General features: G+C 41.9%; 3 protein-coding genes and 1 pseudogene across 5 annotated transcripts; 2 read left to right on the top strand and 2 right to left on the bottom strand.

Moving 5' to 3' along the window:
* Nucleotides 1-45227: 45227 nt before the first annotated feature.
* On the top strand, nt 45228-55097 carry egr3 (early growth response 3). The gene is made up of 2 exons (XM_024438820.2): nt 45228-45723; nt 49015-55097. The coding sequence occupies exons 1-2, from the start codon at nt 45570-45572 to the stop codon at nt 50121-50123; spliced, it is 1263 nt and encodes a 420-aa protein (XP_024294588.1). The 5' UTR covers nt 45228-45569; the 3' UTR covers nt 50124-55097.
* Nucleotides 55098-55660: 563 nt separating this feature from the next.
* Nucleotides 55661-94009, top strand: bin3 (bridging integrator 3). The gene is made up of 9 exons (XM_024438819.2): nt 55661-55805; nt 61182-61230; nt 63792-63832; nt 68983-69044; nt 71323-71459; nt 75199-75239; nt 85531-85672; nt 89493-89627; nt 92769-94009. The coding sequence occupies exons 1-9, from the start codon at nt 55798-55800 to the stop codon at nt 92913-92915; spliced, it is 762 nt and encodes a 253-aa protein (XP_024294587.1). The 5' UTR covers nt 55661-55797; the 3' UTR covers nt 92916-94009.
* Nucleotides 93892-117434, bottom strand: acsl2 (acyl-CoA synthetase long chain family member 2). 3 transcript variants are annotated; one of them, XM_024438818.2, is made up of 21 exons: nt 117318-117434; nt 102517-102770; nt 101717-101831; nt 101548-101612; nt 101329-101430; nt 101034-101133; nt 100746-100924; nt 100553-100585; nt 100401-100452; nt 100103-100176; nt 99760-99837; nt 99526-99660; nt 99297-99431; nt 99099-99194; nt 98926-98998; nt 98722-98810; nt 95758-95874; nt 95516-95659; nt 95321-95422; nt 95136-95207; nt 93892-94698 (listed from the first exon to the last, which is right to left on the bottom strand). In XM_024438818.2, the coding sequence occupies exons 2-21, from the start codon at nt 102766-102768 to the stop codon at nt 94558-94560; spliced, it is 2154 nt and encodes a 717-aa protein (XP_024294586.1). In that variant the 5' UTR covers nt 102769-102770; nt 117318-117434; the 3' UTR covers nt 93892-94557. The 3 variants fall into 3 exon arrangements, with proteins under 3 accessions (XP_024294586.1, XP_024294585.1, XP_042187517.1); XM_024438817.2 differs by lacking the exon at nt 117318-117434 and adding an exon at nt 102942-103051; XM_042331583.1 differs by lacking the exons at nt 100553-100585; nt 117318-117434 and adding an exon at nt 102942-103051.
* Nucleotides 117435-117645: 211 nt separating this feature from the next.
* LOC112264084 lies at nt 117646-126457 on the bottom strand (annotated as a pseudogene).
* Nucleotides 126458-144179: the final 17722 nt, after the last annotated feature.

Here is a 144179-nt window from a genome sequence, read left to right as displayed (position 1 = left end):
TATACAAAAATAAAAATACTTTTTTATAGAAGTATTCAGACCCTTTGCTATGAGACCTGAAATCAAGCTCAGGTGCATCCTGTTTCCTTTGATAATCCTTGAGATGATCTGGGGAAGGGTACCAAAACATTTCTGCAGCATTGAAGGTCCCAAAGAACACAGTGGCCTCTATCATTCTTAAATGGAAGAAATTTGTAACCACCAAGACTCTTCCTAGATCTGGCCGCCCGGCCAAACTGAGCAATCGGGGGAGAAGGGCCTTGATCAGGGCGGTGACCAAGGACCCGATTGCCACTCTGACAGAGCTCCAGAGTTCCTCTGTCGAGATGGGAGAACCTTCCAGAAGGACAACCATCTCGACAGGCCTTTATCGTAGAGTGGCCAGACGGAAGCCACTTCTAAGCAAAAGGCACATGACAGCCCGCTTGGAGTTTGCTAAAAGGCACTTAAAGGACTCTCAGATCAGGAGAAACAAGATTCTCTGATCTGATGAAACCAAGATTTAACTATTTGGCCTGAATGTCAAGCGTCACTTCTGGAGGAAACCTTGCACCATCCCTACGGTGAAGCATGGTGGTGGCAGCATCCTGCTGTGGGGATGTTTTTCAGTGGCAGGTACTGGGAGACTAGTCAGGATCGAGGGAAAGCTGTATGGAGCAAAGTACAGAGAGATCCTTGATGAAATCCTGCTGCAGAGCACTCAGGACCTCAGACTGGGGTGAAGGTTCCCCTTCTAACAGCACAACCAACCTAAGCACACAGCCAAGACAACGGAGTGGATTGGCTTCGGGACAAGTCTCTGAATGTCCTTGAGTGGCTCAGCCCGAGCCCGAACTTGAACCCAATCTAACATCTCCCGGGAGACCTGAAAATAGCTGTGCAGCGACGCTCCCCATCCAATCTGACAGAGCTTGAGAGGATCTGCAGAGAAGAATGCGATAAACTGTAGCGTCATACCCAAGAAGACTCGAAGTTATAATCACTGCCAAATGTGCTTCAACAAAGTACTGAGTAAAGGGTCTGAATACTTATGGAAATGTAATATTGAATTCATTTTAGAATAACGCTGTAATGTAACAAAATGTGGAAAAGTAAAGGGGTCTGCATACTTTAGGAATGCACTGTATATGAAAATACTCAAACGAAAAGTGGTAAAGTTTTCATAGCCTACATGCAAAGATGCACAAAGGGGGATTTAGTATATTTTGTTGATGATAGTTAATTTGCAGTTAACACCACATTTCATAATTTTGACATGTTTGTTAGAGAACAGGGCTTGTATTAGAATGTTAGCCAATTAGAATGAAAATATACATATTTTTTACTTAAATATGTCTCTAAAATGTAAAGATGTAGAACAAATCAATCTCGTCAGTAAAATGTTTACTGTGAGTTACAGGCAGCATCTTGAATATACAAAAAATTGCTTCAAAATGTTATTTACTTTTTCTAGGTTTGAGGTTATACAGTGGGGCAAAAAAGTATTTAGTCAGCCACCAATTGTGCAAGTTCTCCCACTTAAAAAGATGAGAGGCCTGTAATTTTCATCATAGGTACACTTCAACTATGACAGTCAAAATGAGAGAAAAAAATCCAGAAAATCACATTGTAGGATTTTTTATGAATTTATTTGCAAATTATGGTGGAAAATAAGTATTTGGTCAATAACAAAAGTTTATAAATACTAAACACTTTTTTGCCCCACTGTATAGTCTGAAAGATTTTTTTTTTTTAAATCGAATCCAAAAGATTATGTTAGTGGCTCTCGCACATTTTTTATTTCGGTAATTTGACCTTTGTTGTTTTCAGAGTGTTAGTGCTAGCACTTACTGCAGCATGGTATACGCCTTTATTAGTAAATGAAAAGCTTGGCCTCAGATAGTGAGCAGTGAGTCAACAGATCAGCAGATCATGGATCTGTTCACAGCAGATTGCCTTGCCTTGGCGGCTGTGAAACCCCAGCCTGTCCGTTCTGTCCTGTCCCTACCAGCCAACTGTCCCCTGACTCCCTCCATGGGGTTTAGTCACAACACTGTTTTAGCTGTCTCAGGAAGGAAGTGCAGTTCTGGTAGGTCCATGAGGACACATAAAGCAGGTGTAGAGGCCTCTATAATACCATGTAAAGTATATGGATAACAGCTCCCTTGGTGTTATGCATAAAAGGCACATAATGTGTGCAGTTAAATAGAAGACATCCATCAGGTTATGAAATACTGTTTATTGTTTAGTAGTCTGGTATATAATACATGCAGTCATATAGATTTGACATAATGATGTACAAACCTTTTTTTAATCAATACATTATAGCTCTACCGATTGTAAAATCTGCAAAGACCTCTGATCTGTACTATTGACCATTATCATAGCCAAGAGGATTCTTTGTTACAATGGTGTATTTTTATGCTACAGTTGGTGGAGGAACCTGTTTACATTCCAGGGTAATGTAGTTCACTTCTCTCTGCAGCTCTGTGAGGTTCCAAAGGACTGTATAGATTTCTTTCAGCTGATGAAATTAAAAAGACAGCACAGTGTGTGTGGTGTGCCTTGCAGCAACACGATTTGCCTGCGAGTTCATGATATGGGTTGAGAGGGGAGTTCCTTTGGGGGGGATTAAATAGCTCCCTCTCTTCCTTCCCTCCTCCCCTGCCCGCCATCCTTGCAGAACACAAACTGCTCGCAGGGCTGTGCAGTAACGGAGTACAACATGTTCACCACTGTGCTGCTCACAGGTAACAATAAGCACGGGTCAAAGGTTAAGAGGGATTGTGGAGCACTGAATCTTGTGTGTTCCTCTGGTAAAGCTGTGCAGTGGACTATGCACATACAAGGCATTATGTGCAGGCTATATGGAAACAATGCATACAGCGTTGATTGGAGAGAATGTCGGTGGAGAGAGAGGCTATTGTTATCCCGATCAGTGCACTTTGAATGGTAGGAAGATAATCCATTTAAGCTCTTAATCGTGCATACTGTTTACGTACATATCGTGTTAGCTGGACCCAGGCCTAACACCTTTGTATCCATCGCAGGTATGTATCATATCTAGTAATTCCACTCGTCTTCATCATTCAGTCTAGCCTAGCTGCCCCACTATAATAACCTAGCCCTGCACAGTAAATGGATTGAGGAAATATGCATACTTTTGAACAATGTTGTGAAAAATGACCCATTTTACCTGAAATGTATTCAAAGCAGACATAGTGGTTGCATCACCTACTGTACAATGTGCATTGTATGTTTTCAGATTTTTTTTTGAATTAATGAAGACATATTTCAGCATGTAATTGCCATTCAAACAATTATGTACTTAATTTCTTCCAATAAATGCATTCCACATCATTGTTATGCTTCAGATAGCAAAGCACCCAAAAGACTAAAACCTTTAATTCCAGCAAAGGCCGTTTTTGGTCACCGTCAATAAAAGCATAAAAGCATTTATTTCCCACGTTTGTCAAATGAACAGCATACTCCATCTCCCATAGGAACTGTGTGGTTCATTAACCTCTCTGTGAAGTGGGACAGATTTCCAGCGGTTACCATAACCTCTGTTCTGTTCCTAGCTCAATTATAATAGAAGAATTAAACATCCAGTGATTCAAAACAGTAATGCTGCCTCTTAAATCCCTTTGTAGCAGCTCTTAACTGGTAATGACTAAAGAACCGTGAATGAGGTACGCAGCAGAGATAAACAGAAATAACCACGGGAACCCAACATAACCAAATGTTATCTTTTGACTTTTGTGATTGTACAGTGCTAGATTGTTGTATTTTTTGTATTTTCAGAGATATACTGTGTAGCATGTGGCAGCACCATTTGCGGCACTGTTATAACTATAAAATTAGTATAAAAATATAGTAATAAGCATCTAACAGAGAACACAATCTCTATTTGTGTTGATATGTAATACCATAGTGGTTAATATCATAGTGTAGAATCCTCCTAACCCTGTACAAATACAGTACATAGAGGTACCTGTAGTAAAAACACTATTTCCGCCATTATCTGCCTTGTCCACCTCTTCCTCCTTCCCCTCCACATTCAGGCCCAGCATGTTTCTTTAATCGTTTTTTCCCCCATGTAATGTGCAGTATATCATGAATTTAATTGTACACTCTTTGTTCTCTAATGAGAATGAGCTTTGTCCTACACCTCCTCCTCCACCCCACCCCCCCTACCCTTTCTCCATTCCTCCTCCTCTTCTTCTATTTTAACCACACAGTTTTATATGATCTAAACATCGCAAGTAGGAAGTACCTGTAACTGGGTCATGTTACAGCTAGGCCTGCAGTTAGATACAGACTTATACCCTAGGTTGTAGGGTGCAGGCAGTAACCATGTAGTGGTTGCCCAGCCCTGTGTGTGCTGTGATGTGGTTGCTCCTGGTACTGAAAGCAGACAGAGCCGGGGATTTTCCACAGCCACCCCCAGCAGTACGAAGCCCTGTGTGGGGACATGTCAGCTCCCTGTTTGCTTGTTGTGCTGATGAAGCTGGGGGTGGGGCGAGTGTGCAGCTGAGTGCGTTCCAGGATTCCCTCCAAATGAGTCAGCCAGCCCCCAGTCTAACTGATTGTTATCTTGGGAACTCAGGCTGGGGGCTTCCCTAATCAGCACTGCACTACAGACTCATCGCTAGCTAGCAGAGACTAAAGAGTTCAAGAGGAAGACATGGAGGTGAATTATCATCACTGAATTAACATTAAATTACACCCCTGGGCCCATCTCCTCTCTAGTAATAAGGTATGCGCGAAATGATGGGAGTTTTACTTACTCAAACATATCCTCAGGGCAGAAATGATTATGACTGGTAGTATCAGACAACCAATGTGTCACGCTGGTGTAAAGGATTTGGAGACAGGCGCAGGAATACGTTTTTAATACACCCAAAACAAACACGTATACAAAACACAGGGATGTACCCAAACAAAAGAGCGAGGGTACACCTTGTAGAACGACACGGGACGAGACCCGTAATACACAATGCACAAAACACGCAGCACAGGATGAGACAACGCACAGGTACTCACACGACCAACAGACAATAATCATCAGCCCAATGGGGAAACAAAGGGCACATATATACAAACACAATCAGTGAGGAATTGGAACCAGGTGTGTGTAATGACACAGTTCAGTGCAGCCTAGAAGGCCGATGACGTCGACCTCCGGAACTGGTGAACAGAATGAGCAGCAGTACCAGAGGGGATCCGTGACACAATGAAAATGGAGAGGAGGTGGGAGGAGTCAGGAATACCAAACAGAGCAGGCAGGGGAGTAGACGTTTCACATCACAGGATTCGAAAATATTTAGGGAAAAAAAGTGAGGGAAGAAGAGGAGGACAAAGTTCTGCAGGAACGAGCAGCAAGAAGTTAAGTTATATATACCTACCAAGTTCTTAATTTAGCAAATTCATGTCCTGTTTTCTAGCTAGTCTAAATAATTGATTAAATGTGATGCAAGATAAAGTTAGTTACTAAAATGTTTTTTTTAACCTAATGTTAGCTAGTTTAGCCAGAGTTACCAAGCTAGCTAGCAAGCTAGGTCAACTGGTTTAACCTTATGTTACCAAGCTAGCTTGCTAGTAAACCATTTAAGCCTGCAGGCTAACTAGCTAGCCAGCTAAATAATTTATGTTGCTGTTCTACTAGCAGCATGAATGAACAGGGAGAGCTGCTGCTCTTGGAAAATAACTGTGTCAAACACAATAACTAGTGCTGCTCTAAGACCAGTTTGAGTCAACTGGGACTTCTGCTGCTCTAAGAGCAGAACTGTACTGTGTTATCTTGATGTTGCTGCTCAGGTAAATTATCAGCACTGCTGCTCAAGTAGATCTAGACTATTGCCCTAAGAACAGAGTACAGCTAGCTCTAGGAGCTGTACTCAGACATGGATGCACACACACACACACACAATGAAAAAAAAAACATCTTACCTACGCTTACACAGAGGGTCAAAGATCGTACCCCTAAGACATGCACACCTCTCACCATTATCAATAGCAAGGGAGGGTAGCATGTCTTGGGGGTATGATCTTTGACCCTCTAATTTTCTCACTTATCATTATTCACAATTCATTCAGGATTATCCATAAGCATCAACATTATTCCTTAAGAGTCTATTGACGCACCCATACATCACTCTAAGTAACATTGTTTTTAATACAACCAACTAATTGCAGCAAGTGGAGGGGGGGGAAGTAATGAACATGCCTGTCAGCCCTGCATTAAAGACCAAAATTGGTTAAAGAAAATTGTGATAATGACCAAAATAATTGGCAGCTGTGCCATATAGATTGCAAAATAGTTAGGAAGAGATTTGCGATGTACCAATTCCATGGCAGATGGTTTATGAACTATACGCAAAACGACGCCTGATTCAAAACCTAGAATTGTTTATTTGAATTATTATACAAAATTCTTGCAACCAATAGAAAATGATATACACAGTGCATTCGGAAAGCATTCAGACTCCTTGACTTTTTCCACATTTTGTTACGTTACAGCCTTATTCTAAAATAGATTCAATCATTTTTTCCCCTCATCAATTTACACACAATACTCCATAATGACAAAGCACATTTTTTAAAACATTTAAAAAAATAAATTAACTGAAATAATAAAATGTTATTTGTCACATGCGCCCGAATACAACACCTTACAGTGAAATGCTTACTTACAAGCCCTTAACTAACAACAAAAATATCACATTTATATAAGTAGGTACGTAGCTAAAGCTAACCAACTAGGTTCAATGTTAGCTAGCTAGCAGTACGCTTTAACTTGCAATGAAAAAGACTGACAAAATTAGAAACGTGTAATATCAGAAAATATAGCTAGACTTTTACCCGCATACATGGATGGACGCTTCATGGCAGGCTGGAACCCTTTTAACAACGTTTTTTTGCTTGTACAGCTTGTTTGGCCCGCATTGTGTCAAGTCACTCTGGTTCACACTGACTTTGTACAAAAAGTAGTCCGTCACAACTTTCTCCCACTGATCTTTGTCGATATTGCCTGCTAAATTCAGGGCAGCAATGTTGTTGAGAGCAGTATCAACATTTTGCAGTTCTCCATGGCTAACGTTATATTTTTACAAAAAGCTGTGGTAGCAAGGATTATCTACACATACTGAGCAGCTCATTGTATAGGCAGAAGAATGCTACATGGCAGACCAATACAAACTTATCTCGCCATGTCCAGCCCATCCATTATCTCAGCCAAACATGGCTAAACCAACTAGGCTTGTAATTTGCCAATTTTATTCATATATGGCGTACACGTTTGATAAGCATTTTGCTACACCAGCAATAACATCTGCTAAATATGTGTGACCAATCAAATTTGATTTGATTTGTTATGGCACATGAAAGTTATTCCAGAATGCAAAAAAACACATTTTGATGGGAAAAAAACAGGAAAACAATGTTCAAATCAAATTTTATAGGTCACATACACATTTTTTTCAGATGTTATTGCGGGTGTAGCAAAATGTTTGTGTTCCTAGCACCGACAGTGTTCTAACACTTCACAACAATACATACATCTAAAAGTAAAATAATGCAATTAAGAAATATATAAATATTAGAACAAGCAATCTTGGCGTGGCATTGACTAAAATACAGTAGAATATAATAAAGTATAAAAACTCAGCAAAATAAAGAAATGCCCCTTTTTCAGGACCCTTTCTTTCAAATATAATTCTTAAAAATCGAAATAACTTCACAGATCTTCATTGTAAAGGGTTTAAACACTGTTTCCTATGCTTGTTCAATGAACCATAAACAATTAATGAACATGCACCTATGGAACAGTCGTTAATTAAGGTCACAGTTATGAAAACCTAGGACACTGAAGAGGCCTTTCTACTGACTCTGAAAAACACCAAAAGAAAGATGCCCAGGGTCCCTGCTCATCTGTGTGAACGTGTTTTAGGCATGTTGCAAGGAGGCATGAGGACTGCAGATATGGCCAAATATTTTACTAGCAAGCCAGCTAGCTAACATTAGGCTAAAACTGATGAGCTAGCTAGCTGCCTAGCTATTCCAAATGTTGGCTAGCTAACATTCGCAAACAATGTAAAGAAATATGTTTTAGCTAACTAACTTTAGCTTGCATCACATTTAGTATTTAATAAATTATTTAGACTAGCTGGAAACAGGACATTAATGTGAAAAATGAAGAACTTGCTAGTTAGTTTCAACTTAGCTTGTTTTGCTTTTTGCTGCTCGCTCCTGAACTTTGTTCTTCTTCCCTCACGTTTTCCCCTCAAATATTTTTGGAATCCTGTCATGTGACACGTCTACTCTCGCCTGCTCTGTTTGGTATTCCCGCCTCCTCTGCATTTTCATTGGTTGCCTGAGGCATACATTTATTTAGATTAAACAAAAAAAATGAGGGATATAAAGTATATTGAAAGCAGGTGCTTCCACACAGGTGTGGTTCCTGAGGCAATTGGTTGCCTGACGCATAAGATGTGATCTCTGGCAATATAAAGTAGCCTCATTGACAAAGTCCACTAATCTAAGTCATATTTGGGCTGCTAATGTATGCAGTTTAGATTTAATAGATTAGTGTAATATTGAGTTTGGTCGGTAGTTTTTTAAGTCAGTGGTTTGAGTACCATGGTGGTAGTGCTAATGAGAATCTCCAGACTGAGATTATCTGGGGTTTGGTACATTAACCAGTGTGTCAGCTAGTGTCAGTAGTGACGGAGTTGAGTTCACTTAATAACTGAATTGTTTGTGTTCCTAACCCAGCTCATTGACATGGCCAAATGAGTTTCTTTAACAAATCCCATTAGTCCAACTGAGGACATGTTAAGGGGGGTTCATTTCTATAATTAATGATGCATTGCAGCAGATTTGGAGCGACTCCCCCACTGTCTCCCTTTCACCTCTGTCCTGTTGAAGCCATTCCTCTGCAGTGCCAAAGGATTGCCTCTTGATCAATTTTATTAGCTGTGTGATTTCACAAAATAAATGATCTCTTGGAAATGTTTTATTCTCCAATTCCAAATGTATCTTTTTCTTTTTTGCAGAAACCTATGCTTCTTATTGGTTATCCAAAAGAAATGAAGGCTCACGACCTTGTTCAAATCTTTGAGTAAATTATGCCAGAGTAACCTTACTCCCCCATTTGATACCCAAATGGAAGAATTGGTTCTTACCGTATTAGCAAAGAGACAAATATTGAATGAAGATTATACTTGCTGATTGATGTGGTGATTCTTTAAATGATTTACCATTCTCAAAACAAATATTGAATGAAGACTATACTTGCAGATTGATGTGGTACCATTCTCAAAATAATAATGTATCAGAAATTCTGTTTAATCTCTATTATTGAGGTAATCAAATACATGTCATTTTCTGTGATTTATTCAGATTATGTCATCGTTTTTTCTACATTTCACTTGTAAATAAGCTAGTTTGGAACAATAATTGAATTTGCAAACTGTGATCCTCCGAGTGAGACACTGAATACTAATTCACAATAACCCTGCGATGAATGGAGTTGTGGAGAGAGAGCGAGAGAGAGAGAGAGAGAGAGAGAGAGAGAGAGAGAGAGAGAGAGAGAGAGAGAGAGAGAGAGAGAGAGAGAGAGAGAGAGAGAGAGACAGAGAGAGAGAGGTGAAGATAAGGAGTCAGTAATGGGCTTGGGTTGAGTGGGATAGGGGGAAGGCGGAGGGGTGGTGGTGGTGGTGGTGGTGGCTGTACAAGTCCAGCCTTAGAAATAGAGCTGTGAACACCATCTGTCATGCTCTCTCTCCCCGTCTGTTAGCCTGACTGCAAGTAAAAGGAAGAATGTTGCCCTCATAAGTGCATTAGAAGGACGTGGGTGCTCATTGTCGTAGGTGTGGGTTTGCAGGGCGCGCGAGCGAGGGGGAGGAAGAGGTGGTGGATTTTGCAGGGAGGGGGGCAGGCAGAGCATGAGTAACTCTTGCTGACAAAGGGAAGCACTCACCCACACAGACAAGGAGAACGGAGGTTTGGCATGTGGGTATTCCTGATCACCCCCTCCATCGTAAACCCACCCAGCCTCCTACCTGATGTGTCCTGTCAGAGGATTCCTCTCCATACCTTTTCTTCACATTATGAGCACAGAGCCAGGTCATACTCAGAGAACATCTACCTTAGGTATAAGCTGACTTTACACCTTTTTAACGAGCCATGACTACAGTGGTGTCGAAATGATTGACACCCTTGATAAAGATGAGTAATTAATGACTGTATAAAATGTAATAATTGAAATACTGAGCTATATTGTATGCTCAATTCTTTTACAATATTATTTTATATGAATACAATTGCCCAAAGAAAGATATTTTGTTTAACAAATAATATATATTTTTTGTCAAAAAGGTAGGGGTCAAAATTATTGACACCCCTAAAGATTATTTTAGAAATAAAGTACCCAAAAGTTTAGTATTTGGTCCCATATTCCTAGCACGCAATGACTACATCAAGCTTGGATGGATTTGCAGTTAGTTTTGGTTGTGTTTCAGATTATTTTGTGCCCAATTGAAATGAATGGTGAATAATGTATTGTGTCATTTTGGAGTCACTTTTATTGTAATTAAGAATATAATATGTTTCTAAACACATCTACATTATTGTGGATGCTACCATGATTGCGGATACTCCTAAATTCTTTGTGAATAATGATGAGTGAGAATGTTGGGTCAAAGATCATACCCCCAAGACATGCTTACCTCCTGTGTTATTAGTAATAGAGTTTAAAGAGTTTCAAGTACAGTGTAATTCCTTTCTTTCAACAATGCAGTAATCAATATCAATGTAATACAAAAAAATTGCATAAGGTAGAACAAAAACACACAATAAATCAAAATAAGAAATAAGATGAACACGAGAAAGTAAGAAGCTAAATACAGGATCAGTTCCAATAGCATATGGGTCTTCCTTTGTTATCCGTAATGGATCTGCCACATGACGGGCATCGGATTCTGTGTAATATGATTAAACTTTATTCCTATATTGTCCTTTGGCTCGTTTGACGACTGTGGATGTCTTAGCGGGACTTTTTGGTTCTGTCCTCAGCCATATCTTCAGGGCTGTCTGCGATGGCCCTGTGTGCGGTAGCCCTGTCCTTTAGCTTAGCTCCAACCTCAGTGTTAATCCAGGGCTTTTGATTGGGGAAGCAGTGAACCTTCACTGTGGGGACAATGTCGCCGATGCATTTCCTTATGAAGCCGGTGACGGGGGTGGTTTGCTCGTTGATGTTATCGGCTGAGTTTCAGAATATATCCCAATCAGCGCTAGCAAAGCAGTCCTGTAGCATAATGATTCTGATTACCCTTTCTCAACAGAGTGAGTCACGGGTACTTCCTGTTTTGAGCTTCTGGTTGTAAACAGAATGCAGGAGTACGGAGTCATGATCTGATTTGACAAATGGCGGATGAGAGAGGAGAAGAGGGCCTTGCATGCTTGCTTGTGGACAGAGTAACAGTGGTATAAGACTCTATCATCCCTAGTGGTGAAGGATTGAAGTTGGCAATCACATGTCATAATGACAATTGCCGACAAAACGAAGGCAGCCTCCTGTTATATGTTTTCCTGCTTGTTTGTAGCCTTGTGCAGTTCGTTAAGTGCCAGGTGGAATGTATACAGCAGTAATGATAACAGCTGTAAACTCCCTCGGGAAGGTAGAAGGGTTGGCATTTGACCATCAGCTATTCCAAGACGCGTGAACAATGGGTCGAGACTACCACTGTGCTCGAGTCACGCCATTTGTTGTTTTTATATTTATTAGGGACCCCCATTAGCTGCTGCCAAGGCAGCAGCTACTCTTCCTGGGGTCCAAACACATTAAGACACCTACATTACACGTAAAACAAAAGACAAAACAATACATCATATAGCATTATTACACTACTACATACAGTATCTACAATACAAAATGTATAATACCAGCATACAACAATATTGCAATGTCCGTGTGTGTAGAGTGTGTGAGCTTGTGTTTGTGTGCGTATACGTGTTTCTCTACCTGTGTGTGTGTTTCTTGTATCAGTTACCTGATGTGGAGTTGAGTTCCAGGTAGTCATGGTTCTATGTAGTATTGTGTGTCTCCCATAGTCTTTATTTAAAAACATTTTTATTTCACCTTTATTTAACCAGGTAGGCTAGTTGAGAACAAGTTCTCATTTGCATCTGTGACCTGGCCAAGATAAAGCATAGCAGTGTGAACAGACAACACAGAGTTACACATGGAGTAAATAATTAACAAGTCAATAACACAGTAGAAAAAAAGAGAGTCTATATACATTGTGTGCAAAAGGCATGAGGAGGTAGGCAAATAATTACAATTTTGCAGATTAACACTGGAGTGATAATTGATCAGATGGTCATGTACAGGTAGAGATATTGGTGTGCAAAAGAGCAGAAAAGTAAATAAATAAAAACAGTATGGGGATGAGGTAGGTAAAATTGGGTGGGCTATTTACCGATAGACTATGTACAGCTGCAGCGATCAGTTAGCTGCTCAGATAGCAGATGTTTGAAATTGGTGAGGGAGATAAAAGTCTCCAACTTCAGCGATTTTTGCAATTCGTTCCAGTCACAGGCAGCAGAGAACTGGAACGAAAGTCTAATTTAAAAGCCTTTCAAGCCTCATTTAAAAGTATAATTGGCTCAACGTTTTACCCTAAGAACAATGTGTTTTTGTTTAAAGGATGTAATTTGTCATTGATAATAATTACATATAGCTTTCGTCTTGGCTTTCGGCCAAATGAGGTGTTGGCTTTAGGGATGATCAGTGAGATACACCTGCTGGAGCGCGTGCTACGGGTGGGTGTTGCCATCGTGACCAGTGAACTGAGATAAGACGGAGCTTTACCTTGCATGGACTTGTAGGTGACCTGGAGCCAGTGGGTCCAGTCTGTTCTGGACTTTGGGACTGTGAAGAAAGTCTTGTGGGCTATGCATGGGTGTCCAAGCTGTGTGTTTGTAGTTTAAACAGATCGGTGCATTCAGCTTGTCAACACTTTTTACAAAAACAAGTGATGTGATGAAGTCAATCTCTCCTCCACTTTGAGCCATGAGAGATTGACATGCATATAATTAATGTTTAATGCTCCCTGTGTACATTTAAGGGCCAGCTGTGTTGCCCTGTTCTGAGCCAAATGTCATTTTTCTATGTCCCTCTGTGGCACCTGAACACATGACTGAACAGTAGTCCAAGTGCGACAAACTAGGGCCTGTAGGACCTGCCTGGTTTACAGTGTTGTCAAGAAGGCAGAGCATCGATTTATTATGGACAGACCTCTCCCCATCTTAGCTACCGTTGTATCAATATATTTTGACCATGACAACTTGCTCAATTTCCACATTATTCATTACAAGACTTAGTTGAGGTTTAGGGTTTAGCGAATGATTTGTCCCAAGTACAATGCTTTTAGTTTTTGAAATATTTATGACCAACTTATTCCTTGCCACCCATTCTGAAACTAACTGCAGCTCTTTGTTAAGTGTTGCGATCATTTCAGTCGCTGTAGTAGGTGACGTGTATAGTGTTGAGTCATCTGCATACATAGACAAACTGGCTTTACTCCTCCACAATATAGCAGGGGGTGTGAAGCCATAACACACAAGTTTTCCAGCAGCAGACTAGGATCGATAATGTCAAAGCTGCTACAATATTTTAATCATCAATTTCTTTCAGCCAATCATCCATCATTGATGAAGAGGCACACCCCTTCCCCTCTCAATTTCCCTGGCTCTAATGTCCTGTCCGCTCGGTGAATGGAGAATCCATCGAGTTGGATAGCCATATGTGGTATCTAAAAGCCATGTTTCAGAAAAGCTGAGAATATTGCAGTTAAGAGAGTCCCGTTGGTAGCAAATCCTTGACCAAAGGTCATCCATCCATCTTATTATTATTGGGCCAATAGAATAGAGGGAAGAAGTGGCTGGTTTTCCTTTTGCCTTAATCTCGCCAGGATTCCCCCTCTCTTGCCTCTGTAACACCGATGTTTCCTGTTGGGTACCCTGAAAAATGGGTCAGAATGATAAAAATAGCTCAGGGCTGATGAGTTGAAGTTGATGCCGGAATTGGGGTAAGTAACTGCTGATCTGATGATCAAAAGTTCTTGTCGGTTATAAGAAATGATAGCGGATACATTTTGTGAAAATAAAGTAAAAATAAACGCCAAAATAATCACAAAATAGCAACGTTGGGTTGGAGCTCGCAAAACGTTGGCCATCCAGTACGGCGACATATTAGGTCATAATAGTGAGAGGTTAGCGTTATCTTTGACCCTCTGTAACTTTCCCACTCATCATTATTTCCGATTCATTCAAGATTACCCAAAATCATTGTAGCATCCACATTAATGTTGGGACCAAATACTAAACTTTTGACTACTTTATTTATAAGAATCTTTAGGGGTGGCAATCATTTTGAACCCTACCCTTTTCTTTTTTTAACAAGTTAAACAAAATCTCTTTCTCTGAGCAATTGTATTAGTATAAAATAAAATAATTTCCCAATTTTTTTAGCATATAATGTAGCTCAGTATTTTAATTATTTATTTTATACAGTCATTATTGCTCATCTTTATCAAAGGTGTCAATAATTTCGGACCCAGCTGTACTTACACATGCAAAATCTGTACAGCAGGGCAAATCACTTCAGATCAGTATAATCATATGCACATCCATGTCATTTATAGGCCTACTGGGCGAGAAAATTGGGAAAGAAGATGCAAAAGAGGTCATATGACTATCATACATTGGCAAAACAATGTCATGACCCTTGAGCTGTATGCAATCTGCTTCTTTGAAAGTATCAAGCAGTTTTTGAGACTCTAGAAGGAAGTACTTAGACTCCCCAGATAAAAAGCCAAGAGTTCTGAATAATACTTTGTTCAAGTATGTTTTCTGGCTAATATGCATATATTTTCATCAGGGTGTCGATAGTTTTGCACTGATCCAACTTGATATATCTCTATCTTGTACTCTCTTTTTATTTTATTTTACAGGTGCTCTGTATAAACTGTGTGAGATGCAGAATGCTTTTCTCTTTGTTATAAAGCTGTTTTAGTCCCATCACTTATCCTGTCACTTCATACTATACACACACTATACACAGTGCAATACATTGTTCCTTATGAAGGGTGTTATGCCTCTTGGTAAGACTGCATCTGCTTCTTCATCAATGTCAGATGTGTCAGCTCTTTAACCATGTGTTGCCAGCCACTTGTGACATCAACTCTCAGTTTTGATATTTGTATTATTATTATTATTTGTTTACATTAATTACTGTTTTGAATGTTTGAGCCTTTTTACTGCATATTGTTATTATCGTTTTATCGCCAACCCCAGAGCTTTTATAGTGTTTTGAACTAATAAATTATTTATTTGTTCAAATGTTCTTACCTGGAGCTTGAATACTCGTCATTTGATGTCCTTGATAGAAGATAATGTGACATTTCAATCCCCTTTACAACACTGTCATTTCTGTACTATATGAGAACCTTTTTCTGTACAGTACACCACATACATGCCTCTATGATACTAATGACAATGACACTGAAGAAGTTGATCAAATGTGGGCGGTGGGTGAGGGGATTTAAGGTGAGAAGAAGGCACTTTGAGACGTTGGTGAAAAGTACTTCATAAATGCCATACATTATTATTTCTTTAATAAGATAAATGAAGTATCACTTTTCATCTCTCAGTGGTGCTCCTCTTCTTGACATGAAAATAATTAACATAGCAAGTTGTCAGTCAATCAGTGACCAAGCCTTTTCACATGTTCTGCCACGCCCACGCACTAGGTCCCCATAGGGAGGCTGGCCCAGCATGTGAGAATGTCATGCATATAGGTGTTAGTCCCCAAGAGGTCTAGGTTGACCTCACCACTCTGCTGTGCCACTCCCAACCATCTATGCTCTGACATCAAAAAAGATATGGAGAGTAAATTAAACCACTGAATATCTGAGTATTATACATATCAGCATCAGTTGGTTAATTAGCCTATGCATGCCCGTATGCGTAGTGCGTACTTTGACCACAGTCACATACTGTATTTTACCATGAAAAAGATGATGGTATTTGACTTTGTATTATGGCACCTTGCTTGTGTATCATAGTTCAAACTGTTTTATGTTAATTTCATGCTCCTTGTGCAGATAAAGGTCAGTGAGTTGTTCTATCGAGGGTGAGTAAGAACATAGCATGAAGAACAAGTGGGAAACTGTGAGTTGCGCTCTCAAATGTTGACTACCTGTTGCTATGGCAATGAGTTTGGATCCAGCAGGCTTTGGAACTCAGTCTTTGGCTATTCTAAATAAAGCTTTTCTCACTGATCAGTGGATGAAGCTACAAGTACTCATGTTTGAAACGAATCAAAAGAAACCGTTTCTTATCAGCCTGTGGGCACCAGCCCTGTATAGTGATTCCTTTCCAGAAAAGAAAAACAGTACAACACTGATCATGATTTCATGTCAAAATATGCTATAACTATTTGATTAGTTTACATGTGTCATTTTTAAATATGGCTTAGGCTAATTAGTTTGGCTTTCAATAACGAGTCAACGGAAGTCTTGAATAGATCATTTCAGTTTGTAACTCTGTCATGGTCATGTTAGCATAGCCTGCTGTATGTGTCAGAACAAAATCTCAATACACAATTGTTTTCTTATTGTTCTTTCTAAAAAAGTATATTTCATTTCAGTCAATTGATGTATTTTACTGTGTATGTTCAGACAATTGTCTCAGCTCTAAAAATGCACATTAAGTTGATATGCATTGATTTACTGTTGATGTGATTATATTGCACAAAAAATAAAGACATTAAAATGTTATCTTGATTCTAGTTAGTGACGCAACTGAGCATATGCTTTGATGAAATGATCGAAGTAGGCACATACTGCACTGCGAAGTACTGTACAGCGGTACTGTTAATTGAAGTAAGCATTACACCTGTTGTTTACGAAGCATGTGACAAGTAACATTTGATTTGACTTTTCTAAATAGGAAATTAGAACGTGATATATCGTACTGCACATTAAGCAGCTGATGATCTGCATCCACATAAATCTACTGCACTTATTTCTGACCAACCAAGCTAAACCATTAGCATCTAATCTAACTCTCCCTCTTTCCACTGTCTCTGTGCCATAATCATATGTATACACTGCCACTATTAAGATACCAGTGCCACGGAGCTCAGGTCAGAGCCATTGGTCCTCCCATCCAGTATTTCTCGTAGGTTGACGTTGATTGTCATGAGTCTTGTCCTGGAGGCAGAACTGAGCGATTTCCCCTTAGGTAGGCCAACTGCAAAGTTAAAATTGTCTACATTGTAAAAATTCCTGAAAACAAAAATGTGCTTTTTGGTTTTATTTTAGTTTAGGGTTAGGCATTAGGGTTAGCAGTGTGGTAAAGGTTAGCGTTAAGGTTGTGGTTAGGTTTAAAATCAGATTGTATGTCTTTGTGGCTGTTCCAGCTAGTGACCACTCTGCCTCCAGAACAAGATTCATGATGAAAAATGCAAACCTGCATATTTCATAGGCTGCTGATCTGCAATCAGAGGGGTGCCCTGGCCCTTTCAGAGCAGGGTGGTGGAGCCCTCCCCTGATTGTCCTGGGTCCTCTGGTTAATGAAGCATGCAATCAGTGTGTGGGGAAGCAGGGTGGCTACGTGCTGTCTTCTGGCAGCTACGTTACTGCGTCAAATGCTAAATAGATCTACCCCCATGATGAAAAGAATAGATGGTTAAATAAATATATGGATATAGACATTCAAATCAGATCAGGTCATGAGTAAAACATGTCGCCTCAGGCTTTCCTGGTGTAGATATAGTATCATTCTTTGATGTCTGAGAGAATAAATGCATTTGGCTAAAACATACACTTAAGATTTATAGTAACTTTAAGATTTTTTCATTCAACAAGATTATTGAATACATTCATTCATTACACTTTTTCTATTTTCTGTTGGCTGGCATAATGAAAATCAAAATGAGGAGGGATCCATGTTGTACACCAAAAAAGATTGTTATTTCTGAATATACATGCATGAATTATATGTCCACTGACATTGGGTGAAAACAGTGTGCTGTCTTTTAGTGTTATACCCTTAATACCCTGTGGGGGGAGCCTGTGTGTATTGAACAGTAGACAAGACAGAACAGGAGAGAATTGAAGCAAAACTTGAAGAGTATGATGGGGACTTCCATCCTCACCTCAAGTGGGTTTTAGCCACTTTCAGAAACAACATATTTACACCTATACCTCCCACACAAGCATGCAGCATTACAACAGTAAGAAACCTGGTTTATTAAGCAAGTATTCATTTAGTGCAATTTGCGGTAAATTGTCTGAACACGTGGTTCTTGAGGATATGGGAGGATAACCAGAAAAATATAGAACATACATGCTTATGTCAATAAATGCTCAGTTCATTTCGGTCTGAATGCACTCCGGTTTCTAGGCAACAAGAAGCTAATATACAATTAATAATATGGGAATTTGCTTTCCTGAAATCCAATCACAGACTTAATTTGCCTGGGAATTGTCTTAGTATCCAGATATTAAATATTGCAGATCCCAAATGTAGTGTGCATTGACACATTTAAGCCCAGATCTAGTAAAGATTGGAGCCTGGTGAACAATTGAGTCTTAAATCCAGTTTCCTACAAGCTGGGATCTTCAGCCCTCTGGTGACAAATTATGGGCTTCTCACAATCACTCCCTTGGCCCTGCTGTTATAATGTAACCTTACATTCACCAAACCCCTTGTATCACATAGTCTAATGTGTAGTATTACCACCCCCAAGAAACTGACCATATCTTTTACTGAACTCACATGGAAACGGACTGAAGAGAGGGGTTTTAAAGACAGAAAATTGCCTGGTAAGATTTTTGATATTACATTTTGATTGACTTCAAGTAGCCCTAATGTCTACTTATTGTAGAGCCATCATACAGAATGGCTAGCCACTATTGATTACCATATACAGTACTTGTTGTAATGCATTGCTTGTATTTCAAGTCAACCCCCACTTACAGTATTATGATGTATAATGCATAGGCAGTACAGTGGGGGTTCAGCCATATGATGTTCTCCTAATCAGTAGTCTCTGCGCACCATGACCTCAGTGTCCAATAAGATCACTTAATGATGGGGCACGTAGCGAGCTGATGTGGTTGGTCAACCTGCTCAAGGCTGTCACTTGTCTTATCGTCCCCCCTCTCAACCCCCATCTTCCCCTTCCCCCCATCTTCCCCTCACTGGTCACATAGATGTTCACCCAGTCATTCCCTGCAATGCGGAATCAGAGAGGTGCTGCTGCCTTAATCAACATCTGTCTTCAGCACCCGGAGAACAGTGGGTTAACTGCCTTGCTCAGGGGGCAGAATAACAGATTTTTACATTGTCACCTCTGGGATTCAATCCAGCAACCTTTTAGTTACTGGTCCAACACTTAACCACTAGGGTACCTAACAGAGCTCAACAGGCAATGCTTCAGACAGTTTCATTGTGAGCTTCAAAGACATGATATTATAGCCCACGGAAAAGAATGAAAGTGAAAGAAAAGGCAAATAATTTGTTGAGTTACTTCGAGCAAATACTTTTTATGCATACTAACAATTATTAAGAATCAAATCAAATCAAATGTATTTATATAGCCCTTCGTACATCAGCTGATATCTCAAAGTGCTGTACAGAAACCCAGCCTAAAACCCCAAACAGCAAGCAATGCAGGTGTAGAAACACGGAAGAAGCATATTAAATGGGTGATCATATGGCATCGTGTCTTCTATGTCATATTGTCTTCTACGTCATATTTTATCTGTCCCTGTCTATTTTTTTTTAATCAAAAGTTATTCTTTCTTTTCCTTCCCTCCCAACCCCCCAGAAAACTATGGTCTACATCGCTGCTGTTGGAGTAGCCATCAGACATAACACTCCCACTCACCAAAGAGGAGAAGTCCTCCCTAGGTAAACACTCCATTCACACTTGTTTTATCCTTCAATACTTCAGCTGCCCACTTTAGTAGTGTAATTCTGTAAAATAACAACACTACTGGACAGACTATCAGTGCAATATGCATAACCATGACATTGCAGACCCTGTCTCTGTGTTCTCCATTCACTTTTACTTTATAACTTCACGTTCCTAAATATGTTAGTTCAAGTGACTGTACACCTCTGAGCTCCAAATTCCACCTTAAACATTTTGATCAAAACAACAATAACATTTTCCCTAGCCATTAAATGTTTTATCATGATGCTCTGCTGTTTCCTCCTCTGGGCTGTCTGCTGTCAAGGGTATAATAACTAGCTTCACAAATAAAAGTGAGCGCTAATCAAAGCATTTTGAGCCAGTTTCCGAAGACTATTTTCTCAAAGTGCTTGAACTTAATAAGGAAAATGCTAATGAGGTTAGTGAGTCATTGTGTTGTAGCTAGTGCTGCTGCGGGGGTCAGGCTGAGTGCTGTGGGATCCCACGCACACCTGCATGCATTGGCTTCTGTATTCTGCCCAGTCCTCCTTCTGACCAGCTCTCTAGCTATTGCCTCTCTCATCTCTGAGAGAGGCCATGCTGAAATGTTGGTAATACTGGTCATTTTGATAGTAATGAATCTATAGTTTAGCCTACTCAATAATATGAATAGCTACAGTATTTTTGCAAGTGTAGCCTGTCTCCTTAGTACCATTGCTGTCTCTCAGTAGGCTTGTTGAGGGTAAACACTGCAGTTAACACTAATTATTTATTAAAGTATCTTTCAAAAAAGGCCATGAGTTGCTGCTGCCAGAAGAGCTTTGTTATTTGTATAAGTTTTCATTCTTTTCTTATCAAAAAATGATTGCGCTTGGATACATCTCACAGGGGGTGTATCCAGCTGTCTGCTCTGCTCAGGGGCGCGCTGAGTGATTTGAGGAGAGATCAGGGTGGTTTGAGACTTCAAGGATGGCGGCCTGAATGAGCGGAGCATCCAGTCTCTGCTCTGTTTGAAGTCTTGACAGCTTTGTCAGCAAGCAATCACGACACTTTAGAGTGAAGCTTGTTTGATGTACAGTAGAACCGCAGGAAGAATTCTAAAAGTAGATGCACTTTTGAGCACTTTCTTTATTTAACTTGGATTTGGGGAGGTTGAGTTGAAAATCTTTCATATTATCAAGGTATTCACTGTGTCAATGAATTGTGATGAGTGGTTTGAATAATACTCTACTATTTAGAATATTTCATGAAAATAACTGCATTTTGTGTGGGATTGACTTCATTATTGTAACAATATAGTCAATACTAATGGCTAACAAAGGGTCATGGATAAGTGTTCATACAGTGAGAACTGCATAAGTAAAATAATTCCTTATTGTGATAACTAAAGGGTGATGAAGCTGGAGCTCTCTATTGTCTTTGTATTTCTTTCAATGGAAGATGGAGCTCTGATTGATTTCTGTGAGTTGGCTCAATGTGATCGGGATAAGGTTTTCGTTACTAGCCAGTTGTAGTAGCTACCATTTCCCATGAACATACAACATTCAGTGATCCAATTCAGCGGTGAGACTGGATCCACCCATCATTAATCCCCATATGATTCTGATTCCCTCCAAGACATTTCCTCTCTGCAACTCTGCTCTCCTTCCAAAGGAAATTAAATTAGCGAATTAATGCTCCACTGTGATATGATCAAATATGTCATCTGAATGCACAGGGAAAACATGGCAGAAATATGAGCACATAATACACAGGTTGAGTATAAAAGTCTCATCTTCTAACAGTTGGCTAGAGTTGGCTGAATAATAGACATGGTATCACTATCACCTGTCTTTTCTCTAGGAAAGCCTACCTGACCTGTGGTGAGTATTATAGGCCTACAGTATAAACATGGATCATGAGGATGGTACTCCACACAGACAGACATGAGAAGCAGGGGGAATCCCATCTATCCCCTCCACCCCCGAGAAGTATGTTCTCCGATGATCGTCTGTCCTCACTCCATGTGGTATGACACAGAGAGCATTTCTCATAGCCCATGACATTAATTGATGTGATTTGCGGAGGGAAAACATTCAGCCGTGGGTGGGAGACTCCTAATGATCATTTTCCATTTCCAGTGTCTCAATCCTTGACTCAATTTCATTGCAAATCAGTTGTCATTTTGTTTTAATCTATGACTGCCACTTAAAGTAATAGGGGGCCTGAGTGGTAAAAGGTGAAGCAGATCTGGTCGTGAGGAACCACGGGAGTCTGCTGTGCCGCCTGTGTGTAGGTTAGGAAATGTGGGTCAGTCGATGGATTGAGACAGCTGGTTGTAACACAAGTAGCTGAGGGGGAATCGGCTCCTTGCACTAGACACAGGGGGTGTGATGCTGGGGAATCCCCATCTCTTTGGCTGTTCCTGTCTGAATGTTCCCTCATGCCAGGGGTTTCACAAGCCAGGGGCGAGGGCAGGCGTGGGTAGACAGGGCCTGGTGTCACTTTGCAGCCAGTTGGCAAAGCCTCAACATGTTACTGTTCAAGACCAGTCTGTCAGTTTGGGGTGATACTATAACAATGCTGTAGAGGAAACTGGAGTGGACCTTTGAGGGGGGAATCATTGTCCACAGCTCTTTTCACTTCCACAGAGACTTTCAACAGGAAAAGTGTTTTATCTTCCTGATTTTGTTTTGTACACTGTACAATTGTAATTTTACCAACACTTTTTCATATTTTATTGGTATTTTGACTTCAAATTCCTTTCAAATTTGATTATTGCCTTTTTTTATATTTTCTGCTTACACTGTCTTCCCTCCTCCATCAGCGTTGTTTAGTGAAGGAGTTGTGGCGGAGCATCACATTGTGTGAACGAGGGGTTCTCTGGTCTTCACAGAGCTGATGGATGGTGCATGATGGTTCTCATTCTCACTCCTAGTACTCCTCTTACTGCCAGCGCAGCACACTCCACAGTAATTGAAGCCATTTGCAACGTTGTAGTGTAGTAATGGGCAGATCTGTGTCTCCCACCCACCCACAGCCTCTGTCATTAATCAGAGCCCTGCAGTCAGGAGAGCCAGGGAGCTGAAGTTGCACCAGGCCTGAGCTGCTGGAGTCACGAATCTTCCCATTTTCAGCTGCCTTGAGCTTGAGCTTTGCGGTATCCACAGCAAGGTCCTTAACAAAACATAGCATTTAAAGACCATGCAGATGGCTAAGTGGGTGAATAGTTTTGAAACGAGGCCGGTCAGAGGAGCATGTGGATCGGCAATGTTTTGATGAGTAATGGCATTAACCACACAAGAAATCCCCTTTGAAGCTTCCTCTGTTATATGCTGCGCTGCCTGTTCTCTGATGCAGGGTGCATGCTAGGTCATAGGGTTCAACACTTACTTTAAGAGGTTAACAAGGGCGCACCACCCACACTGCTACCTCTCTCAGTCTCCCTCTGGGCTGTAATTTGTATTTTTGTACTTGTTTCAACTAATTATTATTATTATGTAACTGGTTCCACAACCTTTTTTTAGTTTACTCAACTTTTCGATCAAAGTGTGACCTGAACTTAACAGGTTTAGTTGCCCAAACTTACTTCCAACTCGAGACAACTTTAAATGATGTTCATTCAACTAGAAGTAATTTTTTGGACTTCACAAAAAAAGAGCTGTGGAACACACACTGCTTTTGACATAAAATGTATTCAACTCAGAAAATTGACACACATGATTCTATTGTACAGTAATTATTATTCAATGTTTTCTTACCTTGGATTTGAACTCACAATTTCTTGGTTGTCCGCATACCGATCTTCCTGCTACGCCAACATGTCTGTGTCAATGACTGATTTCACTTGTATTGCTACACTTTGCACTCTAAAGTAAATCTCATCTCTGTTAAAAGGACAGATCAACATTTACTTGGAGGGAGAGGTGTTTTTTTTCTTTTTTTCTTGAGCACAGGGGAGGGTTGTGCGTTTTTTCTCTGGTTTACGTTCACTCTTCTGCTCATATTTTCCCTGTAAACAATGGCTTGACAATGGCTTGACTTACTTTACCCAAATAAAGTTTACAAATGTTTGGGAAGGTTTGGTATGGAGTGGCTATTATTAATCTTTAGCTACTGCAGGCCTATAATATGAAGGTAGTGCACCCCGGCGCGCCAACTGACTCCGACAGTTGAACTTGATGTGAGGAAGTCTGTTTCAGGCCTACCAGAGTTACTCTTGTAATCTAACAATATAATGCTTATCTTTATACACTGAACAAAAATATGAACTCAACATGTAAAGTGTTGGCCCCATGTTTCTTGAGCTGAAATAAAAGATCCCAGCGTATTTCTCTCAAATGTTGTTCACAAATTTGTTTACATCCCTGTTAGTGAGCATTTCTCCTTTTCTAAGATAATCCATCCACCTGACAGGTGTGGCATATCAAGAAGCTGATTAAAAAGCATGATCATTACACAGGTGTACCTTGTGCTGGGAACAATAAAAGGCCACTCTCAAATGTGCAGTTTTGTCACAGAACACAATGCCACAGATGTCTCAAGTTTTTAGGGAGTGTGGATTTGGCATGCTGACTGCAGGAATGTCCAACAGAACTGACTGCAGGAATGTTAATTTGTCTACCATCATCGTTTTAGATCATTTGGCAGTACGTCCAACTGCAGACCACATGTATGGTGTCATGTAGGCAGGTGGTTTGCTGATGTCAACGCTGTGAACAGAGTGCCCCATGGTGGAGGTGGGGTTATGGTATGGGCAGGCCTAAGCTACGGACAACGAACACAATTGCATTTTTTCAATGGTAGTATGAATGCATAGAGATACCTTAATGAGATCCTGAGCTCTATTGTCGTGACATTCATTCGCAGCCATCCCCTCATGTTTCAGCATGAAAATGCATGGCCCCATGTACACAATTCCTGGAAGTTAAAAATGTCCCAGTTTGTCCATGGCCTGCATACTCACCAGACATGTCACCCACTGAGCATGTTTGGGATGCTCTGGATTGACGTGTACGACAGCGTGTTCCAGTTCCCGCCAATATCAAGCAACTTCGCACAGCCATCGAAGAGGAGCCTGATTAACTCTATGCGAATAAGCTGTGTTGCGCTGCATGAGGCAAACGGTGGTCACACCAGATACTGACTGGTTTTCTGATTCACACCCCTACTTTTTTTTAAAGTATCTGTGATCAATCATTTGGTCATGTGAAATCCATAGATTAGGGCCTAATACATTTATTTCAATTGAGTGATGTCCTTAAATGAACTGTAACTCAGTAAAATCATTGGAATTGTTTCATGTTGCGTTCCAATTTTTGTTCATTATACAAAATATTCGGATTGAGAATTAGCAAACTATCTGTATAGCAGACGCAGTAGCCATCTGGTATAAAGAAATGCATGTCGGTGTCGTGCATGCCACAGCATATCTCTATCTCTCTTGATGTCTCTGGAGAAAGGCATTAAGCTACAAGCTACATATACAGTTGAAGTCGGAAGTTTACATACACCTTAGCCAAATACATTTAAACTCAGTTTTTCACAATTCCTGACATTTAATCCTAGTAAAAATTCCCTATCTTAGGTCAGTTAGGATCACCACTTTATTTTAAGAATGTGAAATGTCAGAATAATAGTAGAGAGAATGATTTATTTCAGCTTTTATTTCTGTCATACTATTCCCAGTGGGAAGTTTACATACACTCAATTAGTATTTGGTAGTATTGCCTTTAAATGGTTTAACTTGGGTCAAATGTTTTGGGTAGCCTTCCACAACTTTGGAAGTATGCTTGGGTTCATTGTCCATATGGAAGACCCATTTGCGACCAAGCTTTAACTTCCTGACTGATGTCTTGAGATTTACTGTGGATATAGATACTTTTGTACCCGTTTCCTTCAGCATCTTCACAAGGTCCTTTGCTGTTGTTCTGGGATTGATTTGCACTTTTTGCACCAAAGTATGTTCATCTCAAGGAGACAGAACGCGTCTCCTTCCTGAGCAGTATGATGGCTGCGTGGTCCCCTGGTGTTTATACCTGCATACTATTGTTTGTACAGATTAACGTGGTACCTTCATGCGTATGGAAATTGCTCGAAAGGATGAACCAGACTTGTGGAGGTCTTCAGTTTTTTCCTGAGGTCTTGGCTGATTTCTTTTGATTTTCCCATGATGTCAAGCAAAGAGGCACTGGGTTTGAAGGTAGGCCTTGAAATACATCCACAGGTATACCTCCAATTTACTCAAATTATGTCAATTAACCTATCAGAAGCTTCTAAAACCACATCCACAGGTACACCTCCAATTGACTCAAATTATGTTAATTAGTCTATCAGAAGCTTCTAAAACCATGACATAATTTTCTGGAAATTTCCAAGCTGTTAAAAGGCACAGTCAACTTAGTGTATGTAAACTTCTCACCCACTGGAATTGTGATACAGTGAATTATAAGTGAAATAATCTGTCTGTAAACAATTGCTGGGAAAATGACTTGTGTCATGCACAAAGTAGATGTCCTAACCGACTTGCCAAAACTAAACTTTGTTAACAAGGGTATATCTACAAAGGCGTACAGCATCCTGGAGTCGCTCCAAAGCCGGAATGACTCTGGCAGCTCCTGACTGACGGGCGGCTCTGGCAGCTCCTGACTGACTGGCGGCTCTGGCAGCTCAGGACAGACGGGTGGCTCTGGCAGCTCAGGACAGATGGGCTGCTCTGGCAGCTCAGGACAGCCATGCGGCTCTGGCAGCTCAGGACAGACGGGCGGCTCTGGCAGCTCAGGACAGACGGGCGTCTCTGGCCTGGAGAGAGAACCTGGAGGGAGGAGATGGAGAGACAGCCTGGTGTGTGGGGCTGCCACAGGACCCACCAGGCTGGGGAGACCTACAGGAGGCTTGGTGCGTGGAGGAGGCACCGGATGGACCGGGCTGTGGGGGAGCACTGGAGCTCTGGTGCGCAGCCTTGGCACCACTCCTCCAGGCTGGATGACCACTTTAGCCCGGACCATCCAGAGTGCAGGCACAGGTTGAACCGAGCTGTGGGTGAGCACTGGAGATCTGGTGCATACTACTCGCACCTCGCCCTTAGGCTCAATACCCACATTCACCCAGCACGGGCGGAGTACAGGCATGGGACACACTGCACCCTCCAAGCACCCCGGATACCCTGGTCCGAAACGGCGTACCGGAGACCAGACACGCTGAGCCAGCACAACACGCCCTGGCTGGATGCCCACTCTCGCATGGTACTTGCGGGGGCTGGCCTATAGCGCTCTGGGCTATGAGCGCGTATCGGTGACACCGTGCGCTCCCCCGCATAACACGGTGCCTGACCAGTACAACCCCAACTCTGCCACACTCCCCGTGTGCCCCCCCCCCCAAAAAAAATCTTGGGGCTGCCTCTCGTGCCTGTTGCGCTGCCGTGCCTGTTGCGCTGCCGTGCTACCTCCTCATATCGCCGCCGCTCAGCTTTCGCTGCCTCCAGTTCTTCCTTGGGGCGATGATATTCCCCGGCCTGTGCCCAGGGTCCCTTTCAATCCAAAATCTCCTCCCAAGTCCAGAAGTCCAGAACCCTGTGCTCCTGGTTACCACGCTGCTTGGTCCTTCTTTGGTGGGTGATTCTGTAACGCTTCCCGTTGGTGGAAGGAGAGGAGGACCAAGCGTGGTAAGTGTTCGTCATGTTTTAATTGAACAAACTGAACACTACACAAAATAATAACGAAGAGAAAACGAAACAGTTCTGCCAGGTGAACAGACACTAAACAGAAATGAATCACCCACAACCAAAATTGGGAAAACAGGCTACCTAAGTATGATTCTCAATCAGAGACAATGATCGACAGCTACCTCTAATTAAGAACCATACCAGGCCAAACATAGAAATACAACATAGATAAAAGAACATAGACTACCCACCCCAACTCACGCCCCTGACCAAACTAACACAAAGACATAAAAAAGGAACTAAGGTCAGAACGTGACAGCTTAAGTTTTCTCAAGTTGGAGCTAAGTTTGGGCCAACTAAAAGTTTTAAGTTCAGGTAACACTGACTGAAAATTTGAGTGAACTAAAAAAGGCTGTACTTAATAATAATTAGTTGAAACAACTAGAATGTGGCTAGCTCTCTGAAACCTTCTACCACCCGACACAGCCCTGCACTTCCTGCATCACACAAACAAGATGGCCAGAAAGAGATTGGAGGGGGAGGGGGAAAACAGAGTAGTGTCGCCCACAGGTTCTATCTGTCCTTTCCATGAGCAGGCAGATTGGGGAGGTGGAAAGATGTCGCTGCCCTGAAATGAGCAGAAACAGACACCAAACTATTTAAAGGTCATGTGTAAATTTGGGTGGTTAGCAGGAAGCCAACCCTGCCTGCATGACAACACAAGCTATTGTCATTTGTGTTTCATATCTGTGCCCAATGAAAGAATGAGGCGCAGCTGTAGACAGTTCTGGCCTTATAAAAAGGTAGACTTCACAAGCCCTACTTCATATTGATTCTCAAAATGTGATATTCATACTGACATACAGTGTTTCTCAAGTCTCACTTCAATATACTCTTAAAACAAGAAAACACTGACTCACCACATGGGAACATCCTCTGTTTGACTTAGCAGAAGCGAGTGTGCTTTGTGCACAAAGAAAGGCTATACCATACTACTAGACTTTGCTGTTAAAGGTACTTTATTCACCCATCATAGTATATAAAACCAACAGTTTATTTCTATTGCATATTCACTTTAAGTGTGTGGTTCCGTGGGGTGTGGGTCTGTGGGACTGGGTACAGGTCAGCTAGGCCAGGGTCGGGATCTGCAGAGGCGGCACATTATCTCCAGTGGTGCTTAGGCCATAGGGGCCGCTGGGCCCATGTCACATCATAACTGCAGGTCACTTAACTCCTATTTCTCTCACTCAATTACAGAGGCCCTGTTCCCATGCACAGAGTGGACCTGGAAAGACTCAGGGACTAATCTGCCTCCAGTTATAATTCACCGTCTCCACCAGCTGAGCTCAGAAACTGTCATCATCCGACAGGGCCTCAGACACAGTGTTAGGCTTCCCTCCCTCAATGCCCGGAGACAGAAGGAACCACATCACAATACAGTAGGTGGATCAGATTTATTCACACCATTCTGTACTTTTACTTGTAGACTTGATAATTGATAATAACAGTTACACCCTATACTGGAGGTGTGTGGTGGCCTGACGCAGGAACCAGTCGACAGAGAAAAAGTACAGCTCCAGTGTGAGAGGTCAGCAGGACTGATGTTTGTATCTGAGCCCGGTTGTGTTGATCCATCCAGGTACAGTAAGACCCCTCAATGGGTAAAACTCTAAAAGCTTTCTCTCAACCGATTGGGAGAATTTGAATATTTGGCTCTAATTTCAAAAAATTGTTATTTCCCTATTTCTGTTATAGCAGCTGCTTAAGTCGCTATACTGTACAGTGAAATACCAGAGCATGGGAGGAAATGATTCAGCTTAACGATGAGCTGAACTACCTTTCATAGAATGAAGAGGTTGTGGTTGTTCTCAAGCTCTGTCTTTCAAACACACAAAGAAACGTGAGTACACATACAAATACACACATACAATACACACAACGATGCAAGCATGCATACACACACATGCACATCACTGCACATGCACACACACACACTCTCACACACATACAGACACAGCGGCTTTTTCCAGGATGTGGTGAGCTTTGCAACTTTGAAGCTGACAGGGTTTCCCTCCAATTGAAAATGCAGAGCTAGCTATCTCTATCTATTTACTTAGGCCTTATTTCTTCAAGATTATTTTCCTTCGTATCAAATATGTCAGGCCTACACAGATGATAGAAATAGAAATGATACAATTATAGAGTGTGTACTTTACCAGTGAAAGTAAAGGCTTCAATTACAATACACTGTCCATTAAAGCTATATTATTCAGTTATTATTATAAATTTAGTACTCAGAGCTCTTATTAAAATACAGTTGAAGATGGAAGTTTACATACACTTAGGTTGGAGTCATTAAAACTCATTTTTCAACCACTCCACAAATTTCTTGTTAACAAACTATAGTTTTGGCAAGTCGGTTATGACATCTACATTGTGCATGACACAAGTCATTTTTCCAACAATTGTTTACAGACAGATTATTTCACTTTATCACAATTCCAGTGGGTGAGAAGTTTACATACACTAAGTTGACTGTGCCTTTTAACAGCTAGGAAATTTCCAGAAAATTATGTCATGATTTTAGAAGCTTCTGATAGACTAATTGACATAATTTGAGTCAATTGGAGGTGTACCTGTGGATGTATTTCAAGGACTACCTTCAAACTCAGTGCCTCTTTACTTGAAAATCAAAAGAAATCAGCCAAGACCTCAGAGAAATATTTGTAGACCTCCACAAGCCTGGTTCATCCTTGGGAGCAATTTCCAAACATATGAAGGTACCACGTTAATCTATACAAACAATAGTACGCAAGTATAAACCCCAGGGGACCATGCAGCCGTCATAATGCTCAGGAAGGAGACACGTTCTGTCCCCTAGAGATGAACGTACTGGTGCAAAAAGTGCAAATCAATCCCAGAACAACAGCAAAGGACATTGTGAAGATGCTGGAGGATCTATACCACAGTAAAAAGAGTCCTATATCGACATAACCTGAAAGGCCGCTCAGCCAAGAAGAAGCCACTGCTCCAAAATTGTCATAAAAAATGCCAGACTACGGTTTGCAACTGCACATGGGGACAAAGATCATACTGTTTGGAGAAATGTCCTCTGGTCTGATGAAATAAAAATATAACTGTTTGGCCATAATGACCATCGTTATGTTTGGAGGAGAAAGGGGGAGGCTTGCAAGCCGAAGAACACCATCCCAATCGTGAAGCACAGGGGTGGCAGCATCATGTTGTGGGGGTGCTTTGCTGCAGGAGGGACTGGTGCACTTCATTTGGAAGAAGAATTATGTGGATATATTGAAGCAACATCTCAAGACATCAGTCAGGAAGTTAAAGCTTGGTCGCAAATGGTTCTTCCATATGGACAATGAACCCAAGCATACTTCCAAAGTTGTGGCAAAATGGCTTAAGGACAACAAAGTCAAGGTATTGGAGTGGTCATCACACAGCCCTGACCTCAATCCTATGGAAAATGTGTGGGCAGAACTGAAAAAGCGTGTGCAAGCAAGGAGGCCTACAAACCTAACTCAGTTACAACAGCTGTGTCAGGAGGAATGGGCCAAAATTCACCCAACTTATTGTGGGAAGCTTGTGGAAGGCTACCCAAAACATTTGACCCAAGTTAAACCATTTAAAGACAACACTACCAATTACTAATTGAGTGTATGTAAACTTCCCACTGGGAATGTGATGAAAGAAATAAAAGCTGAAATAAAGCATTCTCTCTACTATTATTCTGACATTTCACATTCTTAAAATAAAGTGGTGATCCTAACTGACCTAAGACAGGGAATTTTTACTAGTATTAAATGTCAGGAATTGTGAAAAACTGAGTTTAAATGTATTTTGCTAAGGTGTATGTAAACTTCGACTTCAACTGTATATGTAGCTTGTAGTTTAAGCCTATCTCCAGAGAGATCGAGAGAGATAGAGATATGCTGTGGCATGCACGACACCGACATGCATTTCTTTATGTCAGATGGCTACTGCGTCTGCTATACAGGTAATTCTTGCTAGGATTAAATGTCAGGAATTGTGAAAAACTGAGTTTAAATGTATTTGGATAAGGTGTATGTAAACTTCTGACTTCAACTGTAGCTGTCATTACAATCCAATCACTTCATCAGACCCCAAAGCTTTGTTTGTTTAGAAAAAGTTCAACCAAGACTAAGGTTTAGATTCAGTCAGATCAAGCGTTAACCTGCCATAGCCGACACCCACATAGTTGGTGTTTTGGCGGTGTCGGAGATGCAACTGCATTAGAGATGTCAAATCGGTGAGCAGCTGCTCGTGGTCCTTGTCACGAAACTACAGCCGTCCCTGAGTTCTGAAAGGATTTCTATCAGCCTAATCGAGGTGTAGATTAGGCTAGCCTACATCTCACATTCCAGTGTTCGAACTTGTAAACAAGGCTGCACGGGATTTCTCTTAACGCAACGGAAATGTTTGCTTTAGGTATAATACTGAGTACCGCTTGTTGATTTGACAGCTTTATCGCAGTTCCGCCCAAGTAAATGTGTATTATTAATATCATGATTTTGGCATCCTATTTATAGGGCTAATGGTAAATACAGTACTTCTAAACTTCCAAACATCCAATCTAACATGGAGGAATGATAGAATACCTTGCTACACTTTGAAATTATGGTGTCTTTTGTTGGGCAAATCAGATGTCAATGTAGCCTACATAAACCCAACCTCACTCTGAATTTACATTCACATACAGCTTGTGTAAGAAAAGTTAGAGAAGTTACTTTCAACTATTCAATATTATTTAGGTAGTCTACACAAACGAGTATGGAAGCTAATCAATGTCCAAATGTGTTGGCATGATAGGTCTGCTGAAATGAACACAGGGCACATAGAGATAGGTATCTGGATTGTAGACTTGAGCTCACTGAAGTGCATTACCCCTCATATACCAGTAGGAGTCACTATTCAGGCAGAAATCATTGGACTGTGTTTTCACATTTGATTTAAATATACTCTTTATTTATTTATTTAGGTTGATAGCATGACGTTGATAGCATGACGTTGAAACACTGATGCTGTTCAAACAAACCATTTTACTATCAACACTGAAACAAGGTCATATACACTACAGGGCCAAAAGTATGTCGAAACCTGCTCTTCGAACATCTCATTCCAAAATCATGGGCATTAATATGGAGTTGGTCCCGCTTTTGCTGCTATAACAGCCATCACTTTTCTGGGAAGGCTTTCCACTAGATGTTGGAACATTGCTGGGGGGACTTTCTTGAATTCAGCAACAAGAGCAGTTGGCGTGTTCGATGGGGTTGAGGTCAAGTCTGGGGATGAGGTCAAGTCTCTGTGCAGGCCAGTCAAGTTCTCCACACCGATCTCGAGAAACGATTTCTGTATAGACCTCACTTTCCACATGGGGGTAATGTCATGCTGAAACAGGAAAGGGCCTTCCCCAAACTGTTGCCACAACGTTGGAATCACAGAATCGTCTAGAATGTCATTGTATGCTGTAGCGTTAAGATTTTCAATCACTGGAGCTAAGGGGCAAAGCCCGAACCATGAAAAACAGCCACAGACCATTATTCCGTCTCCACCAAACCTTACAGTTGGCACTATGCATTCGGGCAGGTAGCGTTCTCCTGGCATCTGCCAAACCCAGATTCGTCAGTCGGACTGCCAGATAGTGAAGCGTGATTCATCACTCCAGAGAACGCGTTTCCACTGCTCCAGACTCCAATGGCGGCGAGCTTTACACCAACTCAGCTGATGCTTGGCATTGCGCTTGATGATCTAAGGCTTGTGTGCGGCTGCTCGGCCATGGAAACCCATTTCATGAAGCTCCCACGAACAGTTATTCTTAACGCTTAACGGCGATGTCATCTACAAAATGGCTTCCAACACTCTACTCAGCAAACTGGATGCAGTCTATCACAGTGCCATCCGTTTTGTCACTAAAGCACCTTATACCACCCACCACTGCGACCTGTATGCTCTAGTCGGCTGGCCCTCGTTACATATTCGTCGCCAGACCCACTGGCTCCAGGTCATCTACAAGTCCATGCTAGGTAAAGCTCCGCCTTATCTCAGTTCACTGGTCACGATGGCAACACCCATCCGTAGCACGCGCTCCAGCAGGTGTATCTCACTGATCATCCCTAAAGCCAACACCTCATTTGGCCGCCTTTCGTTCCAGTACTCTGCTGCCTGTGACTGGAACGAATTGCAAAAATCGCTGAAGTTGGAGACTTTTATCTCCCTCACCAACTTCAAACATCAGCTATCTGAGCAGCTAACCGATCGCTGCAGCTGTACATAGTCTATTGGTAAATAGCCCACCCTTTTTCACCTACCTCATCCCCATACTGTTTTTATTTATTTACTTTTCTGCTCTTTTGCACACCAATATCTCTACCTGTACATGACCATCTGATCATTTATCACTCCAGTGTTAATCTGCAAAATTGTAATTATTCGCCTACCTCCTCATGCCTTTTGCACACATTGTATATAGACTCCTCCTTTGTTTTCTACTGTGTTATTGACTTGTTAATTGTTTATTCCATGTGTAACTCTGTGTTGTCTGCTCACACTGCTATGCTTTATCTTGGCCAGGTCGCAGTTGCAAATGAGAACTTGTTCTCAACTAGCCTACCTGGTTAAATAAAGGTGAAACAAAAAAATATATTAAAAAATTGTGCTGACGTTGCTTCCAGAAGCAGTTTGGAACTCAGTAGTGAGTGTTGCAACCGAGTACAGACGATTTTAACTCGTTACGCACTTCAGCACTCACTCTGTGAGCTTGTGTGGCCTACCACTTCACGGCTGAGCCATTGTTGCTCCTAGGAGTTTCCACTTCACAATAACAGCGCTTACAGTTGCCCAGGGCAGCTCTTGCAGGGCAGAAATTTGACAAACTGACATGTTGGAAAAGTTGCATCCTATGACGGTGCCACATTGAAAGTCAATGAGCTCTTCAGTACAGGACATTCTAAAGCCAATGTTTGTTTATGGAGATTGCGTGACTCTGCGCTCGATTTTATACACCTGTCAGCAACGGGTGTGACTGAAATAGTAGAATCCACTAATTTGAAGGGTTGTCCACATACTTTTGGCCATGTAGTGTAAATCATGTCTAATCAAATCTACAATTCAGCATAATTTCAACCACCCAACTGAATATAGGATGAAAAATATTTTTTACATTTCTATGTTGAATTTTCAAATTTAACGTTTTCATAGTTCTGATGATTATGTTAAAATTAGATTGATGTAACCTTTTAGTCAGGTTAAGTCAATGTATTTAAGTTGAAGTTTTCCCCTAATTTCAATGTTTACAAAGCTGATTGAAATGAGATGAGAATAGGTACTGGTTGATGACTTTTTTCAAATCCAGCATGTTTTACGTCCCAATACGACGACAAATTACGTTGAAACAACATTGATTTAACCAGTGTGTGCCCAGTGGGTTGCCCTTAAAGTAGAAACTGAGAGCAGTTCGTTGTCTTGGAATCCTGCTTTGTGTAGAGAGGCGGAGCTGGTGGGAATGAGGTGGTTGTCAAATTCCATGAAGTGATATTGTCATACCAGCCGGACTGCCGTCTGGTGTTTGTTTTAAAGGGGAGGGGAAAAACATATCAATCATATCTTCTTGCCAAAAAGTCCTTGCGTTCCCACCTCCAGCATTACAGCAACATGTTTTATTTTCAGCTGTGTTGTTCTCAGTGACTCACATCCCAGAGACAAGTGCTGCACTGTTAGAAAGTGGCCATTAAGGATGCACATTCTTGGAAACTACTCAAGTCAAGCTTTCGCTCTCTCACTCAGTGTACTAAATAAAGCTGTATTTGGTTGAAGTACAGTATGTGATAGGTAGGCCATCTAATCAGTAATTAACATGTAATTACTATACTTTGACAACGTTTACAGTTAATGCCATGAAGATAGTTTTCTATGATTTGATCTTTTGTTGTGGAACATATCTGATATGAAAGTGTTTTTTCTCCTATCGTCTCTTGACCCAGGCAAATGGAACCATCCGGCTTTCATCAAACGATCTGGTCTGAGAAAGGGGATACCTAGTCAGTTGTACAACTGAATGGCTTCACCTGAAATGTGTCTTCCACATTTAACCCAACCCCTCTGAATCAGAGAGGTGCAGGGGGCTGCCTTAGTCGACATCCACGGCGCCCGGGAAACAGTGGGTTAACTGCCTTGCTCAGGGTAAGGTTAACTGTCAGCTCTGGGATTTGATCCAACGCTCTAGGCTACACGCTCTAACCATCACTAGGCTACCTGCCGCCCCAAGGCCTATGGCTACAGTTCCTCACCCAAAACTACATGAACTAGAGTTAGACACAACCTGACTTTCCTCACCTTGCATCTTCTTGATCCATAAGGTGCATGTCACATGAAGAGTCACATGAAGAGTGGACTGTTTTACTAGAATGATTGATCATGAATTGTCTGCTTATGCATTAAGTACCTTCAAATTGCAATTTGAACGTACTTTATCCTCTGACAAAATGCCATTTTATAATGTCAAAATGGCATACTGAATAACCATAGGTATAATTGAACAGTTAATATTGCTTTAAATAGAAATGTAATGTTAAAATTCTTGGAATGTAATAGGTTGCATCATTGATTTCTAGGTACAGTAAATCTGATATCAAATTCCCCTTTGTGTGTGTTGCACTATATAAGCAGATGTTGATGCAGTCAGAGTTTTCTGTCACCCGATTTGAGGTTGAAGGAAGTTGGAATTTGAAGGAAATTGACTATCTGATGGGGGCTTTCATATTAGTTTCCAAACCCTGTTGAAAAGAGAGAGAAGACAACCTGATATCAGGACTGAGTGTGAAAACAGTGGAAAGAAAGATTCTAATTCAGGGGAGGAAATACGTCAGGGCCAAAAAAGGAAGTGGGAGGTGAAACCGAGACCGCAACACAGCCGGAAGCCACAGTGGAACTTGAACCAAAATACTCTTCAGCGCTATTTAGCCATGTAGCAGACATTGACAGAGTGACAGGACAGGGGAGGGGCTTCTGTTTTTTTTCTGTTGTTTTGTGGTGAATGGAACATTCTGTTTGTGAATGTGTTTATCATATTTCCATTGACCACTTATCACTCGTGTGAAAGATGCTGAGATAATATGCAGCAATTACCATCAGCTGGAAGACTAAATAAAGGCCATGGTGCATTTTTATGTGTTCTTGAATTTAACTTTAAAATTGTGAACCCATTTTGAACTTTGGACAGGCCCACCTGGCATGTCTTTAGAGGACAGTGTGGATAAACTTTTCAACCCTTTGACTACTGAGCTACACTTTTCAGACTTCCACAGGTCTTTGTAGAGGGTGGGCCAGAGTACCCCCGTAAGGAATATTGGCATCTGACCAGCACCTCTCCTCCAGGGATAGGGTTGTATTAATACCCCAGATGTCTGAAAAAGGGTGGATTTACATGAGGGACTTTGATGTTCTGATGATCAATGTTTTGTTGGTGGTTTCATTGACCCTATTTTGGTGTCTCATCAGTGGGCTAGGCTGAAGTAGGTAATAGAGGTTTTTGTTCCTTTGGTGGTTAAGCCAGCCTTGGTAAACCTCTATGTGCCCTCTCAATGAACTCTGGGAGATCATTGATCAATTGTCCTGTATTTGCTTTGTTTATCTCTCAGACTTAGTATTCAGAGCAGTCCAGTCCACAAACAACACAGCCAAAACAATGCAAAATGCACAAAGTACAGCACAATTCATTCTATATGATCTCAGTATACCTTGATCAATTGCATCCTTTTTTGTGTGTTATTCATGTTCATAGATATATTCACTGAGTGTACCAAACATTAGGGACACCTTCTTAATATTGAGTTGCACCCCCCTCCCACTTTTGTCCTCAGAACAGTCTCAATTTTTCGGGGCATGGACTCTACAAGGTGTCGAAAGCAGTGGCGGTCAGTGCCGTTTAAGATGGGGGAGGACACATTTTTTTATGAGCATGGCTTTATTTCTATTACAGCATATGGGATGACTCTCATTCATATTCCATTCACCCAGTTCAATGTAACATCAAAAGGTTTAGACTACTACATGATACTTACATTTCCCCTATACACATCATAAGGTTGCTACAACCTAGCCTATGAAGGAAAGTTTACAATATAGGTGTACACAGGTCGAGAAACAAATTTGTAATCAAGGTGACCGCCTTGCACACTCTTGCCTGCATCTAGCTGATATAGGGTGTAATCATTAGTCCAACAGTTGCAAACGAGAGTTTCTATTGGACAAATTCATGTATTGAACGTTTATCCCCGTTTGCTTCTGTTTAAGAAACGTTTTTTTAAACAGAATTGGCGGAATGAATACACTCCTGATCACGTGTAAACAGAGTTCTCTTTCATAGCGGCAACGTTGTATTCCTTGTCTTCCTTTCGCTTGTAGACTTCAATGCACAACACATCAGCTGTACATTACCAGGCAGAAAACCATTCCAAGCCAAACCATATCATAACCGCTACACAGAGCCTGCATCGTTGTCACCATATTCGATAAAGTAACATCATAGTCAGCATAACTAATTGAACTAACGCGTTAGGAAACCCGCTACAGTCATGCAGTAACGTTAGTGTACAGTCAGTAAGCAGTTACAAGCAGTTGCAATAAATTAGTAATACCAAAAGCTTCCCTTGACTTGGAAGAGTTCCAGTGCTGTGTTGGAAAGTCATAGCCAGCTAGCTAACATAACATCCTTCTGTTTGAGCAGGGTGTTTTAGTAGGCTAAACTAGCTAGCTGCATTTTCTAGCTAAGTAAGTGAAACTGAAAGTGAAAAAAAATGACCATCTCCTTATCTATTTCTCTCTTGCATCTCCTTCATTTTGGAAGAAAATTATTTGTTCAACTATTGTCTTTCGCTCTCTTTGAGTCAACTACTCACCACATGTTATACACTGCAGTGCTAGCTAGCTGTAGCTTATGCTTTCAGTTCTAGATAAATTCTCTGATCCTTTGATTGGGTGGAAAACATGTCAATTCATGCTGCAAGAGCTCTGATAGGCTGGAGGATGTCCTCTGGAAGTTGTCATAATTACTGTGTAAGGCTATGGAAGGGGGTGAGAATCATGAGCCTAGTAGGCTTTACATTGAAGTCAATGTACACAGAAGAGGATGGAAGCTAGCTGTCCTCTGGCTATGCCATGGTTCTACCCTACAGAGGGCTGTTGGGGCCACTATAGACCTTATTTGCAAAATAGTGAGTTTTAATCAGTTACGTTGGTAACTGATTAAAACATGCTTGGCATTGTTGGTGACGTGATTATATTTAGTATAGTTTTATCTAAAAAAAATCTAACTTTTTAAATGTTTTACTATTTATATTTTTATGAAATTCATTGAGTAGGATGGTTCTCCCCTTCCTCCTCTGGGGAGCCTTGACTGGTTGAAAGCGTTCCACCGGGATGCTTGTCCATGTTGTCTCAAATGCTTCCCACAGTTGTGTCAAGTTGGCTGGATGTCCTTTGGGTGGTGGACCATTCTTGATACACACGGGAAACTGTTGAGCGTGAAAAACCCAGCAGCATCGCAGTTCTTGACACAAACCTGGTGCGCCTGGCACCTATTACCATACCCGGTTCAAAGGCACTTTGAAATCTTTTGTCTTGCCCATTCACCATCTGAATGGCACACATACAGAATCCAAGTCTCAATTGTCTCAAGGCTTAAAAATCCTTCTTTAACCTGTCGCTCCCCTTCATCTACACTGATTGAAGTGGATTTAACAAGTGACATCAATAATGGATCATAGCTTTCATCTGGTGTTCTTACTGTACTCAGTGTATGTGATTAAGCAATACAATATAATTCGCACAGCTCATAGGTTAAATATTCCACATACAGAGTTCTAACTTATAATCATTATACGTCTAGTCTAGTCCAGTGTAAGGTGCAGTCTGATTACATGGAGCAGCCATTTCTTCCACATTCAGCTTACAACTAAAAGCTGGATTCTGACACTCAGCTTCACTGTATGCCAACAAATATGTTTATTCAGCTCCAATTATCAGGAGGGTTAACATATTATGATTAAGAAAAAGTGACAGCTGTAGTTCAGTATCAGGATGTGCAATATATTGCATTTTCAGAAAAAAAAGCTCTCACATCCCTTGATAATATGGGAAAATAATTTAATAACTGCTTAATATATTCAAACTAACATTAATTAAAAGGAATTTGCATAATCAATTCAATTGCCTAACCGTAGCAAGTGATCTAATATGCATAATGATTTGAATGAGTCTTCATTTCTCTCTTCTTTTGGTAAACTGTGAGACCTGCAAAAGATTTCTCACTTGGGATTCTACTCCAGCTCATTACTTTATTGCTAAGGAGGAGTGGTAAGAATGTGAGATGCTGTACCATCTGTTTCACGTATGTCAAGAGTCAAGTCTTCTCAACTCTACACATTGACATCTCACCTTAGCAGGCTGGCCCAGTCCTCCAGCCCCATTGTACTATGAGAGGAGGCTTCTGTCTGTCTGTCTGTCCTCAGACAGATGGTTTGTGCTATTAACCTGGACATCTTCCAATTCATGTTAATTTAGAAGAGAGATTTACAGTGACACGTACTGTAGCCTACATACTGTCACTGGCCATCTCTGGGATAAGTCAATAATATTATTATTCTGTAGTCAAAAAAACACATTTAATATGTGACAGTCACACATACTTTCTTGCTATGTGGGAAGAATATTATTTTTGACTCATCACAGAAACCCTGGGGCTGTAGGTGTGTGTATTTCAAGGCATGGCATTTCAGACTGCTTGCTGTGGTTACTGGTCATAACTATAAGTGACGAAAGTTTACAATAGATGTCAAACCTCTATCCTCTGATATCATATAGGGTTTCTTGTATCAAATCTAGCCATCCATCCTCACCATGGACTGTGAAATTAGATTAGGCCCAAAGTGGACATTGTTATACAACTTTTGAGGAACCTTGCTGTTTTGTTTTTACAGGGCTGTAGCCTTTTCCCTATGATTTATTTATTATTTATTTTCATTTAACCTTTATTTAACCAGGTAGGCAAGTTGAGAACAAGTTCTCATTTACAACTGCTACCTGGCCAAAGCAGTTCGACACATACAACAACACAGAGTTACACATAGAGTAAAACAAACATACAGTCAATAATACAGTAGAAAAAAAAGTCTATATACGATGTGAGCAAATGAGGTGAGATAAGGGAGGTAAAGGCAAAAAAAAGGCCATGGTGGCGAAGTAAATACAATATAGCAAGTAAAACACTGGAATGGTAGATTTGCAGTGGAAGAATGTGCAAAGTAAAAATAAAAATAATGGGGTGCAAAGGAGCAAAATAAATAAATAAATACAGTAGGGGAAGAGGTAGTTGTTTGGGCTAAATTATAGATGGGCTATGTACAGGTGCAGTAATCTGTGAGCTGCTCTGACAGCTGGTGCTTAAAGCTAGTGAGGGAGATGTGTTTCCAGTTTCAGAGATTTTTGTAGTTCGTTCCAGTCATTGGTAGCAGACAACTGGAAGGAGAGGCGACCAAAGGATCAATTGGTTTTGTGGGTGACCAGAGAGATATACCTGCTGGAGCGCGTGCTACAAGTGGGTGCTGCTATAGTGATCAGCGAGCTGAGATAAGGGGGGACTTTACCTAGCAGGGTCTTGTAGATGACCTGGAGCCAGTGGGTTTGGCGACGAGTATGAAGCGAGGGCCAGCCAGCGAGAGCGTACAGGTCACAGTGGTGGGTAGTATATAGGGCTTTGTGATAGTATATGTGGCACTGTGATAGACTGCATCCAATTTATTGAGTAAGGTATTGGAGGCTATTTTGTAAATGACATCGCCAAAGTCGAGGATCGGTAGGTTGGTCAATTTTACGAGGGTATGTTTGGCAGCATGAGCTTTGTTGTGAAATAGGAAGCCAATTCTAGATTTAACTTTTGATTGGAGATGTTTGATGTGAGTCTGGAAGGAGAGTTTACAGTCTAACCAGACACCTAGGTATTTGTGGTTGTCCACATATTCTAAGTCAGAAGTGTCCAGAATAGTGATGCTGGATGGGCGGGCAGGTGCAGGCAGCGATCAGTTGAATAGCATGCATTTAGTTTTACTTGGATTTAAGAGCAGTTGGAGGCTACGGAAGGAGAGTTGTAATGGCATTGAAGCTTGTCTTATGATACCAATATATGCAAATCCTATTATTTTAGCAATATCAGCTATCATACCCAGCAACACAATATATACATGTCAGTATTAGAACCCATATGATAAGATAAAGATATGGTATTTGGCAACTTTCATTGTTGTTTCATAACTTATATAAATCATCTTCTTGTAAGGGATAAGTAAGCTATACTGTTCATTGGATACAACGAGGAACAGACATTTGAATTGGCCCCATGAAGATGGAAAAAAGTGAACTAATTTGATTATATATCCATAGTGGCACTGTATTCAAATGAGCTAGATAACCATCTTGGACAAGCCGGTGCTTCCACGGAATCCCCATATGCAAACCAGACAGGGAGCTTTGATCCAGGTGATGTAATGAATCACTTCCACCATGCATACTGCTTCCCTTACTGTGACACCTCATGTACCTGGACGTCTAGGAAATACAACAGGCAGCTATTTCCGGCCCAGGTTCTCTCTCCACCCCATACAAAGGGTTCCCCAGAGGAAAGGCGTTGGAGGCGCAAGGAGTCAGGCCCTCTTGGTGTTCTAGTTCAAAGGGAATATCCTCACTGTTTTTTATCATAAAATAACCGTCAAGGGTTAGTAATTAACTAGAGGGAGGTGCAATGACACTGCTTTCCACCTGCGTTATTACTGGACACTCCCACCTTGACTACTAGACGCATACATCTTTGTGGGCCTCTGCTAAAGGCCTATGAACTATCAGCTGGGAGAGTGCCTTTGGTAAATACAGTATTCAATCATATATTCCCATTCACATCTGGATTATAAAACACTGTTTGCCCGATTAATCTCCTTCCACATGAATTTTCAGACTCAGACTTTTTTCTCCATGTTGAAGGAAAAGGAAATCCAAACACAGATAATAACCATGATATCCCTGATCTTACTGTATTTCCAGTACAGTGAGGACACTCTAAATAATGCACACAGAGCTGGTTCCAGGCATAAGCGACATAAGCGAAACGAAATAGGAAATCAGTCAGGTTCTCAACTTACTGTTGCGATTTAGAATAGTAGAATATAGAAGGTGCCATTTCGAAATTTGGTTGTGCATCAGCAGTTTTTCCGCTTATGTCAGTCATTGTCAGTCCCTCAATTAACCCATGTCAGCAAAAATAATTATGTATATTGGTGAGTTATCACAGATACCTAAACATAGTAGTAATCATAGTCAAATTAGCGACTGGGCACACAGGGCACGTGCCCAGGCGCCCTGACATTCAGGGGACCCACATTGACTTTGTTAGTCACATTCACTCAGATGTCATATTACAATGGCATAAGTCGTGGCAAAATTAGTAGAATTGCATGAAATGAGTCATAAAACCACAACATTTTCTCTACAACACATGGCAAAATGTGTAGAATTGCATGAAATGAACTCTAAAATGTCAAATGTATCTCTCTGCCAACTAGCGGGTGGGCACTAAAATGTTTTGCCACCCTCAACAAAAATTTACTTAGGACCCCCTAAAGGCTAGAGTCGGCCCTGAATCCACAGATGGCAGTTTGAACTTATCACCCTCATGGCTCACCTACACACTGACTGTTCCACATAGCCCTTAGAGGGATCAGACACAGGACTTCCTTGTGCGTTCTGTTAGTAAAAGCCCCCCAAACACTGAGTATGATTCAGACTTTCTCCCACACATCCTATTTTCCATTTATTAAGGGAGTCTGTGAGCTAATACTAGACTGTTTAATATCTCATTCTTAAATATTCAAGGCCAGAAATGGCATACTACATTTAAAATTTTCAAACAAATGTGATTATTTCTACCACTCAGAATTGTTTGAAAGTTTGGAATTATTTTAATATGAGCCCCATATTGCCACATATGGCCAGTTATGTTTGTGTGACCATATTGTTATCATCATTAGTGAATAGTGAGTGGTAGTATGGCGGTAATAGCTTGTAGTAACTTAGTAATAACCTAACAGTCAGTGTCTTATAGTGGTGAGTTCACAAGCCTGCTAAGTCGTCAAAGGAAGCACATCACAAACAAGGGAGGGTCTATTAATTGGGTAAGAAACACTCAACATTTTGTCTCTCAGGTTCCTCAAATTGTTGAATTATGACCCATGACGTTGTGTCATCTGTGGTTCAGATCTCTTTTCCACTTACCAGTGGCTTCACCGGAACATTACTAACCAAATACAGACTTCGAGGGGCGGTGCCGGATCAATGCCTTATTTGGAGTTTCCACTTCAGTCAAAGCAAGCCTGTGGATTCACAGAGCGCTTGTAATATTTACAAGCGATTAACTCTGACAATTACTGTCTTTGTAAACCAATGTTGGTGCATGAAAAGGGTTTTAGAGTGTAGAAGGACAATTAAACCCCATGCGTTATGTTGTGCAAGTTAGTTGTTTCATGATACACTGTGTGGGGATGATTATTTATTTTTGCACATAAAGTGAGAACGAGTTCAAGCAGGACTACTCTACTGTATAGGCTACAGCTCAACGTCAAGAAGCCAGTGTGGTGCAACATTACGACAAGAGACACACAAGTTGGGGTCATTGAGCCCACTGTAATCAAAAGTCTGAATTGGAGTGCGCATCCATAAAACTGTATTTGCCTCGTATGGATTTTGTAGGCTATAAAGCCATTATTTAACTACAATGTGTAATGATGCAATACATGCGTATAATACTGTACATGTACATACATTTAAGATGTGAATATAGTATTCATGACTTAAATCACGCTAAAACATTTTCAAGAGAAGAGTTGACATGCCTTCTTCAAAATTTTACGCACAGTTGTCTCCGGCGGGTATATTGTGTATGGATTCAACTGGTTCAGTAGGTAGGCTATAGCATAGCTTACCTTTACAATGTTCACTAGCCTATATGTTGAAAGCTGAAAACTGTCACCCATGCAAATGTGCAATAACCCGTTGTCTAGCCACATTTTTATATTTTCATTTTTATATCACAACGAATAATTGCGATGATTTGGCTAAAGCAGCTTTACACATTAATGGATATGATGATTCTAATGGCATTTTGACCAGAAGGATTATGATTTGTGATTCAGTTGTCAGTGTTCCAATATGACAAAGGATAAAAGTGTAATGTGTTCTCAAGGACAACACGAATAGCTCGTATCAAACAACATGCTTCATTACAAAGCTATGCCAATTGGTTGAAAACTTTATAAAATGTGAGTTCGTCTACAGGTAGCACAGTAGACCAAAACAGGCTTCGCTCCACGGAACTCATCCGTCGCTTGAGACTGTCTTACTGCAACAGACTCTAATGTTTCCACTATGAGGTGCTTCCATTGGTGACGTGTAATGTACGGTCTGGCTTTGTGTATCCATAAATGGTCATCTACGTCACATAAATGTTCCGTCCCCCTATTTAATACCAGCAAGCGCTGGAGTTCCCTATACGAGCAATACAGATCAGCGCTACACTTGTGCAACCACCACCGTTTCATTGATTCACAGACTTTAAACTCCCAACAAGCAAAAAAACAGGAATCATTGTAGACTAGATTAATAACAATTGCCTGTGACTATTCAGTTCGACTGTATCTCAACCGAGAGATATCAACGCTGTCTCTGAAAGGAACTTGGATAGCCTACAACATCTAGGATTTTTTCCCCTCCTCTCTCTAATCCTTATAGATCATCATCTACTGTGTTTTCTATTTGAAAACACTGTTCGTGATCTGTTCGGACACCTGCACCTTGCCATTTATGTCAGACTAAATAACTGCTATGACAGGGAAACTAGCGGACAAGCTCCCTCTTACCATGAGCAGTTTAATAAACACGATTCCTGACAGTCTTTACCCAGAAGAGGACATTCCGACGTCTATGAACATTTTCACCAATACGGATTCTATAAACCACTACTCGCAAATGAATACAGGTAAGAAGAGTTTACTTTGTTTGTGATGTGATTGGGTTCTGTTCTATCAAGGCTCTGTTTTAACTACAGCGCGTTTCAGCTGTGGAGAGCACGCAGGCACCGCAACAGTTGTCTTGGAGCTCGCGCGCCGCGAACATCTTCTAGGCACCTGTTTGCGCTTCGGGCTGTTACGCACTGACTCGATCTCATTTGAATCGAGTCTGATCTTGTTTTTGATAGCATATTTCACAAAGGTTAGATACTACTATTTTGATGACATGTAAAACAAGTGCTGTTAGTGTTAACCATATGAGAGGCAAGAATGTATGCCAGAAATATGATGCGTAGTTTAACGATGTTCAAGCCTATGAGTTAACCGTCACGATTTCACAACCTGCAATTTACATGTAAGGTCAAACAGTAATTAATAGTATCATGAACTTATCTGCTCTGGTGAAAACTTACACAAAATGATTGGCATGCCTTTAAAGTGAAAGTAAGTATACAAACGTCCGAATTGGCGTAAGATTCATAGATAGATAAAGATTCATAGATTTAAAAAAAAATCATACATCTAAGCCTATTCACCAAAACAAAAACATAAATTGACCTGGTATGAAAGGCCTAGATATGTTTTGTTAAATTAAACTGAAGCCATCGTTTTGTTGATTGATCGTCCATAAATAAATGTGCCACTGTAACCAAAACGACAGTTGCATACATTCATTATGTCTAGTCAACATTAAATTAGTCAATTCATTAATAATTGTTTGTATATTTGTCGACAATTTAGATATTGTTTTTGGATTGGGCTATGGTGGCATGGCCATCCCCTATATAGTGGGCGTTCGACCGGCGCTGCATTTCAAGCTTTCCCATGCCTAGCCTTCCGAGTATTCTAGGCTATAAGCCTTATAGCATTCTATACGACCATAATGATTAGGCTACATATACAAATGTATTTCTAGGTTCTCACTGAAATGCAAGTCTCCAGAGGACAGCAGCTTTCATTTTCAGAGATGTGTGACATAACATGGTAATGTTTTCTGTTAAAATTGAATGCAAGTGTTTGTCAATTCTAAAGTGAAGTACAGAAGAACATGTTGGCCTACTTTAATATGATAATTGAAACGAACCTTGATAGCAGCACATACATATTTTCAGATCAAATATGCTTCAGACACACCAACATATTTTATTCAAATTTAGAGCCAGAAGTACCATATAGCACATTTCAATTGGACCTCGGAACTGTATATCAACACACGAGGAATTTTATGGTACCCCGTTGAAAGTGTGTCACTCAAAAATGAATGCATTTGACAATAAATAGGCCTAATTGTTGTTAGAGTTGTGGTTAGCCGCAAGCTAAAGATAAAGGTTTATACAGTCTTTAATAACTTAATTAAATATAATGCGTAGTCTAACTATTTCACTACAGAACTATATAGCCATCTGTAGTGTCAGTATTGTTTATAAGTTCATCAATGAATAGTTACAATTGTCCAAATATAATCGATATTGATTATCAAATATCTATGGATATTTGTTATTTGTCAATATGTTAGACCTATTACTTTGCAAAGTAAATGTAAGCAAAATTGTAGATAACCTTTACAAATATATGACTGAAGACACAGCACCAACCACGTCTAATTCTCATATTGATATATGTTCTTTCATTACTCGTCCCGGTGCCCTAGTACAGTAGCAAAACGACATTTGCTCTGATATAAGTAGGCCTATCACCTCTCGATACTCAGAGATACAGCATTGTTCTTATAACTAATCGGAAATAAATACGATTTTTGAAAAACGTAATGGAGATGAAAACCCTTTGACATGCCTCACACCTTAGGTTAGCCAAGTGTTTGCCAGGTAGCCATCAATGTATGATAATCTAACATGTTCATGTCAGATCATATCCGACTGGATATTTTCATTCAAATCACTCACATTGTGATAGCTATTCCCTATGATGAGCAACCTTTTGAAATACCTAGATCCAGGTGTTAGGTCCCTTGTGCAAGTGGTGTTCTCTCACAATATTTACCCCAAAGTTATAACACCAGCTCAATTTAGAGCAACATCTGTGACACTGCTTACATTTTATTTTAACTCAAACAAATCAAAATATTGAGGAAGATTACAGCAAGATAGTGTCTGCCTTGTATTCCAATAGCCTACATGATGAAACACACTCCTAAGCATTGGCTATTTTTTTAGGCTTGTTTTCTTCTACTTCATCTCCACAACAATTCAAATATAACCTCATGTGTTGAATAGTTGTGTGAAATGTATGTAATTTTGGTTTTGTTTGCTTCATCATGCTTTGCCCTTAGCCAAATTCTGGTAAACAGAGAGTAATTACTGGGACTGAATATATAAGCACCCCTGTGTATAATTTATTGTGACGTGAATGATTGGCTGATTTATCTCTGTTGATGTATGAATTCTGTTACATTTTCTGCACAAAACTGTGCAAAAACTGCATTCATTTGGAAATTGACTATTGACTATTGCAAGTGTCTGATTTGATATGATATAATACCTAAGACAGACTACTACAGTACTAGTGAAAAACACACTGACAAAAGAGCAAGATAGTTAGTGTGGACATAACATTTAGCTAGATGGCCAAATGTGCATTGCTATGACCAGATGTGCATAGCTGACCCAATGATCTGAGTAGGATGTATACTTTACAGTTGAATTTCCTCATTTCGAGTAGATATCTCGTTCTGCTAAAACCCACGCAGCTACATTGAACATGCATGCATCTGTGAAAATGCTAGCAGTGGTGTCTGGCTTGCACCCTATTGTGTGGAAATCAGATCTTGCCATTCAGTGTGGCTGTCCTCCTGTGAGACATATAATGACTGGATCAAAGGGGGTGTTTAGGTCTTGATTTATGAGAGCTTGTGGGATCTGAGAGAGAGAACACTGTCTCAGATGCACAAGTCAGTGGATAAACTTGCAGGTCTGACAGCACCGCTCACTTTTTCCTATGAACTGTATTGGGCTGCTTTGTTTTATGATATTTTCTTGGCAGACTATATGCAGAGATATGCAGAGAAGCTGAATTTTGGACTAATCGAGGGCTCTGACTGAAATCAAGCAAGTTCATATTTAGAGTAGACTAGCGTAGTAGCTTCTAGACTTTATAAAAAGTTTTCTGCACTAGTTCTACTGCACACTTTCATGTATGTTTTTTCTAACAGGTTCTGCTTTTAGTTGTATTTCATTTTCATGTTATAACAGCTGGGTGAACTATTCATTAAAATGTATTTCATTTGTTTCCCTGTCATCCAGATAATATCATGGATCTGGGGATGGGAAGTGATAAGGGAACCGCAGAGATCCAGTATGGCTCCAGCTTCCAGTCAAACCGCAGTGGGCAGACCGTCACCTATCTGGGGAAGTTTGCCTTCGACACTCCTCCGTCGGGTGGAATCGGGGGCTCCGGCTGGTGTTCAGACAACAATATCATTAGTTTAGTAAGTGCTGGCATCCTGGGTGTCTCCCCGTCGCCTGGCAATATCACCACACAGACGTCGTCCTCTGGGGCCAGCATGGGCGGCCAGTCCTCAGACATGGAGCAAGTGTACGGTCCACCACTGCCCGCTTATTCCACCTGCAGCGAGCTGTACCAGGACCAGGTCTCCTTCCACCACAGCCCTGCCACCAGCACTGCCCTCGGCTACCCCGGCAATGACTATCACACCACCTCCAAGCCCTCCATGGACGGGAGCCTTTTCTCCATGATCCCAGATTACAACCTCTTCCATCATCAGGGTGAGGTTGGTGTGATGGAGCACAAGCCCTTCCAGTCCATGGACCCAATTAGAGTCAACCCCCCACCTATCACACCACTTGAGACCATTCGAGCATTCAAAGACAAGCAGCAGATTCATCCAGGTTTCATTGGCGGGCAGCAGCTTGCTCCTCAACACCACCAGCCACCACAGACGCTAACACTCAAACCAATTCGACCACGGAAGTACCCAAACCGACCCAGCAAAACCCCTGTGCATGAGCGGCCACATGCTTGCCCAGCAGAAAACTGTGACAGACGCTTCTCCCGTTCAGATGAACTGACACGCCACCTCCGCATCCACACGGGTCACAAACCCTTCCAGTGCCGCATATGCATGCGCTCCTTCAGCCGAAGTGACCACCTGACCACCCACATCCGCACGCACACGGGCGAGAAGCCCTTCTCCTGTGAGTTCTGTGGACGCAAGTTTGCCCGGAGTGACGAGCGCAAGAGACATGCCAAAGTTCACCTCAAGCAGAAAGACAAGAAGCCGGCCGACAAGGGGAGTGGGGCAGCTGGCAGCCACAGCTCACCCCCCAGTTCCTGTGGTGGCAGTGGAGGGCCCAGCGGTGGCAACATCATGACTGTCACTACCTGTGCTTAGGATGGATCATCACCCTGCTCTAACATAAGACTGAGGAAAGGTCCTATCCACAATGAGACAAATAGATGACTCTTTCTCTCACTTTTTCTCTTACGTTCTCCTAATTTTTAATTCCAGGTAATATTTCCCTCCTCTATTTGGAGATGGGCTTGTTTTGTTGTAAGAGTAGGGTAAGGAGAGGACATAGACGGGTCGGCCAACAACTGTGTGAATGCCAGCAAGCAGATGGGCATCATGGCACCGGCTGTCCAAGAGGACATGGCATATCATTGAGAATTCAATTCAAGTTTCTGAAGTCAAATCATGTCTTGTGTTTTCTGAGAAATTCACCAAGAATCTTGACTGAGGAGGGATTCAAACATTTTTGTACAATTGGGTTGAGACTGAATTACAAGTAGGCGTAGAATAAGGTGAGCTATGTTTGGGATGTATGCATTTATTTCATCTGGTTGTTAAAAGTGCAATTGGTTGTATTTGTGTACTGTTGTTGATACCTTATTTACTGCACTTTCGATTGCCTGTCTTTTTGTTGAAAAAGTATTTAATGATATTGTTTTTTTTTATTGTTTCTCAACAGAATGTGCCAAACATATGGGGATAATAATGACTATGTTTGTTTTCTTAATTGTGCCTGTGATTAACCAAACATTACAAAGACATAAACTATGTTTCCGACATTGATTTTAGGCAGATTGGTAGCCGCAAAATACTCAAAAATAGTTTTGATTTTAGTAGCATTTTTGCAATTATTTGCATCACAGTTACAGTTCAATGGTTCAAAAGTATTTTGCTATAAGCTCAAAACATGAGCATTAAAAAGCCCAGGGATCATTGGCTTTGTCCATCAAAACATGATCCTGTGGTCAAAGGACCAGTATTTGGTGGTAAACTATTGTGGTCTGATGTACACTCAGTGAAATGGATTGCAACATTAATGGTAAATAATCATGAACCAATGTGTCATTGAACCAATGACACATTTTCAACATGTTCACTACAAATTACACACATCCATGAAAGATAGCCTACTAAGATGTCCAAGATAAACATATATATATATATTTCTTTTTAAGTTAATATATATATTTTAAGTAAGAGTGTTTTATGTAGCTTTCGTCTATCTTCCGAAGACTCCTCTTGGTCATATTTATAAGTGCATTTAAGACACATTCGACCGATCTTGAAATAAAATGTTGAAAGCGTAGAGAAAAAGACTGAAACATTGAAATGCCTGCCTCTGTAAGCTATTGCAAGCCGACAGCACATCTGGATAAAAGCAGCGATGAATTAGAGGGTCTTTTATCTGCGCTTTCACTGACAGAGACCTGCCAGCTACATGCATGTAATTAGAGATATTGTCAAATGAAAGGGACGCAAATGTTTTGCATATTGTTACGATGAGCAACACCTATAAGAACTACCATAGAATCTACATGGTATTTCCATGTTTACACCTCCTACTGTTTTGAGAGATTCTGAATTTAGAAATTAGGGATTTTTTTTTTCTACAGTGAGAGATGTATACAGGTATATTACTTAAACTTGTGTACTCAGATTGTGGAAACTTCAGTATTAAATTGTGCATTTGTGTGCAATTGTATTTAGATGTACACTATATAAAAATGCACACATTTCTAACTGACTGAATGCTTGTGCAGAAGGTGTCTTAAAATGCTCACTCTAAAGTAATGATACTGCAGGATGTTCTGTGAAAACAAGTCCTTGCCAAAGACTTTGGAGCATTGAGACAGTGCCAAATTGGGTGCCTTATCTTCCATTTCAAAACAATCTAATATTATTTGTACCTACTGTAGGGTTGTAAGTGGGGAGTGGTTTGAGGAAACACTAATGTGTTCTTAATAAGAGAAATAAACAAAAAAACATTTTTGAACAAAAATCGTGTGTATTTCAATTGCAAACAAACCTGTAATGTATCGGATTCCAAAGTTCAGTCAAATATATGAAAAAAGATAAGTATGCAAAACAAATCATCATTTTTATTTGATCAGTAAAGCAATATACAATTTTACAAATGCCAAGTCTGGCATTGACTGAAGGCTAAACACTACTTGATTGGCTCTAGATTCCGAAAATGAATTTCTTAGGTCATACTGATTAAAAAATGTGCTCAAATGCGTCAAATCTATAAAACCATTAAACAAGTAGTTTCACTAATTATAACACTGTATAGGTATAGCTAATAATGGATAATACAAGTCATTGCAGGGATGTGAATCCAAACTGTTTGGTAATTGATCCACTACATTAGATTGTTGTCTTCACTGTGCTCAATGCTCTTGTCAGCTGTGGTCTTGATGTTTTTCTAGGATGTCTTTCCCCTGAAAGGACAGTTATTTCCCCTCCTGTCCCATCAGGCCCCGTGTGAAATCATTTCTGCACCACAGTCGAATGTGTTCTCTGTGTGTTTGATATGGATTACTTATTGTCATAGATGTGCCTGATAGTAAACACTTTCAGAAATCTTGATTGAAAATGTCAACAATGAGAATTTACAAATGCATTGTTCTCAGAGAACACAAAATTCTCCGATGTGCTTCCAAGGCCATATTCCCTCTTTCCTGTACAAAACTGTTTTCATTGCTAGGCTTCCTGGCGAGTGTCCACTTATTTTCCAATTAATTTGGCCCCAGAGAGTCTTTCTCCAGTTCATCTACTGTAAATGGGTAAATTAGCAGACTCCTTGCATTGTCTGAAAGTGTTGGCGAGTTCACACATACAGTATCATCTCACTTATTATGTAAATCAATGGCTTTATTGAAGTGCATTTTAGGACACTTGTATTCTTGGTGACAATTATTATTATTTCCTGGACTTTGCTTGAGCTAGTTCGATGTATGGAAGGAATTTTAAAAGGATTGATAACTGTTCATGAATAAAGTGGAAAAATAAAGGATATAGAAGTGGAATGTAGATGATTACAGTCTATCTATAATGACACTCAAATAACACTGGTCTCTATTGAATCAAAACTGTATCAATTGAAGTGTGATTTGCCATAAGCTAAGTGAAGTCTAAAAAACTGTATGGATTGGAACCCTTGAATTTCTTAATTCAGTTCTTGCCTTTAATGTCGAAAGTGTGTACACAAGCAAGTGAACCCATCTTAACTTTTCTGGGTGATTGAGGGGATATAATTCTCAACAGCTGAGACAGGGTTGGCTCTCAGGTGGAAAGGGCAAACATAATCTATATCAGTGAACACCGAACGTCTCCAAGGATTTGGTGTTGACATAATTTGGTGGTTTTAAATGTTGTTTAAGCATCTTGTGCTTTAGAATGATGTCTTCATTCTTTTAAGGGTACATGGTATGTAAAAACCATAGAGAATGAGCAAAATACCTTCTGAATTATTCTGTACTTTTTAATTCAGCCAGCATGGTTCAGCAAGAAAAGCCTTTCAGTAAGGGTAGAATAACAAAGACAGTTTTCAGAGATCACATAGCAGCCCTGTGGATTTGATGGTCGTCTCTGAAGGTTCAAATGTTGAGTTTCTGGTATTGGATGAGATTTGGTTTTAAAGAATACTGTGTTTATCTAGATCTCGGTGAGAAGAGTGGAAGTTGTGCTCGGAAGAGAGGAGAATACGCCAACATATTTCTATCTGTCACCCAAAGACATGTAATTACAACATTGTAAACTGGATGTCATCTGTCACATCTCTGATTAATGCAAATTGCACAGTGTAAAAGCATGGTCTATCTTACATATAACAATTGAACATTTTTATTTCACATTACTGTTAAATATCAAACCACTGTCAAAATATCTGAAAGTAAAAATTGTCCTCATGAATCATGATTCAATACTGCTTTGTTTGTCCCCCATGATCTGAACAAAGTACTTTCAGTAGTCGACATTACCATGTCAATTAGAGCTGAACTATTTCTAGACTGATTTCCTTTTTGTTTTTGTCTTGCTCTGGTATGATTTGAGAGGATACGTTAAGTGTGTAAGAGATTAAAATAAGAGAGCTGCCTTCATATCTTCTCCTCATCATCCTGATGGTTCTGGGCTCAGTCTTGGACCCAAGCCAACCTTAACAGTCATGTTTGTGCCAAATTAGGTTGCATGGTTGGGTGATTAGGAACAATATGCAATGAGAACTCCACAGAAGCAACAAACGTAAATGTGACCTCAGTCAGCTTACGGCTCAAGATGGCCCTGTGCTGATGTCTGTGTTTACTTACTTTTCATTTACTACAAAGCTGCCTTTGTGCAAGAATATTAAAGACTGAAAGTAAACGTTCCAAACAAAACCTCCATGGCCGCTCTTGTACTAGGATAAATGACTGGCAGCTCTTCTCATCTTAATGACCCAAAAATGCTGCAACTGTTGAAGTTGATGATAGATTGCTATCCCAAATGCTTATTTTGAGGATGGTTCCAAAAATTGTCAATGTGGTCCATATTAAGTAGAGTAGGTTAACCTTTGGCAGATGGCACTCAAATGTTTTGGGGAAAATTGTATTTGTTATCTCCTGTTTCCTTTTCATTATATCTTCATGTTTGCATGTGCACGAAAAGGTTCCAAACATGTTTAGAGCGACCCTAAGGTTCTAAAGGTGGTGCTCAATTATTTTTAATTTTATTATGCATGGAAATAATTATTACAATAAAAATATTAAACGTTAGTAAAATGGGGCAAACTGCGGAAATACAAATATGGACATTTTGGAAAATCACACTAGGATTTGAGAACTGTTTTTTGTTGGCTTCTTTTCAAAGAAAACAAGAGGTCTTGTTGAAAAAATTTGTGGATGTTTTTACTTCATGTTTTTCTATTACCTTATAATAAGGTCTTAATATAAATTCTGAATATTGTAATGACATGTATTATCCTTTTGTGGTGGGGAGATGTACTCCCCTCATTGTTAACTTGGCACTTCAGTTTGTTGTAACGCAATTGTTTTTGTTATTTCTATGTAAAGTACTTGAATAAAGAAAATGAAACTGTGTGCGTACCATTTTCAGTATTATATATATATATATATATACATATATATATATATATTTTTTTTAATGATAACATTCTTATTTAAAACATTTCAGAATGTACACAGACTCCAATTATCTTTGATTTGGTGGAGGAATAGGCCTGAAACATTATGTTATATGCCTATCAACAGATGTAGACTACTATGGAATTACCATTTTGTTAGGCACACAGGTTTTAAAGAACGTTGAAAATGGGATCTGCCTACACCCACTGGCATGGCATCATACTTCCATCCATATAGATATATTATCTCCATGCTTCCACATCTGGGCTGAAATCAACAGAGACCAGGACGAAATCCTCAAGGTCCTGGATCTCTTTTATTTCTGATCTTTCCTTGATTTGAGCTAATCTATCAGAAGCATAATTTCTTTTCTAAACTATAATATAACATTTAAAACTCCAAAAATGACATTCTGAAGAGAAAATCTCACAGAAATAGTTTTATCTCGATCGATCTCTATTTTATATCCATGTTACCCAGTGTGCCGTGCAGGCCTTTCTGCTTTCCGTAGTTAAAATCCCCTTGACCCCCACGTGAACACAAACTACCGTAGCCACTTCCTGATTACTTAATCTATTATTTTGTGTGAAAAGGGGATGAGGTTTGCTGAGAGAATAGCTGCCCATTGAAACTGGATTAGAAATTCAGACAAAATGAGCTGGTATGTATTTCGATAAAACAGCTATCTTAACGAAATACGAATTCACCTTCAAGCTAACAGTTTGCCTCGACAAGTGACATTGTGGGGTTTAGCGACAGCTCAATTCTTAGCTAAAAAAATAAAAATAAAAATGCTAAATTGTTAGCTAGCGAATTTAGGCTGTGTGGCTTAGCTTTCAGTAAAGTAATATAGAACTGATCAAGCTTTTTACAAATATATTATACAAATTAGCTATGTGGCTAATGTCGTAATAGTATTGGTCCAGTTGCCTTGCAAAATCGTCAACTCATTTTCAAACGCTAGCATAAGCGCACCTAGCTAGGGACCTAACGTTAGCTATCTATTTACATTAGCAATCTAGCTACCATAGCAAGCTAGCTGTTGGCTTGCTTACTTCAGCTTGTTAGATTAAGTAAGCAGCTAACTAACTAAATCATTTAGCTAACCCACCATCTAGTTAGCAGATATCGTTTCGTGCAAGTACTAAGAAACGTTAGCTAGCTAAGGAATTCAAATCCAATGTTTACATTGTCAACTTTGGAGTTACATTCTTAGCTAACGTTCGCTAGCTAGGGAAGAAACGTTACCAGCTAGGCAGGAGGAACTTGCTTGACAGCCAACATTTCACCGTAGCCTAAATGTGTGGATACCCTTACAGGCTATACAGAACAGTACATTTTCCATACACATTAGCTATCCCCCACCCCTTCAGAACTGTCTTTGATATATGTAGGGGACTTATTGGGTGGAGATCTTCAGTCGTTTCTTGTGCTTCTGTGACTGCCCCCCATTTGCATGGCTATAATGTGCCAGTGATGAAATAATCAAGATAGCGTCACACAGCTGAGGCTGAGGATCAATAGCTGGCAGGCCACGCTTCCATCAGAAGGCACAGCCAAGCATAAACTCCTGTCCAGTGAAAGAGCCCTTTATGGACTTTGCTGACTGATGCATTCCTGTCAGGCCCTCACTCCAGCTTCTATGACGTGAGTGATTTGACTCAGAGTTCATCAGAACAATCACACTCCTAATGTCCTCAACCAGTCTTCTGTACTCCTTGCAATAGCCCCAGTTAATTGCATCCCCTTGCCGATGGCGTACACATTTGTAGTTCCAACTTATTCATTTGTTCTAGCTGTAGCAGCATAATTTCTGTATTTGTATCATGCAGAGCCAATAGCTGTGATGGTAAATAAGACTGTTGTTTCTCTGGGCATGCATACGTCTAGACTAGACTAGAGTGACGTCTGTAAGGAAACAGCTTAGTCCTTGATTCTTGAAGAATATAATTTATAAATGCCTCATTAGCTTAGTTCAACTGTCCTACCACATCAGAATCCAAAATATAAGCTTGCTTTAATCCAATGTTTGTAAACAATGTCAACACTGTATAGAAACACACAGTTATAACTATAATTCTAATATCATGGTTGGTCAGTCCTTGCATCCGTAGCTCGGCCTGAATTTGAGTTGTTACGTTTCTCCAGCCCTATCCCTCAGCTTTTTACCAAAATAGTGGTGGGGTGCCTGCTTTATTGTTTCACCTGCAGTTTGCCCCTTTAAGCAAAAGGTCTACACCTAGCCAGGACAAACGTATTATCACGATTTTACTAATCACAACATTTGAAAAAATCAGTAGTTTTTACCTGATAAAGTAGAATCCTGTTGGAAAATGTTAAATACATTTATATTCCCAAAAAATACATTGAGATTTATACTGTTGCTGCTTCCTGTTGTCATGGCCTTTTGATGTAAAACACCGGTTTTATATGTCCAAATACATAATAATGCTACACTAAGTGTATTTCTTCCTACTTTAATATGGAGAGAGTTAAAAAATGCTCCTAAGCAAAATATAACCAGGCACCCTAGACTAGACGGTCCATAGGGTCTGTGCAGCAGGCTGAACATTTGACATCCCTACTACACCATCAGCCATATTGTCGTGTGGACCACCGCAGAACTCTGGGAAAATTGGGACTATTGTGCTTCATTTTAAAAGAAAAAGTTAGGGCTATAATTGTGTAAGGACATTTAGGCTAAATATAAAAAATGAAGGGCTAAGACTTTGTCTTTAAATTGGCCCTTGCCTACTCCTTGATTAATGAAGTGAAAGTATGCTGTATACGTTTATTGACCTATAGGCTAAGCACTGTATTGATGTTTTGAATTCAAGTATTGGAACATGTCCAAAGATGATCATTTTTGACCTGATATTTATTCTATAGAATAATCCCCCAAAACATGCCATCTTATTTCTCAGTTGTTGAACCTGAAATATAGGCCTAACCTATTGTAGTTTGAGCACAATGTTGTGCTGTTGTTGTGCTTGGCTTTCTGTAATCACTGTGCAGTGTTCACTTCAGACTAATAAGATGCAAGTCTGTCCATAAGAGAGAAGGTTGTGCTCTCTAGTTAGCCTACCTAATGTAGCTCTGTGCAAGCTGTGTAATTCCTGCCCTTTGAGTAGGTCATGGGATCAGGGCTTATTGCTAACCAAAGTTTCTAAATGTACAGGCCTCTACTAAAATGGCACAGTGTGTGAAGAAACATAACAAACGATTCCCACAGCATACACCATCCTCCTTCCTCTACCCCTCTATATAGCCTCCCGTTCTCTGGATCACTTTGGGAATTTGAGCAAATAAGGCAGTGTCCACATAGGCTAAGTATACTTATTAACAACAGCAGTCTATGACCTATTGTGTTACAGTGGGCTAGATTGCATGTTCTACTTGGCCAAGATCTTTTGTATTGAAGGGTTAAAGATATAGCCTAAGCTACAGTCAGGGTGTTTTGCAAGAGCTCTAGCAGGCCTTGTTGCCTTAATGATCTTCCCTTCTTTATTGGAAAGTTACTGCATGTTTAAACAAACAGTTGACATGGCATAATAGTCCTTGCAAAGTCTCCAGATTGTTGCTCAGATAGTTAGGCCTAGTTACTGCCATAGTGGACTGGTGATGCGTTGCATGTAGTAAGATGAGTCACCCTGTGGACCACAGGAATTTCAGTGGGTGACAACACCATGATGGTGTTGGCTCATCAGAAGTATGACATAGGTGAAAGTATGTTTTCCTCCTGAAATCAGCCATTTCAACCTTAGATTTTGGACTTGATCTGATATGACACAGTGGTTTATGAATGGGATACATTCTTTTTTTCTTAACATTGCTTTACTCTGGCAGTCAGAAAGGGAATCAAAATCATCTTTCTCCTAGGGCTTTACCAGGGTTAGTTTGACAGGGACTTAATACTCCCTCTTGGCTGTATTGGGATTTCTGATTGAGCCGTCATCTAAGGGAACTGCCACACACACATCAGTGGCGTTTCCTGGTTGCACAACGCTGCCCTACCTCACACCCTCTCCTTTCCATCTCATTAGTCTACACACCTTTCTTTTGATGCAGCTGCTGCCTCACTGAGCCTGTCAACGGCAACTGTCCATCTTGTGCCTTGGATGTTGTTAGTGTCACGTCAATGACATCCTACAGCCATGTGCAGTGGCTATATAAAGACAAAGTTTTCTTCCTCGTGGATTCTCCATCATTCTGGTGATTTAAGTAACAACTTATGTAGTGCGACATGGTTTAGAAAGTTGGTTTCAGGTGGATAAAAAACTAATGTCATTAAGAAAGATGAAAGATGCCGTTACCTATCAAAACTAGCATCAGATCAGATGCCTATTTTACGTATCAGCATTTCCCCTATGATTTTTTTCAGCAGTGGTGGCAAGGGTAGGGGGATGCATTAGAGGTTAACACGGGTGTGTGAAAAGCCGTTCCTGTCTCTTCTTATCCTGTCAAAATGTTTCCCTTACTTGTTCAAAAGTTATATAACCCCAGAACTTTCGGGTCCCATCCTGATAAAAATCATTTCCGCCCGTGTTCATTTTTACGCACAGAAATCAGAAATAACTTCCTCCGTTAGCCGCTCGTCTCTGTCCTGCGCTCTGTGTGTGAGTAGCCATAGCAACTGCTCCATTTGGCAACTGCTCAACGCTCACGAGACAGTGCCTGCCCTACACACACAGCTGAGAACAACCACATTATGAGATTTTGGCAATGAAGGCAGACCTTATACTTACCCAGAGTTGGATGAACGCAATTCCTCTCTTGCAAGCTTCGTCATTCACTGACCTATGTTGGCATCTGAGGTAAAGTAGTGACTGTGCAGTGATGTGTTAGTGTGAGCTGATGATGGGGAATGGGATAAATGACCATTATATATTTTATATATTTTTATTAAGTAAACTATATTAGGGCTACATTATTTTTTAAATTTTCATCAAATTGTATTGGTCACATACACATATTAAGCAGATGTTATTGCGGGTGTAGTGAAATGCTTGTAAGAATAAGAACTATTTATGTGCTGTTCGTTCCTGTGGACTGTCGATCTTGTCCCGTACTGTCCCGAACTTGACTCTAGAACTTGACTCCCATTCCTGCCGGAATCCCGTGGGATCTGCGGGAATCCTGTTCCCGTGTCAACCTCTAGTGTGCATTGCTACTAGTGTTAGCGCAATGACTTGCTCGCTGTTCCCATAGACTTCCAGTCATTTGAGCCAACGACTCCATATAAAAGCTTGTCTCGGACTTAAATATATATCAATATGTTTTTTAATTACATAATTTTTTGGCAGCAGTGGCATGAATTTAATTAATATAGAGGAACATTGCATATGGATGTAGCCTAATGCTTAATCTAACCACTACACCATTAATACAATTTGGGAATCTTGAAATCTTCTATCAAATGATGAGGAGGCTAACCTTGGATCTTGTCATCATACTGGCATTTAAGTTTTTAATAAACCATAGGCTTAGGCTGTAGACTGACTGGGGGCTGTAAGGAGTGCAGAGTGATTCATTGTGAGCTGCCTCTGCAGTCTCAAATCACAGCGATTTGTAAGGCTATGCCCATTATCTCAAATCAAATCAAATCAATTCTGGGCCTGTGTTTGATGTGGGCCTGTGTTTGATTGGTTGGGCGGGGGGGTGCAGGAAAGTCACTAGGAGCAGAGGGAACTGCAACTTCTAATTAGTGATATCCGCTAGCAATGGAAGCCAGATGTGGTGACAGGAAGTCAAGGCACAGGGCTCCTGAAACGCACTCCACAAGGCCAGGGGTTAACAGAATTGCATTTGGCTGGCTGTGACTTAGCCATAGGATACACTTGTTCACTTGGTCCCACTTCACAACACATTATTACCTACCAGTCAGAGTACCTGCTGTGGTCTGCCAGCCCTTTAAAAATGCCTCTCATTTCAGTTAAATGTCTGTGTTTGGATGTGTTAGATTGTCTTTGTGATGTGCAGAATGTGGTTGTACATGTATGTGTCTGTCCCACCAATTGATCATTTTGTCTGCTTCTAGGATGCCTTTCAAGATTGGACAACCAAAAAAGCAGATTGTTTCCAAAACAGTAAGTGTTCAGTATTCTCTCCTCTCCCTGTCCCTAATTTACAAAAATGATCTAACATGCCAACATAAGAGCTTCCATTAGTGTTGCACCTTCAACACCAATGAAACCAGACAATAGATAATGAAATCATGTATAATTTCGCTAGACACTCGCTACCAGGCTTTATTTAGCTTGTTGTTGTATAGAGGCATACTGGGATCTTACAACAACTCACTGTTTTACTGATGCGTGAGAGACTTTCAGACTGCAACAATCCAAGCCTGATATTTGTACCTCTTTAATGGGATAAGGCTAGGCACTCTGGCCCAACCAATTAAAAATAGTCATTTGCATTTTGCTGTTAGAAATGTATGCTGTGTGTTTTAAATATGAGTGTCCTTCTGACGAAGACTGAAATGCTGTGGTGGCTCTGGAAGAGGATCAACATTTTCTTCTGGAAGACAAATTCAGGTTTAGCTATTAAACTATGGATTTAGCTTTGAGGGAGAGCACCCCTATCCACACACTGTACTGGGCAGTGAAGGAGTTAGGCTTAATTCGTGTCTATGTGGCCTGTGGAGTGACTCCATAAACCTCACACAATGTTTCAGGTCCCACAGAATTTAATGGAGAGCAGTTACCCAGCTTCTACTTCCAATTATTGATTCCCCAAAGGAGCCTATAATCAGCACATTCAGAAATGTTGTTTAAAATGTGGAGGAAACCCAAAGGAAGTCCCTCATCCTGACCAACTACATTTTTCACTTGTTACCCTTGGATTTTCAGAAATATCTTGATATTGTATAAGGCATATGAGTCTAGGTTCACAAAATGAGCATAGTCTACTAGAGGTAACCATCAGCAAATTGTCAGACAAGTTCAATGAACCTGGGCAAGTGAGTCTGTGGGGTGTCAATTTGTCCAAGCCATATGATGGGGCTGAGGTTGCTGCCAGTGAGTGGGCACCCTCCTTAGGGGAAAACCACTTCCACAGTCATTTGTCTGACTGTGGCCCAGCAGCGGCAGACAGTAAGAACAGGCTCCTGGGCAGCTTCCTGTGACATCCCAGGCCAGACCCAGGGAGTGGGCTAGAGTACAGGGAGCCCTGTGGACAGCCCTCCCTCCGGTGACAGATGGGCAGCTGACTGTTTATCCAGAAGCCCACAGAACCACAAAAAAGGAACCCCTGCTACCTCCATAATCAGCGCTGGCCTGTTCAATCAGTCTAGTCTGATCTGAGGCAGAGGAGGGTGTGGGCTTTCAACCAGACCTCTAGAACTAAAAACATGAAACAAATTAGAGGAACTGGAGTGACTTCTAATTGTCCAAGGACAAGGGGGAGCCAGTCTGCTCAGATTACGGGTTTATTGTTGGGCATTTCCATCGAAAAGGACCCATGAGCACAAGTTCCATATCAAATTGGGTGTCAAATGAAAGCCAAGAGTAGGGTTGCAAACGGAGGGTATATTACTGGAAACCTTTGAAGTTTACCAGTAAACCACCACAATATTGGTGTCTTTCAAGGATTTTAAGTAATCTATCACAAGACATCTAGTGGCCCTTTTGGGTACTTCAGATTATCACAGGTGTCTGTAATTATCTCTGGCCCTCTGTGTGGCCTTATCACATGTAAAATGTCTGAAATAAATACAAAAACATTTAATGAGAAAGCTGTAAAATATTATCCTAAATACAAACCATCAACTTAAAGAATACCATTGGTGTTTAAATTAGGGTTTCAGTAAATATCAAATATCCTTAATATTTGTTTTACAAACGTATTTATTTTACTATGTCTATGTATTTGTTGTCAATGTTTTGGCGTCAATCTCGTGGCAGTTGCGAAAAAAGTCCAAAGTTGGAAGAGTTGCAGAGTTAATAGAAAATAATGCCATTGTGTGATTTGGTGCTTTTTTTCCATTAATATGGCTATTTTCTCTTGAATAATATGGTCTATACTAGAAACTCATAGACAATATAAACACAGATGTAAAAAAATGAATGCTCCTGTATATATTAATCATTTAAAAAAGCTATTCAAGTATAAATTACCAAAGTTACAGTAGATTGCCTTTCTGTTAATTACCAGAATTACTGAAGATTCCGGTAACTTGAGAAAATTACCACTAGCTTTTCAACCATAGCTAAGAGCCTATATTTTTGGGAAATCAAGGCATAGTATGCTCTGTGATTTCCAAACTTGGGGAACATGAGGAGATTGACTTTCATATACAGTACCAGTCAAAAGTTTGACACACCTACTCATTCAAGGGTTTCTCTTTATTTTGACTATTTTCTACATTGTAGAATAATAGTGAAGACATCAAACTATGAAATAACATACATGGAATCATGTAGTAACCAAAAAAGTGTTAAACAAATCTAAATATATTTTATATTTGAGATTCTGAGTCAAAGCGTAATTCTGTTACTCTGTAATTGGCCTGTCTCTCCAATAGCAGGGATATTTAGTATTTGGTAAGCACGTGTTAGGACTATAATGGAACAACATTGACTGAACAGACATGAACACAAAGATGATAATGTTGTATCTAACAATGAGTTTCAATGTGTTTTTACAGGTTGAAAGAGACTTTGAACGAGAATATGACAAGCTCCAAAAGTAAGTTTGTTAAAGATTTAATTTGTGCTCTGTTGATTTAATTTGTGCTCAGTCAATATGTATTGACTGTGCGTCAATATTGCAGCAAAAAAAAACATTGCAGACGAACACTGAACTGACACAGACCACAAAGCATTATGACTGCTATTTTAAGTGCAAATATTCCATTGATTTGTGGAGGTGAACACACATGCGTGTTATTAGGCTTCCACATCAACATTTAAATAATTGTTTTCAACAGGAAAGACAATGTTAGACCCAATCTTTCACATCTCTCTTTTCAGACCCATGCAGAACTGAGTTGGGTTACACAATATAGATTGTTTGTGTGAAACCAAGTAGAGAAGTGTTCAAAGCATTCTGTTGTCCAAGACCTTCCGTGAGCTAGCACATAGGAGGCCCTCCCCTGCTGTGTGTCTTAGGTTAAAGAGACTCCCCGATGGGCCTGCAGACTGAGTGGGAGCGCTTCAAGGTTTCGTTGAGTAGGAGACGTGGCACCACAATATACCTTACACATGATGAGTAAGAGGAGCAGGCATATACAGACGTCTTGGCACTCCCTTCAGATCCATATCAGGAACTCTTACTGAAAGTAATTCTGCCATCTAGCTCTTTGAACTGTTGTTGAATTCAATATTTCTATTAATCTGACTGGAAATATAACCCGTGTCATTTTAAAGACCTCTCGGGGTCCAATTAACGTGGAAGGCATCCAATGCCTTCCACGTTAAGTCTTGCATCTCTAATCCCAGAGCAGTATTTGTATTTTTTACCTTAGATCAGCTGCTTATTCCATACTCCTATGGCATTATACCATAGCAGCAGGGAGTGTAGAGAGGCTGGCTGTTGGCGGCAGTAGAGGGCAAACTGTTGGGGCACCAAGCAGTGAGTAGCAGCAGCTGCTTCAGCAGGCATCCATTAACACCTTGTAGGAACAGACCTCTGGCACACCTGGCCGAGATCCAGAAGAGCCCTCCTCAGCCTTCACACTCTCCTGCCTCCTGTCAGATAACACAGATTGGACAAGGAAATGGGAAAAGCGTTGTTGTTTTTTCAGTCCCCCTCCCTTAATGAATCCCTGAAAACGAATGTGACAGCAGTCTCCTGGGAGTTGCTAAACAGTCCCTCGTTTCCCTTAATTGATATAATGAACGACACACTATACAGCCTCCGTACTCTCATAATTGCTATTTTAACACCCATCATTTGAATGAATGAGGAGGGATGATTGAAGACATGAATGCTTATATGCCAGAATTTAGTTGACTGAAACATGAAGCAATCCTAGTATTTTTAATTAGCTAAAGGGGTGTCATAATAGTGTGTTTTATATCAAATCAATGCAATTTGTAATCGTATTGAATGTCCCAGTTCATACAGTGCCTTCTGAAAGTATTCAGACCACTTGACTTTTTCTGAATTTTGTTACGTTACAGCTAGTGATGCACCGATATGACATTTTTGGCCAATACCGATATCCGATATTTTCCTTGCCCAAAAAAAACTAAACTGTACCGATAATCTATATTAACAATTTTAGCTGCCTTTTAAGCATTCTAGTACAGTTAAATAATTAACACACTCACATGGACTCAGCGGTCTAAGGCTCTGTGCAAGACGCATCACTACAGTCCCTGGTTCAAATCCAGGCTATATCACATCCGGCCGTGATTGTGAGTCCCATAGGGCAGGGCACAATTGGCCCAGCGTCGTCCGGGTTTGGCCAGGATAGTCTGTCATTGTAAATAGGAATTTGTTCTTAACTAACTTGCCTAGTTAAATAAAGGTTACACAAACACACCACACTGACTAAAAAGTTATTTTGTCTGCAGTTACGTATGTCCCCATTACCAGTAAAACATAATCAAAGCCTATTTCTTTCACTTGCTGTGTGGTTTCATTGTTCAGTCGTTTCATTCTCAACCTGGATTTCTATGGAACGCTGTTTGGGTCTTTGCGTGTCAAAAAAGAAAACAATGACCAGTAGATAACACCCTTTGACGTGTCAAATAAGCTTGTTGACCAATCAGGACCTGAATATGACTGCACGTCACATAATTTAACGTGTTCATACATTTTTTACATAGTGTAATCAATGTGTAATAACTATTACTTGTATTTCATGCCACAACGATTCATCAGTACGTATGCTACGATGCTGGTAAAGTTGTCTCTCGCACCTAGAGTGCTGGTCATTAAAAAAAAGAAGCTAGTTAGCTCATGGATGCAAACAATGTTCTTCCCCAAAAACATAGCAAAGCAACAATCTGTTTCAGTAGCTATAGTTAGCTAGCTAACTATATAGCTAGGTGTCATCATCTAAAATAACCCTAATTTCTAAGACCAGTTTTTATTTGATTAATGGTGGTCGGACCCATCTATGTGAAGCTAGCCACAATAGGGATTAGCCGCAATAATGGACTTTGCGGTTAGCCTTCAAAATAAAAGTATGGCATAACTCTACTATTTGTATTCATTTGCATCTCTGTCAATGATTTTGAAGGCTAACCTCAAAGTCCACTATTGTGCCTAATCCTTATTGTGGCTAGTTTCACAACTGATAACCAAGTCCGGTCGAGACTCACTAGGCAGATGAAGCTAGCTGGCTGCTTATAATGTTAGCTTTGGGAAACACAGTTAAGTAGCTGGCTAGCTATTTATTTGAATGAACTGAAGTTTAATTTCAATAGGCGAACAACAAGTGGCAACCTAGCTAATACTTGCTCACAAGGATTCCTAAATCATTGCTAAGAATAATGAAAATGACTGCAGTTTCTACTGGTCATTGTTTTCAGGCTGGTTGTATTGGTGCTAGCTAGGTACCAAGCTAAAGCTAGCTAGCCCAGAAGTTGTGGTCAAACAAATGATGCTTTATTACTAACGCGGTATTGTAAACATATCGTTCGTGGCCTCTGTTTGCTTGTTTGCATACTGTTTCTGTAAAGCTTTGACAGTGCTACTGTATCTTTTTTGACACGCAAAGACCCAAACAGTGTTCCATAGTATGTATGTCTTGAAGCTAACAGCAGTGACGCTATTACTGTGTAACTCCGCTAGGGCAACATCTGACAAATGGCGCACTTGGTATAGTGTGTACCAGTGCTCGACCAGTTGGCGAAAGCCAACATCACTCACGACAGAGAACGGTTGATTGTCAAGGGCAATGAATTCCATTATCTTGGCTTTAATGGATTTCGCCTTTTGAGTTCTCTCACTGAAATTTTCTTACTCTTTCAAATGACTGCTCGACTTCTTGACTGCTCGATCCACACAGCAGATATTGTGAGCTAGGTAATGAATGCTGTGTTGCACATGTAGCGCAAACTACGCTATATAGGTATGCACGTCAGCTTCAACATCAGCGTTAAACTAGACATCTAGTTCACCGATAAATCATGCATCCCTAGTTACAGCCTTATTCTAAAATGTATGAAAATATTTTTTCCCTCATCAATCTACACACACTATCCCATAATGACAAAGTGAAAACAGGTTTTTAGAAATGCCTTATTTGAGCTCACGTGCATCCTGTTTTCATTGATCATCCTTGAGATGTTTCTTCAACTTGATTGAAGATAAATTAAATTGTTGGACATGATTTGAAAAGGCACACACCTGTCTATATAAGGTCCCATAGTTGACCGTTGATGTCAGTGCAAAAACCAAGCCATGAAGTCGAAGGGATTGAGCTCAGAGACAGGATTGGGTTGAGGCACAGATTTGGGGAAGGATACCAAAACATTTTTGCAGCATTGAAGGTCCCCAAGAACTCAGTGGCCTCCATAATTCTTAAATGGAAGAAGTTTGAAACCACCAAGACTCTTCCTAAAGCTGGCCGGCCGTCCAAACTGAGCAATCAGGGAGAAGGGCCTTGGTCAGGGAGGTGACCAAGAACTTGATGGTCACTCTGACAGAGCTTCAGAGTTCCTCTGTGGAGATGGGATAACCACCTCTCCAGCACTCCACCAATCAGGCCTTTATGGTAGAGTGGCCAGATGGAAGCCACTCCTCAGTAAAAGGGGCATGACAGCCCGCTTGGAGTTTGCCAAAAGCCACCTAAGGAACTCTCAGACCATGAGAAACAAGATTCTCTGGTCTGATGAAACCAAGATTCAACTCTTTGGCCTGAATGTCAAGCGTCACGTCTGGAGGAAACCTGATACCATCCCTACGGTGAAGTAAGGTGGTGGCAGCATCAGGCTGTTGGGATGTTTTTCAGTGGCAGGGACTGGGAGATTAGTCAGGCTCGAGGGAAAGATGCCGGAGCAAAGTACAGAAAGATCCTTGATGAAAACCTGCTCAAGACCTCTGACTGATGCGAAGGTTCACCTTCCAACAGAACAATGACCCCTAAGCAACAGCCAAGACAACTCAGCAGTGGCTTCGGGACAAGACTCTGATTGTCCTTCAGTGGCCCAACCAGAGCCCGGACTTGAACCCAATCGACATCTCTGGAGAGACCTGAAGATAGCTGTGTAGCGACGCTCCCCATCCAACCCGGCAGAGTTTGAGAGGATCTGCAGAGAAAAATTGGAGAAACTCCCCAAAAACAGGTGTGCTGAGCTTGTAGCGTCATACCCAAGTAGACTCAAGGCTATAATCGCTCCCAAAGGTGCTTCAACAAAGTATTGAATAAAGAGTCTGAATCCTTGTGTAAATGGGATATTTCAGTTTTATTTTTATTTTTTAATACAGTTGCAAAAGATTCTAAAAACCTGTTTTTGCTTTCTCATTATGGGGTATTCTGTATAGATTGATGAGGAAAAAAAACTATTCAATCAGTTTTAGAATAAGGCTATAACGTAACATAATTTGGAAAAAGTCAAGGGGTCTGAATCATTTCCGAATGTACTGTAGGTTATTTTGTAGGTGTTTATTTGTAGCATTCTTGTTGGACTGAGATCCCAGTAAGACTGTCAGTGAGCTCTATATAGGCATTAGTGATTTGATCAGGCTGCACACAGTGGACCCTTTTTCTGTACTGCCCTCTGCCTACCCTAGCTGCTTAATGCAAACACATGATCCTACTGTCAGTTTGCTCTGTAGATGCTTAATTATACTTGGACTGATACTAACCAAATGTTATATGCTGTATTATTGTGATATCCAAGAATCTGAACTGAAAAAACTACGTTTCCCTTATTTTACAGGTTGGAAGATCAGACAAAGAAGCTCCACAAAGACATGAAGAAAAGCACAGAGGCTGATATAGGTGTGTTGTTGACACAGTGTTCATATTTTGATCAGTCTCTGGAAAAAACATTCCCACTGATCATGTTTTCTTTCATGAACAAATCTTCTTTAAATCATTAGCTTTCTCTCATTCAATTAATCTCCTTCACACTCTCGGCATACATTTACTGACACCTTAATTGTTGTTGCCTGTCAGGTTTTTCAGGGACAATGTCTCTTGTGCAATTTTGGAAAATGAGGTTACCCTAATTTCAGTAGCCCTTAAAAATAAGCAAGGTTTCTCACACTCTTCCTACTCATAGCTTTCAGCTTACATTCTGTTTTACAATTCTACTGCTAAGAAAAATATTTATTTTTTGTTGGAGCTTTTGGAAATGGAAATCTTTGGGAGGAGCAGTAGCAGAAATTGCCCCTGGTAGCGATCTACTCTGAGGGTGGAGAGGGGAAGGATGGGGGAGTGAGGGGCTTCTTCATTTCCTCTGCTTTGTGCTCTGGAATATGGGATGATGCCTCATCAAAGTATCAGAGCTGTCAACATCTTGTTATAATTAATGGATTCCATCTGTTGCACAGGTCCTTTCTCCACCAACTGTCACCAAACAACAAAGAGTGGACCTGCCTGCACAGCACAGTGTGCTCCACACAGCGTTTCATAATGGCAATCATTTGTCTAGTCTATTTAAAGTAAGACGATGAAATTGTGGGCTCTTCTGGGGCAAGTCCACAAGTCATTAGAGATGAATCTTTATAGAGTCAGGATATCACTGGCCACAAGCCATTTATACCATTGGCAACACATCTTTATTACCTAACTAAAAATAGAACACACTATGGAATTAAAATTGAACTGTCCAGTGAAAATCACACTTTTAAAAGTTCATATTCTCATACCTAAATAATGTTGCTGACTCATTCTATACTCGTATTTGTGGCCAAAGTATACATTGGAGAAAAAAACACTTTAAAAACCCACCTCAAACTTGTATCTCAAACAGACAAAAAAAAGCTTGCTATTTAAGCAAAAAGGCACGGAGGGTGTTGTAAATGGCCAATATACCACGGCTAAGGGCTGTTCATATGAGCAACGCAGAGTGCCTGGATACAGCACTTAGCCACGGTATATTGGCCATATACCACAAACCCCCGAGATGCCTTATTGCTATTATGAACTGGTTACCAAAGTAATTAGAGCAGTAAAAATAAATGTTTTGTCATACCAGTGGTATACGGTCTGATACACCACAGATGTCAGCCAAACCACCCAGTTTATAATTCCTTATAGAACATGATGTCATATTGGCTCATTGGCTGAGTTTGCCAATCAGCAGTCTACTCGCATTAATATTTCTAATGATCGGTGTGCGGCCACACCATTTTGTTGTTGAGGTACACAGAAAAGCTGCTTTTTTTAACATACTTAATTTAAAAAATGTGTAATGTGTCTTTACCCGATCCTCAGAGCTCAGAGGCCTCAGTTGAGTTTGATGTGTTTTTTATTATTTTACTTTACGTCTTATCAACTTCTCTGTATGTCCCCAGTGCAGCTAATTTATTTTGACAGTGATGCGGTGATCCGATATGTGCTCTGTGTCTAAGATAAAGTGTCAGGGGTGCAGATTAACTGTAATTGGCGTTGGCACTATAGAAACATTTGCACACATTCCCAGTGCTTTTGTGAATATTCATCACAGCAGCCGAGCCCACCACCCCCTCGACTCTCTCCAACTGATGCTGCTAATTCTCTATCCTACTTTTCCTTTTCGCTTATTTAACTTTTGTGTCTGTCAAATGCCCACAGTGTCAGTCCTGGCACGGGTACTCACCTCTGCTGCTATGCCCCCATCCACAGGGCATGAGTGGTCTCTGAATGGTTTGATGAGCATGAAAATGATGTAAACTAAATAACATGGCCATATCAGCCACTAGATCTCAACCCAACTGAACACTTATGGGAGATTCTGGAGCGACGTATGAGACACCATCAACAAAACACCAAATTATGGAATTTCTCATAGAAGAATGGTGTTGCATCCCTTCAATAGTTTCAGACACTTGTAGAATCTATGTCAAGGTGCATTGAAGCTGTTCCGGCTTGTGGTGACCCAATGACACTTTATTTAGTTGTTTCCTTTATTTTGGCAGTTACCTGTATGTTTCTCCGTTCTCTATTCGGTTATGGCTTTTTTTTCTTTCTCTCTATATCTCTCTCCTTCCCTCCCTTCCCATTTCCCTCTTTTTCAGGACCAGTTTTACCATTTGAATACTAATATTCTCTGCCTATTTTATATGTCTTTCAGCGATGTCCAAGGCAGCAGTGAAGATCTCAGGTGACCTGCTCAGTAACCCGCTATGTGAACAGGACCAGGCCTTCCTGGAGTCCATGACGGCTCTGGACACAGCCATGAAGAGGATGGACTCCTTTAACCAGGAGAAGGTCAGTGTCAGGACCTGTCCGTGCATCTCTCACACTGCCTCACACCACAGCCGAGTCATTCTCCTAGATTGTATTCTAAGTGGGGTGCATCGAAATTGTCTATTGAAACCAAAATAAACGATATACTCTTTTAGGCAGGGAGACCTATACAGTGGTAGAAGAAACCCTCCCCCAGCCTAGCTTTCACAGCTCTACCTATGGGCATTTTATTCAGTATTCTGACAGATATGCCTCATATGCCCTCTCTTCAAACACTCAAAGGGCAGAAACCAAAAGGGTTTGATTGGCCTAAGTGTATTTTCATCATTGTCAATATTGCGTAACTGTGTGAACGAGAAAAAAATCATCTCACTCAAGATCTCTTCTCGTCTTTTGAAAGCGCCTCCAGCAGCACACTGGTCTATTAGCTGCTCATCTTTGTCAAATATCAGAGAGCTGTAGATCGGATGCATTTGTGACTCACTAGTGTTTAAAATAACTCGTACTATGGAATAGCTTCACTTGGGAATGTCACAGGCTGTTTTAATGGGATCTGTTCTCTGCATGATCTTCCCCAGTCTCTCTCTGAGCAATTCTACTTCTGCTCTTAGCTCCTTTATGTTATTTGCCATGTGTGCTTCACATATTGGATTAAAATCATCGCTGCAGGTAATTGCTAAGGAAATCATAGGGTTGGCATTGCATGTGTTTCTACAGGGCATTGCACTGTGAGAGGCAGCTCTGTTAAGGTAGAGAAGTCAGTCACACAGGGAATCACACTGATCATCAAGAATGCAGAAGAAAATAAATAGTACGAGACCTGATTATACTATATCTTCAGAAGAGTGCTTTTGCCTTTGACTAGTTTTCCCAGCATCCTTTTATTTGCTGGTGGCTTTACCTTGAGTGACCAATGTTCATCTCTGTACATATTCTGAAGATCTCTGTGAATTCCTTTCAAGCGCTCAACAACAAGGCATTCTTCAAGCAAAGACTAGAGACATACACCACATAAACTGTGCTCAGATGTAATCAAGATATACAGTAGCCATTTGAAATGACTGGACAAAGTTAAGTGTGGTGACTGCTTGAGGTTCACAGCTTGTGACCTATGGTGGGTTGCTTCTTAGTGATCTGCCAAGAAGAACAGTCCTTCAATTTTGACTGTATTTAATATGGAATGTCTTCTGAAGATTGGAAATGAGTAACATTTTCATACATTTTAACATCAAAATCCTTCAGCTCAAATTCTGGAATCTTTACAAAAGCAGAAGCATTGCCAATATTTTCTACCCAACTGTTATGAAATGTAGGCAATTAAGAGTATCCATTTTCAGTCTGCTTTTCTCTTTCCTTCTCCACTTCCCTCTTAGTTAAACAGTGTCAAGACCCTAAAGGGTAGTTAACATCTCTTACTGTTTTCCTCTGAGCCCTCTTCCCTTTGACTACGCTAATAACCTTCATCACCTTCACACAACCTGGCCAGCTTTGCACTACACAGCATTCATCTTGTTGGACTATTTGAGCTTTCCAAATCATCTCGAATTGGTTTTGAGCTACTTTGAGTCATACGGTCAGGAACAGCTAGATGTCAATGCGGTATTGTATTTCTTTTTTACATTTTTTTAACATCCCTGGTGTTTTGCAGGTCAATAACAAAAGGTGCAGGTTTGCTCTACAGTGTGTAGGAGTGGAGGCGTTGGCTGGCTCCATAGGGTGTAATTTCCTTCCTTGGCTTCATGGCCATGGTCTGCTGGACAGGGCTCCAGCCAGGCAGCATGGAGCCAAATACACCTTCTCACTTCTGGAGGCGAAGCAGTTAGAAAATAATACAAATACATGATTCTCCATCATATCCAGCCTGCTTGTTTTTTTTCTTTGTGATTTTTAAGTGGCCTTCAGAGAGAGTTTTGACATGCAACCCTTCTGTTATCACAAAATGGTACTTGAGTTTAGGGGCCTCCTTTTTCAGCCAGTCTCAGTCAGCAAGATGTTTAACATGACCGTGTTCTGCTATAGTATGTTTCTCTGTGCCGCTTAGCTTGGCATTCGTTAAACTGGTTGAAACCTGACGGCAAAGCTTTTCTAGGCCCTTGGTTGGTCAGTTGGTTCAATATTTGGAATATCACCTCAGGAGTCCAGAGTTGTTAAAGCCCAGCGCAGCTCACCAGAATCATACTCCACCAGCTCTCCCTCCAAGCTGGCTGTTCTTCCTTCTGACGGCACCGCCAACGACTCAACTGCTCAAGCAAAACAGACACCGAAGCAAACATTCTGTTGAGACGAGATGATTCGCCGCGGGGGCTGCGATTGAGCGAGCGGATAAAACGTGCAGGGATAATGAAGGCAGCAGTGGCCCAGGCCTGTGTGTTTATTTCTGGGGCTGAGGAGGGCGCGGAGCCCCCCCGGCATACTGCTGCTGAAGTCAAGCCCTAGTGAAAATGGCGGCTGAGCAGTAGCGGATGCTCCGTTTGGAGGGGTATTGATTTCCTCCGCGATCTGCATGTATTTTTGGGAGGCCTGTGTGCCGGGATGGCCTCTGCCCCGTGACTCACTCACAGAGACTGCTGCTAGAGCTCCGGCCTCAGGCACTGCTGGGCCTCAGCTGAATAGTCCTGCCCCCCTCTCTGTGGGAAAGGGCAGAGGGTAGAGGGCACCAGCATGCTTAAGCAAATGTGCTGGTGTTGTTCTCCCTGCTTACTGCATGCACTCACCTCGGCAGCAGCGCAGCTCCAGCCTTTTCACCAGGGAGGGGGGATGGTGTGAATATGTAAAACAGAGGAAAATGTGAATTCCCATGTACTTATTTGTTATTGGTTCTCTCAAACTACATTCATTCGCATTATGTATTTGGAAAGATGCCTTGCGATTGTTTGTGTGTGTGGGTGTATATTCTCAGAGACTGTCAGGGCATTCACAAAGCTTTGCTGTTGTACAGTATTTGCTTCTTATGTTCTGTGATTGACTATCCTTCCAATAACTAGTGAATGATTGATTAGCTGTACTAGGCTCATTGTTCTCATGGAGCTGTCACTTCATGGAGTTTTGCCACTTTTATTCCTCATTGAAATGATTTGAACGATACTCTTCACTGGAGATGTTTGCCGGGTTAACTTAGCGTTCTGTCAGAGACGTAGATCTACGAGTCATTTTGAATCTGCAATGTAAATGACTTTGTAAACTTTATTAAATGTTTGCTAACTTCTGTCGATGAGACTTTGGCACCCGGGCTGGAGGCCTCGAGATGAGATGTTCATTTACTTCCACTTAACAAAGCCCCCCTCCCTTCCCCTGTCGGCTCCGAGAAGGAGAATGCAGGAAAATATAAACTGTTATTGTTAAAATGTTTGTTTGCAAAGAACTTTCATCTTGTAAGGCAGCCCACCCTCCGCAGGATTTGAAATCAGTGGGGCTTAGCTTTCATGTCCGTCCCCTGACAGTTGCATCCTTTTGTATTGTTCAGCTCTATGAATATTCAGGTGTTTCTCCTCGGGGCTTGTGTACAATAAAAGAGTCAACGTCACAAAAGTTTCTTGCAACCCGCCTCACCTCCCTCCCCTCTTGTCTTGAGTGCTCTGTTTGAAAATACACAATTGTTGATTTTTTTTTTATCATGCTGTTAATGAGTGGGACTATTTTGTTCAACTTAAAGTAATTAACTTTGACAACAAATTTCAAGTAATAAAGACATTCCCTTTCAATTTAAGACAAGTACTGGACTTTTTAAATGAATGTTTGACCCGTGTTTGTTCGTCCATAGGTGAACCAGATCTCCAAGACGGTGATCGATCCTCTGAAAAAGTAAGTGTCTATCTGGACCTGCACCTCTCCTATTGTCTGCATATTTTTAATACATCACAAGCAGCAGCTGCTGTGTCTTAAAAGCTGCTCTGTCTGTAGAGTGGGAAGGAGCACACACTTAAGGGGAGCTTAGCACTAGCTCCAGAAGGCTCTGTAATAAAGCATAGTTGATAGTAAAACTGGACTGGACTGGGGAGTGAATGGGGCTGCTGTGGTGGTGTGTCTGGAAGAAAGTTTACTTGGTTCCCCTTCCCTACTCTCGCCCCCGTCTGTCCAAGCACCACACTATACACACACACACACACACACACACACACACACACACACACACACACACACACACACACACACACAGTGCAGAGGCGGTAGAGGGAGTGGCCAGGCCGGGAGCAAGGATCCCACCCGTCTTCCGTAGTGCTTGTTAAGGTCCTACTTCCTCCTGCTGACCCCTCCCCGGAGGCTGTTTTTTGGAGCGGGGTGTGTGTGTGTGTGTTTGAAAAAGAGATACTTGGTGCGCTTGCCAGTATCTGTCTGGTGAATTTGTGTGTTTTAACTTTTGTTTATAACCACAAATCGGTCTGAAATCCCTGATCTTTTCATATCAAACCCTTCACAAAGTGAACTTTGATGGAACATAAGAATGCTATGAGTTAGTGTATGTGTGCGTGTGCTATTGGCCTCTTCCTCTTGTGTTCTGGTGCCGGAGCTGTGACAGGATGGAATGGTTCTAATTTCCTCTTCCTGGTGGGCGGCAGGCGGACGTGTGGGCAGGCCCTGAATATGGCAGAGGGCCCAGCTTCCTGGGCCAAGGGCAGGAGATTGGCTGGAGAGCAGGACTTGTCTCAGGACAGTACACACATACCGCATTGGACAAACACATTGTGGGGAGTCACTGTACTAACAGGATGGGCTCTGAGGCCAGATGAAGTTAGCCTCTCACTTATATGAGATTGAAATAGGTCAGGAAGTAGTAGATTTAGTCCTGCATACATAAACAATGTTTTAAGATGGTGAATACAAGCCGCCAGCCCTTTTGCTGTATATGGCGTTGAAGCACAGTGTAATGTAATTAATCATCGAGGTATAGAGGACTGATCTATTAAGCCACCATACATTAAGCTTCCATTAGTCCACCAGTAACTGAATGTTGACCATTGTTTCTGAAGTCTCTACTCTTTTGATGTTTTTGTGTCGATCTGTAAGACCATGTGTGGAATCTTAAATGGAGCAGAGAATGGTCCAAGCCTGGAAAGTCTCTTAATGGAGGGTTTTATTTGTCCCTTCAATGGGCTGTGCGTGTACGTGCCGGCCGGTGTGTATTCACATTTAGGCCACACTTAGTTGGGTCATTAACACTCACTGTATTAACACATCCAGGAAATAATGAGCTCAGAAAGGTCAGTCTTTCTCCTCACCCCTCTCCCTTTCTTTCTCATCCTCTCCCTTTCTCTCTCTCCCTCTCTTTCTGTCTCCCTCTCCCTCAGTCTCTCCCTTTATCTGTCTCTCTCCCTGTCTCCATACCTTTAACTCTTTCTCTCTCCCTGTTTTTCTTTCTCTCTGTCTCTCTCCATCCATTCAGCGGGATCAGTGAATGACATCAGTCTGTTTATGTGGAGGGAGGGGGAGTGTGTGGGCATGAGTCGTTGCTGTTATCTGGGCCTCCTAGCCGAACCCGTTCTGCTCCATTGCTCTTTTGGGTAAGACTGAAGGCAGCTCTGTCGTAAAGACGTGCTCTGGTCCAAGCAGTGGCAGGGCAAACCAGCACTGCTCCTTTAAGCTAGCAGGGCTGAGAAATAGACTTCCCCGACACTCTGGTTAATTTAGCCTGCTATGGGAGTTAAGGTGCTGTTGGATTTCTGTTGTTGTGAAATAGTAGCAATTAGATGTGTTTAAGGGGGTGACTCAAAATGACGTAGCCTATAAACTAGCCTACGTTTTAATCACAGAAATGTTTTTTATTTGTATGTTTTTATGTTCAGTCTAGACTCAAGCCATGAGTGATGGTACAGAATGGCATAGGCAAGATGCAGTAGATGGTATCGAGTACAGTATATACATATGAGATGAGTAATGTAGGTTATGTAAACATTATATTAAGTGCCATTGTTTAAAGTGGCTAGTGATACATTTTTTTTTACATGTATGGCAGCAGCCACTCAATGTTAGTGGTGGCTGTTTAACAGTCTGATGGCCTTGAGATAAGCTGTTTTTCAGTCTCTCGGTCCCTGCTTTGATGCACCTGTACGGACCTCGCCTTCTGGATGATAGCGGGGTGAACAGGCAGTGGCTTGGGTGGTTGTTGTCCTTGATGATCTTTATGGCCTTCCTGTGACATCGGGTGGTGTAGGTATCCTGGAGGGCAGGTAGTTTGCCCCCGGTGATGCGTTGTGCAGAACTCACTACCCTCTGGAGAGCCTTACGGTTGTGGGCGGAGCAGTTGCCGTGCATCTATAAAGGTTTGAGTGCTTTTGGTGACAAGTCGAATTTCTTCAGCCTCCTGAGGTTGAAGAGGCGCTGCTGCGCCTTCTTCACCACGCTGTCCATGTGGGTGGACCAATTCAGTTTGTCTGTGATGTGTATGCCGAGGAACTTAAGACTTTCTACCCTCTCCACTACTGTCCCGTCGATATGGATAGGGGGGTGCTCCCTCTGCTGTTTCCTGAAGTCCACGATCATCTTTGTTTTGTTGACGTTGAGTGTGAGGTTATTTTCCTGACACCACACTCCGAGGGCCCTCACCTCCTCCCTGTAGGCCGTCTCATCATTGTTGGTAATCAAGCCTACCACTGTAGTGTCGTCTGCAAACTTGATGATTGAGTTGGAGGCGTGCATGGCCACGCAGTCGTGGGTGAACAGGGAGTACAGAAGAGGGCTCAGAACGCACCCTTGTGGGGCCCCAGTGTTGAGGATCAGCGGGGTGGAGATGTTGTTACCTACCCTCACCACAAGGGGGCGGCCCGTCAGAAAGTCCAGTACCCAGTTGCACAGGGCGGGGTCGAGACCCAGGGTCTCGAGCTTGATGACGAGTTTGGAGGGTACTATGGTGTTAAATACTGAGCTGTAGTCGATGAACAGCATTCTCACATAGGTATTTCTCTTGTCCAGATGGGTTAGGGCCGTGTGCAGTGTGGTTGCGATTGCGTCGTCTGTGGACCTGTTGGGGCGGTAAGCAAATTGGAGTGGGTCTAGGGTGTCAGGTAGGGTGGAGGTGATATGGTCCTTGACTAGTCTCTCAAAGGACTTCATGATGACGGAAGTGAGTGCTACGGGGTAGTAGTCGTTTAGCTCAGTTAGCTTTCTTGGGAACAGGAACAACGGTGACCCTCTTGAAGCATGTGGGAACAGCAGACTGGGATAAGGCTTGATTGAATATGTCCGTAAACACACCAGCCAGCTGGTCTGCGCATGCTCTGAGGACGTGGCTGGGGATGCCGTCTGGGCCTGCAGCCTTGCGAGGGTTAACACGTTTAAATGTTTTTCTCACATTGGCTGCAGTGAAGGAGAGGCCGCAGGTTTTGGTAGCTGGCTGTGTCAGTGGCACTGTATTGTCCTCAAAGCGAGCGAAGAAGTTGTTTAGTCTGTCTGGGAGCAAGACATCCTGGTCCGCGACGGGGCTAGTTTTATTTTGTAATCCGTGATAGACTGTAGACCCTGCCACATACCTCTTGTGTCTGAGCCGTTGAATTGCGACTCTACTTTGTCTCTATACTGACACTTAGCTTGTTTGATTGCCTTGCAGAGGGAATAGCTACACTGTTTGTATTCGGTCATGTTTCCGGTCAACTTGCCCTGGTTAAAAGCAGTGGTTTGCTGCGAATTCTGCCATCAATCCATGGTTTCTGGTTTGGGAATGTTTTAATAGTTGCTGTGGGTATGACATCGCCAATGCACTTGCTAATGAACTCGCTCGCCGAATCAGCATATTCGTCAATGTTGTTGTTTGACGCAATGCGGAACATATCCCAATCCACATGATCAACGCAATCTTGAAGAGTGGAAACAGATTGGTCACACCAGCATTGAACAGACCTGAGAGCAGGAGCTTCCTGTTTTAGTTTCTATCTATAGGCTGGAAGCAACAAAATGGAGTCGTGGTCAGCTTTTCCAAAAGGGGGGCGGGGGAGGGCCTTATATGCGTCGCGGAAGTTAGAATAACAATGATCTAGGGTTTTACCAGCCCTGGTAGCACAATCGTTATGCTGATAGAATTTAGGGAGTCTTGTTTATAAATTAGCCTAGTTAAAATCCCCAGCTACAATGAATGCAGCCTCAGGATTTGTAGTTTACAGTTTACATAGAGTCAAATAAAGTTTGTTCAGGGCCATCGATGTGTCTGCTTGGGGGGGAATATATGTGGCTGTGATTATAAACGAAGAGAATTCTCTTGGTAGATAATGCGGTCGACATTTGATTGTGAGGAATTGTAAGTCAGGTGAACAGAAGGACTTGAGTTCCTGTATGTTGTTATGATCAGACCACGTTTCGTTAATCATAAGGCATACCCCCCCGCCACTCTTCTTACCAGATGTTTGTTTCTGTCAGCGCGATGCGTGAAGAAACTAGCTGGCTGTACCGACTCCGATAGCCTGTCTCAAGTGAGCCATGATGTCTCTCTGGAAGGCTACCCTTGCTCGGATTTCATCAACCTTGTTGTCAAGAGACTGGATATTGGCGAGTAGTATGCTCGGGAGCGGTGCGCGATGTGCCCGTCTCCGGAGCCTGACCAGAAGACTGCTTCGTCTGCCCCTTTTACGGAGTCGTTGTATTGGATCGCCGGCTGGGATCCGATCCATTGTCCCGGGTGGTGGGCAAAACACAGGATCCGCTTCGGGAAAGTCGTATTTATGGTCGAAATGATGGTGAGTTGACGTTGCTTTATGTCCAGTAGTTCCTCCCGACTGTATGTAATAAAACCTAAGATTACCTGGGGTACCAGTGTAATAAATAACACGTAAAAAAAACTAAATACTGCATAGTTTCCTAGGAACGCGAAGCGAGGCGGCCATCTCTGTCGGCGCCAGAAGTCACTGAGTTACTGAGTTATAGTTCATATAAGGACATCAGTCAATTGAAATAAATGTATTAGGCCCTAATCTATGGATTTCACATGACTGGGAAAACAGATATGCATCTGTTGGTCACAGATACCATACAAAAATAGGTAATGGCGTGGATCAGAAAACCAGTCAGTATCTGGCGTGACCACTATTTGCCTCATGCAGCGCGATACATCTCCTTTGCATAGAGTTGATGCGGCTGTTGATTGTGGCCTGTGGAATGTTGTCCCACTCATCTTCAATGGCTGTGTAAAGTTGCTGGATATTGGCAAGAACTGGAATACGCTGTCATACACGTTAATACAGAGCATCCCAAACGTGCTCAATGGGTGACATGTCTGGTGAGTGCAGGCCATGGAAGAGCTTGGACATTTTCAGCTTCCAGGAATTGTGTACAGATGTGAGCATCTGCCCACTGAAGTCGGTTACATAGCCAAACTTCAGTGAAGTCAAGACCCTGGTGAGGACGATGAGCATGCAGATGAGTTTCCCTGAGAGGATTTCTCGCAGTTTGTGCAGAAATTCCTCAGTTGTGCAAACCTACAGTTTCATCAGCAGTCCGGGTGACTGGTCTCAGACGATCCTGCAGGTGAATAAGCTGGATGTGGAGGTCCTGGGCATGCATGGTTATACGTGGTCTGCGGTTGTGAGGCCGGTTGGACGTACTGCCAAATTCCCTAAAACAACGTTGGAGGCGGCTTATGGTAGAGAAATTAACATTCAATTCTCTGGCAACAACTCTGGTGGACATTCCTGGAGTCAGCATACCAATTGCACGCTCCCTCAAAACTTGAGACATCTGTTGCATTGTCTTTTATTGTCCCCAGCTCAAGGTGCGCCTGTGTAATGATCATGCTGTTTAATCAGCTTCTTGATATGCCACACCAGTCAGGTGGATGTATTATCTTGGCAAAGGAGAAATTCTCACTAACAGGGATATAAACAAATTTGTACACAACATTTTAGAGAAATAAGCTTTTTGTACGTATGGAAAATATTTTATTTCAGTTCATGAAACATGGGGCCAACACTTTACATGTTGCATTTATATTTTTGTTCAGTATACTTTGTATTTTCATTACTCAATCACAAAATATGCATAATTTATGAGTAATCTTGGCTTTCAATGTTAGTCCCTCATTTCATAGTGAGATATGGGAGGTCAACATATTCTTAGAGATACCTTTTTGTTATTTTAGTAATGTGAAATTGACGGTGTTAAGTGGAGGGGTCAGTGAGCCTGCCAGACTAAGGTTCCTCCGAGGTGTCTGGTCAGCTCCAGCTGGGCTGCTTGGTCCAGACTGGGGTTTGGCTGACTGTCGGGTTGTGTCGGTCCAGCTATGGATCAGCTTGTCATAAACAAGCTCTGTCGACCAGTTGCTATTTTCGTCCACCTGCTATTTTCAGCCAGCCACCACACCCTAAATGACCAGTCACACAGACGGTGGTAGTGCGCCCTTGGTCCAGCAGAACCTGGGCTAGACACGGCTGGAGTAAATATAGGCTGGTCTGGAGCTGACCGGTCAGTATGTGGACGTCAGTCCAGAGACATCTAGGGAAATGTCCAACCCAGCCAGCGATCCAGCCCAAACTATCATTACGCACCGTGTACAGTGACCTTCAAACACAGCCACTGTCACTCCACTACATGAGTTACAGTTGAGTCAGACAGGCTCCCACAGAGCTCCTCTTTAGACAGCCTGAGCACAACACGGACACATTGGCATCCTCTTGGAGCTCTACCTCTAGGTATAAAAGCATTGGGACAGTGAGGAGATCATTAGTGTGGAAGGACGGGATCAACTTCTTATATCGGCTCACACAGGTGTTCTCTCAGTCACATCATTAAGAGGAAGGACTGACTGTCGCCACTACCAGATACCGCCTACCTACAATGTGATCATGTGTGAGGGTGACTAAGTGACCTAAATGCTGTCATTACTACTCTATTGCGTTGCTGTAGTCATCAGACATCATGGCACCTCATGACACCATGCAGAGGTGGTGTGAGGTGATGTGCTCTGGTGGAGGAGAATGCGGTCAGCCTTTGTGCCTTTTTAGTGAGCCAGTGTGGTGTGTAATGTCATGGACCAATGGAATTGTTTCAGAGTGCACTCGTGCCTAGAGGGTGGTTGCATAATCCCCTGGCACTCGAAGTATGTGAACACTACACTGGAGCAAGAGGCAGATAGTAAACTACTAGAGGAAGGCATCCACTCTGCGCTGCCTGCTGTTAACTGAGCCAAAGTGATGTTTTATAAATGAAGGAAGAGCGTGGGCTGTGGGGCTGGGCTCTGTGACGTCGCCAAAACGATACAAGGCCGCTCCCTTCTCAACTTCCCGTGGGAAACAATCCACAGCTTGTCTGAGGCCCAGTTCACGTCACACTGCCCTCCTCCCAACGGCCCACCCCCTTCACAGGGCTTACTCTACTCTACTCGGTGTTGAGGACGACTGGATTTCACAACCTTTTGTCAATTCCCTTCACCTGTTGTATAGTAAGTAGTGGGAAAGGAAGATTGGCTCATTGTTTGAGGAAAAAGTGAATCACTGGCACACTTTACGCTAGTGAGAGTAGCATACCAAGGAACTACGCTATAGCTACAGTGGGGCAAAAAAGTATTTAGTCAGCCACCAATTGTGCAAGTTCTCCCACTTAAAAAGATGAGAGAGGCCTGTAATTTTCATCATAGGTACACTTCAACTATGACAGACAAAATTAGGAAAAAAAATCCAGAAAATCACATTGTAGGATTTTTAATGAATTTATTTGCAAATTATGGTGGAAAATAAGTATTTGGTCACCTACAAACAAGCAAGATTTCTGGCTCTCACAGACCTGTAACTTCTTCTTTAAGAGGCTCCTCTGTCCTCCACTTGTTACCTGTATTAATGGCACCTGTTTGAACTTGTTATCAGTATAAAAGACACCTGTCCACAACCTCAAACAGTCACACTCCGAACTCCACTATGGCCAAGACCAAAGAGCTGTCAAAGGACACCAGAAACAAAATGGTAGACCTGCACCAGGCTGGGAAGACTGAATCTGCAATAGGTAAGCAGCTTGGTTTGAAGAAATCAACTGTGGGAGCAATTATTAGGAAATGGAAGACATACAAGACCACTGATAATCTCCCTCGATCTGGGGCTCCACGCAAGATCTCACCCCGTGGGGTCAAAATGATCACAAGAACGGTGAGCAAAAATCCCAGAACCACACGGGGGGGACCTAGTGAATGACCTACAGAGAGCTGAGACCAAAGTAACAAAGCCTACCATCAGTAACACACTACGCCGCCAGGGACTCAAATCCTGCAGTGCCAGACGTGTCCCCCTGCTTAAGCCAGTACATGTCCAGGCCCGTCTGAAGTTTGCTAGAGAGCATTTGGATGATCCAGAAGAAGATTGGGAGAATGTCATATGGTCAGATGAAACCAAAATATAACTTTTTGTAAAAACTCAACTCGTCGTGTTTGGAGGACAAAGAATGCTGAGTTGCATCCAAAGAACACCATACCTACTGTGAAGCATGGGGGTGGAAGCATCATGCTTTGGGGCTGTTTTTCTGCAAAGGGACCAGGACAACTGATCCGTGTCTAGAAAGAATGAATGGGGCCATGTTTTGTGAGATTTGAGTGAAAACCTCCTTCCATCAGCAAGGGCATTGAAGATTAAACGTGGCTGGGTCTTTCAGCATGACAATGATCCCAAACACACCGCCCGGGCAACGAAGGAGTGGCTTTGTAAGAAGCATTTCAAGGTCCTGGAGTGGCCTAGCCAGTCTCCAGATCTCAACCCCATAGAAAATCTTTGGAGGGAGTTGAAAGTCTGTGTTGCCCAGCAACAGCCCCGAAACATCACTGCTCTAGAGGAGAGGAATGGGCCAAAATACCAGCAACAGTGTGTGAAAACCTTGTGAAGACTTACAGAAAACGGTTGACCTCTGTCATTGCCAACAAAGGGTATATAACAAAGTATTGAGATAAACTTTTGTTATTGACCAAATACTTATTTACCATAATTTGCAAATAAATTCATAAAAAATCCTACAATGTGATTTTCTGGATTTTTTTTTTCTTCTCATTTTGTCTGTCATAATTGAAGTGTACCTATGATGAAAATTACAGGCCTCACTTATCTTTTTAAGCGGGAGAACTTGCACAATTGGTGGCTGACTAAATACTTTTTTGCCCCACTGTATCTGCAGCCTGTATGAAATCATCTCAGATGATTAATAGAAAATCAAAGCAATGTCATCAGGTTATGAATTAGACCTGTGCATTAGACCTGTGTAATTAAACATGCATGGTGAATATGACACCTGTCTTACTGTGCCTATATATAATCACACAAAATATATTAAAGCGCTCTCAAATGTGTGACACTTGGGTAGATTTTCTGACTAAACAGGTTGGCAACCATTTTTGTTTTGTAGTTTGGAAAATATTCATCTTTTGCAAATGAAGTGGCATAGCTGCATTTCTGCACTGTATTTCCCAATAAAAGCAGAACGCACAGAACCAGTGTGTTGGAGCAAAGTAAGTCCCAGGATGAGGCACGGACTCCTGTTGCTAAGTTACAGATGAGTGTTTCCTATTTTTAGTACCTAAGACAAGGATTCTCTCTGAAAGAATGTATTTTCATTTTGAATAACCTAATTGAAACCGAATAAATTGTTTCATGCCATTTGCACTAGAGTAATTCAATATTAACAACCAAGGACAGTGTCTCTAGTCTACACTAAGAGGTCTCCTACTTGAGGGCGCTTTTCTGTGTTACATGCGTATCGATCCAGGTGACCTCACACAAGCACACCTGTAAACCCCAATTCAAAAAGTTCTCAATGGTTCAGAAAAAGCAGAGATTATTTTGATTATTTTTATTTTTTTACAGTCTTTCGATCTTAAAGAGCAGTTTTCTATGCACATTTTTATTATTTCAAGACAACATTTAGGGTTCAGTTGGTATGATTGGTTTAGATGTATTGGTCTGAATTGAGAGCACCTTGCATTAAGTAGGAAGAATCATTCAGATTGTCTGTTAATAGGCAGTTGTTCCTCTGACAGGGCTCTTGCCTGTCTATGTTCACAGAGCAGTATCGTTTCTCGTTAGGCCTATGTCCACGTATATCTCCGGTACAAAGCAGTGTCACTTTGTCTCCATGATGTGGTCCAGCAGTATCTCTGTCAGTCTCTGCGCCTAGATCTCATTCTCTGTGTCTCTGTGTGTCTCAGGTACAGCAGTGTGTTCCCCAGCCTCAACATGGCCGTGAAACGAAGGGAGCAAGCTCTACAGGACTACAAGAGGTTGCAGTCCAAGGTAGAGAAGTATGAAGAGAAGGAGAAGACAGGTCCCATCATGGTCAAACTACACCAGGTACACTATATATGTAACAGAACTGTGCTAAAAGTGGCTGCTGGCACGTGTGTTGTCCACTTGAAATCTGTCTGTTGAGCAACATAAGTCAGGCTTTAAGCTCTTGCCTTGCATGGTGTCAGTGTTTTGAATACGATCAATAAGTAAACAAGGTACAAATGCTGACTGGATATGAACATGTACATGTGCACTCTTTTCACCCACACAAGCGACCAGGCTGTCAAGTATTGCCTTTTGAAAAGGCACTGCTGCACATAAACGGGCACGTCATTTAGTATTGTAGACACATTCGCTGAGACCTCTAGGGCAGCATTCACAGATATCAATGCTGCGCTGCCTGGGCTCACACACCCTCACATGGGTGGCCACCCACACACATTGAGAAAAGCATTGTCAGTGGCACAAAGAGTCAAGAGGCCCCCTATGTCCCTGGCCTTTGAATCTCACAGCTCTTAGAGAAATGATCCGGACCAAACACTAACATGCCATTTAAAGACTCACAAAGGACAGACACACAGGGGAGTTACTTAAGATAAATATTACTTCACACAGGTGATTCTGTTCTACATATGTTATATCCCCTCTCGAGCACACACACATTGCGCACTCTATATCATTGCCTATTCATTGAGATATCATCTCTTTCTTAATGCCCACCAGACTACCCACTAATACATCACACACGTTCCTGATCAGCGGTGGCGTGGTCTGCACACAGCCAACTCTTCCCACATAACCCACTCCTCCTCACTTGTGATTAGGCTTTTTATTTTTTCTCTATTCTTCTCTGTGGGAAGACATTTTCATTCTCCTGTTGTTTTTCACTGTTGTTGACAGATTACATTTCTGAGAACGTAGCTGATATGTTATGGTTGAGCCCCAGTAGTGATTGAGGTATGCATAGGGCTGTTACGGTGACCGTATTACCGCCACACCGGCGGTCACGAGTTATGACGGCAGTTAAATTCCACGTGACCGTTTAGTCACGTTAATTAGACTTCTCCAAGCTCTGATGCTGCTGATGGTCATTAGTAGCCTACCAAACTTGCTAACTGCCTGGTACTCGACACTCTATTGTCCCTCTAATCACTCTGACATCAATGCAAATGTAATCGAAAATCTAATCAAACACTTCTTGACAGTCCATGAGCTCATGTTGCGCAACATTTCTATATGCAATGTGCTTTTGCTGTTCGTTAGGCCTACTCATCTTGTTGGCTGCTGAAAAAATAAATGTGGACAGTTCTTCCAATACCTTAAACATGCACCTCGGATAAGGACGTGTGTAGTTGCGTCCCTGATGTGTCTGTCTTCACTTGTAGCCTGTGAGAAAGACTCAATCATGTGACGGCCATTGGCTAATAAGAATTTAGCTATCTGATAGAACCGTGGAGGTGTGAGAGGTGCTTTGGAGCACACAGCCAGGAGAAGGGAATTATAATTATTATTTTCATCAAGGGCACAACGGTCACTGGCCGCAAAAGGCATGTATATTTTTTTAGGGTGCATTATGGCCACGCAAAGGGGATGACGCCGGGAAATTAAAGGCATTATCAAGTGCTTGTCAAATTGTGAATGAAAGACTGATGAAGTGTGTACAGCCTGTGCAAGAAACAAAGCAGAGCTCATGCAACTTTTTTCAAATCATCATTAGAGTCTCATCATATAGCCTTAGAATGTACAAAAAGATTTGCAACATATAGCCCAATGTTTGTATCGCAACTAAAGATGCATAAATAACTCTAAATTAAGCATATAGGAGGACCTGTTTCTTTGTTAACCTTCCAACACAAAATAGCCGCACGTGTACACCCCCTCAAATCATTTGGAGAAAATATCCTTTCTATTTTTTTCAGCCATGTTCATTTGTATTATTCATACAACAAAATAATATAAACTAATACCATGTAATTCTAAGTAAATCTTGTCTGCTAAATGAACTAGTGTAGCCAACAGCCATATTGCATAACCAGATCAGGGCCTAACATAAGGACAACTCAAGAGTATGCTATTCTGTTCTTCTGAAATAAACTAAATTTTCTTCATATCATATTTCTTTAGACCAGTCTAAAACAAATAATGGATTTATTGTGATGGTGTGGGCTATATAACATGGATGGATTTATTAGACTTTTTAAAATGAAAAAAATGAAAAAAGAAACGTCCTCACTGTCAACTGCGTTTTATTTTCAGCAAACTTAACATATATAAATATTTGTATGAACATAAGACTCAACAACTGAGACATAAACTGAAAAATTTCCACAGACGTGACTAACAGAAATGGAATAATGTGTCCCTGATCAAAGGGGGGATCAAAATCAAAAGTAACAGTCAGTATCTGGTGTGGCCACCAGCTGCATTAATTACCGCAGTGCATCTCCTCCTCATGGACTGCACCAGATTTGCCAGTTCTTGCTGTGAGATGTTACCCCACTCTTCCACCAAGGCACCTGCAAGTTCCCTGACATTTCTGGGGGGGAATGGCCCTAGCCCTCACCCTCCGATCCAACACGTCCCAGACGTGCTCAATGGGTTTGAGATCCGGGCTCTTCGCTGGCCATGGCAGAACACTGACATTTCTGTCTTGCAGGAAATCACGCACAGAACGAGCAGTATGGCTGGTGGCATTGTCATGCTGGAGGGTCATGTCAGGATGAGCCTGCAGGAAGAGTACCACATGAGGGAGGAGGATGTCTTCCCTGTAACGCACAGTGTTGATTGCCTGCAATGACAACAAGCTCAGTCCAATGATGCTGTGACACACCGCCCCAGACCATGACGAACCCTCCACCTCCAAATCGGTCCCGCTCCAGAGTACAGGCCTCGGTGTAACCCTCATTCTTTCGACGTTAAGCGCTAATACTACCATCACCCCTGGTGAGACAAAACTGTGACTCGTCAGTGAAGAGCACTTTTTGACAGTCCTGTCTGGTCCAGCGATGGTGGGTTTGTGCCCATAGGCAACGTTGTTGCCGGTGATGTCTGGTGAGGACCTGCCTTACAACAGGGCTACAAGCCCTCAGTCCATCCTCTGTCCGCAATAGGCTGAGAGACTGAACACTGATGGAGGAATTGTGCGTTCCTGGTGTAACTCAGGCAGTTGTTATTGCCATCCTGTACCTGTCCCGCAGGTGTGATGTTCGGATGTACCAATTCTGTGCAGGTGTTGTTACATGTGGTCTCTCACTGCGACGATAAGCTGTCCGTCCTGTCTCCCTGTAGCGCTGTCTTAGGCGTCTCACAGTACATATATTGCAATTTATTTCCCTGGCCACATCTGCAGTCCTCATGCCTCCTTGCAGCATGCCTAAGGCACGTTCACGCAGATGAGCAGGGACCCTGGGCATCTTTCTTTTGGTGTTTTTCAGAGTCAGTAGAAAGGCCTCTTTAGTGTCCTATGTTTTCATAACTGTGACCTTAATTGCCTACCGTCTTTAAACTGTTAGTGTCTTAATGACCGTTCCACTGGTGCATGTTCATTACTTGTTTATGGTTCATTGAACAATCATGGGAAACAGTGTTTAGACCCTTTACAATGAAGATATTTGGATTTTTACAAATTATCTTTGAAAGACAGTTTGGAAAAAGGGACGTTTCTTTTTTTGCTGAGTTTAGATGTTCCAAAGATCTACATCAGTGGCTTGCAGGCCATGTGTGGAAGCCAGTGGCTTGCAGGCCATGTGTGCTAAATATGTTTGCCAATTCCTGTGAGACCGGCAGTTATTTGCTTGACAATCACCGGCTGACATGACCGCCACAGTCCTAGGTATGTATGCTAAAGCTTCAACTGGTCTTCTGTTTGCCCTAATCTGTCCAGGCCAGGGAGGAGCTGAGACCAGTCAGGGAGGACTTTGAATCCAAGAACAAGCAGCTGTTGGATGAGATGCCCAAGTTCTACCACAGCCGCATCGACTACTTTCAGCCCAGCTTTGAGGCACTCATCCGGGCACAGGTGAGCTATAGATAGTGTATGATTGGGTGCACACTTGTGACCGTCCCAGTTTAACTCTGGTGAGCCATCTTTATAATGCATACATGCACAGTTATGAATTATAAGGCATTCAGTTGACACCCAAAACCTGTTCACAACTTTCCAATCCCAGTTCAAATAGTTTCCAATGGGTTTTATTTGAGTTGTTTTAATAGATTGTTTATTTGGGTGTAGTGTTGCCCCTAGCTGTCTGTTGACCAGCATCAGAGCAAGAGAGAGTGGTAGTGTAGAAGAGAGTGCGTGTAATCCTCCCTGTCTCCCCCACCCAGTCTTAATGTGATTAACCCCAGTGACGGCCCCACGCCTTCCTAATTAGCCCAGGAAGCCCAGGTCTGTCTGTCTGTCCGTCTTGCTCCAGCCTCTTTCTAACCTAGGAGCCCGGTCAGCCCACCTCGCTATAACCAGCCCAGCAGCTGAGTCGAGTGCCCGCCACAGTCGCCCACCCTCCGCACCCTACCCCCACCCCCCCGACATGTCGTTTCCTCTTATGGTTAAAGACTGACACACGCCTAATCAGATTGAGAAGTGGCCACATCGCCAGGCTGGCACCCCGCCCCCAAAAACACTGGCAGACAGACAGCTGCCTATCAGACTCAGCAGACATGTCAATGATACTGCCAGGCAAACCCAGAGGGGGTTCAAAGGATATGTCTGCCCTTTGATCAATCCAAAGTGATGTCTTCTGTGACACAGAGTTCTGTACGTTCCTCTGTGTTCCTATGATAGCAGAGCAGGTGGGTAGGTTTGTGTGTGATGACTGTTACTAGTAGACTAAGTGAATGGAGCCCTCCTGGGTATAACAGCAGCGGAGCCTAATCTTCACTGCTCAGGAGATGGTGTCACTGGAAGTAGTCTGTCTGGACTTGGTAGCTGCCATTAGGTCTCTGGTAATCTTGTTAGCTGATCAGGATTATCTCCTTCATAGTAGCGCTGTAATTTAACAATGGACATCACTGTGTCATTATCTCTTCCTAGAATGATGATTATACAAGCATAATCATTCCCTATAAGATTTGGATTTAATAGAGACTGGTTGTGGATGAAAATTAATGGGTACAGATTTTGGGCCTTCCCACTGTTACATTGTCCCTGTTTCAGTGCTCTGTCCTCTATGGACACTGGAGCAAGCCTGTACTACTCAGTCATTTGCAGACAGACTGACTCACTGCTGAAGCAGCTTCTAACAGTAATGAGGGCCCTCTGATGGAGGCAGAGCGCTGATGACTCGAACATGCTCAGATAGCTCATCTCTAACCCTAGCAGTGTGAATTAGTGGGGTTGGGTCAGAGGGACAGACTCCAGAGCTGGGCTGGCGTACACAGCCACTCCTCTAGTACAGCCGCTACTGGGTGGTCAGTCAGTCAGCACAGCACAGCACAGCAGCCCAGTGGACCTCGGGTCCGGGCCAGCCCCCCTCAGCTGGCCCTGCAAGCGCAGTCTGGACTCCCACTCCCCCTCTCTCCCCCGGACATGCTGCATGGCTCCCAGAGCACCCTCACAATGCCTCTCTTTGTTCTGAGGCTCGAACACCACTAGTTCCATAAAAAGGCTGTGAATGGGAAGCAATGCTCTGCTCTGCTGTGATCGGATGTGCCTGTCCACCTGTACAGATGCTGGATAATTGAGCCATTGTCTGAGTGTGGATTCCCGGTGGCTGTTCTTGGTTACGGTGTTCTGTACTACTTTTACAAACTGAAAGAAATTATGTTCTTTTGACACACACTACTGTCATAATGATTGAGTTATTTTGCACCTGAGCCCATTGATAGACTAGATTGATAGAGATGGGCTCATATTGGACGCCAAATTTCTATGACTTTTTCTCCAACGTACTGTATGTTATTGAAATATTGATAGCGAAATAATCAGAGTTGAGGTCTGATGAGCCGGCGTAGCTCTCTGTCTATATCAATATTTAGTCAATCGGGGCTTGGGTGAGGCCACGGGTGTGTATTTGGACGTTTGTTCAAAAATAAGTCACCGAGGTCATACAAATAATAGTCTGAATTTGGCTTCTTTTCATATGTGGTCCATGTAGACTTACTGGGATAATTGTAGAAACTGGATGACAAGAAGGATGTTCACGCCGGACCGGACACAGTGATCGTGTGTGCATTATCACTGACATGTATTCCATAGCTTTTTCACCAAGCCACTTTTCAAATGAAAAATATCCACTTTACCCCCACATACACCGGTAACTTAATACTCATGGCCCACTGATGTGGTCTAGGTGGCAGAGTTTGCTATAAACACACAGAGGCCTTTCAAACCGGGTTCCTCTTCCGGTTAGTCAACTAAAGAGCTTCTGTTAATATAACTTTTGCTGCCACTGGCACACACATCATGTGGATAAGACATTTGGACTGAATTAAATGTCCTTTGATCAGATGTAATTAGTTGAAAATGGCTACATATTGTCATTTCTCTAGCAGCATGCATCCTCTGACAAAGCTCCTATAGTAGCATGTGGTTTTAACAGTCTTCTCCCTCGTCTACCCAGGAAAGATCTTCATTTTCCTATCTGAAATGGCCTCTATTTATTTTCTGTTATGGCCTACAGCCCATCAACGCCCATAATCGGCCAGCAGCAGCTATTATTTTATTCCAACCTCTATATAGAACAGAACAAACGTGCACATTTGCAAATAAATCAGAAATGCCCCCTTAAGTGTACTGTAGCATATGCATCGCTGCATGAATAAATATTGAAATGTGTGTGGGTTTCAAGGGGTTGTATTTCCCAGTACTTTCATTCTCGGCCCACTCTTCTGGAGTCTTGTAATGTGATTAAAGTCTATTAATCATCAAAGTATCTCTCCTGGGATTCTGACTCATGAACTGGGGGAAGAAGCAGAGGTGGGATGTGTCAGGAAAGCTTTCAGTGAACACTCTCATGTTGCGATTGGAAGAGAAAAGGCAGGGTCACTACCCACTGAAGGTCTGGGGTTTGTTTTAGTTCTCCGGGCTCACTCCTTTACTTTGAATGGCTTTTCATTAGTGGAGGTGAAGGGCTGTAGGACCAGGACCAGCATGTTGTAAGTAAACTGTAAACGTAAGACCCTTTCCCTAACCATTCCATTCTTTCCTTATCTCTTTCAGGTGGTGTACTTCACAGAGATGCACAATATCTTCAGTGAGTTGACGGATCAGATCGACCAGGCAGGGCTGACTGATGAGCAGAGGGAGAGGGAGAACGAGGCCAAGTTGAATGAGCTGCGTGCTCTGTCCATTGTCGCTGATGACTGAGAGAACACCAAGGGGAAGGGCTCCCTCTAAACCTCTGGCCTTGCCTCCTTTCACACCTCAGTGAATGGATTTATCTTTTTCAGGATCCTTCTCACTGTGAAAATGGACCGCTTTGGTCATAGCCTAATCATTAATAGCTTTCTTGCACTAATCTCTCCTGACATCGAAAGAAACACAGAGCAACTGCCACATTTACCAAGCCATCAGCCAATATGTATATATTTTTTAAATCATGTAATGAAACCGTTCTAAGAACTAACTTGTGGTTCACACCATAAAATTACAAATAGTACTATAGATTTATAAGATCCCTGTGGGTCGCTCCATACTCAACTTTGAATCCGTTTTCTAGTCATTTCCAAATCAAGGTATGTACCAAAATATGCATTTCATCAAGTCTGTATACCAGAATTAATTTATTGAAACAAATTGGATAGTACTGTATGCGAACTTGATGAAATGTGACTAGGGTGGTGGGTCGAATCGCTCCATTTGTGTTATTCACTATTTCCCCTCGAGGTTTATGCACACTGATCTAGCATGTGCATTGTGGACCGGGAACTTGAGGTAAAAATTATTTAAAGTTACCTGTAGTATTTAACACTAGCCACTCCAGCTTCCTGACTGTCATTATTCTTCAGATCTGCGATGGTGTCTGTATAAAGGAGTGTCAACATTTCTTTGGCTGTTGCCTAATTGTCCCCTGCTTCTGAAAGGCTAAGGAATAATCTGACATTGACTGAGATGGTCCTTTTTACCCTTCTTCGCATAGGTTTAGAGGACTTGCTTTCCAAAACAAATGCTGTTGCTCCCTCTAGTGGCACTTAGTTCATTTGACCATATCTACGTTCTTTGTCATGTTGAGGGAAACCTCTTGCCTTTCGTTTGTGGACAGCTATGCACTAAATTAGCGTAGATTTGTTGTTAAACTTCTGACAGGCCTGGCTCAACATTGAGTGAGATACTTGACATGTAATATATTTAGCGTGGGTTTTATTATTTTTGTTACCATCTGTTTAAACTTTTTGCACAATCATGCAATACATGGGTTTCCTTCAACTAAATAAAACTGAAATACAATAATTTCTTTATTCTACATTGTTGGGCTCACTGGCCACTATTGCATCAGCATTCTGACTATCAAGGGTAACTTTAATCCCTCAACCTTGGATGAATGAGCTACTGTAACAGTCATATCTAGAATCAGAGTAAGTAATGTACACTTCAAAAGCAGCCGTCGAGGTTTAGAGTCTATTTATTAATCAGAATCAGGCCATTACCAGCCCCAGGTCGTCTACTTGCCCGCTGCTCTCTAAAGTGGAGCTGTAGCCATTTCTATGGCTAGGTTTTTTGTTTGGTCCCATTCAATGTTGTTCCTCTGTCTATGATATGAAAATACATTTAACATACTGATGTACAAGAAGCAGCATGTGTCAAACTGAAATTCCCTGAAACCGTACCAAACGTGTTTGATAGTATTTGAGCTAAGTACTGTAGGAATGTATGTCGTCTTGGCTACATGCTCAGTTTAGTACTATAGACCGTGAGATCCCGTAAACTGCATATCTTTGTCTAGTGACAGGAAACATACAGTTCATGTAAATGTCAGTGGAATGAGTGTATTACATTGGATTGAGTTCTACTAGATGACTGTTGTGCTGTACATGTTTGTGATCTGTTCCTGGAAGACTCTGCGGATGTCCACTCGTCTGCTCTTCAGGGTGGGGGTGAGAAGGCCGTTGCTCACAGTGAACATCTCTGGATGCAGGTGCAGGTCCTTCAGCTGACAGTGAGGAAAGAGATGGCAACACTATCAGTGTTGTATTCAGTTCTGTTACACCATTTGTTACAAGTACAAAGTCGATGTATGAATGTATTCAGCTTCTACCCCCAAGCCATAAGACTGCTGAACAATTAACCAAACAGCCACTGGATTATTTTCACACACACCATTTAGTTTTTTTTACACTGCAGCTACTCGCTGTTTATTGCCTATGCATAGTCACTTCACCCCTACCTACATGTACAAATTACTTGACTAACCAGTACCCCCGCACATTGAGTACCCCCTGTATATAGCCTCGTTATTTTATAGTGTTACTTTAGCTTATTTGGTAAATATTTTATTAACTCTTTATTGAACTCTACTTTTGGTTAAGGGTTTGTAATTAACCATATACATGTTGTATTCGGCACGTGACAAATAGTTTGATTCCTCACCTGCTCAAAAGACTTCAGCCCAGCTTCCTTCCCCACGGCTGTCATGTCGTCTAACACTGCTTTCTTCACATCCTGTAGAGAGACAAGATTTCAATCACTACCTGTTGAGTTGATACAAGCCAACAACGGCACACATTGTAAAGTTGCAGATGGCCTATTGTGTGAGCTACGGTGACGGCACATACTGGATGCTGGCAGAGCTCCTTGTAGGATCCAATGATTCCCCTCTCCTTAACCCAATCAATAAACACTTCTGGGTCTGGCACAACAATACCAATCAGGTGAGACTGGAAAAAAAACATAAGTGTGAGAATGATGGCATGTCCCAAAAAAAAGGACTATCCTTTGATAGTGAATATAAGAGTACCGGCATCTCATACCTTTAAGCTGTCACCATGCACAAAGACCTGTAGCACAGGGACACAACGCATGTAGACGTTCTCAATCCTTTCAGGGGCGATGTACTCTCCCTGGGACAGTTTGAAGATATGCTTCTTCCTGTCTATGATGCGAAGTGTCCCGTTCTAACAGGAAAACATAACACACATTCACATACAAATGTATATGACTTGACTGGAGTATCGGGTGATCATATTTTGTCCTATATTGTAACCCAGCTCACCAGTAACCACTGGCCCACATCTCCACTGTGCAGCCAGCCATCGCTATCCAGGGCCTCTGCCGTTTTCTCCTCATCCTTCAGGTAACCCCGGAACACACTGTGGCCACGGATACAGATCTAACAAAGCATAAAGTTTGGAACAGTGTTAACCAATTTGTTCCCAAATGTCACAATGCAAATCTTATGCCATTAGTAACAGACATTAATCCATATTTAAGTTTACTTACACCTTAGCCAAATACATTTAAACTCAGTTTCACAAATCCTGACAGTTGATCCTCGTAACAATTCCCTGTCTTAGGTCAGTTTGGATCACTTTATTTTAAGAATTTGAAATGTCAGAATAGAGAATTATTTATTTGAGCTTCTATTTCTTTCATCATATTCCCAGTGGGTCAGAGGTTCACACACTCAATTAGTATTTGGTAGCATTGCCTTTCATTTGTTTAACTTGGGTCAAACGTTTCAGGTAGCCTTCCACAATAAGTTGGGTGAATTTGGGCCCGTTCCTCCTAACAGAGCTGGTGTAACTGAGTCAGGTTTGTAGGCCCCCTTGCTTGCACATGCCTTTTCAGTTCTGCTCACATTTTCCATAGGCTTGAGATCAGGGCTTTGTGATGGCGAATCTAATACCTTCACTTTGTTGTACTTAAGCCATTTTGCAACAGCTTTGGAAGTATGCTTGGAGTCAGTCCATTTGGAAGACACATTTGCAACCAAACTAACTTCCTGACTGATGTCTTGAGATGTTGCTTCAATATATCATCATTTCCCTATAACATGATGCCATCTATTTTGTGAAATGCACCAGTCCCTCCTGCAGCAAAGCACCCCCACAACATGCTGCCACCCCCATACTTCACGGTTGGGATGGTGTTCTTCAGCTTGCAAGCCTCCCCCCTTTTCATCCAAACATAACGATGGTCATTATGGCCAAACAGTTCTATTTTTGTTTCATCAGACCACATTTCTCCAAAAAGTATGATCTTTGTCCCCATGTGCAGTTGCAAAGCGTAGTTTAATGGCGGTTTTGGAGCAGTGGCTTCTTCCTTGCTGAGCGGCCTTTCAGGTTATGTCAATATAGGACTCGTTTTACTGTGGATGTAGATGCTTTTGTACCTTTCCTCCAGCATCTTCACAAGGTCCTTTTGCTGCTGTTCTGGGATTGATTTGCACTTTTCAAACCAAAGTATGTTCATCTCTAGGAGACAGAACGCTTCCTGAGCGGTGTGATGGCTGCGTGGTCCAATGGTGTTTATACTTGTGTACTATTGTTTGTACAGATGAAGGTGATACCTTCAGGCATTTTGAAATTGCTTCCAAGGAAGAACCAGACTTGGAGGTCTACAAAAAAAATTTGAGGTCTTGGCTGATTTCTTTTGATTTTCCCATGATGTCAAGAAATTTGTGGAGTGGTTGAAAGACGAGTTAATGACTAAGTGCATGTAAACTTCCCACTTCAACTGTACGTACGTACAGTATCCGTCAAAAGTTGACACCTACTCATTCAAGTGTTACTTTTAAAATGTACACTAGATTCTTCAAAGTAGCCACCCTTTGCCTTGATGACAGCTTTGCACTCTCAACCAGCTTCATGGGGACTACCACAGGAAAGAACCAAAGTTACCTCTGCTACAGGGGATACATTTATTAGAGTTACCTGCACCTCAGATTGCAGCCCAAATAAATGCTACAAAGTTCATCACAACATCAACTGTTCAGAGGAGACGAAGTCAGGCTTTCATAGTCAAATTGCTGAACCACTACTAAAGGACACCAATAACACTTTCTTGGGCCAAGAAACACGAAATCTGTCCTTTGGTCTGATGAGTCCAAACTTGAGATTTTTGGTTCCAACCGACGTGTCTTTGTGAGACGCAGAATAGGTGAACGGATGATCTACGCATGTGGTTCCCATCATGGTGGAGGTGGTGTGATGGTGACAGTGATTTATTTATAATTGAAGGCACACTTAACCAGCATGGCTGCCACAGCATTCTGCTGTGATACACCATTCCATCTGGTTTGCGCTTAGTGGGACTATCATTTTGTTTTTCAACAGGACAGGCTGTGTAAGGGCTATTTGACCAAGGAGTGTGATGAGTGCTGCATCAGATGACCTGTCCTCCACAATTACCAAACCTCAACCCAATTGAAATGGTTTGGGATGAGTTGGACCGCAGCCAACAAGTGCTCAGCATATGTGGAAACTCCTTAACTGTTGGAAAAGCATTCCAGGTGAAGCCGGTTGACAGAATGCCAAGAGTGTGCAAAGCTGTCAAGGCAAAGGGTGGCTACTTTGAAGAATCTAAAATATACTAACATTTTGTTGGTTACTACATGATTCCATATGTCTTCACTATTATTCTACAATGTAGAAAATACTTTTTTGCTTTGTCATTATGGGGTAGTGTGTAGATAAGGGGATTAAAAAATAAATAAAATAAAAAACAATTTAGGAGACTAACGTAACAATGTGGAAAAATTGCATTTCCGAATGCACTGTATACAAAGTTAGCGCCACTGTATTTTCCCATTGGTCACAAATGTGGCCGCTAAGATATTTTCATATGCCATGAGCATCATGGCTTCACTATTGAAAATTAAGGCATAAATGTAAACTCAACCCTTTAAACATTACATTTACAAAGACAATATTTTCAAACTGTTGAATACAGAATTCGTGTGTCAAATTCATCTGTAAAAGTATGCCTTTGAGAAATCAGCCAAAACTTCTGAATCATACTAGACACCTTTATAATGCATAATGACTTTGTTGATAAATACAACTAACTTCTCTAGAGCCTGTAAATTACCCCTCAACAAATCTCACTGTGACCAAATGGGTTTCAATATAACATATGATAAACAGCCATGGGGATACATTTTTTCTGGGTAATTATCCCTGACTCACTAGGTTGTAGAATAGCACCGTAATACCATTATGCTTTTTAGCCACCTCACCTCTCCTTCTCCGTTCTTGGCATAATAGTTCATATCAGGGATGTCAACCAACTTCACCATTGCACAGGGCAGGGGAGCGCCAACATGGCCTGAGACAGAGTTTCAGAGTTTCAGAGTATAACCAACACGCAGACATGGGTATCACGGACTAGTCGTCTCCAGATATACGTGGATAGTTTCCCCATTGTCAGAGAGTCCACTTACCTGCACTCCAGTCTCCTGGCATGGAGAAGGTGCAGCCTGCTGTGCATTCAGTCTGCCCGTAACCCTCAAAGATCTGCACAAAGCAGCAGGAACATTCCACATCAAACCTCACATACCCACACTCCCATCAGAAATAAACACACTTGGTCTGAGCTCCAGGCAGGCATTCTCACCAGACAGCCGAGGGTGGCCCTGAGGAAGGAGAGCACGGTGGGGGAGATGGGGGCCGAGGCAGTCAGGATGAACCTCAGATTACCTCCTAAATTAGCCTGAAACCCATGGGGGAAAAAAAGAATCCCATTACGTCTAACAAATAGAGTTTTCTAAAAAGGGGAGACATTGGGCCACATGCAATGTGTTCAGTGACTGACCTGAATCCTGTTAAATACCAGCCTGTCCCACAGACTGTTGTTACGTACAACCCCACTGCTGAGCTCAGCCTGCTTCCTCCTCACTGCATAGTGCAGCACTGCCCGACGCAATGGGGACGTCACAGAGCCTAAGATCTACACAGACACGCATTCACACAAGAGCATAGAAAATAAAAGGCTATATATATATATTTTTAAGTATGTTTAGTATCATAGGATTTGGACTGACCTTGTCGTAGATGCGGTTGAGTAGGCGAGGCACCACTGGGAAGAAAGTGGGTTTCAGAGTCTTAATATCGTCCATGAGTAGAGAGATATCCCCTTGGTAGAATCCTACCCTGGCCCCATGACAGAACATGGAAACCTGAGACAGACGTAGGAGCATTTAAAGAACTGTCTGACATGCCCCGAGTCCAAGACGGACACATACATTTACTTTTGTAATCAAAAGAGGGTGAGCTACCTGAATCATCCTCTCAAACATGTGAGCAAGAGGCAAGTAAGAGATTGACACGTCTTCTTGCCGAATAAAAAATGACCCCTGTGAAATGGAAAGAATTGATACGTAAAACGGTTACAGTGGATAATAGAGGTGGCATACCAATTGAATATGCAATCTAGATTTTACAACGGCAATTAGATGTGCAGTGTCTCTTTTAGTAGGACAATAATGGGTCAACTATCTCTATTAAACATCCCATTTATCACAGGAACAGATTGAGAGATGGAACAAGAGATGTAGTGAGATAAATGGAGCAAGCCATGAAACTCCTTCTGAACTTCAGACAGAGGGAGCCAGAACAGACCTCCAGGATCTTAATAACAGAGGAGGAGTTGGAGGCGATGTTGCCGTGGGTGATCATGGCTCCCTTCGGCTTTCCTGGCCAAATAAACAGAACACAGTTTAGTTTGGAGGAGGGCATTACTGCACGGCTCTGTGCAGCACAAGAATTCATCTCATAACATAATGAGAGGTTGTCAGTGGGCCCCCATGGGCACATCTCTAGTAGCGTGGGTAAATGCTTTAGTATATGATTAACATGCAGGGTAGTGGGGGTAGGCTACATGAGGACTCACACAGAGATCTATAAAAACAAATGGTACCTGTGGTTCCACTGGTGAAGCACACGACTGCCAGGTCCTGGGGTTTTGGTGGCTGCAACAAAAAGACAGATGAATGACAACAGGATCAAGAACAGCAGTGAGGCAACAAAAGCCTTCAATGAGACCTTATCAACATTCAGAGGAAAACTCACCATAGGATCTTTGAGGTTCTGTTGTCCAAGTACCTGCAATATGCAGGGTCATGTCACACTGTGATAGCCTGTGGTAATCAAGATGTCTTCTAATCTAACCCCATGGAAAGGGACTTCTCTCTCAACTAAAGAAGCCAGCATCTATTCTAGCAATTCATCATCTTTACATTGTCTGCAGCTACCCTCTTCTCACCATGAGCTGTGTGAGTTCTAGGATCTCCACTCCACAGTTCTTGCCCCTCTCCACTATGGCATCACTGCAGTCATTAAAGAGCACCAGACAGGAGAGAGTGGGTGTTGCACCTTTCTCCTTATTCCCCAGAAGGGACTCTGCCTTCTCCTCCTTGTCACAGATCACCAGTGAGATCTCCGCTAGGAGGTGAAACAGCGACAATCAACATGAATAGTTGTAGGCCAGTGGTATGGGAGTGTACTGATTTATATATACATTTAATTTTGTAGCAGAGTATCACAGCCTTACCCAGGTTGAGGATATGCACCATGGCCTCCTCTCCAAGTGTGTCATACAGGGGCACCACAGCCATAGAGAAAGTGTAGCAGGCCAGCTCTGAAATAATCCACTGCCACCAACAGAGGGAGACAGAGCAATACTATTAGAATGACAAATCCCAGACTCCTTCCTTACTGATGCTTGGTCACTACATTGCTGGAGTCTCTACAAGGACAGTGCTCTAACAGAGGGAAGCCTTAGGGTTAAACATAATGGCATTTCACTACATAAAAATAATAGGGAAGGAATGTGTAGCCTTCTGTACCTCTGGTCTGTTCTGGGCAAATATTCCAACAAACTGCTGAGGGTTTGGTTGGCAGCCTTTGCCCAAAAGCCCAGAGCCCAGCACCTGTGCCTGTTCAGCCACCTAAAACAGAACAATCAGACAAGCAATACAATCCTTGAATAGAGCTTGAGCATATTTGTATGCTTATATACGTGTATTCTCATTGTAAATAGTAATAATGACCAAAGATCCACAGACCTCAGTGTAGGAGATCCACTGGTAAGGTTCCCCAGGTTTCCTGAAGCCAAGGCATGGGCCGTTCCCTGTGCATCAACACAATCTCATCAGGTACACTCTGGCATGTCTGGTAAATAGCCCATGTCTGCTCCTAACTAGCCTGTTAGCCCACTGTGTCCAGCTAGCTCACCTGCCACCCTCAGTCCTCTCTGGAACATGTCATAGGCTGTCCTGGTGTCATCATAGTAGAACTCCAACAGGGCATCGTCCTTGAGCAAAGCTGAACGCCTCCAATTGGGCTCTCCCTGCAACACAGACTGTATAAAAACTCTCCCTATTCAGCTCTTTAGCCTTGTTTATACCGAGGGCTAACATGTGTCCTTTGTCCTGATCTTATTTATATTCTGATTGTGCCCACATTGTAGCCATTGCACCTACACATGGCAGTAAAATGTGTCTCTTATCCAACCACTGTCCGCATTGTGACCGCATATCCTGCTCACTCCCTGTATGCAAATTAATTGACAATATGCTTTCTAAATACTTTATTGAATTATTTTAACACATATTGATGCCATAAGTCAATGGCATCACTTGTCAATGACTAGAGGGCGGGATAAAGATGATTTAAATGACTTCACTGTCCAGATCCGTCTACACTTGCAAGGTATCCAGACAATGATGTAGGACTACCTCCGAGGGTGGTCAGGAAGATTTGATCACAATCCGATCAATGCGTCTTGTAATCATCTACACCTGTTTAAAAAATGTTGCCAATCAGAATGTGGACAAAGGGCTTGTTATAACCAGGTATAAACAGGGCTTGGGATGTAATCAATGTTAATTAGTTATTATAACTGAAATCCAAAACACTGATGAATACAACTACTATCCATCACACAAACGAGCACTTGACTGTTCTGGATAAATATAACGCCTAATCTTTCACTCAGCTTCTACTTAAAAGCTTCCAGAACATAAGGCTCTCACCTGTACAGCGATAGACTGGGCATTGAGATCACAGGGGGGCTGCATGGGCCGACGGCGGGTCACCAGCCAGTATGCAGTGAGGGAGGCCAGAGCCCCTATACCCAGCAGAGAGGATGGGGACCGAGAGAGAGAGGAGAGGGAGAAAGAGGATGACGAAGGGAGAGAGGGGAGAAGGCTCCAGAAGTCCTCCCTCACAGGTCCCCGAACCCCCCCACTGGAGTGAAGGGACTGTAACCACTCCTGAAAATGCATAGCTGTGAGAGAAAAAGAGAGAAAGAAACACGAGTGTGTTTGCCTGAATGAATGAGAGAAATGTAATGAGAGGGTAACACTGAAAGGGTGTCACGTTGTCTAATGACTGGAGCAGGAATACGTAATAGGGTGTTTAATTTTCTCCACCCAATCAAAAGAGCGATGTGTAAAACCTCCAAATAATACACGTGACGAGACCCGTAAACCAAGTGCACAGCGAGGGACCACTTCGCATGGCAGTCGATACAACAGCACAGGTACTCACAGGATCAACGGACATTGTAACAGAGGGCACATATATAACATACTAATCAGGGAGAATGGGAACCAGATGTGCGTAATGAGACAAGACAGTCCGGGGTTGGTGTTAATGAATCCAGTTCAGTGACGCCTAGAAGGCCGGTGACGTAGACCTCCGGAGCTGGTGAACGGAATGAGCAGTAGTACCGGGGGATCCCTGAAGTTGAAGTAATTACATCCAGGAATTCTCAACAAACTTGTGAAAATACGTCCACATAGGTGCTATTGTACTTTAGAAACAGAACATAAAGCATCTGCTGTAAGCAGGAAAGAGTAGCTAAACTCCCCTATACAATAGCATTCAACATGTCAGTTTCCGGGACAAGAGGGGCTGCGAGGAGTCAATCTTTATGGTACAAATAAGAATTCAAGTGACTGAAATCCTATACAGTAAAAAATGAATACAACAAAATTACAACAAACAAACTTGACCACTAAAACTAAATACTGCAACATCCCGTTTTGATCATTTTAAAAAGCCCAGCTAAAGCACACTGGCCCTCTGGCTCAGCAGACAGACAGGGGTACTGAGGAGAGAATGAATGGCTGGGGTGTATAGGGGAGAGGGACTCGGAAGTAATCATGATTGGCTAAACAGAAAGAGGCACTATTGAGGTTACCCTCAGTCATGCTGTGTCCACTGACAGAAATGGAGCTAGAGAGAGGAGAAAAGAGAGAGAGCGAGTGAGTGAGCGAGAGAATAGTTGCATACAGTAACAGAGTTTGGTGGCAAGATGGGGTGAGGGGGTGGGACAGTGTGGTGGCCTGTAGGTCCACCCTCATGTTTCCCTGCCAGTCTGTAATTGCTCACAACCAAACCAGTGTGAGAGAAAAAAAACCTGGGCACAATACGTTAACCCAAACAAATGTTTTTTCACACCGTCCTGTCTTCTAAAATCTCTTATGTCACTCCAATATATGAGTTTGCCCACCGTTCCACTTCCTCTCCATCTGCACATGGGAATTCACTTCACCAAATAAAAACCCCTCCTCCATACCCCTCAACCTCTCACCTACTTCCTCCCCCTTCTTCCAAAAGTAAAGGGGATAAAGAGTGATGTCACCCCCTCTCCTTCAGTCTTTAAACCAAACCGACCATGTCCCAGTACACGCCCCTGGAGAATAAAATGACCATCGTTCTTTTTCTCATTACTTTTTCATAAAGTTCTTAGAAAGTTCTAGGACCTCTCCAAATGCACAATATCTAGCCAGAACATATCAAATGCTCAGTTAAAATGCTTAGATTGCTCTGTCGGTTTTGTCACATAATTGATACTGTGCCCAGCATCCACAATAATAAATCATTTGAATGCTGTTAGCTGATAAAATAAAAAATAGGACAACAATTGGCCCAAGTGTTGCACTACAATAGAAGCCAACACCTGCTGAAAAGTTGCAGATACTCCCCTATGTTCCTGTCTTTCTCTCTTTATCTAGACTTTAGTATTCTCTCCTTTCCTCCTGCAGTCCCATTTATAATGGCTATTGTCAGAGCCAGACAGAGACTATTGTGCTTCCCTGGCACTTACTCCCAAACAGAAATGAGAACAGAAATGAGAGAAAGGGAATAATGGAGACATGTCAAACAGTTACTAATATATCTAAGAGGGATTAAATACACCCATTTTAGGCCTCTAACATGTATATCTACTGTGTTGTAACGTATAGATATAACACTACAATCTGGAATGAATCACCTATACTGCTCAGTAAGGTATGCATTAAAAGCTGCCGTAAGGCACCAGCTTAGTTTCAAAAGGAAGTAACAAATACTTAAGACACCCAAGGGCAGTTTGCATGTCTGTGCATATTCACTCTTGCTGGCTGGCAGAAATAGACCAAATTGAGCAACAGTAAGACAAAAACAGAAACCATACCATTTGTAAATAAGAATATTTGATGATGCAACACTTGTCTGTGGAAAGTATTGCATCCACTATCGCTATCCTCATTGTCTTTGCACTAAAATAACATAGGGGCCTATTTAACGACACACCTGGGGCTCCGTTCCACAGGAGAGAGGTGCACGGGGGAATGTGGTTGGTAAGGGACTTCCTCATCAAGCAGAGAGATTAAGCAGTGTTTTCCAGATTTCCAGTGATCAAAAGCCACCACAAAACAATACTAACGTGAGATTAGTGAATGAGAGAGTAAGGAGAGAGAGAGAGAGTGAAATGCACTGGTGTTTTCTGGCTGTGATTCCCAAATGAAATGTGAAAAACACAGTCACAATGAAGGTTTTGGGAAGGGGAAGACGATGGAGAGGAAGAAAGGAGGCAAGCTATGCGTCACGATTTAGGGCTGCTGGGATGATGAACTGTCCAGGAGCAGATAGAGCAGAGCAGAGACCCCCTTCTAGTCAACACACACTCAAAGAACACAGGAGGCCTTTGCAGCACTCCTACCACCATCATTAGACTTCCATGGTGTATTGATTAAAAGAAGGACCTATCTGAAATAAGGTTAAACATATATAATAGAGCTGGGCAATATGGACATAAAATCCAAAAGGGGGCGCAATGATGTCTGCAGTTTATTGTTGTAGAGCATCAGGGCCAGATTTGATTTTTTTTTTACATCAATTGCTTTCAGGGCTCTACGCACCTCAGACAAGAGAAGGGCGAGAAGGAGTGCTCGGGAGTGTTAGGTAATTACACAGGGGACTCATGTTGACCTTTAACCCTATCAAATAATCTACCTGCAGAACATTTTGATTTAAAAGAGTTCAGAATAGAGGTCAACCAGCAGTTGTTAAGGGAGCTGTAAATTTTTTTGTTGCATTCTAAACCTTTTACTACTTGCCAAAATTTGGAAGGATTATTCATATTATCAGTAGTAGATTTGAGGTAGAGGTCTGCTTTCAGTTTTTGTCATAGCCACACCCTAATTCTGAAAGCGTTTAAAACCCATCCAATCATCAGCTGAATCAGACCATCTTGCTTTAGCACAAATAGCATTCCGTTTCCTTATGATTTCAGATAGTTCATCTGAGAACCAAGGGTTATCTCTGCCCTTAATTCTGTATTGTTGGAAAGGGACATGCTTGTTGTATATATCCTGGAATGCTTTATGGAAGTAAGAAAAGGCTAATTCATCAGGGCTGAATTCAACTCTAATCCAGGCTATGTTAAAAACCCTGAGTATTAAACTTCTTCCAGTTCATTTTCATGATGATACGTGGAGGTAGTTTAGGAATTTTACAATCCCATACAAAGGCAACAGCCCAGTGATCACTTATAAAATTTGTAAAAACACCAGAAGCATTAAAACGATGTGGAGTGTTGGTTAAAATATGATCAATCAAAGAGGATTTTAGAGGACACTTTACATTCAACCTTGTTACATTGTTACACAGATACTTGAGTTGATCAGAGTTGGATGTCAACCAGTGTAGGTTCAGGACACCCTTGCCTAAACATCAGACTATTATCATGGTTACACCACAGCTCTGACACACACACTTATCCCACCCGACATGCCACCAGGGGTCTTTTCCCCAAATCCAGAACAAATTTAAGAAAACGTACAGTATTATATAGAGCCCTTATTGCATGGAACTTCCTTCCGTCTCATATTGCTCAAATAAACAGCAAACCTGGTTTAAAAAAACAGATAAAGCAACACCTCGTGGCACAACGCCTCTCCCCTATTTGACCTAGATAGTTTGTGTGTATGCATTGATATGTAGGCTACGTGTGCCTTTTTAAAAATGTATGTTGTTTTGTCCTTGAGCTGTTCTTGTCTAATGATGTTCTGTATTATGTCATTCTGTATTATGTCATTCTGTATTATGTCATTCTGTATTGTTTCATGTTTTGTGTGGACCCACTGCTTTTGCAACAGCTAATGGAGATCTTAATAAAATACCAAATACCATGGATATCAGTCAGAAAGAAGTCGCTGTAAAAAAATACGCAATAGTCTCTACAAGGCAGAATGTTGAATAAAATGATATTTACACTTATATTACCGGTTGTACATGTTGGTACTTTTGGCAGGTAGGAGGTGGTGATAATGTGTCCACAAGAAAGTGTTGTTTACCCGACATTTTGCCAGGCCAGTAAGTTCTGTCTGTTGTATTTTTTATCTGTTGACGCATTGCACGTGATGCGCAATATATCAACTGTAACCGAATGTAGTCATCTGAAGCAGTTTCCTTGCAATCAGCTGGAAGTGTTTGCTGTTCGGTTAGGCTCAGCCACATTGTGCAAGTGTTTGTCATGCGAATTGCATCAGTATTGAAAATAAAAACTGGAAATACAAATGATATGCAGACCAGTGTACTGAAGGTCGGGTTGATAACACTTCCCTGTGGATATTTTGTATCAGATTACCTCCGACATCGGGACGAAATCGGCAGACAACAGGTAAAGTCATTTGAAATTAAATTTGTTCATAATTCTGACTTGTAATTCAAAAATACAATCCAGAGAGCCAGCAATAGCAGATGGGAGTTTATAACAACAGAAGCCAAAAATAATCAAAGATGTGCAGAGATTTATTTTTAAAGACAGATGATAAAATTGCTTGGGTTTGGTAAGTCAGAATGGTCGCCGAAAACATGTATTTTATGTGTACAGCAACACCACCACCTTTACATTTGCAATCTGACCCAAAAATATTGTAGCCATCAATGCCAAAGTCTTTGTCAGTGATGGTGGGGCAAGTGCATGATTTCTCCCAGAACGCAACATGGAATAAACACTCAAAGTACTCTGTATTTAAGGGGTATCGGTAGAGCTGTTGCGGTTACCGTATTACCGCCACACCGGCTGAGTCATGAAGGCAGTCAAATTCCACGTGACCATTTAGTTACGGTAATTAGGCTTCTCCAAGCTCTGATGCTGTTGATGGTCATTAGTAGCCTACCAAACTTGCTAACTGCCTGGTACTCAGCACTCTATTGTCCCTCTAATCACTCTGACATCAATGCAAATGTAATAGAAAATGTAATCAAACACTTCATGAGAGCCCATGAGCTCATGTTGCTCTACATTTCTATAGGCTATGAAATTGTGTGAGAAAACAGAGTGATGGCCTCTATTAAAAAGATAGAGGCCATCAGTTTTCTATAGGCTAGGCCTACTATATTTACTTATCAACTTTCCTAATATTAAGCACATTGCTTATCTTTACAGCAAGAGTATAGCCTACCTGGCTGACATGAAAATGAACCACAGAAAAAGTGTCCCCCATTCGCTATTTAAGTGCAGAGATGACATGTCTTTTTCCATGCCTCTGTTTTTGAGACAGGTGCATGATAATGGTCCATTCTAAATCAAAACAAATTGCACACATATGTTATTTAGTATATGTAAAGACAAGATTAAATCAATAATAGTCTAAGGGTAGACAACAAGCTTATCACTTGTGAATTATATACAGTTGAAGTCGGAAGTTTACATACACTTAGGTTGGAGTCATTAAAACTCATTTTTCAACCACTCCACAAATTTCTTGTTAACAAACTATAGTTTTGGCAAGTCGGTTAGGACATCTACTTTGTGCATGACACAAGTCATTTTTCAAACAATTGTTTACAGACAGATTATTTAATTTATAATTCACTGTATCACAATTCCAGTGGGTCAGAGGTTTACATACACTTAGTTGACTGTGCATTCAAACAGCTTGGAAAATTCCAGAAAATGATGTCATGGCTTTTAAAACCACCATCCTCGGATGGCTAATTGACATCATTTCAGCCTCAGTATTTATGCTGCAGTAGTTTACCTGTGGATGTATTTGTTATATCTGGTACTTCTCCTGTCCTTCAAACCTGTGTGAATCTAAGTGCCTCTTTTCTCTTGACATCATGGGAAAACCAAAGCCCTAGGACCTGAGCTCCAGGACTACCTGACATTTTTTTGCTGTCCCCAGTCCACCTGGCCATGCTGCTGTTCCAGTTTCAAATGTCTGACCATGCCCCAGGACTACCACATGATGACTCATCTGTCCAAACAACCTATGTATGCAAGTTTCAACTTCCACCTGACTGTGCTGCTGCTCCAGTTTCAACTGTTCTGCCTTATTAAAGGATTCGACCATGCTGGTCATTTATGAACATTTGAAGATCTGGAGTTCTGTTATAACATGTACAAAAGTATCTATATCCACAGTTTCTTCCTAGGTTTTGGCCTATATTTTTCGACATAACCTGAAACCTGCATTGCAGGCTGGGAAGCAAGATATCACTGATCCAAAAATACCATTTGAATAAAAAGCCAGACTACGGTTTGCAACTGCACATGAGGACAAAGATCATACTTTTTGGAGAAATGTCCTCTGGTCTGATGAAACAAAAATAGAACTGCTTGCCTATAATGACCATTGTTATGTTTGGAGGGAAAAGGGGGAGGCTTGCGAGCCGAAGAACACCATCCCAACCGTGAAGCACGAGGGTGGCAGCATCATGTTGTGGGGGTGCTTTGCTGCAGGAGGGACTGGTGCAATTCACAAAATAGATGGCATCATGAGGACGGGAAATGATGTGGATATATCAAAGCAACATCTCAAGACATCTATTATCTCAAGACATCTAAGTTAAAGCTTGGTCGCAAATGGGTCTTCCAAATGGACAATGACCCCAAAGCATACTTCCAAAGTTGTGGCAAAATAAATAAAAGCTGAAATAAATAATTCTCTCTACTTTTATTCTGACATTTCACATTCTTAAAAAGTGGTATAAAGTGGTGATCCTAACTGACCTACAACAGTGGATTTTAACAAGGATTTGTGAAAAACTGAGTTTAAATGTATTTGGCTAAGGTGTATGTAAACTTCTGAATGATGCCCTCTTAAGGCAAGAAACAATGCCTTAATTTTTGTAATATTTTATTTATAATAGCCGCACAACTCATGTAACCCAGCCCATAGGCCTATATGTTTTGAAAAGGTTTGTATGACAACTACAGTGTCCAAATAACATCTTAAAATGAAGGACATTAATCTGCTTTACAAGGGGTGTAGAGCCTAACTGGCATACTTAAGAAGCAGGCGAGTTTCAAGTTTGGGGAAGATCATTTTCACAATAAAAATGCTCCTTTATAATAAAAGCATTACATGCATAATCGCATTTGTGGTCACTTTTGATAATTGTGTTTTCCCACTAGTGGAACAGTCACACTTATAGCCTACTGCTGTGTGCGCATTGCTGCGCCTATATGTGAAGATTTAGCCTAATATTTTATCAACATTTTAAGCTAAACATTCTCATCTGTTGCTTCTGACTCATTACGTAAAAACGTTTTTTTGATGCTAGTGGTCGTATCAATTTGAGAACAATCGCATCCCACAACTGTCCCAGACTATGTTTGCAATATTTATTTTTCACACAGAATAGAATAGGTCAACTTTTGTACTATGGGGGATAGTAGATTGACATAGGCTAGTGCTTTTGCTATTCGTTAGGCTTACAAAGTAAATGTTATTTCAATATCTTCAATATGCACCTTGGAATTGGATAAGGACACGTGCAGTTTCATCCTGCATGTGTCTGTCTTCATTTGTAGCCTGTGATAAAGACCAGATCATGTGGTGCTTCGAAGCAGGGTGCATTTTTTAGGGTGCATTATGGCCACACACATGGGATGCCGCTGTGAAATTATAGGCATTATCAAGTGCTTGTCAAATTGTGAATGAGAGACTATTGGAGTGTGTACAGTCTGCGCAAAAAAAACAAGCAGAGCTCATGCCTTTCAAGCAACTTTTTTCAAATCATCATTTAGAGTCGCATCATGCAGCCTTGCAATGTATTAAAAATCTAAACATACAGCCCAACGTTTCTAGAACAACTAAAGTTACAGTAATAACTCTAAATTAAGCATATAGGAGACACCTATTTCTTTGTTCACCGCTCAACACAGAATACCCGGATATGTGCACTCCCTCATCGTTTAGAGAAAATATAAATTTTATTTTATTCAGCTTTGTTCAATTGTATTCTTCATTCTACAAAATAATATAAAATAACCGGCTGACAACATTTTGTGACCGCCACAGGCCTAGTATCGGGCCCTAAATGCATCATCCTCAGTGTAAGAGTCAAGGTAGACAACAGAAACAGCAACATGTTTGTTTGTAGCCTATCGATCAACGTGAGAAATAACCAAAAGTTTTGTAAGACGCCGGTCTATAGGACTAGGAGGTTGCACACTAATCACAAATAGGCCTAAGCTACAAGAAATAAGCTCCAATAAAATAACAATAAAGGCCAAGTAATAAAAATCTAAACGCATACAAGTTCCAGAGTAAAAGTCCACATAAGTTCACAGGCTAAGAATACAATTCACATCAGAGACCGCAGTGTGTGCATGTAAGTGGGTGCTGGAGTGGTGAGCGAAGCTCAGGGGAGAAGGGTGCAAGTGGCATGGGTACCTGTACCAGACAGGGGGAGCAGGCCTGGGTAGTCGGGAGCAGACTGAAAGGTGGGGTCCAGGCAGTTGGGAGAGGCTTGTGTCGGGAGGCAGGGTGGGAGAGGAGGCTTTCAACCAGACAAGTGCATGGTGGAGGAGCTTTCAGCAATGGAGCTTTTCAGTGATTAATATCTTGTTGCTTTCTCCAATAAGGATATTTTATATAGCAAGTAACTTGTTGACTATATCAAAACATTACTGCAGTATTTGGAATGATATTAACAAGAAACACTTGCAAACAGACACTCAGGTTCAGCTGTGAGGGCTGTGGCTGTCTGACATGATTGACAGGCAAATTTTCGGTTTATCGTCCAAGCTCTAATCTTTAATTAGATTTGACTCCTGTTGACTTCATGTTTTTCCTCTGGTCAGTAAATAAAACAAACATAACATGACAAGTCAGTGACCATTTCAAATCACCTGTGTTTTCATCTGACAAGTGTCCAAGAGTCTTACTCCAAAGTAACCTGTTCTCTGAAACAAACAAGCACTCTGACAGCCCCTGTGTGTTTGTGTACTAAAGCAGCACAGCCCACTCTGCATGAATGGAAACTAGACTTAAGCTGTCCACAGTGTTACCTTACAGATGTAGGATCTTAATTTGATCACCCTGTTACAGGAGAACTTTCCTGCAATGCAGGAAATGTAAAAATGTTTGTATATCTGAGGTTTAAAAAGGCTTCTGAAGTTTGTAATGAGACATTTCTGACTATATTATCCCTTGTGAAAAATGTAGCAACCTCAACAAAAATGTTATAATAATGAATTATAATCAACATAATAATTCACGTGTCCTGCATTAGTGCAGGATTATTTTCCTGCTGTAGCAAACTGACTCAAATTAAGGTCCTACAGCTGTGCCTCCCATGTCTGTACCAGAGAGAGAGACAGGACAGTGTGTGATGGGCATTCTGAGCCTTATCGGTGAGCCAGATATTTTGGCTCCATTCACCTAAAAGCCGTTCTTTTCCTTCGCAAACGGCACTTTGTTTAGTGCTTGATTAAAAATTGTATGAAAAACCATGAAAAATAGAACATATCTAATGTAAAGGCTAAAAAGTTGGCTACTATTATGCCAGACCGTGAAATATGAGTTCAAATACATTTTTTAAAATTAAATGAAACCACTTCCAAAAAAAGTATTTTTAACACATTGAAAAATATTTTTGCGTGGACCAGAATGAGGATTTCTCCTCTAGCAACCTGATCTCAGAGCATTTTGGATTATTCTATACATAAAACTAAAAAACTATATTTAGTATGATATGTTATTTTTCGTATGGTTTGTATTAATTGGATGTCCATCACCCATTTTGAATGATGTGTAACGAATTACAATTCATACTGTATGGGACAAATTTGCAAAACGTACAATATGTTACACATTTTCAAAAAGTACAATATGGTATGAATTTTCTAAATGTACCATATGGTACGAATTTGCAATACGTATGATATCTTATGAATTCCAGCTAGGTGGCTAACGTTAGCTAGCTCACTAATGTTAGCTAAACTAGGGGTTAGGGTTAAGGTTAGGAGTTAGGTTAAAGGGTGGTTAGCTTCACCTGGAATGCTTTTCCAACGGTCTTCAAGGAGTTCCCACATATGCTGAGCACTTGTTGGCTACTTTTCCTTCACTCTGCAGTCCAACTCATCCCAAACCATCTCAACTGGGTTGAGGTCGGGTGATTGTGGAGGCCAGGTCATCTGATGCAGCACTCCATCACTCTCCTTCTTGGTCAAATAGCACTTACACAGCCTGGAGGTGTGTTGGGTCATTGTCCCTTTAAAAAAAAATGATAGTCCCACTAAGAGCAAACCAGATAGGATGGTGTATGGCTGCAGAATGCAGTGGTAGCCATGCTGGTTAAGTGTGCCTTGAATTCTAAATAAATCACAGATGGTGTCACCAGCCAAGCATGCTTCCCGGTGGGAACCACACATGCGGAGATTATTCGTTCACCTACTCTGCGTCTCACAAAGACACGGTGATGGAAGCAAAAATCTCAAACTTGGACTCATCAGACTAAAGGACAGATTTCCACCGGTCTAATGTCCATTGCTCGTGTTTCCTGGCACAAACAAGTCTCCTCTTCTTATTGATGTCCTTTAGTAATTGTTTCTTTGCAGCAATTCGACCATGAAGGCCTGGTTCACGCAGTCTCTGAACAGTTGATGTTGAGATGTGTCTGTTACTTGAACTCTGTGAAGCATTTATTTGGGCTGCAATCTGAGGTGTAGTTAACTCTAATTAAATGTATCCTCTGCAGCAGAGGTAACTATGGCTCTTCCTTTCCTGTGGTGGTCCTCATGAGAGCCAGTTTCATCATAGCCCTGATGGTTTTAGCAACTGCACTTAAAGAAACTTTTAAAGTTCTTACAATTTTCCACATTGACTGACCTTCATGTCTTAAAATAACAATTGACTGTCGTTTCTCTTTGCTTATTTGAGCTGTTCTTGTCATACTATGTACTTGGTCTTTTACCAAATAGGGCTATATTCTGTATGCCCCCCTACCTTGTCACAACACTGATTGGCTCAAATATATTAAGAAGGAAAGAAATTCCACAAATTAACTTTTAACAAGGCATATCTGTTAATTGAAATGCATTCCAGGTGACTGCCTCATGAAGCTGGTTGAGAGAATGCCAAGAGTGTGCAAAGCTTTCATCAAGGCAAAGGGTGGCTACATTGAAGAATCTCAAAATATAATAACTTGATTTGTTTAACACTTTTTTGGTTACTGAATGATTCCACATGTGTTATTTCATAGTTTTGATGTTTTCCCTGTTATTCAACAATGTAGAAAATAGTCAAAATAAAGAAAAACCCTGGTATGAGTAGGTGTGTCCAAACTCTTCACTGGTACTGTATATATTATATATAAAGTGCATTCAGAAAGTATTCAGACCATTTTGTTCCCATTTTTTTTACTTTACAGCCTTATTCTAAAATGGAAAACTGAAATATCACATTTACATAAGCATTCAGATCCTTTACTCAGTACTTTGTTGAAGCACCTTTGGCAGAGACTACAGCCTCAAGTCTGCTTGGGTATGACGCTACAAGCTTGGCACCCCTGTATTTGGGGAGTTTCTCCCATTCTTCTCTGCAGATCCTCTCAAGCTCTGTCAGCTTGGATGGGGAGCATCGCTGCATAGCTATTTCCAGGACTCTTCAGAGATGTTCGACTGGGTTCAAGTTCCGGCTCTGGCTGGGTCACTCAAGGACATTCAGTGACTTATTGTGAAGCCACTCCTGCGTTGTCTTGGCTGTGTGCTTAGGGTCATTTTCCTGTTGGAAGGTGAACCTTGGCCCCAGTCTGAGGTCCTGAGCGCTCTGGAACATGTATTCATCAATGAACTCTCTGTACATTGCTCCGTTCATCTTTCCCTCGACACTAACTAGTCTCCCAGTCCCTGCCACGGAAAAACATCCCCACAGCATGATGTTACCACCACCATGCTTCACCGTAGGGATGGTGGCAGGTTTCTTCCAGGCGTGACGCTTGGCATTCAGGCCAAAGAGTTCAATCTTGATTTCATCAGACCAGAAAATCTTGTTTCTCATTATCTCAGAGTCCTTTAGGTGCCTTTTGGCAAACTCCAAGCGGGCTGTCATGTGCCTTTTACTGAGGAGTGACTTCTGTCTGGCCACTCTACCAGAAAGGCCCGATTGGTGGAGTGCTGCAGAGATGGTTGTCCTTCTGGAAGGTTCTCCCATCTCCACCGAGGAACTCTGGAACTCTGTCAGAGTGGCCCTTCTCCTCCGATTTCTCAGTTTGGCTGGGCAGCTAGCTCTAGGAAGAGTCTTGGTGGTTCCAAACTCCTTCCATTTTAGAATGATGGTGGCCACTGTGTTCTTGGGGACTTTCAGTGCTGCAAAAGTTTTTTGGTGCCCTTCCCAGATCTGTGCCTCGACACAAACCTGTCTCGGAGCTCTACGGACAATTCCTTCGACCTCATGGCTTGGTTTTTGCTCTGACATGCACTGTCAACTGTGGGACCTTATAAAGACAGGTGGGTGCCTTTCCAAATCTTGTCCAATCAATTGAATTTACCACAGGTGGACTCCAAACAAGTTGTAGAAACATTTCAAGGATGATCAATGGAAACAGGATGTACCTGAGCTCAATTTCGAGTCTCATAACAAAGGGTCTGAATAATTGTGTAAATAAGTTATTTGTATTTGTATTTATTTTTTGCAAACATTTCTAAAAACCTGTTTTGCTTTGTCATTATGGGGTATTGTGTGTAGATTGATGAGGATTATTAATTTTTATGCATTTTAGAATAAGGCTGTAATGTAAAAAAAATTGGAAAATGGGAAGGGCTTCAACTACATTCAGATTGCACTGTATATATCAGGCCATGTATAGTGAACTCGTACACATTGTAAATATGAAAATAGAATAGAGTCGTGTATGTCAATATCAGACTACAAACATGACCAATGGCATAACATCTCATCTATATGTAAATTCAACCAAGCAATAGGAATACATAAACATCGAATGCACATTTATGCATTGGCAAATGGATCCATAACCAACCCTGTTGCATAGTAATGTGAATAACTGATGATTAATAAGGGAAGCAGTCATGGACAGTCACTACCATCATGGGAATTGTATTAATTGTTTTATTCTGTGTTGCTACTGCATTCATCCCACATAATGCATAGTGCATTTAATGTTTAAAAAAAATTGAAACCGAAAATCTGTATTATTTTTTAATAATTGAACCTGAAACGACTTTAAAAAGCATTAATCGCTCGGCACTACTCTCCTCACCACCTGTTCTTGCAGTGAGGAATTGCCATCTTCAGATAATGTTTTTTGTAACTTATCAAAAAAATAATAGCTGTCTGGAGCACAAAAAGCATCAGTAGCAGTTTGCAAATCAGGGAGTTAAATGAACGGCTCTGTCACAGATACAATTTCGTTCCCGACGTTCACCAAAAAGATCCGTTCGAAAACAGCAGTTCGTTCGCGAACGAACCATCACTACCAGTGTGCCAACTCAGCCCTGCCCAGGCTGTGCATTCCAACAACATGGGACAACTTTCAACACGTTGCCCGTGGTTTCCATAGACAGACATAGACTTCAAGATTACGGCAAAGCAGACACATAGGGACATTTAGCCAGACATGATTTATAGTGACTGTACAGCATGAACTGCAAAATTAGGAATTCCAAAGAACTCAAGCTATACATGGGTTTGGTCCAGCCTTTGTTTTGGGGAAAAGAACGACCACATAATTGTGCAGTTTTTTTCACACCATGAACTACAATTAAAAGTACAGAGACGTGCTGAAGTACATGTATATCCTTCCTTGAAACGGACTTTTTTTGACCATGCATTGTAAAGTTTAGAATATTGTGTTTTTTAGTTACTGTGTGGATATTGGAGTTTTGCCCAATGCTGTAGCTAGCAAAACAAAAGGGCACAATGTTACAACTAAAACCATTTTGGTGAGGTCGGAGAGGTGAGGTCGAAAATCGGATTTCTGTCCTATCCATGCCAAATATATAAATCAACATGCATCATCTTCAGAACCGACACCTCTGTCTCTCTATCTCCATTGACATAAAATGCAGCAGGACAATTCAAAATTGTCAAAACATTTCAATGCATGTATCGAATGGAAATGATGAACAGGTTAAAACAGTGTATTGCACTTAAGCCACCGTGGGTAGGCTACTTTGTATCCAATAATAGTGTCACTACTAGTGCGTTACAATTACATACTGTAGTTTATTTCTAGCGAGTACAGAACTTTCCCCATGCCTTTAAAGAAATCGTTTTACAAGTTTCGAGTTACCGCCTCTTACCTGAGTAAAATGTAGATCACCAATGTTCTTCAAATTGTGTTCCCCTACTTCAGCATGAGAAGCGAAATACTCACCCGCCACCACATGCCAAAGTGTTACCCCATGCTACACCCTAACCACCCCTCTTCTTTGACTGACGTCAGCTTGAAAAAAAGTATCATGAGAGAAAAAGCTATTGAACGAGTAAAGCGCCTTACACTGTAACTAAATAAATGCTGGAGGTAATTACATTTTTCTATTAATTAAAGTGCTCTAAAACATCCTATGATTTAACAACCAGATGTTGAATGCATTCACATGATGAAGCTCAGATTATGTATTTGTCTATTTACAAATAATCAGATATTGTGCCTTTGTGAAGTCCTTCCCAGTTGAAACCTTCAAATCACCTGAAAGAAAGAACAAGATAACAAACCTGCTGCTACATAGATGACAGTGCCACAGTCTGATGTTTCCATCTTTTTTTTTAACTAGGCAAATCAGTTGAGAACAAACTCATATTTACAATGAAGACCTACCACAGCCAAACCCAGACGACACTGGGCCAATTGTGCTCCGCCCTATGGGACTCCCAATCACAGCCAGATGTGATGCAGCTAGGATTTGAACCAGGGACTGTAGTGACATCTCTTGCACTGAAATGTAGTGCCTTAGACCGCTGCACCACTCAGGAACCCATTTCAGCCATCTTACTTGTGCTTCTTGTTGTCCTTGGACCCATTTCTATGATTCCCAAGTCTCTACGGGGTTGTTCCTGAGAGGCCTGGACAGAGAGACATCATGACACACAACAGTATGCAGTCATTGTTATATGGCTTAGCTGTGTTACACCTGCAGAGCTTCTTGATCAGATTTGAGGCACTCTTACTGATGGTTTTAGGGAATTCAACCAGATCAATCCCACGGATGGTAGCTGTGAACGTATTCATAGGATCAGGGCCACAGAATGGGAGACTGGAAAGGTAAAGATTGAGAGGGGACATGAAGTAGAATGACTTAGAGATGACAGAGAACAAAAAATGGGAAATAGACTATAGACTATTTAATAATATTACCTTCCACTCAGCAGCTCAAATACGAATACCAGAGATCTACAGATACACTGTGGCCCTTGTTTAGGATTATCTCAGGGGCAACATAGCCAGGTGTGCCACAGAACGTCCATGTTTTCTTACCCAAGCCCACTTTCTTAGCAGAACCATACCCCACCTGTAACGACTCTCCTCTTTGTCTGATGATGATGAATAGGAATCATCGGACCAACACCCAGCGTGGTTCATCGTAAATTTAATGAAATGAACTGAACACTGAATGACAAAAACAACAAAAGAGAATGAACGAGACCGAAACAGTTCTGTCTGGTACAGAATATAAAGACAGAAAACAACTACCCACAAACACAGGCGGGAACAGGCTACCTAAGTATGGTTCTCAATCAGAGACAACGATAGACAGCTGCCTCTGATTGGGAACCATACCAGGCCAAACACATAGAAGTACAAAACATAGAATGCCCACCCCAACTCACGCCTTGCCCAAACCAAAATAGAGACATAAAAAAAGGAACTCAGGTCAGGACCCCATCCCCCCAAAGGTGCGGACTCTGGCCGCAAAACCTGAACCAATAGGGGAGGGTCTGGGTGGGCATTTCACCGCGGTGGTGGCTCTGGTGCGGGACGTAGACCCCACTCCACCTTAGTCTTGGCCCACTTAGGTGGCGCCCTTGGAGTGGCGACCCTCGGACTGGCGGGAGACTCTGGCGGCGCCGGACAGGCGGGCGGCTCTGGCGGCTCCGGAGTGACGGGCTGCTCTGGCGGTTCCAGACAGACAGGCGGCTCTGGCGGCTCCGGACAGACGGGCGGCTCTGGCGGCACCGGACAGATGGGCGGCTCTGGCAGCTCCGGACAGACGGGCGGCACCGGACAGACGGGCGGCTCTGGCAGCTCCGGACAGACGGGCGGCTCTGGCAGCTCCGGACAGGAGGGCGGCTCTGGCAGCTCCGGACAGGAGGGAGACTTGGTTCTAGGAGCAGGCACAGGACTTACCAGGCTGGGGAGACATACAGGCGGCCTCTTCCTTGGCCGAGGCACCGGATGCACTGTGCCGAGCAACGAGCCTGAACAACCCTTCCTGGCTGGATAGCCCCTGTAGCCAGGTAAGTGCGGAGAGTTGGAACAGGCCGCACTGGGCTGTGCTGGCGAAACGGGGACACCGCACGTAGGGCTGGTGCCATATAACATCTGGAGACCAGATGCACTGAGCCGGCTTCATCCCTCCTGGCTCGATGCCCACTCTAGCCCGGCCGATTCGAGGAGCTGCGATGTAACGTACCGGGCTGTGAATGTGCACTGGAGACACCGTGCACGCCACTGCATAACACGGTGCCTGACCAGTACGACGCCCCACCCGGTAAGCACAGGGAGTTGGCTCAGGTCTCCTACCTGACTCCGCCAATCTCCCCGTGTGCCTCCCCCCAAACATTTCTGGGGCTGCCTCTCGTGCACTTTTCCTCGAGCCAACTCTTCGTAGCGTCGCCGCTCCACTTTGGCTGCCTCCAGCTCCTCTTTAGGACGACGATACTCTCTCGGCTGTGCCCATGGTCCCTTGCTGTCCAAGATTTCCTCCCATGTCCATGAGTCCATTCTTCCACGCTGCTTGGTCCTTTGGTGGTGGGTAGTTCTGTAACGACTCTCCTCTTCGTCTGATGATGAGGAATAGGAATCATCGGACCAACACGCAGCATGGTAAGTGTTCATCGTAAATTTAATGAAATGAACTGAACACTGAATGACAAAAACAACAAAAGAGAATGAACGAGACCGAAACAGTTCGGTCTGATACAGAATACAAAGACAGAAAACAGAAAACAACTACCCACAAACACAGGTGGGAACAGGCTACCTACCAGGCCAAACACATGCCAGGCCAAACACATAGAAGTACAAAACATAGAACAAAACATAGAATGCCCACCCCAACTCAAGCCCTGACCAAAACAAAATAGAGACATAAAAAAGGAACTAAGGTCAGGACGTGACACCACCTAGGAAAGGCAAAGCACAATGAAGTTATGAATATTGTCACACCCTGATCTGTTTCACCTGTCTTTGTGATTGACTCCACCCCCCCTCCAGGTGTCACCCATTATCTTCCCCATTATCCCCTGTGTATTTATACCTGTGTTCTCTGTTTGTCTGTTGCCAGTTCGTTTTGTTTCGTCAAGCCTATCAGCGTTTTTCCCTCTGTGCCTGTCTCTCGATTGTTCCTGTTCTCTAGTTTTTCCGGTTTTGACCTTTTCTGCCTGCCCTGACCCTGAGCCAGCCTGCCATCCTGTACCTGTGCCCCACCTATGTGGATTACTGACCTCTGGCTACCCTGAGCCTGCCTGCTGTCCTGTACCTTTGCCCCACTTTTCTGGATTACTGACCCCTGCCTGCCCTTGACCTGTCTTTTGCACGCCCCTGTTGGATTAATAAACTGTTATTCGTTCAAAGTTGTCTGCATCTGGGACTTACCTGAAACGTGATAAATATGGATTTTCGGTATCTCATTGGATCTATAACATAGATTTTCCAAAGTGAAACAGTTCTATGTATGATAATATAACTGTAACCTTTGGACGTACTGTATTTGTTTGTGTAACCATGTGCGAAATTGACAATTACTATATTATTAGAAGGATGCCCCCTTTCTTCATCTTGTGTAGATTAAAAATGCATCAGATGGAGCTGTAGTCTTTAAGTTACCACTTTGGCTTATCCGCACTGGTCCAGAACTACATTTTCAGGCTTCAGGTCCCTGTAGAAGATATTGTTGTGGTGCAAGAAGATGAGGGCCTCAACAACACAGGCAGTGTAAAAACATGTGCTTCTGTCATCAAACGAGCCTCTGAAATGTAGAAGCAAGAGCACAATAGTGATCAGAAAGTTTCATGGGATATTCCGACGTTGTTCCCTAGGAGAAGTATTCAAATCCTATCAATTCAGTTATAAAATCCATACTGTAAAATATACAAACATAATATGAAAACAGTACTGCCGTTAGCAGTACCTGTTATTCAGTAGACTCCAGAGCTCACCACGTAGACAAGCTTCGGCCAGCATGTACAAGCACTTCGCATCTTCGAAGGTACGGTGTAGCCTAGCAGTGGCAAAGAAGACACAGGTATTGTCCAGTTGATAAGCATATAGTGAGTTCACCATTCTTAAATAAGGGCAGGGATTCAATCCAGTCGTAGGTTATAGACATTGTGGTTTTTAAAGTCAATTTCCGATTGAGCCGATATACGCAGCATTTCCCGTTAATGGGATCTCTGCGAACGCGGGAACATTGCCTAAGCTACAATGCCTATAAAAGTTCCAAGATGGCGTAGCAGTCAGACGTATTTGTCCTTCGTCTTGTTGTGTCCCATGTATGTATATTTTGATACATTTTTCTTTGCATATCTTTTTATATTTTTCTAAACCCTTACTTCAAAATACTCTCCTGCAACCCGCCTCACCCAATGTGGTGTGGACCTGCTTTTTCTCTAAAGTATTTTTCTTTGCCTCTATTACTGGAATCTTTCCATAAACTAGCCAGCTAACTAGCCAGCTAACGGTCATCAGCTAACCTCTAGTTCGGAAAGCTCTCGTCAGTTTGTACAACGCGATTCAACCAGAGCATACCGGACCTATTTTTCTCTCCATATCCCCGGATTCCTATCGCAAGCTCTGAACCTTCTCACCTTCCGACCTTCGCAGCTAACGTCCCCTGAATGCTAGCTGTCTAGAGCACAATGGACTGTTGGCTTATGAGACCCATCGAATACATTCCGAAGCCACTAGCTAGCAGTCAGCTATCTTTTCCTAGCGGTCATCAGCTACCTTTATCCCGGACAACTCTCGCCAGTCTGTACAGCGCGACTCAAACCAGAGCTAGTCTGACTTATTCTTCTCCATATCTCAGGATTCCTACCGCAAGTTCTGAACCTATTTTTTTTAATGTACATTCTTATTATGATTTTTTTTTAATCCACCTGGAATTATAGCAGCTAACAACCCCTGAACACACAGCCGCTAATCTGCGGCCTGCTAGCTATCTAAAGCACATTGGACTGCTGGCTTAAGAGGCCCTTCGGACATATTTATTCGGCCACTATACATATTTTGCCAATTGGCCTGGTTTACCACACGGAACCCTGCTGATCCGTCCGCTGATGTAACTGCACGAGGGGGCCACAACAGACTTTCCTCTGTCGCGTCATCCCTCTAAGGCCTTTCTGTTAGCCTGCTAGCCCCGTGCCGCTAGCTGTCTGAAGCCACGCACTGGACTTGTATGATCACCCAGCTACACATGCCTTTCCCTAAAGTCACCATGCCGTGTCGATTGCTGTTCTGGTTTGTAACTATTGTTTTATTTCACTGTAGAGCCTCTAGCACTGCTCAACACGTCTCGGCTAACAATTTAGTTCCACCTCCCATACACGCAGTGACATCACCTGGTTTAAATGCTATTTCTAGAGACAATATCACTTTCATTATCACTATATGCACAGGTTTACCCATACTGTATTCACATCCTACTATACCTTTGTCTGTACATTATGCCTTGAATATATTCTACCGTGCCCAGAAATCTGCTCCTTTTACTCTCAGTTCTGAACGTACTAGGCGTCCAGTTCTGTTAGCCTTTAGCCGTACCCTTATCCTACTCCTCCTCGGTTCCTCTGGTGATGTAGAGATTAATCCAGGCCCTGCAGTGTCTACCTCCACTCCCATCCCTCAGGCTCTCTCATTTGTTGACTTCTGCAACCGTAAAAGCCTTGGTTTCATACATGTTAACAGAAGCCTCCTCCCTAAGTTTATTTTATTCACTGCCCTAGCACACTCCACCAATCCGGATGTCCTAGCCGTGTCTGAATCCTGGCTTAGGAAGACCACCAAAATCCTTGAAATTTCCATTCCTAACTATAACATTTTCCGACAAGATAAAACTGCAAAGGGGGCGGTGTTGCAATTTACTGCAAAGATAACCTGCAGAGTTCTGTCTTACTATCCAGGTCTGTACCCAAACAATTTGAGCTTCTACTTCTAAAAATTAACCTTTCCAGAAACAAGTCTCTCTTTGCCGCTTGCTATAGACCACCCTCTGCCTCCAGTTGTGCCCTCGACACCATATGTGATTTGATTGCCCCCTATCTATCTTCTGAGCTCGTGCAGCTAGGTGACCCAAACTGGGACTTAACACCCCGGCCATCCTACAATCTAAGCTTCATGCCCCCAATCTCACACAATTTATCAAAGAACCTACCAGATATAACCCCAAATCCGTAAACACAGGTACCCTCATAGATATCATCCTAACTAACTCACCCTCCGAATACACATCTGCTGTTTTCAACCAAGATCTCAGCGATCACTGCCTCATTGCCTGCATCCGTAATGGGTCCGCGAGCAAACGACCACCCCTCATCACTGTCAAACGCTCCCTAAAACACTTCTGCGAGCAGGCCTTTCTAAACGACCTGGCCGGGGTATCCTGGAATGACATTGACCTCATCCCGACAGTAGAGGATGCCTGATTATTCTTTAAAAGTGCCTTCCTCACCATCTAAAATAGGCATGCCCCATTCAAAAAATGTAGAACCAGGAATAGATATAGCCCTTGGTTCACTCCAGACCTGTCTGCCCTTGACCAGCACAAAAACATCCTGTGGCGTTCTGCATTAGCATCGAATAGGCCCCCGTGATATGCAATTTTTCAGGGAAGTTAGGAACCAATATACACAGGCAGTTAGGAAAGCTAAGGCTAGCTTTTTTAAACAGAAATTTGCATCCGGGAGAACAAACTCAAAAAGGTTCTGGGACACTGTAAAGTCCATGGAGAATAAGAGCACCTCCTCCCAGCTACACACTGCTCTGAGGCTAGGAAACACTGTTACAACGACAAATCCACTATAATTGAGAATTTCAATAAGCATTTCTCTACGGCTGGCCATGCTTTCCACCTGGCTAGCACTACCCAGGTCAACTGCCCGGCACCCTCCACAGCAACCCGCCCAAGACCCCACCATTTCTCCACCCATATCCAGATAGCTGATCTGGACCCCTACAAATCAGCCGGGCTAGACAATCTGGACCCTCTCTTTCTAAAATTATCTGCCGAAATTGTTGCAACCCCTATTACTAGACTGTTCAACCTCTCTTTCGTATCGTCTGAGATTCCCAAAGATTGGAAAGCTGCCGCGGTCATCCTCCTCTTCAAATGGGGTGACACTCTAGACCCAAACTGCTATAGACCTATATCTATCCTACCTTGTCTTTCTAAGGTCTTCGAAAGCCAAGTTAACAAACAGATTACTGACCATTTGAATCACATCGTACCTTCTCCGCTATGCAATCTGGTTTCCGAGCTGGTCATGGGTGCACCTCAGCCACGCTCAAGGTCCTTAACGATATCATAACCGCCATAAGAGATATTACTGTGCAGCTGTATTCATCGACCTGGCCAAGGCTCTCGACTCTGTCAATCACCACATTCTTATTGGCAGACTCAACAGCCTTGGTCTCTCAAATGATTGCCTCGCCTGGTTCACCAACTACTTCTCTGATAGAGCTCATTGTGTCAGATCGGAGGGCCTGTTGTCCGGACCTCTGGCAGTCTCTATGGGGCTGCCACAGGGTTCAATTCTCGGACCGACTCTCTTCTCTGTATACATCAATGATGTCGCTCTTGCTGCTGGTGATTCTCTGATCCACCTCTACGCAGACAACACCATTCTGTATACTTCTGGCCCTTCTTTGGGCACTGTGTTAACTAACCTCCAGACGAGCTTCAATGCCATACAACTCTCCTTCCGTGGCCTCCAACTGCTCTTAAATGCAAATAAAATTAAATGCATGCTATTCAACCGATCATTGCCCGCACCTGCCCGCCCATCCAGCATCACTACTCTGGATGGCTCTGACTTAGAATACGTGGATAACTGCAAATACCTATGTGTCTGGATAGACTGTAAACTCTCCTTCCAGACTCACATTAAGCATCTCCAATCAAAAATTACATCTAGAATCGGCTTCCTATTCCGCAACAAAGCTTCCTTCACTCATGCTGCCAAACATACCCTCGTAAAACTGACCATCCTACCGATCCTTGACTTCGGCGATGTCATCTATAAAATAGCCTCCAATACTCTACTCAGCAAACTGGATGTAGTATATCACAGTGCCATAAGTTTTGCCACCAAAGCCCCATACACTACTCACCACTGTGACCTGTACGCTCTCGTTGCCTGGCCCTCGCTTCATACTCGTCGCCAAACCCACTGGCTACGGGTTATCTACAAGTCTCTGCTAGGTAAAGCCCCGCCCTATCTCAGCTCTCTGGTCACCATAGCAGCACCCACTTGTAGCACGCACTCCAGAAGGTATATCTCACTGGTCACCCCCAAAGCCAATTCCTCCTTTGGTCGTATTTCCTTCCAGTTCTCTGCTGCCACTGACTGGAACGAACTACAAAAAAAATCACTGAAGCTGGAGATTCCCATCTCCCTCACTAGCTTTAAGAACCAGCTGTCAGAGCAGCTCACAGATCACTGCACCTGTTCATAGCCCATCTATCTACCTCATCCCCATACTGTATTTATTTATTTTGCTCCTTTTGCTCCACAGTATCTCTACTTGCACATCCATCATTTGCACATCTACCATTCCCGTGTTTAATTGCCATATTGTAATTACTTCGCCACCATGGCCTATTTATTGCCTTAACTCCCTTATTTGACCTAATTTGCACTCACTGTATATAGACTTTGTTTTCTTTTTTTCTACTGTATTATTGACTGTATGCTTTGTTCATTCCATGTGTAACGCTGTGTTGTTGTATGTGTCGAACTGCTATGCTTTATCTTGGCCAGGTTGCAGTTGCAAATGAGAACTTGTTCTCAACTGGCTTACCTGGTTAAATAAAGGTGAATAAATAAATACAAAAATAAGCCGCGATCATATTGAGGTATGTTAGGCTGGTGGGTGCATACCTGAGGCTGGTGGGTGCATACTTGACGATGAATGGACTATGTGCTACCATGAGGATGTGTCTTCCCTGAGGATGCGCTCCTGTTGACAAGTGATAAGGATCTGATGCTTCCTCAACACCCTCATGGTGAAAAGGCAGTTAATGTTGGTCCTAAGCTGTCCCTGAGAATTATAAAAGTATAAAAGTATAAAAACATCAACTACAACGTCAACATGTGGGCCTATCCATTAAAATAAATGTTGGAAACTAGACAATAACTATGCAATGGGATTTACTGACACATTTTCAAGCCTGACCCACTACTTCCTCCCAACTCACCAGCTCAGAATGACCGATGTCCCCATCTACTAGATTGCATATGACCTGGAAATCCAGAAGAGACACGTTGAAAAGGAGAGCTGCATCTTCCTCTGACCAGCTGACATGGAAAAGAAGAGTTACCCATGTTGCTTTACTGGTTCTAAATAAAGGTTCAATTCATCGGAATGATTCATTTGGATCATGGCTCATTACAATACAAACAGAGAGATAGAGAAACAAAACATATTATAAGCCTTATGATAAGACATAATAAAGGTTCATACATGCTTATAACAAGCACTAACACAATATACAGTGCATTCGGCTAGTATTCAGACCCTTTCCCCTTTTCCACATTATGTTATGTTATAGCCTTATTCTAAAAATGATTAAACCAATTGTTTCCCCATCAATCTACACACAATACCCCATAATGACAAAGCGAAAACAGTTTTTTTAGCCATTTTTGCACCTAAAAAATAAAATGAAATGAAATACCTTATTTACATAAGTATACAGACCCTTTGCTATGAAACTCGACTCGAAATTGAGCTCAGGTGCATCCTGTTTCATTGATCATCCTTGAGATGTTTCTACAACTTAGAGTCCACCTGTGGTAAATTGATTGGACGTGATTTGGAAAAGACACACACCTGTCTCTATAAGGTCCCACAGTTGACAGGGCATATCAGAGCAAAAACCAAGCCATGAGATCAAAGGAATTGTCCGCAGAGCACCGAGACAGGATTGTGTCTAGGGACAGATCTGGGGAAGGGTACCAAAACATTTCTGCAGCAATGAGGGTCCTCAAGAACACAGCGGTCTCCATCAATTTTAAATGGAAGAAGTTTGGAACCACCAAGACTCTTCCTAGACCTGGCCGCATGGCCAAACTGAGCAATCGGGGGAGAAAGGCATTGGTCGGGAGGTGACCAAGAACCCGATGGTGACTCTGACAGAGCTTCATAGTTCCTCTGTGGAGGTGGGAGACAGGCGGAAGCCGCTCCTTAGTAAAAGGCACATTACATCCCGCTTGGAGTTTGCCAAAGGACACCTAAAGATTCTCAGACCATGATAAACAAGATTCTCTGGTCTGATGAAACCAAGATTGAACTCTTTGGCCTACCTATAAGCCAAGCGTCACACCTGGAGGAAACCTGGCACCACCCCTACAGTGAAGCATGGTGGTGGCAGCATCATGCTTTGGGGATGGTTTTCAGCATCAGGAACTGGGAGACTAGTCAGGATCGAAAGAAAGATACAGAGAGATCCTTGATTAAAACCTGCTCAGACTGGGGCTAAGGTTCACCTTCCAACACTACAATTACCCTAAGCACACAGCCAAGACAATGCAGGAGTGGCTTCAGGACAAGTCTCTGAATGTCCTTGAGTGGCCCGGCCGGAGCCCGGACTTGAACCCAATCTAACGTCTCTGGAGAGACCAAAAAAAAGCTGTGCAGCGACCCTCCCCATCCAACCTGACAAAGCTTGAGAGGATCTGCAGAGAACAATGGGAGTGTCATACCCAAGAAGACTTAAGGCTGTAATCGCTGCCAAAGGTGCTTCAACAAAGTACTGAGTAAAGGGTCTGAGTAAACTCCCCATAGCACTCACATCAGTAGCCACGAAGTGCTTTGAAAGGCTGGTCATGGCTCATATCAACACCATCATGCCAGAAACACTAGACCCACTCCAATTCGCATACCGCCCCAACGGATCCACAGATGACGTAATCTCAATCGCACTCCATACTGCCTGTTGCCACCTGGACAAAAGGAACATCTATGTGAGACTGCTGTTCATTGACTACAGCTCAGCGTTCAACACCATAGTGCCCACAAAGCTCATCACTAAGCTAAGGACCCTGGGACTAGACACCTTCCTCTGCAACTGGATCCTGGACTTCCTGACGTGCCGCCCCCAGGTGGTAAGGTTAGGCAATAACACGTCTGCCATGCTGATCCTCAACACTGGGGCCCCTCAGGGGTGCATGCTCAGTCCCCTCCTTTACTCCCTGTTCACCCATGAGTGCGTGGCCAAACACAACTCCAACACCATCATTAAGTTTGCTGACGACACAACAGTGGTAGGCCTGATCCCTGACAACGATGAGACAGCCTGTATGAAGGAGGAAAGAGATCTGGTAGTGTGGTGCCAGGACAACAATCTCTCCCTCAATGTGAGCAAGACAAAGGTGCTGATTGTGGACTACAGGAAAAGGCGGGCCGAACAGCCCCCCATTAACATGACGAGCCTGTTGTGGAGTGGGTCGAGAGTTTCAAGTTCCTTGGTGTCCACATTGCCAATGAACTATCATGGTCCAAATACACCAAGACAGTCGTGAAGAGGGCACGACAACTCCCTTTTCCCTTCAGGCTGAAAATATTTTTACATCACCGACTGGTATGGCATCTGACCGTAAGGCACTACAGAGGGTAGTGCGTACGGCCCAGTACATCACTGGGGCCAAGCTTCCTGCCATCCAGGACCTACTGTATATACTGCGCGGTGTCAAAGGAAAGTCCAAAAAATTGTCAAAGACTCCAGTCATGCAAGTCAGACTGTTCTCTCTGCTACCGCACGGCAAGCGGTACCAGAGCGCCAAGTCTAGGACCAAAAGGTTCCTTAAAACCTCTTAAGGATCATCCCCTTTCCCAATTTTTGCCGAGAGGGACATACCCAAATCTAACTGCCTGTAGCTCAGGCATTGATGTAAGGATATGCATATTCTTGATAGCATTTGAAAGGGAACACTTTGAAGTTTGTGGAAATGTGAAATGAATGTAGGAGAATATAACACATTAGATCTGGTAAAATAAATTTAAAAGAAAGAAACAACTGTATTTTTTTGTACCATCACCTTTGAAATGCAAGAGAAAGGTCACACAGGTAATGTAGATGGAGTCCACAAGAGGGCAACAGTGTATGTGCAAAGTTTCAGACTGATAAATTCAAGAATGAGCAAGCTACATGACATTTAGTATGAAGTCACCTAGGTGTCCTTCACGATTTGGCCAAATGTACCCAAGTGGGCGAATTGGTAAATTGATCCATTTTCAAGAATATAACTATAAAAAACATAAAAAATGCTATGCTAATAAAAAAACAAGTTTACACACTCCCAGGAATGTCATACATTATGGATCATTAGCTTCCCTCCATAAAATATACTAACAAGAGATGCAACAAGAATGCTGATCCAATGTCTCCAAACACAGAAGGGAAATATTTAAGAAAAGGGCCAAGTTAGCAGCCAACACTGATCTAATGTCATAAGAAAACACATCACAAACCACACAAAGTAAAAAATAAAAAATAAACACTATTTCCATTTACAAACTTTTAGAACACCCTCTACACATCATTGTGCTGCTGGTCCCAAGTCTCTTTCTGCTGTAAAGCATTTACCATCTTCTACTTGTAGGCTGGTTGGGTATTCACACCTCTAGATGGCCCGGGCGGGGGTTTGTTGTGGAGCCAGAGAGAGCAGCAATCAGACAAAGTGGGGGATGGAGGACTTGAATGTGGTCTCTTTGTAGTCAGTTTTTATTGAACCTTTATTTTGGCAATACATCAAATAAACAAGAACACATCTATAATCATATATTATATAGACTGGAAAACACTATGGTGAAGTGTGTGAACCAATATATTTTTTTTTATTAACCTTTATTTAAGCTACATATGTTAACATGGGCTATTTTTAGCACTTTTCTGGGATGCTTGATTGTTTTCATTGCTTTGCTGGGAAGCTTAGCAGAAGTAGACATGCTCATGTTATTTATGTTAGAGCAGGGTGAGCTGCACAAAGTAGACTTCCTACTAAGGCACACAGCCTCAATGCTAACAGTATAACTCTGGTTCATAGGGACATGATTACATTTATTAGGCTACTTACATTGTGTCTTCCAACGCCCCTGGGATAATGTAAATTTTCTGAAGCATCATGACAACTCAGCGACACAATGGATTAACTGAGCTGGGCTTGGGTCAATGATAAGTCATTGTCTCAACTGTGGCAGGTAGCCTAGTGGTTAGAGCGTTGGACTAGTAACTGAAAGGTTGCAAGATCAAGGTAGTTAACCCACTGTTCCTAGGTCATCATTGAAAATAAAAATGTGTTTTTAACTGACTTGCCTAGATAAATAAAGGTAAAATACATATATATATATTTTTTTTATCCAGGGGACTTATATATAGTAAGGATCGCTACAGTATATTTGAGTTTAAAACCTGAATGTCAACTGACACCTAATAGAGCATTCTAAGATATTTGTCTAACCCTTTTATGTCATACTCTGCCATTTCTGGGAAGAACATCCTGTGCAACCATGAACTCCCTTTTTCACTAGAACCTCTTGCAGTCACTGTGAGTCAGACCACAGGAGAGGAAGCTTTATTGATGTTCTCTGGTGGCAACAAAGGGAAAAAGTCATTTCAAGTCAGCCAGGAGAACAAGGCCAGTGCCAAGCCAGGGAAAGGAATGGGTGGAGTGGATATGGAAGAAAGAACTGCTGAACTGTTGCTGTGAGAACGGTTATACAGAGAGAGGGAATTGGAGAGGGATTGACTGAAAGATAAAGGTGCTATACAATTAATCAGGAAAGCATCATTGCACTGAAAGAGAAAATGCACAGAGGAAAAGTGTATAGGAAACACTGTGAGGGAATTTTTTTTTCTCAATTCTCACTGATTCTTTCCATTTCGTCAACCTATTTCTTTGTGAAAGCAAGTCAGATGTGAGCAGCAGAGGCTGAGCACAGACAGTGTAGCAAGACTATAGCACACATTTAATTTTCCATTTAAAACATTTGTGGTGAAATTAATCAAACAATGTATAACCAAATAAAATGTGTTTATATACCATTTTACATATTAGCATACAGTAATTTCCGTTTCCAAGGACCGGGTATAAATAGTGGGAGCTCTGAGACAGGAGATGAGTTAAGCCATTTATGAGACAAAGCAAGACGTGTTTTGTATTCCCCACATCTCAGAGAGGAGCGTGTGAAGCTGTGATGTTGTTTGAAAAATATATTTTGATTAGAAATTCTAGAGTACTTCCCTCTGCACTAGATCTACTCAGCTGTGAATAGGCTGGTCTGTGATGGTTCTGCTCTCTTGAACAATAATTATTATGAAAAATCCATCCAAACACAGGAAAATTGTGAAAGGATTTCTGGATGACATTTTGTATTCACTTCAGCTGTTATTACAATAGAATAGAACAACCACGCAACACAGCACTCCATGCACAACGCTCCAATACCTGTTATAGTGTAGGTGTGTGTGCAGTTGAACAGGAGTGCCAATTCCCCAAACATCCTTCGTCACCTCCATATTCCCTTCTATTAAACACACATTTAAACATAAAGACACAATGCAGCAAATACTAAATATATCATTATCAACTGAATACTAATCATAGTGTGGCAGAAGGCAGGGATGTTGCAGCATTATTTAGCGTGTGTGTACGCATGTGTCTTTACCTTTGTGCATGTTTACATTTTGTATGTGCGTGTTTACATTTTTTTTTTAAATCACGCGGGTGCAATTTTCACAAGTACAGTACCAGTCAAAAGTTTGGACACACCTACTCATTCAAGGGTTTTTCTTAATTTTTTTACTATTTTCTACATTGTATAATAATAGTGAAGACATCAAAACTATAAAAAAGCATATATGGAATCATGTAGAAACCAAAAAAGTGTTAAACAAATCGAAATATGTTATACTCTTCAAAGAAGCCACCCTTTACCTTGATGACAGCTTTGAACACTCTTGGCATTCTCTCAACCAGCTTCATGAGGTAATGCTTTGGAACAGTCTTGAAGGAGTTCCCACATATGCTGAGCACTTGTTGGTTACTTTTCCTCCACTCTGCGGTCCAACTCATCCTAAACCATCTCAATTGGGTTGAGGTCGGGTCATTGTGAAGGCCAGGTCATCTGATGCAGTCTCCATCACTCTCCTTGGTCAAGTAGCCTTACACAGCCTGGAGGTATGTTTTGGGTCATTCTCCTGTTGAAAACAAATGATAGTCCCACTAAGTGCAAACCAGAAGGGATGATGTATCACTGCAGAATGCAGTGGTAGCCATGCTGGTTAAGTGGGTCTTCAATTATAAATAAATCACAGAAAGTGTCACCAGGAAAGCAACCCCACACCATCACCTCCTCCTCCATGCTTCACTATGGGAACCACACATGCAGAGATCATCTGTTCACCTACTCTACGTCTCAAAAAGACACAGCAGTTGGAACCAAAAATCTCAAATTTGGACTTATCAGACCAAAGGACAGATTTCCACCGGTCTAATGTCCATTGCTAGTGTTTCTTGGCCCAAGCAAGTCTCTTGTTCTTATTGGTGTCCTTTAGTAGTGGTTTCTTTGCAGCAATTCGACCACAAAGGTCTGACTAATGCAGTCTCCTCTGAACAGTTGATGTTGAGATGTGTCTGTTACTTGAACTCTGTGAAGCATTTATTTGGGCTGCAATTTCTGAGGCTGGTAACTTTAAACTTTGTGCCAGAACAGAGAAGAGGGAGGGCAAAGAGACCGGAGGTGGAAGAACAGAGTGCAGAACAGAGAACAGAGGGTTTGAGTACGGCGCGATGGTGAAGCCAGTGGAGTGTGCAGAGGAGCGGGGTGACATGGGAGACCTTGGGAAGGTTGAACACCAAGCTGTCTCACTGCTTGGGTTTGATGGCACAAGTGGGGAGCCCAGACAACAGAAACTTGCAGTTGTCCAGACAGGAGATGGATGACAAGTGCCTGGATTAAGACCTGTGCCGCTTCCTGTGTGAGGTAGGATCATACTCTATGGACGTAGTAGAGCATGAACCTGCAGGAGCGAGTTACTGCTTTGATGTTTTCAGAGGATGACAGGGTATTGTCCAGGGTCACGGTAAGGTTCTTTGCACTCTGGGAGGGGGACACCAGGCTACATCACATCCGGCTGTGATTGGGTGTCCCATAGGGCGACGCACAATTGGCCTAACGTCATCCGGGTTTGGCCAGGGTAGTCCGTCATTGTAAATAAAAAATTGTTCTTAACTGACTTGCCTAGTTAAAACTTCTTATGGGCAGGTGGGATGGTAGCGTCCCACCTAGCCAACATCCGGTGAAATACCAAATTCAAATATTTAACATTCTTGAAAATATATGTGTTATACATCAAAATAAAGCTTAACTTCTTGTTAATCCAGACTCTGTGTCAGATTTCAAAAAGGCTTTAAGGCAAAAGCAAACCATGCGATTATCTGAGAACAGGGCCTCGCGTACAAACACATGAAAATCATATTTCAACCAGGCAGGTGCGCCACAAAAGTCAGAAATAGAGATATAATTAATGCCTTACCTTTGAAGATATTCTTCTGTTGGCACTCCAAAATGTCCCAGAAATATCACAAATGGTCATTTTGTTAGATAATGTCCTTCTTTTATGTCCCAGAAATGTCAATTTATTTGGCGCGTTTGAATCAAAAATACACCGATTTCAACTCGCCCAACATGCCTACAAAGTTTCTAATAAGTTACCTGTAAACTTGGTCCAAACATTTCAAACAATGTTCCTAATCCAACCTCAGGTACCCTATAACATAAATAATTGATCAAATTTAAGACAGAATAAACTGTTTCTAATACCGGATAAAAACAACGGGAAGCGCGCTCCAGTTCACGCGCACCAAACAGTTGAGTCCACCTGGAGTGACACTTACAATGCATAGAACTACTTCTTCATTTCTCAAAAGAAAAACATCGAACAATTTCTAAAGACTGTTGACATCTAGTGGAAGCCATAGGAACTGCAACCAGGTTCCTATTAATAAGGGTATCCCATAGAAAACCATTGAATAATCCTATGACCCCCCAAAAAGTTTCCCTGGATGGTTTGTCCTCAGGGTTTTACCTGCCATATCAGTTATGTTATACTCACAGACATTATTAGAGAGAGAGAGAGAGAGAGAGAGAGAGAGAGAGAGAGAGAGAGAGAGAGAGAGAGAGAGAGAGAGAGAGAGAGAGAAAAGAGAAAATCTGTACTTAGGAGAAATAAGTATCCCTGTGCCACCACCGCGATGACCAGATGCTTTATCAGATGAAGAGAGAGCAGCTGGAGTAGCATTGTTCTCTGGGGTGATTTATGTCTCCGTTAGGACCAAAAAGTCAAGGGACTGAAGGGCAGTATGGGCTTAGCTGAACTCGCCGTTCTTCATCTGAAAATAACTAGGTAAGATACTCAAATGAGAGAGGGATGTGGAGCCTTCCTCACATTCCTTCCAGAAAGACTCACAGAGGTAATCGCTGCCAAAGGTGATTCTAACATGTTTTGACTTAGGGAGTTGAATACTTATCTATTAAAGATATATTAGTGTTTAATCTTCAATAAATGCTTTCATTTTTCTTCCACTTTGACATTACAGACATTACATTACAGAGTACATTACAGAGTATTTTGTGTGGATCGTTGACACAAAATGACAATTAAATGAATTTTAATCCCAATTTGTAACACAACAGAATGTGGGAAAATGAACCGTTTCTAAAGGCACTGTACATCATCATTCTCCATCAGCCAGTGTGCTTCAATAGGAAAAAGTGGAAAGAGTCACTCTATGTGCTACCATTTGGAATTATAGAGTAGTGTACAATGCACTGTTGAAATACCTGAGTTGTATTTAACAATATATTCCACTCAATGGATTTGAAGCAGAGAGATAGGCGATACTGTATCAGTTGACAAGTCACATAAAAAAGAAGGTGATCTTGTACAGGGTTGCATTGGGCAGAATTGGCGTACTGTGCTACATTTTTACATTGTCCAACTGCTTTACAATAGCCCAATTTCTGATGATTTATCCTAAGCATGTACTGTATAACGATAATGAAACTGTAAGACTGACATATTTCTCAACATGCTCACAACCTGCCATTGGATGCTAATTATTTTTTTAAATGGTGCATGTCAAGTTATAGTCAAATACTGTATGGAAAATGTACCATCTACTATTATTTTTATTTAGCAATTCAAAAATAACTGTTTTGAAAGGTGTATCTTGTGTTTTTTGCTATTGGATTAAATGGTATCTGATGTATTGGTGACTAAACAAAATGTTATCATGGTATTTCACGGAAAACTTGATTTAGCATGAATGACTCAGGGGTGAAAAATGTGAAACCCCAATTAATGCACAATCAAAGGTTCTGAACACAAGATAGGGGGCATTGTTATCAGCTTAGAGTTTATACCACATACATCTGAAACATTTGCAAAAGTGATTGAAAAAAAACTGTATGATGTTGGCATGTGTGTGTGTGTGTGTGTGTGTGTGTGTGTGTGTGTGTGTATATGACAGTGCAGCTTCTGTTTGAGCTCCTTCAGAGGAGGATGATAAAGGATGATGATGGCAGTCTGTAGCATCCCCCACGACAGCAGGGTGGCAGCTGAAGAGGTGTGACCACATATTAGCTCAGTCCTCCTTACTCAGCTCCCAGCTGCAGGTGATTGACAGGGAGTGTGTCTGACACACCATCAGATAAACACAACTGTCTGAGATATGCCATGTGACAGGTAGAGTCACTCTAATCTACAACACCACAGCAGAAACAGACAAAGTCTAGGCCTCAGGTAACAAGAAAAGCAAATTGGACAGCCGTGGCCATTGCCTGTCACATCAGATATGAGGGTAGTCTGAGAAATGCCTGAGCGCCATTATCAATGAGCATTGCATGCCAGGGCTGAGTTGGACCTCTTGCCCTGTCCCTGCCTGACATTTCATCACAAAACATTATGTTTGGCGCTTATTGTCATGCATATCACCACCTTCTCTCACTCTCTCCTTCCAGAAACAGATCATTCTAACATTTCCCCTCATTGTTATAAAGCAGTGCCGGCACTAACAGAGAATACCAACTCAACATTTTTTTTTAACCTTTATTTAACTAGGCAGGTCAGTTAAAAACAAATTCTTATTTTCAATGATGGCCTAGGAACAGTAGGATAAGTGCCTTGTTCAGGGGCAGATTTTTACCTTGTCAGCTTGGGGATTTGATCTTGCAACCATTTTGGTTACTAGTCCAATGCTCAACCACTAGGCCACCTGATGCCCCTAATTGCAATTCGTACAAATTGCAATTGGTACATGAGCCAGAGGGAGGAGGAAATGAGGAGGGGCAGCTGTTGAGTAACATTCACTGGGCCATCTCTGAGCAAACATAAAAGACTAATAAGCAGCATACATTAAAGACCATGAGCTGACTGCGCTTCGATTGTGGAGACCAAGTGCTTGATGAATAATTCACCAAAATGTCTCAAGCAATTACTATACATTGGGGACTATGGTTTTTGAGAGTAGGGCTATGCATGAAAATTCAAGAAAACAGTGGTTGGGACCTTGAAGGACCTTGAAGTGGCTGTATTCCCAATCCCCACTTTACTCACCACCTATAAACAACTGTTGATTTAACTTCTTACCTTTTAGAATATAGGCAAGACTTCCACTGTCTCCCTCTTGAATGACGCAGCAGCCTTGGTTGACCGTGGTGGGGTACATACAGTCCATTATGGCCAGGATTTGCACACTTTCCAGGTTCTGTAGAAAGTAATTATTTAAAAAGGAGGTCTTAATCAGCTCATGTGACCTGAAGTAGTAAACCGTGTGGGAGGCAATCAATAAGTAATGTCATTGTGGCTAGGGTTTGATAACAAAGGCACTAAAGCCTTGAGCCAATTGTCAAACAGTGTGTATAAAACAATCATTATTGACTTATTGTCTGTGCAGGAAGCACTTTATCAGCCTTAAAGGCCTTTAAGAGAACATTTCCAACCCGGACTCAGGGGTAGACGTAACATAGTAAAGGTAAATCGTATGATATGTAACGATTTTACAATTCACATGGTATGTTACAAATTGCAATTCGTACAATATGTTACGAATTGCAATTAGTTCGATAGGTCACGAATCTGCAATATGTATGATATGTTACGAACTCCAATTTGTTGTGCTATCATCAGCTAGGTGGCTAACACTCATGTTAGCTAGGTTTAAAAACAAAATCTTATTTAACCTATATTTAACTAGACAAGCCAGTTAAGAACACATTTTTATTTACCATTTCAGCCTACCCCAGACAATGCTGGGCCAATTGTGAGCCGCCCTATGGAACTCCCAATCACAGCTGGATGTGATTCATCCTGGATTCAAACCAGGGACTGTAGTAATGCCTCTTCCACTGAGATGCAGTGCCTTAGACCGTAATGCCACTCGGTGGCTAACATTAGCTAGGCTAGGGCTAAGGTTTGATTTGATTTGATTAGAATCACCATTAGCCGACTCCAATGGCAACAGCTAGTCTTACTGGGGTCCGACACGTAACGAAAAAGACATTACAGACATAATACTTTACAATTTACATACATTTAAAAACGTTAACATGTAGTTTGTGTGCATTTATCAGTTACACATACTATACATGTCAGTACATACTGTACACACAAAATTAGGTTACATGGGGGAGAGCCATTGTACTGTGAGGTGTTGCTTTATTTGTTTTTTGAAACCAGGTTTGATATTACTTGCGCTATATGAGATGGAAGGGAGTTCTATGCAATCATGGTTCTGTATAATACTGTACGTTTCCTTGAATTTTTCTGGACCTGAGGACTATGAAAAGACCCCTGGTGGCATGTCTGGTAAGTGTGTGTGTCAGTCCTGTGTGTAAGTTGACGATGCAAACAATTTGGAATTTTCAACACATTAATGTTTCTCATAAAAACGAAAAGTGATGCTTTCAGTCTTTCCTCAACTCTTAGCCAAGAGACACTAGCATGCATAGTATTGATATTAGCCCTTTGATTACAATGAAGAGCCACTCTGTTCTTGGCCAGCTGTAGTTTAATAACAAGGTCCTTCTTAGCAGCACTTGATTACAGAGGGTTGCCAGTAGACGTACAGTGCCTTGCAAAAGTATTCACCCCCATTGATGTTTTTCATATTTTTAAATCGATTTTTATTTGGATTTCATGTAATGGACATCCACAAAATAGTCCAAAAGGGTGAAGTGAAATGAAAAATTGAAGAAAATACAAATGAAAATAAATAAACAGAAAAGTGGTGCGTGCGTATGTATTCACCACCTTTGGTATGAAACCCCTAAATAAGATCTGGTGCAACCAATTACCTTCAGAAGTCACATAATGAATTAAATAAAGTCCACCGGTGTGCAATCGAAGTGTCACATGAGCTGAAACATTATTTCAGTATATATTCACCAGTTCTGAAAGGCCCCAGAATCTGCAACACCACTAAGCAAGGGGCACCACCAAGCAAGCGGCACCATGAAGACCAAGGAGTTCTCCAAACAGGTCAGGGACAAAGTTGTGGAGAGGTACAGGTCAGGGTTGGGTTATAAAAAAATATCAGAAATTTTGAACATCCCACGGAGCACCATTAAATCCATTATTAAAAAATGGAAAGAATATGGCACCACAACAAACCTGCCAAGAGACGGCTGCCCACCAAAACTCACAGACCAGGCAAGGAGGGCATTAATCAGAGAGGCAACAAAGAGACCAAAGAAAACCCTGAAGGAGATGCAAAGCTCCACAGCGGATTGTATCTGTCTATAGGACCACTTTAAGCCGTACACTCCATAGAGCTGGGCTTTACTGAAGAGTGGCCAGAAAAAAAGCCATTGAAGAAACAAATAAAATAAACAAATAAGAAACTTAAAGAAACAAATAAGCAAACTCGTTTGGTGTTCGCCAAAAGGTATGTGGGAGACTCCTCAAACATATGGAAGAAGGTACTCTGGTAAGGTGAGCCTAAACTTGAGCTTTTTGGCCATCAAGGAAAACACTATGTCTGGCACAAACTCAACATCTCTCATCACCCCGAGAAGCTCATCCCACAGTGAAGCAGGGTGGTGGCAGCATTATGCTGTGGGGATGTTTTTTCATCGACAGGGACTGGGAAACTGGTCAGAATTGAAGGAAGGAAGGATGGATGGCGCTAAATACAGGGAAATTCTTGAGGGAAACCTGTTTCAGTCTTCCAGAGATTTGAGACTGGGACGGAAGTTCACCTTCCAGCAGGACAAGGACCCTAAGCATACTGCTAAAGCAACACTTGAGTGGTTTAAGGGGAAACATTTACATGTCTTGGAATGGCCTAGTCAAAGCCCAGACCTCAATCCAATTGAGAATCTATGGTATGACTTAAAGATTGCTGTACAACAGCAGGAACCCATCCAGCTTGAATGAGCTGGAGCAGCTTTACCTTGAAGAATGGACAAAAAATCCCAGTGGCTAGATGTGCCAAGCTTATAGAGACATATCCCAAGAGACTTGCAGCTGTAATTTCTGCAAAAGGTGTCTCTACAAAGTATTGACTTGGGGGGGTGAATAGTTATGCATGCTCAAGTTTTCTGTTTTTTGTGTAATTTTCTGTTTGTTTCACAATAAAAAATATTTTTCATCTTCAAAGTGGTAGGCATGTTGTGTAAATCAAATGATACAAACCCACCAAAAATCTATTTTAATTCCAGGTTGTAAGTTAACAAAATATGAAAAATGCCAAGGGGGGTGAATACTTTTGCTAGGCACTGTATGATGGCTTTTAGTGGCCATGTTGGAAGACCACCGCATCAATTCTTTCGACAACAACAGCTGAGTGGCTGTATGATAACAGTGCCTAAAACTAGTTTATTCATTACCATGGTCAATTTCTGTGCAGTATTTGGCTTCTCTAACAAGGCAGGAAAGACAACTGGAATTTAAAAAAAAACAGATTACCTGCAATCAGGAGATAAGACAAGAACTGTCAGAAAAATACAAATAAACTTTTTGAACGTCAAAACCTGAACCCAGACAGTCGTCAGTACGTCTACTCCAATCATTTCATCACTGGTAAGTCTGGTCGGTTTCAAGTTAAGTTTGACTGTTATGCTAACCAAGTGTTAACAACAAGACTGAGTTAGCCAACATTAGCTAGCTAGATAGTTTGTAGTCTAGCTATTAGCATGTGTCGTGTGAGTTTCAAGTTATGGGTAAGTAATTTTGTTCACCATAAACATGAACCTTTATAATGTCATGTCTTTGGCATCATTAAAGTGAAGACTGTTATTTTATCAAATCAATTCTCTGTAATTATTACTACGTGATTAAACTAATCATGCAAATGTAATTAACTAGGAAGTTGGGGCACCAAGGAACATTTTCAGATTACAAAGTTATAATTTTCCTAATATAACTCTTCAGATATTTCAATATCTGATCAATTAGTCTTCTAATGAATTAATTATTCTTTACCTCACGTTAGTCTCATTCCAAACGTCGTAAATTGTTGGTTATCTGCACGAACCCAGCCTTTACTATGAATCATCCATTCATCAATTGTTTTAATAATTTATTTACTAACTAACTAAATAATCACAGAAATGCATAAACACACAAACATTAGATATGGTTACAAGGAAATGATAGGGGAGGTTCCCTGGTGAGCTAAGCCGATATGACGGCTTGGCGGGCAAAGGGAAGTGGGTGTGGACTGAGAAGGGAGGGAAAAACAAAAAGAGTCACTACACAGTTGATAATTATATTAATTGAATGCTCACTCATTCAGGAGTAATTGCAATCAATATATATTTACGCCCAGTGTGTCGTCGTGATCTCTGTTGAAATCGTCAGTCCTTCTGTTGGAAAGTTCATCCGAGTGTCTCTCTCTCTCTCTCTGCTTCCCTGAAGTCTTTCATTAGAATGGATACTTCAGAGTACCATTAAGAGATGTTCTTATGGAATAGATGTTTCGGCAGTTGTCGGTCTTCACATCCCAGGTTGACATAATTTCTAGCTGCAGACTAGTAATTGGTATCTAAGATTTGCTCTTATTCTGTCGGGATTGATAGTCTCATAGTTTAACCATTTCCTGCCGTGTAGCCTATGCTCCACGTGGTATGGTTAGGAATTCAATACAACCTTAGCTTATACTGAGGTTTTTGTGGTCTGAACTGTACCCCCTCGGTGTCCATCGAGGTACGTATAACCGATGTGAAATGGCTAACTAGTTAGCGGGGTGCGCGCTAATAGCGTTTCAATCGGTGACGTCACTCGCTCTGAGACCTTGAAGTTGTTGTTCCCCTTGCTCTGCAAGGGCCGTGGCTTTTGTGGAACGAGCGGTGACGATCCTTTGTGGAAGGCAGTTGTTGATGTGTGCAGAGGGTCCCTGGTTTGAGCCCAGGTAGGGGCGAGGAGAGGGACAGAAGCTAAACTGTTACATTGATGCTGTTGATCAGGATCACTGGTTACTGCAGAAAAGGGGGGTGAGTGTAACCGATGTGAAATGGCTAGCTAGTTAGCGGGGTGTGCGCTAACAGCGTTTCAATTGGTGACGTCACTCGCTCTGAGACCTTGAAGTTGTTGTTCTCGTTGCTCTGCAAGGGACGTGGCTTTTGTGGATCGATGGGAAACGATGCTTCGAGGGTGGCTGTTGTCGATGTGTGCAGAGGGTCCCTGGTTCGAGCCCAGGTAGGGGCACACATACGTGTGGTCTGAAGAGGATTTCTTCAGGAGGGTTTTTTATTCGTAACAGTAGAAAAGGGCTGTTCCATGATGCTAGATCATGTCTGTGCTCACGGGGGCAGGCCAATGACTTAGTTAAACTTTAAAGGGAATACAGATTCCTGCACATCTAAAAGGGTTGGCCTGCTCCAGTTGTAATAGGTATTTAAAGGTTATGTGTGACTTTTAAACTGTATTTTTGTTTACAAAATGTGCTAACATACTTTAGGTACACATATAATCCATGGTATACAAGGATGCACCCTTATTCTCTTGGGACATTCACTGGGACCTCTTCAGCTGCAGACAGGGTTTCCCGGCTCTCTCTATCTGACAACAGAAAACATCACAAAGAAACAGGCTGTATTATACTCAAATTAGCCAGCGCTGAATATTATGTTGCTATATCTCTCTGTCGTCTTTATATATATCTTTATATAATATCCTCCCACAAAGGCAACTACCCTATCCCTTCTCTAAGAGCTGGAACTGCTAGTTAATCATTTCACCCTCTTCCATGGCTATTAGCTATTTAGCTATCTAGCTACCTAGATACAAATGTATTTAGTGTTGCAATAATGAATACATCAAGATAGCTAGCTAACTAGCTAATATGAAGATATCTAGCTGGTGATATTTAATTCACTTGGCTAGCTATACAGTATGTAAAGTTAGCTAGCTAGCTAACATTAGTTAGCTGTTCATTTCAGTTAGCCTGCACACAAAGTTTCTGGAGAAACTAGCTAGCTAGCTACGTAATAATAGCTATTGTTTTTATCATTTTCTAAATATATGTACTTACTTGAATATGTTCTCTCACTGCCTCCATTGTTTGGTTCCTTCGAAAAATTAAATAATGGGCAATCTCCCCAAAGTTTCCGGTGGTAGCAAAACACAGCCAGCCATTTGGACGATTGGAGGACTACCACCAGACTGACTCTAGTCTTCCAACGTGGTGCCCGGTGTGGTTGCTAGGTGATTTGCAATTAACTAACATACTAAGTAGTTGCAAAGTAGCTCAAAAGTAGTAAGTAGTTGCAAAGTTGCTAATTTGTCCAAAGTTGTCCAGAATGTGTTTCGAACAAGCAACTTTTGGGTTGCTAAACGTTTGCTTTATACGCCTACCCATTCACCACAACCAACCACCACGAGATGCTAGTTTTTCCCTCAATAACCTTCTGTCTTACAGTATGTAACCATACCAAAGGTAACATATCATACTAATTTGAGGGTCCCGGACTTACATTTAGTAAGTTACGTCTATTCTATGAGACCAGGCTGACATTTCTCAAGCAAAACAGGTCAAAGGGAACATGTCCTTGGTGTGTTCTCTCACTGTTGGTTTTTGTTGTAGGTTTTCAGGCTGACCAGAGCAAGTTGCCTTGGATTCAGGGTCACGGGCTCTGACAATATGGTCTTTCTTTGAACCACATGATACAATGTAGCCTACAGGTTATAAATAATATGTATAATAGCATAAAAGAAAAACATTGCTTGAAATTTGGTTGTACTTTCTGCAGAAAATCCTACCTGCACTTGCTCCAGAAATCAAATCAAATCAAATTGATTTATATAGCCCTTCTTACATCAGCTGATCTCTCAAAGTGCTGTACAGAAACCCAGCCTAAAACCCCAAACAGTGCAGCACGGTGGCTAGGGAAAACTGCCTAGAAAGGCCAAAACCTAGAAAGAAACCTAGAGAGGAACCAGGCTATGAGGGGTGGCCAGTCCTCTTCTAGCTGTGCCGGGTGGAGATTATAACAGAACATGGCCAAGATGTTCAAATGTTCATAAATGACCAGCATGGTCAAATAATAATAATCACAGTAGTTGTCGAGGGTGCAACAGGTCAGCACCTCAGGAGTAAATGTCAGCTGGCTTTTCATAGCCGATCATTGACAGTATCTCTACCGCTCCTGCTGTCCCCAGAAGACCCTGGGGATGTGATGATGGCCATGTAGGGGTCCAATCCATGAATCAAGTCATCCTTGG

The sequence above is a fragment of the Oncorhynchus tshawytscha genome, linkage group LG12, assembly GCF_018296145.1.
Source record: "Oncorhynchus tshawytscha isolate Ot180627B linkage group LG12, Otsh_v2.0, whole genome shotgun sequence".
NCBI lineage: Eukaryota > Metazoa > Chordata > Actinopteri > Salmoniformes > Salmonidae > Oncorhynchus > Oncorhynchus tshawytscha.
This window is presented reverse-complemented; position numbering and strand designations above follow the sequence as displayed.

Bases quoted from the DNA above. Each gene is read 5' to 3' on its own strand.
- egr3 (XM_024438820.2), top strand. From the start codon at position 45,570: ATGACAGGGAAACTAGCGGACAAGCTCCCTCTTACCATGAGCAGTTTA. The intron at 45,724-49,014 runs GTAAGAAGAGTT...CCTGTCATCCAG, and splicing joins CTACTCGCAAATGAATACAG to ATAATATCATGGATCTGGGG.
- bin3 (XM_024438819.2), top strand. The intron at 69,045-71,322 runs GTGTGTTGTTGA...TATGTCTTTCAG, and splicing joins AAGCACAGAGGCTGATATAG to CGATGTCCAAGGCAGCAGTG. The intron at 89,628-92,768 runs GTGAGCTATAGA...TATCTCTTTCAG, and splicing joins AGGCACTCATCCGGGCACAG to GTGGTGTACTTCACAGAGAT.
- acsl2 (XM_024438818.2), bottom strand. From the start codon at position 102,768: ATGCATTTTCAGGAGTGGTTACAGTCCCTTCACTCCAGTGGGGGGGTT. The intron at 95,875-98,721 runs GTGAGGTGGCTA...ATGCTTTGTTAG, and splicing joins CCAAGAACGGAGAAGGAGAG to ATCTGTATCCGTGGCCACAG. The intron at 95,208-95,320 runs GTATGTGCCGTC...GTCTCTCTACAG, and splicing joins AGGAGCTCTGCCAGCATCCA to GATGTGAAGAAAGCAGTGTT.